Genomic DNA, 144,179 nt, shown 5'->3' on the forward strand with positions numbered 1-144,179 from the left:
AAGTCAATAAGCTACAATGTCCATGTTACTACACATGATATATTCTATGTGGTGTCATAAGCAAGTCATTAGAATACTTTACTACAAAAGTTGTAAAAGATATGCATTAAAAATTTGAGGAAACAAAGAGAAAATAAAGCTATCTATTGGGTTTCACTAACAAGTACATTGGAAGACTTGACTACTGTTGTTAAAAGACATGCATTATATGGTATTGAGCCACAAACCACAATGCAGACTAGTAAAAGACAAATAAACTTGCATGGGATTCGACCCTATGTGAGGTGTACATTGATAGTGCAAGACCAACACTCTACCAACTGAGCTACCCAGTCTGAACACAAATTGCACAAAATATATCAGAGATTTAAGTCAATAAGCTACAATGTCCAAGGTACTAAACATGATATATTCTATGTGGTGTCATAAGCAAGTCATTAGAATACTTTAGTACAAAAGTTGTAAAAGATATGCATTCAAAATTTGAGGAAACAAAGAGAAAATAAAGCTATCAATTGGGGTTCACTAACAAGTACATTGGAAAACTTGAGTACTGTTGTGAAAAGACATGCATTACATGGTATTGAGCCACAAACCACAATGCTGACTAGTAAAATAAAAATAAACTTACATGGGATTCGAACCCATGTTAGATGTACGTTGATAGTGCAAGACCAACACTCTTCCAACTGAGCTAACCCCTCTGCACACAAAAGACATAAAATATATCAAAGATTTAAGTAAAAAAGCTACAACGTCCAAGGTACTAAACATGATATATTCTATGTGGTGTCATAAGCAAGTCATTAGAATACTAAACTACAAAAGTTGTAAAAGATATGCATTAAAAATTTGAGGAAACAAAGAGAAAATAAAGCTATCTATTGGGTTTCACTAACAAGTATATTGGAAGAATTGACTACTGTGGTTAAAAGACATGCATTACATGGTATTGAGCCACAAATCACAATGCAGACTAGTAAAATAAAAACAAACTTACATGGAATTCACACATATGCTACGTGTACATTGATAGTGCAAGACCAACACTCTACCAACTGAGCTACCCAGTCTGAACACGAAAGGCACACAATATATCAGAGATTCAAGTAAATAAGCTACAATGTTCAAGGTACTAAACATGATATATTCTATGTGGTGTCAGAAGCAAGTAATTAGAATACTTTACTACAAAAGTTGTAACAGATATGCATTAAAAATTTGAGGAAACAAAGAGAAAATAAAGCTATCTATTGGGTTTCACTAACAAGTACATTGGAAGACTTGACTACTGTTGTTAAAAGACATATGCATTACATGGTATTGAACCACAAACCACAATGCAAACTAGTAAAATTAAAAAAACTCACATGGGATTTAAACCTATGTGAGATTTACATTGATAGTGCAAGATCAACACTCTTCCTACTGAGCTACCCCGTCTGCACACAAAAGACAAAAAATATATCAGAGATTTAAGTAAAAAAGCTACAACGTCCAAGGTACTAAACATGACATATTGTATGTGGTGTCATAAGCAGGTCATTAGAATACTTTACTACAAAAGTTGTAAAAGATATGCTTTCAAAATTTGAGGAAACAAAGAGAAAATAAAGCTATCTATTGGGTTTCACTAACAAGTACATTGGAAGACTTGACTACTGTTGTTAAAAGACATGCATTACATGGTATTGAGCCACAAACCACAATGCAGACTATTAAAATTAAAATAAACTTACATGGAATTCGAACGTATGTTAGGTGTACATTGATAGTGAAAGACCAACACTCTACCAACTGAGCTACCCAGTCTAAACACAAAAAGCACAAAATATAACAGAGATTTAAGTAAATAAGCTACAGTGTCCAAGGTACTAAACATGATATATTCTATGGGGTGTCATAAGCAAGTTATTAGAATACTTTACTACAAAAGTTGTAAAAGATATGCATAAAAAATTTGAGGAAACACAAAGTAAATAAAGCTATCTATTGGGTTTCACTAACAAGTACATTGGAAGACTTAACTGCTGTTGCTAAAAGACATATGCATTAAATGGTATTGAGCCACAAACCACAATGCAGACTAGTAAAATAAAAACAAACTTACATGGGATTCGAACCTATATGAGGTGAGCATTGATCATGCTATACCAACACTCTACCAACTGAGCTATCCAGTCTGAACACAAATTGCACAAAATATATCAGAGATTTAAGTCAATAAGCTACAATGTCCATGGTACTACACATGATATATTCTATGTGGTGTCATAAGCAAGTCATTAGAATACTTTACTACAAAAGTTGTAAAAGATATGCTTTCAAAATTTGAGGAAACAAAGAGAAAATAAAGCTATCTATTGGGTTTCACTAACAAGTACATTGGAAGACTTGACTACTGTTGTTAAAAGACATGCATTACATGGTATTGAGCCACAAACTACAATGCAGACTAGTAAAATTAAAATAAACTTACATGGGATTTGAACCTATGTGAGGTGTATATTGATAGTGCAAGACCAACACTCTACCAACTGATCTACCCAGTCTGAACACAAAATTCCAAAAATATATCAAAGATTTAAGTAAATAAGCTACAATCTCCAAGGTACTAAACATGATATATTCTATGTGGTGTCATAAGCAAGTCATTAGAATACTTTACTACAAAAGTTGTAAAAGATATGCATTTAAAATTTGAGGAAACAAAGAGAAAATAAAGCTATCAATTGGGTTTCACTAACAAGTACATTGGAAGACTTGACTACTGTTGTGAAAAGACATGCATTACATGGTATTGAGCCACAAACCACAATGCTGACTAGTAAAATAAAAATAAACTTACGTGGGATTTGAACCTATGTTAGATGTACATTGATAGTGCAAGACCAACACTCTACCAACTGAGCTACCCAGTCTGAACACAAAAAGCACAAAATATATCAGAGATTAAAGTCAATAAGCTACAATGTCCATGTTACTACACATGATATATTCTATGTGGTGTCATAAGCAAGTCATTAGAATACTTTACTACAAAAGTTGTAAAAGATATGCATTAAAAATTTGAGGAAACAAAGAGAAAATAAAGCTATCTATTGGGTTTCACTAACAAGTACATTGGAAGACTTGACTACTGTTGTTAAAAGATATGCATTATATGGTATTGAGCCACAAACCACAATGCAGACTAGTAAAAGATAAATAAACTTGCATTGGATTCGACCCTATGTGAGGTGTACATTGACAGTGCAAGACCAACACTCTACCAACTGAGCTACCCAGTCTGAACACAAATTGCACAAAATATATCAGAGATTTAAGTCAATAAGCTACAATGTCCAAGGTACTAAACATGATATATTCTATGTGGTGTCATAAGCAAGTCATTAGAATACTTTACTACAAAAGTTGTAAAAGATATGCATTCAAAATTTGAGGAAACAAAGAGAAAATAAAGCTATCAATTGGGTTTCACTAACAAGTACATTGGAAAACTTGAGTACTGTTGTGAAAAGACATGCATTACATGGTATTGAGCCACAAGCCACAAAGCAGACAAAGAAAATAAAGATAAACTTACATGGGATTTGAACCTATGTTAGGAGTACATTGATAGTGCAAGACCAACACTACCAACTGAGCTACCCAGTCTGAACGCAAAAGGAGCAAAATAGATCAAAGATTTAAGTAAATAAGCTACAATGTCCAAGGTACTAAACATGATATATTCTATGTGGTGTCATAAGCAAGTAATTAGAATACTTTACTACAAAAGTTGTAACAGATATGCATTAAAAATTTGAGGAAACAAAGAGAAAATAAAGCTATCAATTGGGTTTCACTAACAAGTACATTGGAAGAATTGACTACTGTTGTTAAAAGACATGCATTACATGGTATTGAGCCACAAACTACAATGCAGACTAGTAAAATAAAAATAAACTTACATGGGATTCGAACCTATGTTAGGTGTACATTGATAATGCAAGACCTACACTTTACCAACTGAGCTACCTGGTCTGAACACAAAATCAACAAAATATATCAGAGATTTAAGGTAATAAGCTACAATGTCCAAGGTACTAAACATGATATATTCTATGTGGTGTCATAAGCAAGTAATTAGAATACTTTACTACAAAAGTTGTAACAGATATGCATTAAAAATTTGAGGAAACAAAGAGAAAATAAAGCTATCTATTGGGTTTCACTAACAAGTACATTGGAAGACTTGACTACTGTTGTTAAAAGACATATGCATTAAATGGTATTGAACCACAAACCAGACTAATAAAATAAAAACAAACTTACATGGGATTCGAACCTATGTGAGGTGTATATTGATCAAGCCAGACCAACACTCTACCAACTGAGCTACCAAGTCTTAACACAAATACACCAAAATATATCAGAGATTTAAGTCAACAAACTACAATGTCCAAGGTACTAAACATGATATATTCTATGTGGTGTCATAATAAGTCATTAGAATACTTTACTACAAAAGTTGTAAAAGATATGCATTCAGAATATGAGGAAACAGAAAATAAAGCTATCTATTGGGTTTCACTAACAAGTACATTTGAAGACTTGACTACTGTTGTTAAAAGACATATGCATTAAATGGTATTGAGCCACAAACCACAATGCAGACTAGTAAAATAAAAACAAACTTACATGGGATTCGAATCTATGTGAGGTGTACATTGTTAGTGCAAGACCAACACTCTACCAACTGAGCTACCCAGTCTCAACAAAAACAGCACAAAATATATCAGAGATTTAAGTCAATAAGCTACAATGTCCAATGTACTAAACATGATATATTCTATGTGGTGTCATAAGCAAGTCATTAGAATACTTTACTACAAAAGTTGTAAAAGATATGCATTCAAAATTTGAGGAAACAAAGAGAAAATAAAGCTATCTATTGGGTTTCACTAACAAGTATATTGGAAGACTTGACTACTGTTGTGAAAAGACATGCATTACATGGTATTAAGCCACAAACCACAATGCAGACTAGTAAAATAAAAATAAACTTACATGGGATTCGAACCTATGTTAGGTGTACATTGATAGTGCAAGACCAACACTCTACCAACTGAGCTAACCGGTCTGAACACGAAAATAACAAAATATATCAGAGATTTAAGTAAATAAGCTACAATGTCCAAGGTACTAAACATGATATATTCTATGGGGTGTCATAAGCAAGTCATTAGAATACTTTACTACAAAAGTTGTAAAAGAAATGCATTTAAAATTTGAGGAAACAAAGAGAAAATAAAGCTATCTATTTGGTTTTATTAACAAGTACATTGGAAGACTTGACTACTGTTGTTAAAAGACATATGCATTAAATGGTATTGAGCCACAAACCAGACTAATAAAATAAAACAAACTTACATGGGATTCGAACCTAAGTGAGGTGTACATTGATCATGCAAGACCAACACTCTACCTACTGAGCTACCCAGTCTTAACAAAAATATAACAAAATATATCAGAGATTTAATTCAATAAACTACAATGTACAAGGTACTAAACATGATATATTCTATGTGGTGTCATAAGCAAGTCATTATAATACTTTACTACAAAAGTTGTAAAAGATATGCATTCAAAATTTGAGGAAACAAAGAGAAAATAAAGCTATCTATTGGGTTTCACTAACAAGTACATTGGAAGACTTGACTACTGTTGTTAAAAGACATGCATTACATGGTATTGAGCCACAAACCACAATGCAGACAAGTAAAATAAAAATAAACTTACATGGGATTCGAACCCATGTTAGGTGTACATTGATAATGCAAGACCAACACTCTACCAACTGAGCTACCCAGTCTGAACACAAAAAGCACAAAATATATCAGAGATTTAAGTAAATAAGCTAAAATGTCCAACGTACTAAACATGATATATTCTATGGGGTGTCATAAGCAAGTCATTAGAATACTTTACTACAAAAGTTGTAAAAGATATCCATTTAAAATTTGAGGAAACAAAGAGAAAATAAAGCTATCTATTGGGTTTCACTAACAAGTACATTGGAAGACTTGACTACTGTTGTTAAAAGACATATGCATTAAATGGTATTGAGCCACAAACCACAATGCAGACAAGTAAAATAAAAACAAACTTACAAGGGATTTGAACCTATGTGAGGTGTACTTCGTTAGTGCAAGACCAACACTCTACCAACTGAGCTACCCAGTCTGAACACGAAATACATAAAATATATCAGAGATTTAAGTAAATAAGCTACAATGTCCAAGGTACTAAACATGATATATTCTATGGGGTGTCATAAGCAAGTCATTAGAATACTTTACTACAAATCTTGTAAAAGATATGCATTAAAAATGTAAGGAAACAATGAGAAAATAAAGCTATCTATTGGGTTTCACTAACAAGTACATTGGAAGACTTGACTACTGTTGTTAAAAGACATGCATTACATGGTATTGAGCCACAAACCACAATGCTGACTAGTAAAATAAAAATAAACTTACATGGGATTCGAACCTATGCTAGGTGTACATTGATAGTGCAAGATCAACACTCTACCAACTGAGCTACCCAGTCTAAAGACAAAAAGTATAAAATATAACAGAGATTTAAGTAAATAAGCTACAATGTTCAAGGTACTAAACATGATATATTCTATGGGGTGTCATATGCAAGTCATTAGAATACTTTACTACAAAAGTTGTAAAAGATATGCATTAAAAATTTGAGGAAACAAAGAGAAAATAAAGCTATCTATTGGGTTTCACTAACAAGTACATTGGAAGACTTGACTACTGTTGTGAAAAGACATGCATTACATGGTATTGAGCCACAAACCACAATGCAGACTAGTAAAATAAAAATAAACTTACATGGGATTTGAACCTATGTTAGGTGTACATTGATAGTGCAAGACCAACACTCTACCAACTGAGCTACCCGGTATGAACACAAAATGAGCAAAATATATCAGAGATTTAAGTAAATAAGCTACAATGTCCAAGGTACTAAACATGATATATTCTATGGGGTGTCATAAGCAAGTCATTAGAATACTTTACTACAAAAGTTGTAAAAGATATGCATAAAAAATTTGAAGAAACTCAGAGAAAATAAAGCTATCTATTGGGTTTCACTAAAAAGTACATTGGAAGACTTGACTACTGTTGTTAAAAGACATGCATTACATGGTATTGAGCCACAAACCACAATGCAATCTAGTAAAATAAAAAAAAACTTACATGGGATTTAAACCTGTGAGATTTACATTGATAGTGCAAGACCAACACTGTACATACTGAGCTACCCCATCTGCACACAAAAGACATAAAATATATCAAAGATTTAAGTAAAAAAGCTACAACGTCCAAGGTACTAAACATGATATATTCTATGTGGTGTCATAATCAAGTCATTAGAATACTAAACTACAAAAGTTGTAAAAGATATGCATTCAAAATTTGAGGAAACAAAGAGAAAATAAAGCTATCTATTGGGTTTCACTAACAAGTATATTGGAAGAATTGACTACTGTTGTTAAAAGACATGCATTACATGGTATTGAGCCACAAACCACAATGCCGACTAGTAAAATAAAAATAAACTTACATGGAATTCACACATATGCTAGGTGTACATTGATAGTGCAAGACCAACACTCTACCAACTGAGCTACCCAGTCTGAACACGAAAGGCACATAATATATCAGAGATTTAAGTAAATAAGCTACAATGTCCAAGGTACTAAACATGATATATTCTATGTGGTGTCAAAAGCAAGTCATTAGAATACTTTACTACAAAAGTTGTAAAAGATATGCATTAAAAATTTGAGGAAACAAAGAGAAAATAAAGCTATCTATTGGGTTTCACTAACAAGTACATTGGAAGACTTGACTACTGTTGTTAAAAGACATGTATTACATGGTATTGAGCCACAAACCACAATGCAATCTAGTGAAATAAATAAAAAACTTACATGGGATTTAAACCTATGTGAGATTTACACTGATAGTGCAAGACCAACACTCTACCTACTGAGCTACCCCGTCTAAACACAAAATTCATAAAATATATCAGAGATTTAAGTCAATAAGCTACAATGTCCAAGGTACTAAACATGATATATTCTATGTGGTGTCATAAGCAAGTCATTATAATACTTTACTACAAAACTTGTAAAAGATATGCATTAAAATTTTGAGGAAACAAAGAGAAAATAAAGCTATCTATTGGGTTTCACTAATAAGTACATTGGAAGACTTGACTACTGTTGTTAAAAGACATGCATTACATGGTATTGAGCCACAAACCACAATGCAGACTAATAAAATAAAAACAATCTTACATGGGATTCGAACCAATACTAGGTGTACATTGATAGTGCAAGACCAACATTCTACCAACTGAGCTACCCAGTCTGAACACAATAGGCACAAAATATATCAGAGATTTAAGTAAATAAGCTACAATGTCAAAGGTATTAAACATGATATATTCTAAGGGGTGTCATAAGCAAGTCATTAGAATACTTTACTACAAAAGTTGTAAAAGATATGCATTTAAAATCTAAGGAAACAAAGAGAAAATAAAGCTATCTATTGGGTTTCACTAACAAGTACATTGGAAGACTTGACTACTGTTGTTAAAAGACATATGCATTAATTGGCATTGAGCCACAAACCACAATGCAAACTAGTAAAATAAAATCAAACCTACATGGGATTCGACCCTATGTGAGGTGTACATTGATAGTGCAAGACCAACACTCTACCAACTGAGCTACCCAGTCTGAACACAAATTGCAAAAAATATATCAGAGATTTAAGTCAATAAGCTACAATGTCCAAGGTACTAAACATGATATATTCTATGTGGTGTCATAAGCAAGTCATTAGAATACTTTACTACAAAAGTTGTAAAAGATATGCATTCAAAATTTGAGGAAACAAAGAGAAAATAAAGCTATCAATTGGGTTTCACTAACAAGTACATTGGAAGACTTGACTACTGTTGTGAAAAGACATGCATTACATGGTATTGAGCCACAAACCACAATGCTGACTAGTAAAATAAAAATAAAATTACATGGGATTCGAACCTATGTTAGATGTACATTGATAGTGCAAGACCAACACTCTACCAACTGAGCTACCCAGTCTAAACATAAAAATCACAAAATATATCACAGATTAAAGTCAATAAGCTACAATGTCCATGTTACTACACATGATATATTCTATGTGGTGTCATAAGCAAGTCATTAGAATACTTTACTACAAAAGTTGTAAAAGATATGCATTAAAAATTTGAGGAAACAAAGAGAAAATAAAGCTATCTATTGGGTTTCACTAACAAGTACATTGGAAGACTTGACTACTGTTGTTAAAAGACATGCATTATATGGTATTGAGCCACAAACCACAATGCAGACTAGTAAAAGACAAATAAACTTGCATGGGATTCGACCCTATGTGAGGTGTACATTGATAGTGCAAGACCAACACTACCAACTGAGCTACCCAGTCTGAACGCAAAAGGAGCAAAATAGATCAAAGATTTAAGTAAATAAGCTACAATGTCCAAGGTACTAAACATGATATATTCTATGGGGTGTCATAAGCAAGTCATTAGAATACTTTAGTACAAAAGTTGTAAAAGATATGCATTCAAAATTTGAGGAAACAAAGAGAAAATAAAGCTATCAAGTGGGTTTCACTAACAAGTACATTGGAAAACTTGAGTACTGTTGTGAAAAGACATGCATTACATGGTATTGAGCCACAAACCACAATGCTGACTAGTAAAATAAAAATAAACTTACATGGGATTCGAACCTATGTTAGATGTACATTGATAGTGCAAGACCAACACTCTTCCAACTGAGCTAACCCCTCTGCACACAAAAGACATAAAATATATCAAAGATTTAAGTAAAAAAGCTACAACGTCCAAGGTACTAAACATGATATATTCTATGTGGTGTCATAAGCAAGTAATTAGAATACTTTACTACAAAGGTTGTAACAGATATGCATTAAAAATTTGAGGAAACAAAGAGAAAATAAAGCTATCTATTGGGTTTCACTAACAAGTACATTGGAAGACTTGACTACTGTTGTTAAAAGACATGCATTACATGGTATTGAGCCACAAACCACAATGCAGACTATTAAAATAAAAATAAACTTACATGGAATTCGAACGTATGTTAGGTGTACATTGATAGTGAAAGACCAACACTCTACCAACTGAGCTACCCAGTCTAAACACAAAAAGCACAAAATATAACAGAGATTTAAGTAAATAAGCTACAATGTCCAAGGTACTAAACATGATATATTCTATGGGGTGTCATAAGCAAGTCATTAGAATACTTTAGTACAAAAGTTGTAAAAGATATGCATAAAAAATTTGAAGAAACTCAGAGAAAATAAAGCTATCTATTGGGTTTCACTAACAAGTACATTGGAAGACTTGACTACTGTTGTTAAAAGACATATGCATTACATGGTATTGAACCACAAACCACAATGCAAACTAGTAAAATAAAAAAAAACTCACATGGGATTTAAACCTATGTGAGATTTACATTGATAGTGCAAGATCAACACTCTTCCTACTGAGCTACCCCGTCTGCACACAAAAGACAAAAAATATATCAGAGATTTAAGTAAAAAAGCTACAACGTCCAAGGTACTAAACATGATATATTGTATGTGGTGTCATAAGCAGGTCATTAGAATACTTTACTACAAAAGTTGTAAAAGATATGCTTTCAAAATTTGAGGAAACAAAGAGAAAATAAAGCTATCTATTGGGTTTCACTAACAAGTACATTGGAAGACTTGACTACTGTTGTGAAAAGACATGCATTACATGGTATTGAGCCACAAACCACAATGCAGACTAGTAAAATAAAAATAAACTTACATGGGATTTGAACCTATGTTAGGTGTACATCAATAGTGCAAGACCAACACTCTACCAACTGATCTTCCCAGTCTGAACACGAGATTCATAACATATATCAGAGATTTAAGTAAATAAGCTACAATGTCCAAGGTTCTAAACATGATATATTCTATGTGGTGTCATAAGCAAGTAATTAGAACACTTTACTACAAAAGTTGTAACAGATATGCATTAAAAATTTGAGGAAACAAAGAGAAAATAAAGCTATCTATTGGGTTTCACTAACAAGTACATTGGAAAACTTGACTACTGTTGTTAAAAGACATGCATTACATGGTATTTGTCACGATCCGGGTATCTGGACGCCATTACTTACCCTTCAGATGCCTCCTAAGGCGGGCTCAGCGTTCCAGGACCGGATTCCGCTGTTCCTGAGTTTCCACATACAGAGTGGTCTTTTCATCAGCCGCGGCCTCCGCTGTGCCCGCGTGGTTAAATGTGCATCTATCAGCCTGGCGTCTCCTGTCTCCGGTGGCCGGCGCCGCCATTACTGTTTCCCAGACCACATGGATTACAAACCAAACTTCCCTCCAAGTGTCTGCATGGGCGCAGCCATCTTGGATTCTGTCATCTGATCATTTCCACCAATCTGCTGTCTGTGTTGTTGATTTGCATAATTGCCTAGCCAACCCCTTCCTTGCTGCAGGTATAAGTAAGCTGTACCTGAGCAAGGAAGACGTCAGTGCTTTGGTTGTCAAACCTAGTTCCTGTTTGTCTCTCTTCTATGATTGTCTTCCAGGTTCCAGCTCCTGTCTCAAGACTTCCACCATAGAGACCCGCACCAGCATTCCACCTGCGGTGTAGCCTGACTCTCCAATCCATTGTGGATTCATCTGTTTCCAGCTACAACACTACCTGCTTCCAGCCTCAGCTTCCAGCAGAGTACAGCTTCCCTTAAAGGGCCGGTGTCCTTTCTACACTTTACCACTCTCCACCGGAATTATTATTTCTCCGCTCTCAAGTTCTACATTTCAGTTCACATTTCATCGCTCCCAAAGTTCATTTATTATTTAACTGGTTCCAGCCAGTATCCACTCCGTGCTAACAACAGTCTGGTTCCAGCCAGTATCCACAGCAGCTGTTTTACCTTCAGCAACCCAGCTCTTCCTGGAACACCAGCTGGTATAATCCTGGGTTATCTCCATTGCTACAGCCGGGCCTGGTAAGGACTTTCCATCTAGAAGATCATAAGAACTATCTCACACTACCAGTGCCCTGTGGCTCCTGCCATGCTGTAGTACTCAGGAACTGTATTTATTCTTTGCTGACTTTTACGTTTTCTTTTATTGCTGCTGTGATGCGGAGTTGTCATAATAAACATCATTGACTTTTATCTAAGTTGTCGTGGTCACGCCTTCGGGCAGTTATTATTCATGTTACTTACATGTCCAGGGGTCTGATACAACCTCCCAGGTTCCGGTACATCTCAGCCCCTACAACTGAGGCTGCCTCCCGTCAGCTCAGGCCCTCAGTTGTGACAGTAAGCACTGACCTAATGAATCCAGCCGGAGACCAGGATCAAGCGGCCAGGCCGATGCAAGAACTGGCAGCCCGACTAGAACATCAGGAGGCTGCACAGGGCCACATCATCCGCTGTCTCCAGGATCTCTCTACTCGGCTGGATGGGATTCAGACAACTCTCCGTGGATCAGGCGCGTCTGGTGCGTCAACCACAGTGACTCCAGCTATAACCCCACCCACCTTACCCATTTCTGCTCCACGTCTTCATCTTCCAACGCCAGCAAAATTTGACGGATCTCCAAGATTCTGCAGGGGATTTCTCAACCAGTGTGAGATTCAGTTTGAGCTACAACCTGGCAATTTTCCCAGTGACCGTACAAAAATTGCCTACATTATTTCTCTTCTCAGTGGCTCAGCCCTTGATTGGGCATCACCGTTATGGGAGAGGTCCGACACCCTGCTATCTTCTTACACTGCATTTGTGTCAACATTCAGGCGCATCTTCGACGAGCCAGGCCGGGTAACTTCAGCTTCGTCTGAGATTCTCCGTTTACGCCAGGAATCACGTACTGTAGGACAATATCTTATACAGTTCCAGATCCTGGCATCCGAACTGGCATGGAACGACGAGGCCCTGTATGCTGCATTCTGGCATGGTTTATCCGAGCGTATTAAAGATGAGTTAGCTACCAGAGACTTACCCTCCAAGTTAGATGAGCTAATCTCACTTTGTACGAAAGTTGACTTGCGTTTCAGAGAGAGAGCAACTGAGCGTGGAAGATCATCTGCTCCAAAATCTTCTACTCCTCCTCCTCCTCGCCAACTGTCACCAACTACAGATGAACCCATGCAAATTGGCCGTTCCCGTTTAACTCCTGCTGAGCGCCGAAGACGTCTCTCCGAGTTTCTCTGTCTGTATTGTGCAGCTCCGTCTCACACCATTAATGCCTGTCCCAAACGTCCGGGAAACTCCAAATCCTAGCTCGCCAAGGAGAGGGCCGGCTAGGAGTAATGATCTCCTCTCCATCTCCTCAAGATTGTAACCTCCCAGTCTCGCTTCAAGTTGCTCAACGTTATCAGAACGTCATTGCCCTCCTGGATTCCGGAGCAGCTGGGAACTTTATTACTGAAGCCTATGTTAAACGGTGGTCCCTACCCACCGAGAGACTTCCTTCGTCCTTTTCCTTAACTGCTGTGGATGGCAGTAAAATTTTTGATACAGTTATTTCTCTAAGGACTCTACCAGTTCGTCTGAGAGTGGGAGTTCTTCATTCCGAACTTATTTCATTTTTAGTGATTCCAAGAGCCACACATCCTGTGGTCCTGGGCCTTCCATGGCTCCGTCTTCACAATCCTACAATTGATTGGACGACTACGCAAATCCTGGCATGGGGTTCCTCCTGTACTAAGACATGTTTGTTTAAAGTGTTGCCTGTCTGTTCTTCCTCCCCCAGGTCGTCTGATGTTCCACCTCCTCCATATCAAGATTTCACGGATGTGTTCAGTAAAGCTTCTGCTGATATCCTTCCTCCTCATAGAGAATGGGACTGCCCGATTGATCTCGTTCCAGGGAAGGTTCCACCTCGAGGCCGAACTTATCCGTTGTCTCTCCCCGAGACACATTCTATGGAGGAATACATTAAAGAGAACCTAGCAAAGGGGTTCATTCGACCTTCTTCTTCTCCAGCCGGCGCAGGCTTCTTTTTTGTAAAGAAGAAAGATGGTGGTCTGCGGCCGTGCATCGACTACAGAGGTTTGAACGACATTACCATCAAGAACCGCTATCCTTTACCCCTGATTACTGAGCTCTTTGACAGAGTTAGCGGAGCTACCATCTTTACAAAGCTGGACCTGAGAGGTGCATACAATCTCATCCGGATCCGTGAGGGTGACGAGTGGAAGACCGCATTTAACACCCGTGACGGACATTATGAGTACCTCGTCATGCCCTTCGGATTGAGCAATGCTCCAGCTGTCTTCCAGCATTTCGTCAATGAGATCTTCAGAGACATTCTATACCGTCATGTCGTGGTCTATCTAGATGATATCCTCATTTTTGCCAACGATTTAGAGGAACATCGTTTCTGGGTAAAGGAGGTTCTGTCCCGTCTCCGTGTCAATCATCTCTACTGCAAATTAGAGAAATGCGTCTTTGAAGTCAAGTCCATTCCGTTTCTAGGGTACATTGTGTCCGGTTCCGGACTAGAGATGGATCCTGAGAAACTACAAGCAATCCAGAATTGGCCGGTACCCTTAACCCTCAAAGGGGTCCAGAGGTTCTTAGGGTTCGCCAATTATTACCGAAAGTTTATACGAGACTTTTCCACCATTGTGGCGCCTATTACTGCTTTCACCAAGAAGGGTGCTAACCCGTCCAAGTGGTCTGAAGAAGCCATGCAAGCTTTTCATCTTTTAAAACAGAGGTTCATCTCTGCACCTGTCCTGAAACAGCCTGACATCGACTCTCCTTTCATCTTAGAGGTGGATGCCTCCTCCGTTGGAGTAGGAGCGGTGTTATCTCAGAGGGCTAAAGATGGTCATTTACATCCTTGCAGTTTCTTCTCACGGAAGTTCTCCCCAGCGGAGCGCAACTATGCCATTGGCGACCAGGAGTTGCTAGCCATCAAGCTCGCTCTAGAGGAGTGGAGATATCTGTTGGAGGGAGCTTCTCATTCAATCACCATCCTTACAGACCACAAGAACCTTCTATATCTAAAAGGCGCACAATGTCTCAACCCTCGTCAGGCCAGATGGGCACTTTTCTTTTCCAGGTTCGACTTTAAACTCCAGTTCTGTCCGGGCTCTCAGAATCGCAAGGCCGATGCCCTTTCCCGCTCATGGGAGCAAGAAAATGAGTCAGAGTCTTCAGACAAGCATCCTATTATAAATCCGTTGGCATTCTCCACGGTAGGGATGGACTCTACGCCCCCATCAGGGAAAAGTTTTGTGAAGCCGACACTAAGGAAGAAGCTCATGCATTGGGCCCATGCTTCCCGTTTTGCCGGACATACAGGTATCCAAAAAACCCTGGAGTTTATCTCTAGGTCCTATTGGTGGCCAACTCTGAAAAAGGACGTTTTGGAGTTTATTGCATCTTGCCCAAAGTGTGCTCAACATAAAGTATCCCGCCAGTCGCCTGCGGGGCAACTGGTTCCACTATCTGTTCCCCGTCGACCATGGACCCATTTGTCGATGGATTTTATTACAGATTTGCCCATGTGCAACAAGTTCAATACCATCTGGGTGGTAGTTGACCGGTTCACCAAGATGGCACACTTCATTCCTCTCACCGGTCTTCCGTCAGCTTCCAAGTTGGCTCAAGTATTCATACAAGAGATCTTCCGACTCCACGGTCTTCCAGAAGAAATTATCTCAGATCGAGGAGTTCAATTCACAGCCAAATTCTGGCGAAGTTTATGTCAAGTCCTCCAAGTCAAGTTAAAGTTTTCCACGGCTTACCATCCTCAGACCAATGGTCAAACTGAGAGGGTGAATCAGGACTTGGAGGCCTTCCTCCGCATCTATGTGTCCTCCTCTCAAGATGACTGGGTTCAATTACTTCCCTGGGCCGAGTTCTGTCATAACAACCAGTATCATTCTTCATCTTCTTCAACACCATTCTTCACCAACTTTGGATTCCACCCTAAAGTCCCTGAGTTCCAACCGCTTCCAGCAACTTCTGTTCCCGCAGTGGATATCACCTTGCATCAGTTTGCCAATATCTGGAAGAGCGTACGATCAGCTCTGCTCAAGGCATCGTTCAGGTACAAGAAGTTTGCGGATAAGAAGCGTCGAGCAGTTCCTGCTCTCAAGGTGGGTGATCGGGTATGGTTATCCACGAAGAATTTGAGGTTAAGAGTTCCCAGTATGAAGTTTGCACCTCGCTACATCGGTCCTTTCAAAATTGATCAAGTCATCAATCCTGTTGCTTACAGACTCCAGTTACCTCCCTTCTTAAAAATACCCAGGACATTCCATGTTTCCCTGTTGAAACCGCTAATCTTGAATCGGTTTCATTCCTCACTTCCACCAACTCCGAAAGTCCAAACTCAACGAGGCGTTGAGTATGAAGTGGCCAAGATCCTGGACTCACGTCACCGTTACGGTCAACTTCAGTATCTCATTGACTGGAAGGGCTATGGTCCTGAAGAACGCTCTTGGACCAATGCCTCTGACGTCCATGCTCCTGCCTTGGTCCGAAATTTCCACGCAAAGTTTCCTTTAAAGCCTAAGAAGTGTCCTGGGGCCACTCCTAAAGGGGGGGGTGCTGTCACGATCCGGGTATCTGGACGCCATTACTTACCCTTCAGATGCCTCCTAAGGCGGGCTCAGCGTTCCAGGACCGGATTCCGCTGTTCCTGAGTTTCCACATACAGAGTGGTCTTTTCATCAACCGCGGCCTCCGCTGTGCCCGCGTGGTTAAATGTGCATCTATCAGCCTGGCGTCTCCTGTCTCCGGTGGCCGGCGCCGCCATTACTGTTTCCCAGACCACATGGATTACAAACCAAACTTCCCTCCAAGTGTCTGCATGGGCGCAGCCATCTTGGATTCTGTCATCTGATCATTTCCACCAATCTGCTGTCTGTGTTGTTGATTTGCATAATTGCCTAGCCAACCCCTTCCTTGCTGCAGGTATAAGTAAGCTGTACCTGAGCAAGGAAGACGTCAGTGCTTTGGTTGTCAAACCTAGTTCCTGTTTGTCTCTCTTCTATGATTGTCTTCCAGGTTCCAGCTCCTGTCTCAAGACTTCCACCATAGAGACCCGCACCAGCATTCCACCTGCGGTGTAGCCTGACTCTCCAATCCATTGTGGATTCATCTGTTTCCAGCTACAACACTACCTGCTTCCAGCCTCAGCTTCCAGCAGAGTACAGCTTCCCTTAAAGGGCCGGTGTCCTTTCTACACTTTACCACTCTCCACCGGAATTATTATTTCTCCGCTCTCAAGTTCTACATTTCAGTTCACATTTCATCGCTCCCAAAGTTCATTTATTATTTAACTGGTTCCAGCCAGTATCCACTCCGTGCTAACAACAGTCTGGTTCCAGCCAGTATCCACAGCAGCTGTTTCACCTTCAGCAACCCAGCTCTTCCTGGAACACCAGCTGGTATAATCCTGGGTTATCTCCATTGCTACAGCCGGGCCTGGTAAGGACTTTCCATCTAGAAGATCATAAGAACTATCTCACACTACCAGTGCCCTGTGGCTCCTGCCATGCTGTAGTACTCAGGAACTGTATTTATTCTTTGCTGACTTTTACGTTTTCTTTTATTGCTGCTGTGATGCGGAGTTGTCATAATAAACATCATTGACTTTTATCTAAGTTGTCGTGGTCACGCCTTCGGGCAGTTATTATTCATGTTACTTACATGTCCAGGGGTCTGATACAACCTCCCAGGTTCCGGTACATCTCAGCCCCTACAACTGAGGCTGCCTCCCGTCAGCTCAGGCCCTCAGTTGTGACAGTATTGAGCCACAAACCACAATGCAGACTATTAAAATAAAAATAAACTTACATGGAATTCGAACGTATGTTAGGTGTACATTGATAGTGAAAGACCAACACTCTACCAACTGAGCTACCCAGTCTAAACACAAAAAGCACAAAATATAACAGAGATTTAAGTAAATAAGCTACAGTGTCCAAGGTACTAAACATGATATATTCTATGGGGTGTCATAAGCAAGTTATTAGAATACTTTACTACAAAAGTTGTAAAAGATATGCATAAAAAATTTGAGGAAACACAAAGTAAATAAAGCTATCTATTGGGTTTCACTAACAAGTACATTGGAAGACTTAACTGCTGTTGTTAAAAGACATATGCATTAAATGGTATTGAGCCACAAACCACAATGCAGACTAGTAAAATAAAAACAAACTTATATGGGATTTGAACCTATATGAGGTGAGCATTGATCATGCTATACCAACACTCTACCAACTGAGCTATCCAGTCTGAACACAAATCGCACAAAATATATCAGAGATTTAAGTCAATAAGCTACAATGTCCATGGTACTACACATGATATATTCTATGTGGTGTCATAAGCAAGTCATTAGAATACTTTACTACAAAAGTTGTAAAAGATATGCTTTCAAAATTTGAGGAAACAAAGAGAAAATAAAGCTATCTATTGGGTTTCACTAACAAGTACATTGGAAGACTTGACTACTGTTGTTAAAAGACATGCATTACATGGTATTGAGCCACAAACTACAATGCAGACTAGTAAAATTAAAATAAACTTACATGGGATTTGAACCTATGTGAGGTGTATATTGATAGTGCAAGACCAACACTCTACCAACTGATCTACCCAGTCTGAACACAAAATTCCAAAAATATATCAAAGATTTAAGTAAATAAGCTACAATGTCCAAGGTACTAAACATGATATATTCTATGTGGTGTCATAAGCAAGTCATTAGAATACTTTACTACAAAAGTTGTAAAAGATATGCATTTAAAATTTGAGGAAACAAAGAGAAAATAAAGCTATCAATTGGGTTTCACTAACAAGTACATTGGAAGACTTGACTACTGTTGTGAAAAGACATGCATTACATGGTATTGAGCCACAAACCACAATGCTGACTAGTAAAATAAAAATAAACTTACATGGGATTCGAACCTATGTTAGATGTACATTGATAGTGCAAGACCAACACTCTACCAACTGAGCTACCCTGTCTGAACACAAAAAGCACAAAATATATCAGAGATTAAAGTCAATAAGCTACAATGTCCATGTTACTACACATGATATATTCTATGTGGTGTCATAAGCAAGTCATTAGAATACTTTACTACAAAAGTTGTAAAAGATATGCATTAAAAATTTGAGGAAACAAAGAGAAAATAAAGCTATCTATTGGGTTTCACTAACAAGTACATTGGAAGACTTGACTACTGTTGTTAAAAGATATGCATTATATGGTATTGAGCCACAAACCACAATGCAGACTAGTAAAAGATAAATAAACTTGCATGGGATTCGACCCTATGTGAGGTGTACATTGATAGTGCAAGACCAACACTCTACCAACTGAGCTACCCAGTCTGAACACAAATTGCACAAAATATATCAGAGATTTAAGTCAATAAGCTACAATGTCCAAGGTACTAAACATGATATATTCTATGTGGTGTCATAAGCAAGTCATTAGAATACTTTACTACAAAAGTTGTAAAAGATATGCATTCAAAATTTGAGGAAACAAAGAGAAAATAAAGCTATCAATTGGGTTTCACTAACAAGTACATTGGAAAACTTGAGTACTGTTGTGAAAAGACATGCATTACATGGTATTGAGCCACAAGCCACAAAGCAGACTAAGAAAATAAAGATAAACTTACATGGGGTTTGAACCTATGTTATGTGTACATTGATAGTGCAAGACCAACACTACCAACTGAGCTACCCAGTCTGAATGCAAAAGGAGCAAAATAGATCAAAGATTTAAGTAAATAAGCTACAATGTCCAAGGTACTAAACATGATATATTCTATGGGGTGTCATAAGCAAGTCATTAGAATACTTTAGTACAAAAGTTGTAAAAGATATGCATTCAAAATTTGAGGAAACAAAGAGAAAATAAAGCTATCTATTGGGTTTCACTAACAAGTATATTGGAAGAATTGACTACTGTTGTTAAAAGACATGCATTACATGGTATTGAGCCACAAACCACAATGCAGACTAGTAAAATAAAAATAAACTTACATGGAATTCACACATATGCTAGGTGTACATTGATAGTGCAAGACCAACACTCTACCAACTGAGCTACCCAGTCTGAACACGAAAGGCACACAATATATCAGAGATTTAAGTAAATAAGCTACAATGTTCAAGGTACTAAACATGATATATTCTATGTGGTGTCATAAGCAAGTAATTAGAATACTTTACTACAAAAGTTGTAACAGATATGCATTAAAAATTTGAGGAAACAAAGAGAAAATAAAGCTATCTATTGGGTTTCACTAACAAGTACATTGGAAGACTTGACTACTGTTGTTAAAAGACATGCATTACATGGTATTGAGCCACAAACCACAATGCAGACTATTAAAATAAAAATAAACTTACATGGAATTCGAACGTATGTTAGGTGTACATTGATAGTGAAAGACCAACACTCTACCAACTGAGCTACCCAGTCTAAACACAAAAAGCACAAAATATAACAGAGATTTAAGTAAATAAGCTACAATGTCCAAGGTACTAAACATGATATATTCTATGGGGTGTCATAAGCAAGTCATTAGAATACTTTAGTACAAAAGTTGTAAAAGATATGCATAAAAAATTTGAAGAAACTCAGAGAAAATAAAGCTATCTATTGGGTTTCACTAACAAGTACATTGGAAGACTTGACTACTGTTGTTAAAAGACATATGCATTACATGGTATTGAACCACAAACCACAATGCAAACTAGTAAAATTAAAAAAAACTCACATGGGATTTAAACCTTTGTGAGATTTACATTGATAGTGCAAGACCAACACTCTACCTACTGAGCTACCCCGTCTGCACACAAAAGACAAAAAATATATCAGAGATTTAAGTAAAAAAGCTACAACGTCCAAGGTACTAAACATGATATATTGTATGTGGTGTCATAAGCAAGTCATTAGAATACTTTACTACAAAAGTTGTAAAAGATATGCATTCAAAATTTGAGGAAACAAAGAGAAAATAAAGCTATCTATTGGGTTTCACTAACAAGTACATTGGAAGACTTGACTACTGTTGTTAAAAGACATGCATTACATGGTATTGAGCCACAAACCACAATGCAGACTATTAAAATAAAAATAAACTTACATGGAATTCGAACGTATGTTAGGTGTACATTGATCGTGAAAGACCAGCACTCTACCAACTGAGCTACCCAGTCTAAACACAAAAAGCACAAAATATAACAGAGATTTAAGTAAATAAGCTACAATGTCCAAGGTACTAAACATGATATATTCTATGGGGTGTCATAAGCAAGTTATTAGAATACTTTATTACAAAAGTTGTAAAAGATATGCATAAAAAATTTGAGGAAACACAAAGTAAATAAAGCTATCTATTGGGTTTCACTAACAAGTACATTGGAAGACTTAACTGCTGTTGTTAAAAGACATATGCATTAAATGGTATTGAGCCACAAACCACAATGCAGACTAGTAAAATAAAAACAAACTTACATGGGATTCGAACCTATATGAGGTGAGCATTGATCATGCTATACCAACACTCTACCAACTGAGCTATCCAGTCTGAACCCAAATTGCACAAAATATATCAGAGATTTAAGTCAATAAGCTACAATGTCCATGGTACTACACATGATATATTCTATGTGGTGTCATAAGCAAGTCATTAGAATACTTTACTACAAAAGTTGTAAAAGATATGCTTTCAAAATTTGAGGAAACAAAGAGAAAATAAAGCTATCTATTGGGTTTCACTAACAAGTACATTGGAAGACTTGACTACTGTTGTTAAAAGACATGCATTACATGGTATTGAGCCACAAACTACAATGCAGACTAGTAAAATAAAAATAAAGTTACATGGGATTCGAACCTATGTGAGGTGTATATTGATAGTGCAAGACCAACACTCTACCAACTGATCTACCCAGTCTGAACACAAAATTCCAAAAATATATCAAAGATTTAAGTAAATAAGCTACAATGTCCAAGGTACTAAACATGATATATTCTATGTGGTGTCATAAGCAAGTCATTAGAATACTTTACTACAAAAGTTGTAAAAGATATGCATTTAAAATTTGAGGAAACAAAGAGAAAATAAAGCTATCTATTGGGTTTCACTAACAAGTACATTGGAAGACTTGACTACTGTTGTTAAAAGACATGCATTACATGGTATTGAGCCACAAACCACAATGCAGACTAGTAAAAGATAAATAAACTTGCAAGGGATTCAACCCTATGTGAGGTGTACATTGATAGTGCAAGACCAACACTCTACCAACTGAGCTACCCAGTCTGAACACAGATTGAACAAAATATATCAGAGATTTAAGTAAAAAAGCTACAACGTCCATGGTACTACACATGATATATTCTATGTGGTGTCATAAGCAAGTCATTAGAATACTTTACTACTAAGGTTGTAAAAGATATGCATTCAAAATTTGAGGAAACAAAGAGAAAATAAAGCTATCTATTGGGTTTCACTAACAAGTACATTGGAAGACTTGACAACTGTTGTTAAAAGACATGCATTACATGGTATTGAGCCACAAACTACAATGCAGACTAGTAAAATAAAAATAAACTTACATGGGATTCAAACCTATGTGAGGTGTACATTAATAGTGCAAGACCAACACTCTACCAACTGATGTACCCAGTCAGAACACAAGATTCATAAAATATATCAGAGATTTAAGTAAATAAGCTACAATGTCCAAGGTACTAAACATGATATATTCTATGTGGTGTCATAAGCAAGTAATTAGAATACTTTACTACAAAAGTTGTAACAGATATGCATTAAAAATTTGAGGAAACAAAGAGAAAATAAAGCAATCTATTGGGTTTCACTAACAAGTACATTGGAAGACTTGACTACTGTTGTTAAAAGACATGCATTACATGGTATTGAGCCACAAACCACAATGCAGACTAGTAAAATAAAAATAGACTTACATGGGATTCGAACCTATGTTAGGTGTACATTAATAGTGCAAGACCAACACTCTACCAACTGAGCTACCCAGTCTAAACACAAAAAGCACAAAATATAACAGAGATTTAAGTAAATAAGCTACAATGTCCAAGGTACTAAACATGATATATTCTATGGGGTGTCATAAGCAAGTCATTAGAATACTTTACTACAAAAGTTGTAAAAGATATGCATAAAAAATTTGAAGAAACTCAGAGAAAATAAAGCTATCTATTGGGTTTCACTAACAAGTACATTGGAAGACTTGACTACTGTTGTTAAAAGACATATGCATTACATGGTATTGAACCACAAACCACAATGCAAACTAGTAATATTAAAAAAAACTCACATGGGATTTAAACCTATGTGAGATTTACATTGATAGTGCAAGACCAACACTCTATCTACTGAGCTACCCCGTCTGCACACAAAAGACAAAAAATATATCAGAGATTTAAGTAAAAAAGCTACAACGTCCAAGGTACTAAACATGATATATTGTATGTGGTGTCATAAGCAAGTCATTAGAATACTTTACTACAAAAGTTGTAAAAGATATGCATTCAAAATTTGAGGAAACAAAGAGAAAATAAAGCTATCTATTGGGTTTCACTAACAAGTACATTGGAAGACTTGACTACTGTTGTGAAAAGACATGCATTACATGGTATTGAGCCACAAACCACAATGCAGACTAGTAAAATAAAAATAAACTTACATGGGATTCGAAACTATGAGAGGTGTACATTAATAGTGCAAGACCAACACTCTACCAACTGATCTACCCAGTCAGAACACAAGATTCATAAAATATATCAGAGATTTAAGTAAATAAGCTACAATGTCCAAGGTACTAAACATGATATATTCTATGGGGTGTCATAAGCAAGTCATTAGAATACTTTACTACAAAAGTTGTAAAAGATATGCATAAAAAATTTGAAGAAACTCAGAGAAAATAAAGCTATCTATTGGGTTTCACGAACAAGTACATTGGAAGACTTGACTACTGTTGTTAAAAGACATATGCATTACATGGTATTAAACCATAAACCACAATGCAAACTAGTAAAATTAAAAAAAACTCACATGGGATTTAAACCTATGTGAGATTTACATTGATAGTGCAAGATCAACACTCTACCTACTGAGCTACCCCGTCTGCACACAAAAGACGAAAAATATATCAGAGATTTAAGTAAAAAAGCTACAACGTCCAAGGTACTAAACATGATATATTGTATGTGGTGTCATAAGCAAGTAATTAGAATACTTTACTACAAAAGTTGTAACAGATATGCATTAAAAATTTGAGGAAACAAAGAGAAAATAAAGCTATCTATTGGGTTTCACTAATAAGTACATTGGAAGACTTGACTACTGTTGTGAAAAGACATGCATTACATGGTATTGAGCCACAAACCACAATGCAGACTAGTAAAATAAAAATAAACTTACATGGGATTCGAACCTATGTTGGGTGTACATCAATAGTGCAAGACCAACACTCTACCAACTGATCTTCCCAGTCTGAACATGAGATTCATAACATATATCAGAGATTTAAGTAAATAAGCTACAATGTCCAAGGTACTAAACATGATATATTCTATGTGGTGTCATAAGCAAGTAATTAGAACACTTTACTACAAAAGTTGTAACAGATATGCATTAAAAATTTGAGGAAACAAAGAGAAAATAAAGCTATCTATTGGGTTTCACTAACAAGTACATTGGAAGACTTGACTACTGTTGTTAAAAGACATGCATTACATGGTATTGAGCCACAAACTACAATGCAGACTAGTAAAATAAAAATAAACTTACATGGGATTCGAACCTATGTGAGGTGTACATTAATAGTGCAAGACCAACACTCTACCAACTGATCTACCCAGTCAGAACACAAGATTCATAAAATATATCAGAGATTTAAGTAAATAAGCTACAATGTCCAAGGTACTAAACATGATATATTCTATGTGGTGTCATAAGCAAGTAATTAGAATACTTTACTACAAAAGTTGTAACAGATATGCATTAAAAATTTGAGGAAACAAAGAGAAAATAAAGCTATCTATTGGGTTTCACTAACAAGTACATTGGAAGACTTGACTACTGTTGTTAAAAGACATGCATTACATGGTATTGAGCCACAAACCACAATGCAGACTAGTAAAATAAAAATTAACTTACATGGGATTCGAACCTATGTTAGGTGTACATTAATAGTGCAAGACCAACACTCTACCAACTGAGCTACCCAGTCTGAACGAAAAAAAGCACAAAATATAACAGAGATTTAAGTAAATTAGCTACAATGTCCAAGGTACTAAACATGATATATTCTATGGGGTGTCATAAGCAAGTTATTAGAATACTTTAATACAAAAGTTGTAAAAGATACGCATAAAATTTTTTAAGAAACTCAGAGAAAATAAAGCTATCTATTGGGTTTCACTAACAAGTACATTGGAAGACATGACTACTGTTGTTAAAAGACATATGCATTACATGGTATTGAGCCACAAACCACAATGCAAACTAGTAAAATAAAAAAAACTTACATGGGATTTAAACCTATGTGAGATTTACATTGACAGTGCAAGACCAACACTCTACCTACTGAGCTACCCCGTCTGCACACGAAAGACATAAAATATATCAGAGATTTAAGTAAAAAAGCTACAACGTCCACGGTACTAAACATGATATATTGTATGTGGTGTCATAAGCAAGTCATTAGAATACTTTACTACAAAAGTTGTAAAAGATATGCATTCAAATTTGAGGAAACAAAGAGAAAATAAAGCTATCTATTGGGTTTCACTAACAAGCACATTGGAAGACTTGACTACTGTTGTTAAAAGACATGCATTACATGGTATTGAGCCACAAACCACAATGCAATCTAGTAAAATAAAATAAAAACTTACATGGGATTTGAACCTATGTGAGATTTACATTGACAGTGCAAGACCAACACTCTACCAACTGATCTACCCAATCAGAACACAAGATTCAAAAAATATATCAGAGATTTAAGTAAATAAGCTACAATGTCCAAGGTACTAAACATGATATATTCTATTTGGTGTCATAAGCAAGTAATTAGAATACTTTACTACAAAAGTTGTAACAGATATGCATTAAAAATTTAAGGAAACAAAGAGAAAATAAAGCTATCTATTGGGTTTCACTAACAAGTACATTGGAAGACTTGACTACTGTTATTAAAAGACATGCATTACATGGTATTGAGCCACAAACCACAATGCAGACTAGTAAAATAAAAATAAACTTACATGGGATTCGAACCTATGTTAGGTGTACATTAATAGTGCAAGACCAACACTCTACCAACTGAGCTACCCAGTCTGAACAAACAAAAAGCACAAAATATAACAGAGATTTAAGTAAATTAGCTACAATGTCCAAGGTACTAAACATGATATATTCTATGGGGTGTCATAAGCAAGTTATTAGAATACTTTACTACAAAAGTTGTAAAAGATATGCATAAAAATTTTTAAGAAACTCAGAGAAAATAAAGCTATCTATTGGGTTTCACTAACAAGTACATTGGAAGACATGACTACTGTTGTTAAAAGACATATGCATTACATGGTATTGAGCCACAAACCACAATGCAAACTAGTAAAATAAAAAAAACTTACATGGGATTTAAACATATGTGAGATTTACATTGACAGTGCAAGACCAACACTCTACCTACTGAGCTACCCCGTCTGCACACAAAAGACATAAAATATATCAGAGATTTAAGTAAAAAAGCTACAACGTCCAAGGTACTAAACATGATATATTGTATGTGGTGTCATAAGCAAGTCATTAGAATACTTTACTACAAAAGTTGTAAAAGATATGCATTCAAAATTTGAGCAAACAAAGAGAAAATAAAGCTATCTATTGGGTTTCACTAACAAGTACATTGGAAGACTTGACTACTGTTGTGAAAAGACATGCATTACATGGTATTGAGCCACAAACCACAATGCAGACTAGTAAAATAAAAATAAACTTACATGGGATTCGAACCTATGTTGGGTGTACATCAATAGTGCAAGACCAACACTCTACCAACTGATCTTCCCAGTCTGAACACGAGATTCATAACATATATCAGAGATTTAAGTAAATAAGCTACAATGTCCAAGGTACTAAACATGATATATTCTATGTGGTGTCATAAGCAAGTAATTAGAACACTTTACTACAAAAGTTGTAACAGATATGCATTAAAAATTTGAGGAAACAAAGAGAAAATAAAGCTATCTATTGGGTTTCACTAACAAGTACATTGGAAGACTTGACTACTGTTGTTAAAAGACATGCATTACATGGTATTGAGCCACAAACTACAATGCAGACTAGTAAAATAAAAATAAACTTACATGGGATTCGAATCTATGTGAGGTGTACATTAATAGTGCAAGACCAACACTCTACCAACTGATCTACCCAGTCAGAACACAAGATTCATAAAATATATCAGAGATTTAAGTAAATAAGCTACAATGTCCAAGGTACTAAACATGATATATTCTATGTGGTGTCATAAGCAAGTAATTAGAATACTTTACTACAAAAGTTGTAACAGATATGCATTAAAAATTTGAGGAAACAAAGAGAAAATAAAGCTATCTATTGGGTTTCACTAACAAGTACATTGGAAGACTTGACTACTGTTGTTAAAAGACATGCATTACATGGTATTGAGCCACAAACCACAATGCAGACTAGTAAAATAAAAATAAACTTACATGGGATTCGAACCTATGTTAGGTGTACATTAATAGTGCAAGACCAACACTCTACCAACTGAGCTACCCAGTCTGAACGAAAAAAAAGCACAAAATATAACAGAGATTTAAGTAAATTAGCTACAATGTCCAAGGTACTAAACATGATATATTCTATGGGGTGTCATAAGCAAGTTATTAGAATACTTTACTACAAAAGTTGTAAAAGATACGCATAAAATTTTTTAAGAAACTCAGAGAAAATAAAGCTATCTATTGGGTTTCACTAACAAGTACATTGGAAGACATGACTACTGTTGTTAAAAGACATATGCATTACATGGTATTGAGCCACAAACCACAATGCAAACTAGTAAAATAAAAAAAACTTACATGGGATTTAAACCTATGTGAGATTTACATTGACAGTGCAAGACCAACACTCTACCTACTGAGCTACCCCGTCTGCACACGAAAGACATAAAATATATCAGAGATTTAAGTAAAAAAGCTACAACGTCCACGGTACTAAACATGATATATTGTATGTGGTGTCATAAGCAAGTCATTAGAATACTTTACTACAAAAGTTGTAAAAGATATGCATTCAAATTTGAGGAAACAAAGAGAAAATAAAGCTATCTATTGGGTTTCACTAACAAGCACATTGGAAGACTTGACTACTGTTGTTAAAAGACATGCATTACATGGTATTGAGCCACAAACCACAATGCAATCTAGTAAAATAAAATAAAAACTTACATGGGATTTGAACCTATGTGAGATTTACATTGACAGTGCAAGACCAACACTCTACCAACTGATCTACCCAATCAGAACACAAGATTCAAAAAATATATCAGAGATTTAAGTAAATAAGCTACAATGTCCAAGGTACTAAACATGATATATTCTATTTGGTGTCATAAGCAAGTAATTAGAATACTTTACTACAAAAGTTGTAACAGATATGCATTAAAAATTTAAGGAAACAAAGAGAAAATAAAGCTATCTATTGGGTTTCACTAACAAGTACATTGGAAGACTTGACTACTGTTATTAAAAGACATGCATTACATGGTATTGAGCCACAAACCACAATGCAGACTAGTAAAATAAAAATAAACTTACATGGGATTCGAACCTATGTTAGGTGTACATTAATAGTGCAAGACCAACACTCTACCAACTGAGCTACCCAGTCTGAACAAAAAAAAGCACAAAATATAACAGAGATTTAAGTAAATTAGCTACAATGTCCAAGGTACTAAACATGATATATTCTATGGGGTGTCATAAGCAAGTTATTAGAATACTTTACTACAAAAGTTGTAAAAGATATGCATAAAAAATTTTAAGAAACTCAGAGAAAATAAAGCTATCTATTGGGTTTCACTAACAAGTACATTGGAAGACATGACTACTGTTGTTAAAAGACATATGCATTACATGGTATTGAGCCACAAACCACAATGCAAACTAGTAAAATAAAAAAAACTTACATGGGATTTAAACCTATGTGAGATTTACATTGACAGTGCAAGACCAACACTCTACCTACTGAGCTACCCCGTCTGCACACAAAAGACATAAAATATATCAGAGATTTAAGTAAAAAAGCTACAACGTCCAAGGTACTAAACATGATATATTGTATGTGGTGTCATAAGCAAGTCATTAGAATACTTTACTACAAAAGTTGTAAAAGATATGCATTCAAAATTTGAGGAAACAAAGAGAAAATAAAGCTATCTATTGGGTTTCACTAACAAGTACATTGGAAGACTTGACTACTGTTGTGAAAAGACATGCATTACATGGTATTGAGCCACAAACCACAATGCAGACTAGTAAAATAAAAATAAACTTACATGGGATTCGAACCTATGTTGGGTGTACATCAATAGTGCAAGACCAACACTCTACCAACTGATCTTCCCAGTCTGAACACGAGATTCATAACATATATCAGAGATTTAAGTAAATAAGCTACAATGTCCAAGGTACTAAACATGATATATTCTATGTGGTGTCATAAGCAAGTAATTAGAACACTTTACTACAAAAGTTGTAACAGATATGCATTAAAAATTTGAGGAAACAAAGAGAAAATAAAGCTATCTATTGGGTTTCACTAACAAGTACATTGGAAGACTTGACTACTGTTGTTAAAAGACATGCATTACATGGTATTGAGCCACAAACTACAATGCAGACTAGTAAAATAAAAATAAACTTACATGGGATTCGAACCTATGTGAGGTGTACATTAATAGTGCAAGACCAACACTCTACCAACTGATCTACCCAGTCAGAACACAAGATTCATAAAATATATCAGAGATTTAAGTAAATAAGCTACAATGTCCAAGGTACTAAACATGATATATTCTATGTGGTGTCATAAGCAAGTAATTAGAATACTTTACTACAAAAGTTGTAACAGATATGCATTAAAAATTTGAGGAAACAAAGAGAAAATAAAGCTATCTATTGGGTTTCACTAACAAGTACATTGGAAGACTTGACTACTGTTGTTAAAAGACATGCATTACATGGTATTGAGCCACAAACCACAATTCAGACTAGTAAAATAAAAATAAACTTACATGGGATTCGAACCTATGTTAGGTGTACATTAATAGTGCAAGACCAACACTCTACCAACTGAGCTACCTAGTCTGAACGAAAAAAAGCACAAAATATAACAGAGATTTAAGTAAATTAGCTACAATGTCCAAGGTACTAAACATGATATATTCTATGGGGTGTCATAAGCAAGTTATTAGAATACTTTACTACAAAAGTTGTAAAAGATACGCATAAAATTTTTTAAGAAACTCAGAGAAAATAAAGCTATCTATTGGGTTTCACTAACAAGTACATTGGAAGACATGACTACTGTTGTTAAAAGACATATGCATTACATGGTATTGAGCCACAAACCACAATGCAAACTAGTAAAATAAAAAAAACTTACATGGGATTTAAACCTATGTGAGATTTACATTGACAGTGCAAGACCAACACTCTACCTACTGAGCTACCCCGTCTGCACACGAAAGACATAAAATATATCAGAGATTTAAGTAAAAAAGCTACAACGTCCACGGTACTAAATATGATATATTGTATGTGGTGTCATAAGCAAGTCATTAGAATACTTTACTACAAAAGTTGTAAAAGATATGCATTCAAATTTGAGGAAACAAAGAGAAAATAAAGCTATCTATTGGGTTTCACTAACAAGCACATTGGAAGACTTGACTACTGTTGTTAAAAGACATGCATTACATGGTATTGAGCCACAAACCACAATGCAATCTAGTAAAATAAAATAAAAACTTACATGGGATTTGAACCTATGTGAGATTTACATTGACAGTGCAAGACCAACACTCTACCTACTGAGCTACCCCGTCTGCACACAAAAGACATAAAATATATCAGAGATTTAAGTAAATAAGCTACAATGTCCATGTTACTACACATGATATATTCTATGTGGTGTCATAAGCAAGTCATTAGAAAACTTTACTACAAAAGTTGTAAAAGAAATGCATTAAGAATTTGAGGAAACAAAGAGAAAATAAAGCTATCTATTGGGTTTCACTAACAAGTACATTGGAAGACTTGAGTACTGTTGTGAAAAGACATGCATTACATGGTATTGAGCCACAAACCACAAAGTAGACTAGTAAAATAAAAATAAACTTACATGGGATTCGAACCTATGTTAGGTGTACATTGATAGTGCAAGACCAACACTCTACCAACTGACCTACCCAGTCTGAACACAAAAGGAACAAAATATATCAAAGATTTAAGTAAATAAGCTACAATGTCCAAGGTACTAAACATGATATATTCCATGGGGTGTCATAAGCAAGTCATTAGAATACTTTAGTACAAAAGTTGTAAAAGATATGCATAAAAAATTTGAAGAAATTCAGAGAAAATAAAGCTATCTATTGGGTTTCACTAACAAGTACATTGGAAGACTTGACTACTGTTGTTAAAAGACATATGCATTACATGGTATTGAGCCACAAACCACAATGCAAACTAGTAAAATTAAAAAAACTTACATGGGATTTAAACCTAAGTGAGATTTACATTGATAGTGCAAGACCAACACTCTACCTACTGAGATACCCCGTCTGCACACAAAAGACATAAAATATATCAGAGATTTAAGTAAAAAAGCTACAACGTCCAAGGTACTAAACATGATATATTCTATGTGGTGTCATAAGCAAGTCATTAGAATACTTTACTACAAAAGTTGTAAAAGATATGCATTCAAAATTTGAGGAAACAAAGAGAAAATAAAGCTATCTATTGGGTTTCACTAACAAGTACATTGGAAGACTTGACTACTGTTGTTAAAAGACATGCATTACATGGTATTGAGCCACAAACTACAATGCAGACTAGTAAAATAAAAATAAACTTACATGGGATTCAAACCTATGTGAGGTGTACATTAACAGTGCAAGACCAACACTCTACCAACTGATCTACCCAGTCAGAACACAAGATTCAAAAAATATATCAGAGATTTAAGTAAATAAGCTACAATGTCCAAGGTACTAAACATGATATATTCTATGTGGTGTCATAAGCAAGTAATTAGAATACTTTACTACAAAAGTTGTAACAGATATGCATTAAAAATTTAAGGAAACAAAGAGAAAATAAAGCTATCTATTGGGTTTCACTAACAAGTACATTGGAAGACTTGACTACTGTTGTGGAAAGACATGCATTACATGGTATTGAGCCACAAACCACAAAGTAGACTAGTAAAATAAAAATAAACTTACATGGGATTCGAACCTATGTTAGGTGTACATTGATAGTGCAAGACCAACACTCTACCAACTGACCTACCCAGTCTGAACGCAAAAGTTACAAAATATATCAAAGATTTAAGTAAATAAGCTACAATGTCCAAGGTACTAAACATGATATATTCCATGGGGTGTCATAAGCAAGTCATTAGAATACTTTAGTACAAAAGTTGTAAAAGATATGCATAAAAAATTTGAAGAAACTCAGAGAAAATAAAGCTATCTATTGGGTTTCACTAACAAGTACATTGGAAGACATGACTACTGTTGTTAAAAGACATATGCATTACATGGTATTGAGCCACAAACCACAATGCAAACTAGTAAAATTAAAAAAACTTACATGGGATTTAAACCTATGTGAGATTTATATTGATAGTGCAAGACCAACACTCTACCTACTGAGATACCCCGTCTGCACACAAAAGACATAAAATATATCAGAGATTTAAGTAAAAAAGCTACAACGTCCAAGGTACTAAACATGATATATTCTATGTGGTGTCATAAGCAAGTCATTAGAATACTTTACTACAAAAGTTGTAAAAGATATGCATTCAAAATTTGAGGAAACAAAGAGAAAATAAAGCTATCTATTGGGTTTCACTAACAAGTACATTGGAAGACTTGACTACTGTTGTGAAAAGACATGCATTACATGGTATTGAGCCACAAACCACAATGCAGACTAGTAAAATAAAAATAAACTTACATGGGATTCGAACCTATGTTGGGTGTACATCAATAGTGCAAGACCAACACTCTACCAACTGATCTTCCCAGTCTGAACACGAGATTCATAACTTATATCAGAGATTTAAGTAAATAAGCTACAATGTCCAAGGTACTAAACATGATATATTCTATGTGGTGTCATAAGCAAGTAATTAGAACACTTTACTACAAAAGTTGTAACAGATATGCATTAAAAATTTGAGGAAACAAAGAGAAAATAAAGCTATCTATTGGGTTTCACTAACAAGTACATTGGAAGACTTGACTACTGTTGTTAAAAGACATGCATTACATGGTATTGAGCCACAAACTACAATGCAGACTAGTAAAATAAAAATAAACTTACATGGGATTCGAACCTATGTGAGGTGTACATTAATAGTGCAAGACCAACACTCTACCAACTGATCTACCCAGTCAGAACACAAGATTCATAAAATATATCAGAGATTTAAGTAAATAAGCTACAATGTCCAAGGTACTAAACATGATATATTCTATGGGGTGTCATAAGCAAGTTATTAGAATACTTTACTACAAAAGTTGTAAAAGATATGCATAAAATTTTTTAAGAAACTCAGAGAAAATAAAGCTATCTATTGGGTTTCACTAACAAGTACATTGGAAGACATGACTACTGTTGTTAAAAGACATATGCATTACATGGTATTGAGCCACAAACCACAATGCAAACTAGTAAAATAAAAAAAACTTACATGGGATTTAAACCTATGTGAGATTTACATTGACAGTGCAAGACCAACACTCTACCTACTGAGCTACCCCATCTGCACACAAAAGACATAAAATATATCAGAGATTTAAGTAAAAAAGCTACAACGTCCAAGGTACTAAACATGATATATTGTATGTGGTGTCATAAGCAAGTCATTAGAATACTTTACTACAAAAGTTGTAAAAGAAATGCATTAAGAATTTGAGGAAACAAAGAGAAAATAAAGCTATCTATTGGGTTTCACTAACAAGTACATTGGAAGACTTGAGTACTGTTGTGAAAAGACATGCATTACATGGTATTGAGCCACAAACCACAAAGCAGACTAGTAAAATAAAAATAAACTTACATGGGATTCGAACCTATGCTAGGTGTACATTGATAGTGCAAGACCAACACTCTACCAACTGACCTACCCAGTCTGAACACAAAAGAAACAAAATATATCAAAGATTTAAGTAAATAAGCTACAACGTCCAAGGTACTAAACATGATACATTCTATGTGGTGTAATAAGCAAGTCATTAGAATACTTTACTACAAAAGTTGTAAAAGATATGCATTCAAATTTGAGGAAACAAAGAGAAAATAAAGCTATCTATTGGGTTTCACTAACAAGTACATTGGAAGACTTGACTACTGTTGTTAAAAGACATGCATTACATGGTATTGAGCCACAAACCACAATGCAGACTAGTAAAATAAAAATAAACTTACATGGGATTCGAACCTATGTTAGATGTACATTAATAGTGCAAGACCAACACTCTACCAACTGAGCTACCAAGTCTGAACAAAAAAAGCACAAAATATAACAGAGATTTAAGTAAATTAGCTACAATGTCCAAGGTACTAAACATGATATATTCTATGGGGTGTCATAAGCAAGTTATTAGAATACTTTACTACAAAAGTTGTAAAAGATATGCATAAAAATTTTTAAGAAACTCAGAGAAAATAAAGCTATCTATTGGGTTTCACTAACAAGTACATTGGAAGACATGACTACTGTTGTTAAAAGACATATGCATTACATGGTATTGAGCCACAAACCACAATGCAAACTAGTAAAATAAAAAAAACTTACATGGGATTTAAACCTATGTGAGATTTACATTGATAGTGCAAGACCAACACTCTATCTACTGAGCTACCCCGTCTGCACACAAAATACATAAAATATATCAGAGATTTAAGTAAAAAAGCTACAACGTCCAAGGTACTAAACATGATATATTGTATGTGGTGTCATAAGCAAGTCATTAGAATACTTTACTACAAAAGTTGTAAAAGATATGCATTCAAAATTTGAGGAAACAAAGAGAAAATAAAGCTATCTATTGGGTTTCACTAACAAGTACATTGGAAGACTTGACTACTGTTGTGAAAAGACATGCATTACATGGTATTGAGCCACAAACCACAATGCAGACTAGTAAAATAAAAATAAACTTACATGGGATTCGAACCTATGTTGGGTGTACATCAATAGTGCAAGACCAACACTCTACCAACTGATCTTCCCAGTCTCAACACGAGATTCATAACATATATCAGAGATTTAAGTAAATAAGCTACAATGTCCAAGGTACTAAACATGATATATTCTATGTGGTGTCATAAGCAAGTAATTAGAACACTTTACTACAAAAGTTGTAACAGATATGCATTAAAAATTTGAGGAAACAAAGAGAAAATAAAGCTATCTATTGGGTTTCACTAACAAGTACATTGGAAGACTTGACTACTGTTGTTAAAAGACATGCATTACATGGTATTGAGCCACAAACTACAATGCAGACTAGTAAAATAAAAATAAACTTACATGGGATTCGAACCTATGTGAGGTGTACATTAATAGTGCAAGACCAACACTCTACCAACTGATCTACCCAGTCAGAACACAAGATTCATAAAATATATCAGAGATTTAAGTAAATAAGCTACAATGTCCAAGGTACTAAACATGATATATTCTATGTGGTGTCATAAGCAAGTAATTAGAATACTTTACTACAAAAGTTGTAACAGATATGCATTAAAAATTTGAGGAAACAAAGAGAAAATAAAGCTATCTATTGGGTTTCACTAACAAGTACATTGGAAGACTTGACTACTGTTGTTAAAAGACATGCATTACATGGTATTGAGCCACAAACCACAATGCAGACTAGTAAAATAAAAATAAACTTACATGGGATTCGAACCTATGTTAGGTGTACATTAATAGTGCAAGACCAACACTCTACCAACTGAGCTACCTAGTCTGAACGAAAAAAAGCACAAAATATAACAGAGATTTAAGTAAATTAGCTACAATGTCCAAGGTACTAAACATGATATATTCTATGGGGTGTCATAAGCAAGTTATTAGAATACTTTACTACAAAAGTTGTAAAAGATACGCATAAAAATTTTTAAGAAACTCAGAGAAAATAAAGCTATCTATTGGGTTTCACTAACAAGTACATTGGAAGACATGACTACTGTTGTTAAAAGACATATGCATTACATGGTATTGAGCCACAAACCACAATGCAAACTAGTAAAATAAAAAAAACTTACATGGGATTTAAACCTATGTGAGATTTACATTGACAGTGCAAGACCAACACTCTACCTACTGAGCTACCCCGTCTGCACACAAAAGACATAAAATATATCAGAGATTTAAGTAAAAAAGCTACAACGTCCAAGGTACTAAACATGATATATTGTATGTGGTGTCATAAGCAAGTCATTAGAATACTTTACTACAAAAGTTGTAAAAGAAATGCATTAAGAATTTGAGGAAACAAAGAGAAAATAAAGCTATCTATTGGGTTTCACTAACAAGTACATTGGAAGACTTGAGTACTGTTGTGAAAAGACATGCATTACATGGTATTGAGCCACAAACCACAAAGCAGACTAGTAAAATAAAAATAAACTTACATGGGATTCGAACCTATGCTAGGTGTACATTGATAGTGCAAGACCAACACTCTACCAACTGACCTACCCAGTCTGAACACAAAAGAAACAAAATATATCAAAGATTTAAGTAAATAAGCTACAACGTCCAAGGTACTAAACATGATACATTCTATGTGGTGTAGTAAGCAAGTCATTAGAATACTTTACTACAAAAGTTGTAAAAGATATGCATTCAAATTAGAGGAAACAAAGAGAAAATAAAGCTATCTATTGGGTTTCACTAACAAGTACATTGGAAGACTTGACTACTGTTGTTAAAAGACATGCATTACATGGTATTGAGCCACAAACCACAATGCAGACTAGTAAAATAAAAATAAACTTACAGGGGATTCGAACCTATGTTAGATGTACATTAATAGTGCAAGACCAACACTCTACCAACTGAGCTACCAAGTCTGAACAAAAAAAGCACAAAATATAACAGAGATTTAAGTAAATTAGCTACAATGTCCAAGGTACTAAACATGATATATTCTATGGGGTGTCATAAGCAAGTTATTAGAATACTTTACTACAAAAGTTGTAAAAGATATGCATAAAAATTTTTAAGAAACTCAGAGAAAATAAAGCTATCTATTGGGTTTCACTAACAAGTACATTGGAAGACATGACTACTGTTGTTAAAAGACATATGCATTACATGGTATTGAGCCACAAACCACAATGCAAACTAGTAAAATAAAAAAAACTTACATGGGATTTAAACCTATGTGAGATTTACATTGATAGTGCAAGACCAACACTCTATCTACTGAGCTACCCCGTCTGCACACAAAAGACATAAAATATATCAGAGATTTAAGTAAAAAAGCTACAACGTCCAAGGTACTAAACATGATATATTGTATGTGGTGTCATAAGCAAGTCATTAGAATACTTTACTACAAAAGTTGTAAAAGATATGCATTCAAAATTTGAGGAAACAAAGAGAAAATAAAGCTATCTATTGGGTTTCACTAACAAGTACATTGGAAGACTTGACTACTGTTGTGAAAAGACATGCATTACATGGTATTGAGCCACAAACCACAATGCAGACTAGTAAAATAAAAATAAACTTACATGGGATTCGAACCTATGTTGGGTGTACATCAATAGTGCAAGACCAACACTCTACCAACTGATCTTCCCAGTCTGAACATGAGATTCATAACATATATCAGAGATTTAAGTAAATAAGCTACAATGTCCAAGGTACTAAACATGATATATTCTATGTGGTGTCATAAGCAAGTAATTAGAACACTTTACTGCAAAAGTTGTAACAGATATGCATTAAAAATTTGAGGAAACAAAGAGAAAATAAAGCTATCTATTGGGTTTCACTAACAAGTACATTGGAAGACTTGACTACTGTTGTTAAAAGACATGCATTACATGGTATTGAGCCACAAACTACAATGCAGACTAGTAAAATAAAAATAAACTTACATGGGATTCGAACCTATGTGAGGTGTACATTAATAGTGCAAGACCAACACTCTACCAACTGATCTACCCAGTCAGAACACAAGATTCATAAAATATATCAGAGATTTAAGTAAATAAGCTACAATGTCCAAGGTACTAAACATGATATATTCTATGTGGTGTCATAAGCAAGTAATTAGAATACTTTACTACAAAAGTTGTAACAGATATGCATTAAAAATTTGAGGAAACAAAGAGAAAATAAAGCTATCTATTGGGTTTCACTAACAAGTACATTGGAAGACTTGACTACTGTTGTTAAAAGACATGCATTACATGGTATTGAGCCACAAACCACAATGCAGACTAGTAAAATAAAAATAAACTTACATGGGATTCGAACCTATGTTAGGTGTACATTAATAGTGCAAGACCAACACTCTACCAACTGAGCTACCTAGTCTGAACGAAAAAAAGCACAAAATATAACAGAGATTTAAGTAAATTAGCTACAATGTCCAAGGTACTAAACATGATATATTCTATGGGGTGTCATAAGCAAGTTATTAGAATACTTTACTACAAAAGTTGTAAAAGATACGCATAAAAATTTTTAAGAAACTCAGAGAAAATAAAGCTATCTATTGGGTTTCACTAACAAGTACATTGGAAGACATGACTACTGTTGTTAAAAGACATATGCATTACATGGTATTGAGCCACAAACCACAATGCAAACTAGTAAAATAAAAAAAACTTACATGGGATTTAAACCTATGTGAGATTTACATTGACAGTGCAAGACCAACACTCTACCTACTGAGCTACCCCGTCTGCACACGAAAGACATAAAATATATCAGAGATTTAAGTAAAAAAGCTACAACGTCCAAGGTACTAAATATGATATATTGTATGTGGTGTCATAAGCAAGTCATTAGAATACTTTACTACAAAAGTTGTAAAAGATATGCATTCAAATTTGAGGAAACAAAGAGAAAATAAAGCTATCTATTGGGTTTCACTAACAAGCACATTGGAAGACTTGACTACTGTTGTTAAAAGACATGCATTACATGGTATTGAGCCACAAACCACAATGCAATCTAGTAAAATAAAATAAAAACTTACATGGGATTTGAACCTATGTGAGATTTACATTGACAGTGCAAGACCAACACTCTACCTACTGAGCTACCCCGTCTGCACACAAAAGACATAAAATATATCAGAGATTTAAGTAAAAAAGCTACAACGTCCAAGGTACTAAATATGATATATTGTATGTGGTGTCATAAGCAAGTCATTAGAATACTTTACTACAAAAGTTGTAAAAGATATGCATTCAAAATTTGAGGAAACAAAGAGAAAATAAAGCTATCTATTGGGTTTCACTAACAAGTACATTGGAAGACTTGACTACTGTTGTGAAAAGACATGCATTACATGGTATTGAGCCACAAACCACAATGCAGACTAGTAAAATAAAAATAAACTTACATGGGATTCGAACCTATGTTGGGTGTACATCAATAGTGCAAGACCAACACTCTACCAACTGATCTTCCCAGTCTGAACATGAGATTCATAACATATATCAGAGATTTAAGTAAATAAGCTACAATGTCCAAGGTACTAAACATGATATATTCTATGTGGTGTCATAAGCAAGTAATTAGAACACTTTACTACAAAAGTTGTAACAGATATGCATTAAAAATTTGAGGAAACAAAGAGAAAATAAAGCTATCTATTGGGTTTCACTAACAAGTACATTGGAAGACTTGACTACTGTTGTTAAAAGACATGCATTACATGGTATTGAGCCACAAACTACAATGCAGACTAGTAAAATAAAAATAAACTTAGATGGGATTCAAACCTATGTGAGGTGTACATTAACAGTGCAAGACCAACACTCTACCAACTGATCTACCCAGTCAGAACACAAGATTCAAAAAATATATCAGAGATTTAAGTAAATAAGCTACAATGTCCAAGGTACTAAACATGATATATTCTATGTGGTGTCATAAGCAAGTAATTAGAATACTTTACTACAAAAGTTGTAACAGATATGCATTAAAAATTTAAGGAAACAAAGAGAAAATAAAGCTACCTTTTGGGTTTCACTAACAAGTACATTGGAAGACTTGACTACTGTTGTTAAAAGACATGCATTACATGGTATTGAGCCACAAACCACAATGCAGACTAGTAAAATAAAAATAAACTTACATGAGATTCGAACCTATGTTAGGTGTACATTAATAGTGCAAGACCAACACTCTACCAACTGAGCTACCCAGTCTGAACAAAAAAAAAGCACAAAATATAACAGAGATTTAAGTAAATTAGCTACAATGTCCAAGGTACTAAACATGATATATTCTATGGGGTGTCATAAGCAAGTTATTAGAATACTTTACTACAAAAGTTGTAAAAGATATGCATAAAATTTTTTAAGAAACTCAGAGAAAATAAAGCTATCTATTGGGTTTCACTAACAAGTACATTGGAAGACATGACTACTGTTGTTAAAAGACATATGCATTACATGGTATTGAGCCACAAACCACAATGCAAACTAGTAAAATAAAAAAAACTTACATGGGATTTAAACCTATGTGAGATTTACATTGACAGTGCAAGACCAACACTCTACCTACTGAGCTACCCCGTCTGCACACAAAAGACATAAAATATATCAGAGATTTAAGTAAAAAAGCTACAACGTCCAAGGTACTAAACATGATATATTCTATGTGGTGTCATAAGCAAATCATTAGAATACTTTACTACAAAAGTTGTAAAAGAAATGCATTAAGAATTTGAGGAAACAAAGAGAAAATAAAGCTATCTATTGGGTTTCACTAACAAGTACATTGGAAGACTTGAGTACTGTTGTGAAAAGACATGCATTACATGGTATTGAGCCACAAACCACAAAGCAGACTAGTAAAATAAAAATAAACTTACATGGGATTCGAACCTATGCTAGGTGTACATTGACAGTGCAAGACCAACACTCTACCAACTGACCTACCCAGTCTGAACACAAAAGAAACAAAATATATCAAAGATTTAAGTAAATAAGCTACAACGTCCAAGGTACTAAACATGATACATTCTATGTGGTGTAATAAGCAAGTCATTAGAATACTTTACTACAAAAGTTGTAAAAGATATGCATTCAAATTTGAGGAAACAAAGAGAAAATAAAGCTATCTATTGGGTTTCACTAACAAGTACATTGGAAGACTTGACTACTGTTGTTAAAAGACATGCATTACATGGTATTGAGCCACAAACCACAATGCAGACTAGTAAAATAAAAATAAACTTACATGGGATTCGAACCTATGTTAGATGTACATTAATAGTGCAAGACCAACACTCTACCAACTGAGCTACCAAGTCTGAACAAAAAAAGCACAAAATATAACAGAGATTTAAGTAAATTAGCTACAATGTCCAAGGTACTAAACATGATATATTCTATGGGGTGTCATAAGCAAGTTATTAGAATACTTTACTACAAAAGTTGTAAAAGATATGCATAAAAATTTTTAAGAAACTCAGAGAAAATAAAGCTATCTATTGGGTTTCACTAACAAGTACATTGGAAGACATGACTACTGTTGTTAAAAGACATATGCATTACATGGTATTGAGCCACAAACCACAATGCAAACTAGTAAAATAAAAAAAACTTACATGGGATTTAAACCTATGTGAGATTTACATTGATAGTGCAAGACCAACACTCTATCTACTGAGCTACCCCGTCTGCACACAAAATACATAAAATATATCAGAGATTTAAGTAAAAAAGCTACAACGTCCAAGGTACTAAACATGATATATTGTATGTGGTGTCATAAGCAAGTCATTAGAATACTTTACTACAAAAGTTGTAAAAGATATGCATTCAAAATTTGAGGAAACAAAGAGAAAATAAAGCTATCTATTGGGTTTCACTAACAAGTACATTGGAAGACTTGACTACTGTTGTTAAAAGACATGCATTACATGGTATTGAGCCACAAACCACAATGCAGACTAGTAAAATAAAAACAAACTTACATGGGATTCGAACCTATGTTAAGTGTACATTAATTGTGCAAGACCAACACTCTACCAACTGAGCTACCCAGTCTGAGCGAAAAAAAGCACAAAATATAACAGAGATTTAAGTAAATTAGCTACAATGTCCAAGGTACTAAACATGATATATTCTATGGGGTGTCATAAGCAAGTTATTAGAATACTTTACTACAAAAGTTGTAAAAGATATGCATAAAAAATTTTAAGAAACTCAGAGAAAATAAAGCTATCTATTGGGTTTCACTAACAAGTACATTGGAAGACATGACTACTGTTGTTAAAAGACATATGCATTACATGGTATTGAGCCACAAACCACAATGCAAACTAGTAAAATAAAAAAAAAACTTACATGGGATTTAAACCTATGTGAGATTTACATTGACAGTGCAAGATCAACACTCTACCTACTGAGCTACCCCGTCTGCACACAAAAGACATAAAATATATCAGAGATTTAAGTAAAAAAGCTACAACGTCCAAGGTACTAAACATGATATATTGTATGTGGTGTCATAAGCAAGTCATTAGAATACTTTACTACAAAAGTTGTAAAAGATATGCATTCAAATTTGAGGAAACAAAGAGAAAATAAAGCTATCTATTGGGTTTCACTAACAAGCACATTGGAAGACTTGACTACTGTTGTTAAAAGACATACATTACATGGTATTGAGCCACAAACCACAATGCAATCTAGTAAAATAAAAAAAAACTAACATGGGATTTAAACCTATGTGAGATTTACATTGATAGTGCAAGACCAACACTCTACCTACTGAGCTACCCCGTCTGCACACAAAAGACATAAAATATATCAGAGATTTAAGTAAATAAGCTACAATGTCCATGTTACTACACATGATATATTCTATATGGTGTCATAAGCAAGTCATTAGAAAACTTTACTACAAAAGTTGTAAAAGAAATGCATTAAGAATTTGAGGAAACAAAGAGAAAATAAAGCTATCTATTGGGTTTCACTAACAAGTACATTGGAAGACTTGAGTACTGTTGTGAAAAGACATGCATTACATGGTATTGAGCCACAAACCACAAAGCAGACTAGTAAAATAAACTTACATGGGATTCAAACCTATGTTAGGTGTACATTGATAGTGCAAGACCAACACTCTACCAACTGACCTACCCAGTCTGAACACAAAAGGAACAAAATATATCAAAGATTTAAGTAAATAAGCTACAACGTCCAAGGTACTAAACATGATACATTCTATGTGGTGTCATAAGCAAGTCATTAGAATACTTTACTACAAAAGTTGTAAAAGATATGCATTCAAATTTGAGGAAACAAAGAGAAAATAAAGCTATCTATTGGGTTTCACTAACAAGTACATTGGAAGACTTGACTACTGTTGTTAAAAGACATGCATTACATGGTATTGAGCCACAAACCACAATGCAGACTAGTAAAATAAAAACAAACTTACATGGGATTCGAACCTATGTTAGATGTACATTAATAGTGCAAGACTAACACTCTACCAACTGAGCTACCCAGTCTGAACAAAAAAAAGCACAAAATATAACAGAGATTTAAGTAAATTAGCTACAATGTCCAAGGTACTAAACATGATATATTCTATGGGGTGTCATAAGCAAGTTATTAGAATACTTTACTACAAAAGTTGTAAAAGATATGCATAAAATTTTTTAAGAAACTCAGAGAAAATAAAGCTATCTATTGGGTTTCACTAACAAGTACATTGGAAGACATGACTACTGTTGTTAAAAGACATATGCATTACATGGTATTGAGCCACAAACCACAATGCAAACTAGTAAAATTAAAAAAAACTTACATGGGATTTAAACCTATGTGAGATTTACATTGACAGTGCAAGATCAACACTCTACCTACTGAGATACCCCGTCTGCACACAAAAGACATAAAATATATCAGAGATTTAAGTAAAAAAGCTACAACGTCCAAGGTACTAAACATGATATATTGTATGTGGTGTCATAAGCAAGTCATTAGAATACTTTACTACAAAAGTTGTAAAAGATATGCATTCAAATTTGAGGAAACAAAGAGAAAATAAAGCTATCTATTGGGTTTCACTAACAAGCACATTGGAACACTTGACTACTGTTGTTAAAAGACATGCATTACATGGTATTGAGCCACAAACCACAATGCAATCTAGTAAAATAAAAAAAAACTTACATGGGATTTAAACATTTGTGAGATTTACATTGATAGTGCAAGACCAACACTCTACCTACTGAGCTACCCCGTATGCACACAAAAGACATAAAATATATCAGAGATTTAAGTAAAAAAGCTACAACGTCCAAGGTACTAAACATGATATATTCTATGTGGTGTCATAAGCAAGTCATTAGAATACTTTACTACAAAAGTTGTAAAAGATATGCATTCAAAATTTGAGGAAACAAAGAGAAAATAAAGCTATCTATTTGGTTTCACTAACAAGTACATTGGAAGACTTGACTACTGTTGTTAAAAGACATGCATTACATGGTATTGAGCCACAAACCACAATGCAGACTAGTAAAAGATAAATAAACTTGCAAGGGATTCGACCCTATGTGAGGTGTACATTGATAGTGCAAGACCCACACTCTACCAACTGAGCTATCCAGTCTGAACACAAATTGCACCAAATATATCAGAGATTTAAGTCAATAAGCTACAATGTCCATGGTACTACACATGATATATTCTACGTGGTGTCATAAGCAAGTCATTAGAATACTTTACTACAAAAGTTGTAAAAGATATGCATACATTTTTTTTTAGGAAACACAGAGAAAATAAAGCTAACTATTGGGTTTCACTAACAAGTACATTGGAAGACTTGACTACTGTTGTTAAAAGACATATGCATTAAATGGTATTGAGCAACAAACCAGACTAATAAAATGAAAACAAACTTACATGGGTTTTGAACCTATGTGAGGTGTACATTGATCATGCAAGACCAACATTCTACCTACTGAGCTACCCAGTCTTAACAAAAATATAAATAAATATATCAGAGATTTAATTCAATAAGCTACAATGTCCAAGGTACTAAACATGATATATTCTATGTGGTGTCATAAGCAAGTCATTAGAATACTTTACTACAAAAGTTGTAAAAGATATGCATTCAAAATTTGAGGAAACAAAGAGAAAATAAAGCTATCTATTGGGTTTCACTAACAAGTACATTGGAAGACTTGACTACTGTTGTTAAAAGATATGCATTATATGGTATTGAGCCACAAACCACAAAGCAGACTAGTAAAATAAAGATAAACTTACATGGGATTTGAACCTATGTTAGGTGTACATTGATAGTGCAAGACCAACACTTTACCAACTTAGCTACCCAGTCTGAACAAAAAAAAGCACAAAATATAACAGAGATTTAAGTAAATTAGCTACAATGTCCAAGGTACTAATCATGATATATTCTATGTGGTGTCATAAGCAAGTCATTAGAATACTTTACTACAAAAGTTGTAAAAGATATGCATTCAAAATTTGAGGAAACAAAGAGAAAATAAAGCTATCTATTGGGTTTTACTGACAAGTACATTGGAAGACTTGACTACTGTTGTTAAAAGACATATGCATTAAACGGTATTGAGCCACAAACCACAATGCAGACTAGTAAAATAAAAATAAACTTACATGGGATTCAAACCTATGTGAGGTGTATATTGATCGTCCAATAACAACAATCTACCAACTGAGCTATCCCGTCTGAACATAAACTGTGCAAAATATATCAGAGATTTAAGTAAATAAGCTACAATGTCCAAGGTACTAAACATGATATATTTTATGGGGTGTCATAAGCAAGTCATTAGAATACTTTACTACAAAAGTTGTAAAAGATATGCATACATTTTTTTTAGGAAACACAGAGAAAATAAAGCTAACTATTGGGTTTCACTAACAAGTACATTGGAAGACTTGACTACTGTTGTTAAAAGACATATGCATTAAATGGTATTGAGCCACAAACCAGACTAATAAAATAAAAACAAACTTACATGGGATTTGAACCTATGTGAGGTGTACATTGATAATGCAAGACCAACATTTTACCTACTGAGCTACCCAGTCTTAACACAAATATAACAAAATATATCAGAGATTTAATTAAAAAAACTACAATGTCCAAGGTACTAAACATGATATATTCTATGTGGTGTCATAAGCAAGTCATTAGAATACTTTACTACAAAAGTTGTAAAAGATATGCATTCAAAATTTGAGGAAACAAAGAAAATAAAGCTATCTATTGGGTTTTATTAACAAGTACATTGGAAGACTTGACTACTGTTGTTAAAAGACATATGCATTAAATGGTATTGAGCAACAAACCAGACTAATAAAATAAAACAAACTTACATGGGATTTGAACCTATGTGAGGTGTACATTGATCATGCAAGACCAACACTCTACCTACTGAGCTACCCAGTCTTAACAAAAATATAAAAAAATATATCAGAGATTTAATTCAATAAACTACAATGTACAAGGTACTAAACATGATATATTCTATGTGGTGTCATAAGCAAGTCATTAGAATACTTTACTACAAAAGTTGTAAAAGATATGCATTCAAAATTTGAGGAAACAAAGAAAATAAAGCTATCTATTGGGTTTTATTAACAAGTACATTGGAAGACTTGACTACTGTTGTTAAAAGACATATGCATTAAATGGTATTGAGCCACAAACCAGACTAATAAAATAAAACAAACTTACATGGGATTTGAACCTATGTGAGGTGTACATTGATCATGCAAGACCAACACTCTACCTACTGAGCTACCCAGTCTTAACAAAAATATAAAAAAATATATCAGAGATTTAATTCAATAAACTACAATGTACAAGGTACTAAACATGATATATTCTATGTGGTGTCATAAGCAAGTCATTAGAATACTTTACTACAAAAGTTGTAAAAGATATGCATTCAAAATTTGAGGAAACAAAGAGAAAATAAAGCTATCTATTGGGTTTCACTAACAAGTACATTGGAAGACTTGACTACTGTTGTTAAAAGACATGCATTACATGGTATTGAGCCACAAACTACAATGCAGACTAGTAAAATAAAAATAAACTTACATGAGATTCGAACCTATGCTAGGTGTACATTGATAGTGCAAGACCAACACTCTACCAACTGAGCTACCCAGTCTAAAGACAAAAAGTATAAAATATAACAGAGATTTAAGTAAATAAGCTACAATGTCCAAGGTACTAAACATGATATATTCTATGGGGTGTCATAAGCAAGTCATTAGAATACTTTACTACAAAAGTTGTAAAAGATATGCATTCAAAATTTGAGGAAACAAAGAGAAAATAAAGCTATCTATTGGGTTTCACTAACAAGTACATTGGAAAACTTGAGTACTGTTGTGAAAAGACATGCATTACATGGTATTGAGCCACAAACCACAAAGCAGACTAGTAAAATAAAGATAAACTTACATGGGATTTGAATCTATATTAGGTGTACATTGATAGTGCAAGACCAACACTACCAACTGAGCTACCCAGTCTGAACACGAAATACATAAAATATATCAGAGATTTAAGTAAATAAGCTACAATGTCCAAGGTACTAAACATGATATATTCTATATGGTGTCATAAGCAAGTTATTAGAATACTTTACTACAAAACTTGTAAAAGATATGCATTAAAAATGTAAAGAAACAAAGAGAAAATAAAGCTATCTATTGGGTTTCACTGACAAGTACATTGGAAGACTTGACTACTGTTGTTAAAAGACATATGCATTAAACGGTATTGAGCCACAAACCACAATGCAGACTAGTAAAATAAAAATAAACTAACATGGGATTCAAACCTATGTGAGGTGTACATTGATCGTACAATAACAACAATCTACCAACTAAGCTATCCCGTCTGAACATAAACTGTGCAAAATATATCAGAGATTTAAGTAAATAATCTACAATGTCCATGGTACTACATATGATATATTCTATGTGGTGTCATAAGCAAGTCATTAGAATACTTTACTACAAAAGTTGTAAAAGATATGCATTAAAAATGTGAGGAAACAAAGAGAAAATAAAGCTATCTATTGGGTTTCACTAACAAGTACATTGGATGACTTGACTACTGTTGTGAAAAGACATGCATTACATGGTATTGAGCCACAAACCACAATGCATACTAGTAAATTAAAATAAACTTACATGGGATTCGAACCTATGTTAGGTGTACATTGATAGTGCAAGACCAACACTCTACCAACTGAGCTACCCGGTATGAACACAAGATTCATAAAATATATCAGATATTTAAGTAAATAAGCTACAATGTCCAAGGTACTAATCATGATATATTCTATGTGGTGTCATAAGCAAGTCATTAGAATACTTTACTACAAAAGTTGTAAAAGATATGCATACATTTTTTTTTTAGGAAACACAGAGAAAATAAAGCTAACTATTGGGTTTCACTAACAAGTACATTGGAAGACTTGACTACTGTTGTTAAAAGACATATGCATTAAATGGTATTGAGCCACAAACCAGACTAATAAAATAAAAACAAACTTACATGGGATTTGAACCTATGTGAGGTGTACATTGATCATGCAAGACCAACATTCTACCTACTGAGCTACCCAGTCTTAACACAAATATAACAAAATATATCAGAGATTTAATTAAGAAAACTACAATGTCCAAGGTACTAAACATGATATATTCTATGTGGTGTCATAAGCAAGTCATTAGAATACTTTACTACAAAAGTTGTAAAAGATATGCATTAAAAATGTAAAGAAACAAAGAGAAAATAAAGCTATCTATTGGGTTTCACTGACAAGTACATTGGAAGACTTGACTACTGTTGTTAAAAGACATATGCATTAAACGGTATTGAGCCACAAACCACAATGCAGACTAGTAAAATAAAAATAAACTAACATGGGATTCAAACCTATGTGAGGTGTACATTGACCGTACAATAACAACAATCTACCAACTAAGCTATCCCGTCTGAACATAAACTGTGCAAAATATATCAGATATTTAAGTAAATAAGCTACAATGTCCAAGGTACTAAACATGATATATTCTATATGGTGTCATAAGCAAGTTATTAGAATACTTTACTACAAAACTTGTAAAAGATATGCATTAAAAATGTAAAGAAACAAAGAGAAAATAAAGCTATCTATTTGGTTTCACTAACAAGTACATTGGAAGACTTGACTACTGTTGTTAAAAGACATGCATTACATGGTATTGAGCCACAAACCACAATGCAGACTAGTAAAATAAAAATAAACTTACATGGAATTCGAACCTATGCTAGGTGTACATTGATAGTTTAAGACCAACACTCTACCAACTGAACTACCCAGTCTAAAGACAAAAAGTATCAAATATAACAGAGATTTAAGTAAATAAGCAACAATGTTCAAGGTACTAAACATGATATATTCTATGGGGTGTCATATGCAAGTCATTAGAATACTTTACTACAAAAGTTGTAAAAGATATGCATTAAAAATTTGAGGAAACAAAGAGAAAATAAAGCTATCTATTGGGTTTTACTAACAAGTACATTGGAAGACTTGACTACTGTTGTGAAAAGACATGCATTACATGGTATTGAGCCACAAACCACAATGCAGACTAGTAAAATAAAAATAAACTTACAAGGGATTCGAACCTATGTTAGGTGTACATTGATAGTGCAAGACCAACACTCTACCAACTGAGCTACCCGGTATGAACACAAAAAGAAAAAAATATATCAGAGATTTAAGTAAATAAGCTACAATGTCCAAGGAACTAAACATAATATATTCTATGGGGTGTCATAAGCAAGTCATTAGAATACTTTAGTACAAAAGTTGTAAAAGATATAAATAAAAAATTTGAAGAAACTCAGACAAAATAAAGCTATCTATTGGGTTTCACTAACAAGTACATTGGAAGACTTGACTACTGTTGTTAAAAGACATATGCATTACATGGTATTGAGCCACAAACCACAATGCAAACTAGTAAAATTAAAAAAACTTACATGGGATTTAAACCTATGTGAGATTTACATTGATAGTGCAAGACCAACACTCTACCTACTGAGCTACTCCGTCTCCACACAAAAGACATAAAATATATCAGAGATTTAAGTAAATAATCTACAATGTCCATGGTACTACATATGATAAATTCTATGTGGTGTCATAAGCAAGTCATTAGAATACTTTACTACAAAAGTTGTAAAAGATATGCATTAAAAATGTGAGGAAACAAAGAGAAAATAAAGCTATCTATTGGGTTTCACTAACAAGTACATTGGATGACTTGACTACTGTTGTGAAAAGACATGCATTACATGGTATTGAGCCACAAACCACAATGCATACTAGTAAAATAAAATAAACTTACATGGGATTCGAACCTATGTTAGGTGTACATTGATAGTGCAAGACCAACACTCTACCAACTGAGCTACCCGGTATGAACACAAGATTCATAAAATATATCAGATATTTAAGTAAATAAGCTACAATGTCCAAGGTACTAATCATGATATATTCTATGTGGTGTCATAAGCAAGTCATTAGAATACTTTACTACAAAAGTTGTAAAAGATATGCATACATTTTTTTTAGGAAACACAGAGAAAATAAAGCTAACTATTGGGTTTCACTAACAAGTACATTGGAAGACTTGACTACTGTTGTTAAAAGACATATGCATTAAATGGTATTGAGCCACAAACCAGACTAATAAAATAAAAACAAACTTACATGGGATTTGAACCTATGTGAGGTGTACATTGATCATGCAAGACCAATATTCTACCTACTGAGCTACCCAGTCTTAACACAAATATAACAAAATATATCAGAGATTTAATTAAAAAAACTACAATGTCCAATGTACTAAACATGATATATTCTATGTGGTGTCATAAGCAAGTCATTAGAATACTTTACTACAAAAGTTGTAAAAGATATATTCTATGTGGTGTCATAAGCAAGTAATTTGAATACTTTACTACAAAAGTTGTAACAGATATGCATTAAAAATTTGAGGAAACAAAGAGAAAATAAAGCTATCTATTGGGTTTCACTAACAAGTACATTGGAAGACTTGACTACTGTTGTTAAAAGACATGCATTACATGGTATTGAGCCACAAACCACAATGCAGACTAGTAAAATAAAAATAAACTTACATGGGATTCGAACCTATGCTAGGTGTACATTGATAGTGCAAGACCAACACTCTACCAACTGAGCTACCCAGTCTAAAGATAAAAAGTATAAAATATAACAGAGATTTAAGTAAATAAGCTACAATGTTCAAGGTACTAAACATGATATATTCTATGGGGTGTCATATGCAAGTCATTAGAATACTTTACTACAAAAGTTGTAAAAGATATGCATTAAAAATTTGAGGAAACAAAGAGAAAATAAAGCTATCTATTGGGTTTCACTTACAAGTACATTGGAAGACTTGACTACTGTTGTTAAAAGACATGCATTACATGGTATTGAGCCACAAAACACAATGCAGACTAGTAAAATAAAAATAAACTTACATGAGATTCGAACCTATGTTAGATGTACATTGATAGTGCAAAACCAACAATCTACCAACTGAGCTACCCAGTCTGAACACAAAAAGCACACAATGTATCAGAGATTTTAGTAAATAAGCTACAATGTTCAAGGTACTAAAAATGATATTTTCTATGGGGTGTCATAAGCAAGTCATTAGAATACTTTACTACAAAAGTTGTAAAAGATATGCATTTAAAATTTGAGGAAACAAAGAGAAAATAAAGCTATCTATTGGGTTTCACTAAAAAGTACATTGGAAGACTTGACTACTGTTGTTAAAAGACATGCATTACATGGTATTGAGCCACAAACCACAATGTAGACTAGTAAAATAAAATAAAAACTCACATGGGATTCGAACCTATGTAAGGTGTACATTGATAGTTCAAGACCAACACTCTACCAACTGAGCTACCCAGTTGGAACACTAAATGCCAAACATATATCAGAAATTTAAGTAAATAAGCTACAATGTCCAAGGTACTAAACATGATATATTCTATGTGGTGTCATAAGCAAGTCATTAGAATACTTTACTACAAAAGTTGTAAAAGATATGCATTAAGAATTTGAGGAAACAAAGAGAAAATAAAGCTATCTATTGGGTTTCACTAACAAGTACATTGGAAGACTTGACTACTGTTGTTAAAAGACATGCATTACATGGTATTGAGCCACAAACCACAATGCAATCTAGTAAAAAAAAAAAAAAACTTACATGGGATTTAAACCTATGTGAGATTTACATTGATAGTGCAAGACCAACACTGTACCTACTGAGCTACCCCATCTGCACACAAAAGACATAAAATATATCAAAGATTTAAGTAAAAAAGCTACAACGTCCAAGGTACTAAACATGATATATTCTATGTGGTGTCATAAGCAAGTCATTAGAATACTAAACTACAAAAGTTGTAAAAGATATGCATTCAAAATTTGAGGAAACAAAGAGAAAATAAAGCTATCTATTGGGTTTCACTAACAAGTATATTGGAAGAATTGACTACTGTTGTTAAAAGACATGCATTACATGGTATTGAGCCACAAACCACAATGCATACTAGTAAAATAAAATAAACTTACATGGGATTCGAACCTATGTTAGGTGTACATTGATAGTGCAAGACCAACACTCTACCAACTGAGCTACCCGGTATGAACACAAGATTCATAAAATATATCAGATATTTAAGTAAATAAGCTACAATGTCCAAGGTACTAATCATGATATATTCTATGTGGTGTCATAAGCAAGTCATTAGAATACTTTACTACAAAAGTTGTAAAAGATATGCATACATTTTTTTTAGGAAACACAGAGAAAATAAAGCTAACTATTGGGTTTCACTAACAAGTACATTGGAAGACTTGACTACTGTTGTTAAAAGACATATGCATTAAATGGTATTGAGCCACAAACCAGACTAATAAAATAAAAACAAACTTACATGGGATTTGAACCTATGTGAGGTGTACATTGATCATGCAAGACCAATATTCTACCTACTGAGCTACCCAGTCTTAACACAAATATAACAAAATATATCAGAGATTTAATTAAAAAAACTACAATGTCCAATGTACTAAACATGATATATTCTATGTGGTGTCATAAGCAAGTCATTAGAATACTTTACTACAAAAGTTGTAAAAGATATATTCTATGTGGTGTCATAAGCAAGTAATTAGAATACTTTACTACAAAAGTTGTAACAGATATGCATTAAAAATTTGAGGAAACACTGACTTCTGGTTCTATCTCCAAACTCGCCATTTTATTTTATCTCATAGGACAGCTACTACACTGGCTGGTAGTCTTACCCCTTTTGAAGCAATGTGCACCCAACCCTCTGAACCCTCACATGTTATATCAGGTATCTATAAGATATTACTGCATGGTCGCTACACCGGTAACCCGGCTTTCTGCGCGAAATGGGATGCAGATCTCATACCTAGAGGTATACACATCAACTGGCAGAAGCACTGTGAAGCTATGTCCCGTTGCTCTACTAGCTTAGAAGTTATTGAAACACAGTATAAACTGCTTACCAGGTGGTATCGCTGCCCTTCCCTTCTTCATAAGTTTTATCCCTCAGTATCCCCCTTGTGCTGGAGGTGTGGGAAAGAATGTGGCTCCCTTCTTCATATATGGTGGGACTGTCCCCTGATCACCACCTTTTGGAACCAAATAATTCAAATATCCTCCAAGATCCTGGGGTTTCAGGCGCCTACTAGAATCGACTTCTGGTTGCTCTCCCACACTACAATCCCACTGGCAAAATATAAACATTCCCTTCTCAAACATCTCAATAACGCAGCGAGAGCTGTAGTGCCAGTCCATTGGAAGTCCCGGGCCCCCCCTCAAATATGGGAATGGTTTCAGCGGATAGAATTCTATAGATCAATGGAGGATACTTTTCACTCTGTCCTTGACTCACGTGCAGATTATGTTGCCACGTGGTTCTCTTGGATAGAGTTTAAGTCTACCTCTACCTACAAAGACCAGATCCCACTAGACTCAACATGATGCCGTTTGTCTGGGTATCACGCCTCGCTACGTGGAACCCGCGCTAATATTTAATAAAGACTGATTAGCTTGCCCATTTCTCCCTCTGTTTCTATTCCCACCCCCCCCCTCTAACCCCTGTCTTGTTTAGTGTGTAGATGTTGGATGTTTTATATTTTACAGTTACTTTAACCCATGTATTTCTACACTGTACGACTTGTTGTACTCTTGAAAATGTCCTAATTTTTTCTGTAAAACCAAAATAAAGAATATATAAAAAAAAAAATTTGAGGAAACAAAGAGAAAATAAAGCTATCTATTGGGTTTCACTAACAAGTACATTGGAAGACTTGACTACTGTTGTTAAAAGACATGCATTACATGGTATTGAGCCACAAACCACAATGCAGACTAGTAAAATAAAAATAAACTTACATGGGATTCGAACCTATGCTAGGTGTACATTGATAGTGCAAGACCAACACTCTACCAACTGAGCTACCCAGTCTAAAGATAAAAAGTATAAAATATAACAGAGATTTAAGTAAATAAGCTACAATGTTCAAGGTACTAAACATGATATATTCTATGGGGTGTCATATGCAAGTCATTAGAATACTTTACTACAAAAGTTGTAAAAGATATGCATTAAAAATTTGAGGAAACAAAGAGAAAATAAAGCTATCTATTGGGTTTCACTTACAAGTACATTGGAAGACTTAACTACTGTTGTGAAAAGACATGCATTACATGGTATTGAGCCACAAACCACAATGCAGACTAGTAAAATAAAAATAAACAAAAAAAATAAAATAAACAAAAGACATAAAATATATCAGATTTTTAAGTAAAAAAGCTACAACGTCCAAGGTACTAAACATGATATATTGTATGTGGTGTCATAAGCAAGTCATTAGAATACTTTACTACAAAAGTTGTAAAAGATATGCATTCAAAATTTGAGGAAACAAAGAGAAAATAAAGCTATCTATTGGGTTTCACTAACAAGTACATTGGAAGACTTGACTACTGTTGTTAAAAGACATGCATTACATGGTATTGAGCCACAAAACACAATGCAGACTAGTAAAATAAAAATAAACTTACATGAGATTCGAACCTATGTTAGATGTACATTGATAGTGCAAAACCAACAATCTACCAACTGAGCTACCCAGTCTGAACACAAAAAGCACACAATGTATCAGAGATTTTAGTAAATAAGCTACAATGTTCAAGGTACTAAAAATGATATTTTCTATGGGGTGTCATAAGCAAGTCATTAGAATACTTTACTACAAAAGTTGTAAAAGATATGCATTTAAAATTTGAGGAAACAAAGAGAAAATAAAGCTATCTATTGGGTTTCACTAAAAAGTACATTGGAAGACTTGACTACTGTTGTTAAAAGACATGCATTACATGGTATTGAGCCACAAACCACAATGTAGACTAGTAAAATAAAATAAAAACTCACATGGGATTCGAACCTATGTAAGGTGTACATTGATAGTTCAAGACCAACACTCTACCAACTGAGCTACCCAGTTGGAACACTAAATGCCAAACATATATCAGAAATTTAAGTAAATAAGCTACAATGTCCAAGGTACTAAACATGATATATTCTATGTGGTGTCATAAGCAAGTCATTAGAATACTTTACTACAAAAGTTGTAAAAGATATGCATTAAGAATTTGAGGAAACAAAGAGAAAATAAAGCTATCTATTGGGTTTCACTAACAAGTACATTGGAAGACTTGACTACTGTTGTTAAAAGACATGCATTACATGGTATTGAGCCACAAACCACAATGCAATCTAGTAAAAAAAAAAAAAAAACTTACATGGGATTTAAACCTATGTGAGATTTACATTGATAGTGCAAGACCAACACTGTACTTACTGAGCTACCCCATCTGCACACAAAAGACATAAAATATATCAAAGATTTAAGTAAAAAAGCTACAACGTCCAAGGTACTAAACATGATATATTCTATGTGGTGTCATAAGCAAGTCATTAGAATACTAAACTACAAAAGTTGTAAAAGATATGCATTCAAAATTTGAGGAAACAAAGAGAAAATAAAGCTATCTATTGGGTTTCACTAACAAGTATATTGGAAGAATTGACTACTGTTGTTAAAAGACATGCATTACATGGTATTGAGCCACAAACCACAATGCAGACTAGTAAAATAAAAATAAACTTACATGGAATTCACACATATGCTAGGTGTACATTGATAGTGCAAGACCAACACTCTACCAACTGAGCTACCCAGTCTGAACACGAAAGGCACACAATATATCAGAGATTTAAGTAAATAAGCTACAATGTCCAAGGTACTAAACATGATATATTCTATGTGGTGTCATAAGCAAGTCATTAGAATACTTTACTACAAAAGTTGTAAAAGATATGCATTTAAAATTTGAGGAAACAAAGAGAAAATAAAGCTATCTATTGGGTTTTATTAACAAGTACATTGGAAGTCTTGACTACTGTTGTTAAAAGACATATGCATTAAATGGTATTGAGCCACAAACCAGACTAATAAAATAAAAACAAACTTACATGGGATTCGAACCTATGTGAGGTGTACATTGATCATGCAAGACCAACACTCTACCTACTGAGCTACCCAGTCTTAACAAAAATATAACAAAATATATCAGAGATTTAATTCAATAAGCTACAATGTCCAAGGTACTAAACATGATATATTCTATGTGGTGTCATAAGCAAGTCATTAGAATACTTTACTACAAAAGTTGTAAAAGATATGCATTCAAAATTTGAAGAAACAAAGAGAAAATAAAGCTTTCTATTGGGTTTCACTAACAAGTACATTGGAAGACTTGACTACTGTTGTTAAAAGACATGCATTACATGGTATTGGGCCACAAACCACAATGCAGACTAGTAAAATAAAAATAAACTTCCATGGGATTCAAACCTATGTTAGGTGTACATTGATAGTGCAAGACCAACACTCTACCAACTGAGCTACCCAGTCTGAACACAAACGGCACAAAATATATCAGAGATTTAAGTAAATAATCTACAATGTCCATGGTACTACATATGATATATTCTATGTGGTGTCATAAGCAAGTCATTAGAATACTTTACTACAAAAGTTGTAAAAGATATGCATTCAAAATTTGAGGAAACAAAGAGAAAATAAAGCTATCTATTGGGTTTCACTAACAAGTACATTGGAAGACTTGACTACTGTTGTGAAAAGACATTCATTACATGGTATTGAGCCACAAACCACAATGTATACTAGTAAAATAAAATAAACTTACATGGGATTCGAACCTATGTTAGGTGTACATTGATAGTGCAAGACCAACACTCTACCAACTGAGCTACCCGGTATGAACACAAAAAAAACAAAATATATCACATATTTAAGTAAATAAGCTACAATGTTCAAGGTACTAAACATGATATATTTTATGGGGTGTCATAAGCAAGTCATTAGAATACTTTACTACAAAAGTTGTAAAAGATATGCATACATTTTATTTTAGGAAACACAGAGAAAATAAAGCTAACTATTGGGTTTCACTAACAAGTACATTGGAAGACTTGACTACTGTTGTTAAAAGACATATGCATTAAATGGTATTGAGCCACAAACCAGACTAATAAAATAAAAGCAAACTTACTTGGGATTCGTACCTATGTGAGGTGTACATTGATCATGCAAGACCAACATTCTACCTACTGAGCTACCCAGTCTTAACACAAATATAACAAAATATATCAGAGATTTAATTCAAAAAACTACAATGTACAAGGTACTAAACATGATATATTCTATGTGGTGTCATAAGCAAGTCATTAGAATACTTTACTACAAAAGTTGTAAAAGATATGCATTCAAAATTTGAAGAAACAAAGAGAAAATAAAGCTTTCTATTGGGTTTCACTAACAAGTACATTGGAAGACTTGACTACTGTTGTTAAAAGACATGCATTACATGGTATTGAGCCACAAACCACAATGCAGACTAGTAAAATAAAAATAAACTTCCATGGGATTTGAACCTATGTTAGGTGTACATTGATAGTGCAAGACCAACACTCTACCAACTGAGCTACCCAGTCTGAACACGAACGGCCCAAAATATATCAGAGATTTAAGTAAATAAGCTACAATGTCCAAGGTACTAAACATGATATATTCTATGGGGTGTCATAAGCAAGTCATTAGAATACTTTACTACAAAAGTTTTAAAAGATATGCATTTTAAATTTGAGGAAACAAAGAGAAAATAAAGCTATCTATTGGGTTTTACTGACAAGTACATTTGAAGACTTGACTACTGTTGTTAAAAGACATATGCATTAAATGGTATTGAGCCACAAACCACAATGCAGACTAGTAAAATAAAAACAAACTTACATGGGATTCGAATCTATGTGAGGTGTACATTGTTAGTGCAAGACCAACACTCTACCAACTGAGCTACCCAGTCTCAACAAAAATAGCACAAAATATATCAGAGATTTAAGTCAATAAGCTACAATGTCCAATGTACTAAACATGATATATTCTATGTGGTGTCATAAGCAAGTCATTGGAATACTTTACTACAAAAGTTGTAAAAGATATGCATTCAAAATTTGAGGAAACAAAGAGAAAATAAAGCTATCTATTGGGTTTCACTAACAAGTACATTGGAAGACTTGACTACTGTTGTTAAAAGACATATGCATTAAATGGTATTGAGCCACAAACCAGACTAATATAATAAAAACAAACTTAAATGGGATTTGAACCTATGTGAGGTGTACATTGATCATGCAAGACCAACACTCTACCTACTGAGCTACCCAGTCTTAACAAAAATATAACAAAATATATCAGAGATTTAATTCAATAAACTACAATGTACAAGGTACTAAACATGATATATTCTATGTGGTGTCATAAGCAAGTCATTAGAATACTTTACTACAAAAGTTGTAAAAGATATGCATTCAAAATTTGAAGAAACAAAGAGAAAATAAAGCTTTCTATTGGGTTTCACTAACAAGTACATTGGAAGACTTGACTACTGTTGTTAAAAGACATGCATTACATGGTATTGGGCCACAAACCACAATGCAGACTAGTAAAATAAAAATAAACTTCCATGGGATTCGAACCTATGTTAGGTGTACATTGATAGAGCAAGACCAACACTCTACCAACTGAGATACCCAGTCTGAACACAAACGGCACAAAATATATCAGAGATTTAAGTAAATAAGCTACAATGTCCAAGGTACTAAACATGATATATTCTATGGGGTGTCATAAGCAAGTCATTAGAATACTTTACTACAAAAGTTGTAAAAGATATGCATTTAAAATTTGAGGAAACAAAGAGAAAATAAAGCTATCTATTGGGTTTCACTAACAAGTACATTGGAAGACTTGACTACTGTTGTTAAAAGAGATATGCATTAAATGGTATTGAGCCACAAACCACAATGCAGACTAGTAAAATAAAAACAAACTTACATGGGATTCGAACCTATGCTAGGTGTACATTGATAGTGCAAGACCAACACTCTACCAACTGAGCTACCCAGTCTAAAGACAAAAAGTATAAAATATAACAGAGATTTAAGTAAATAAGCTACAATGTTCAAGGTACTAAACATGATATATTCTATGGGGTGTCATATGGAAGTCATTAGAATACTTTACTACAAAGGTTGTAAAAGATATGCATAAAAAATTTGAGGAAACACAGAGTAAATAAAGCTATCTATTGGGTTTAACTAACAAGTACATTGGAAGACTTGACTACTGTTGTTAAAAGACATGCATTAAACGGTATTGAGCCACAAACCACAATGCAGACTAGTAAAATAAAAATAAACTTACATGGGATTCGAACCTATGTGAGGTGTACATTGATCGTACAATAACAACAATCTACCAACTGAGCTTTCCCATCTGAACATAAATTGTGCAAAATATATCAGAGATTTAAGTAAATAATCTACAATGTCCATGGTACTACATATGATATATTCTATGTGGTGTCATAAGCAAGTCATTAGAATACTTTACTACAAAAGTTGTAAAAGATATGCATTAAAAATTTGAGGAAACAAAGAGAAAATAAAGCTATCTATTGGGTTTCACTAACAAGTACATTGGAAGACTTGACTACTTTTGTGAAAAGACATTCATTACATGGTATTGAGCCACAAACCACAATGCATACTAGTAAAATAAAATAAACTTACATGGGATTCGAACCTATGTTAGGTGTACATTGATAGTGCAAGACCAACACTCTACCAACTGAGCTACCCGGTATGAACACAAAAAGAACAAAATATATCACAGATTTAAGTAAATAAGCTACAATGTTCAAGGTACTAAACATGATATATTTTATGGGGTGTCATAAGCAAGTCATTAGAATACTTTACTACAAAAGTTGTAAAAGATATGCATACATTTTTTTTAGGAAACAGAGAAAATAAAGCTAACTATTGGGTTTCACTAACAAGTACATTGGAAGACTTGACTACTGTTGTTAAAAGACATATGCATTAAATGGTATTGAGCCACAAACCAGACTAATAAAATAAAAACAAACTTACTTGGGATTCGAACCTATGTGAGGTGCACATTGATCATGCAAGACCAACATTCTACCTACTGAGCTACCCAGTCTTAACACAAATATAACAAAATATATCAGAGATTTAATTAAAAAAACTACAATGTACAAGGTACTAAACATGATATATTCTATGTGGTGTCATAAGCAAGTCATTAGAATACTTTACTACAAAAGTTGTAAAAGATATGCATTCAAAATTTGAAGAAACAAAGAGAAAATAAAGCTTTCTATTGGGTTTCACTAACAAGTACATTGGAAGACTTGACTACTGTTGTTAAAAGACATGCATTACATGGTATTGAGCCACAAACCACAATGCAGACTAGTAAAATAAAAATAAACTTCCATGGGATTCGAACCTATGTTAGGTGTACATTGATAGTGCAAGACCAACACTCTACCAACTGAGCTACCCAGTCTGAACACAAACGGCCCAAAATATATCAGAGATTTAAGTAAATAAGCTACAATGTCCAAGGTACTAAACATTATATATTCTATGGGGTGTCATAAGCAAGTCATTAGAATACTTTACTACAAAAGTTTTAAAAGATATGCATTTTAAATTTGAGGAAACAAAGAGAAAATAAAGCTATCTATTGGGTTTCACTAACAAGTACATTGGAAGACTTGACTACTGTTATGAAAAGACATGCATTACATGGTATTAAGCCACAAACCACAATGCAGACTAGTAAAATAAAATTAAACTTACATGGGATTCGAACCTATGTTAGGTGTACATTGATAGTGCAAGACCAACACTCTACCAACTGAGCTAACCGGTCTGAACACAAAAATAACAAAATATATCAGAGATTTAAGTAAATAAGCTACAATGTCCAAGGTACTAAACATGATATATTCTATGGGGTGTCATAAGCAAGTCATTAGAATACTTTACTACAAAAGTTGTAAAAGAAATGAATTTAAAATTTGAGGAAACAAAGAGAAAATAAAGCTATCTATTGGGTTTTATTAACAAGTACATTGGAAGACTTGACTACTGTTGTTAAAAGACATGCATTACATGGTATTAAGCCACAAACCACAATGCAGACTAGTAAAATAAAAATAAACTTACATGGGATTCGAACCTATGTTAGGTGTACATTGATAGTGCAAGACCAACACTCTACCAACTGAGCTAACCGGTCTTAACACAAAAATAACAAAATATATCAGAGATTTAAGTAAATAAGCTACAATGTCCAAGGTACTAAACATGATATATTCTATGGGGTGTCATAAGCAAGTCATTAGAATACTTTACTACAAAAGTTGTAAAAGAAATGCATTTAAAATTTGAGGAAACAAAGAGAAAATAAAGCTATCTATTGGGTTTTATTAACAAGTACATTGGAAGACTTGACTACTGTTGTTAAAAGACATATGCATTAAATGGTATTGAGCCACAAACCAGACTAATAAAATAAAACAAACTTACATGGGATTCGAACCTATGTGAGGTGTACATTGATCATGCAAGACCAACACTCTACCTACTGAGCTACCCAGTCTAAACAAAAATATAACAACATATATCAGAGATTTAATTCAAAAAACTACAATGTCCAAGGTACTAAACATGATATATTCTATGTGGTGTCATAAGCAAGTCATTAGAATACTTTACTACAAAAGTTGTAAAAGATATGCATTCAAAATTTGAGGAAACAAAGAGAAAATAAAGCTATCTATTGGGTTTCACTAACAAATACATTGGAAGACTTGACTACTGTTGTTAAAAGACATATGCATTAAATGGTATTGAGCCACAAACCACAATGCAGACAAGTAAAATAAAAACAAAATTACATGGGATTTGAACCTATGTGAGGTGTACATTGTTAATGCAAGACCAACACTCTACCAACTGAGCTACCCAGTCTGAACAAAAAATCAATAAAATATATCAGAGATTTAAGTAAATAAGCTACAATGTCCAAGGTACTAAACATGATATATTCTATATGGTGTCATAAGCAAGTCATTAGAATACTTTACTACAAAACTTGTAAAAGATATGCATTAAAAATGTAAGGAAACAAAGAGAAAATAAAGCTATCTATTGGGTTTCACTAACAAGTACATTGGAAGACTTGACTACTGTTGTTAAAAGACATGCATTACATGGTATTGAGCCACAAACCACAATGCAGACTAGTAAAATAAAAATAAACTTACATGGGATTCGAACCTATGTTAGGTGTACATTGATAGTGCAAGACCAACACTCTACCAACTGACCTACCCAGTCTGAACACGAAAGGAGCAAAATATATCAAAGATTTAAGTAAATAAGCTACAATGTCCAAGGTACTAAACATGATATATTCTATGGGGTGTCATAAGCAAGTCATTAGAATACTTTACTACAAAAGTTGTAAAAGATATGCATAAAAAATTTGAAGAAACTCAGAGAAAATAAAGCTATCTATTGGGTTTCACTAACAAGTACATTGGAAGACTTGACTACTGTTGTTAAAAGACATATGCATTACATGGTATTGAGCCACAAACCACAATGCAAACTAGTAAAATTAAAAAAACTTACATGGGATTTAAACCTATGTGAGATTTACATTGATAGTGCAAGACCAACACTCTACCTACTGAGCTACTCCGTCTCCACACAAAAGGCATAAAATATATCAGAGATTTAAGTAAAAAAGCTACAACGTCCAAGGTACTAAACATGATATATTCTATGTGGTGTCATAAGCAAGTCATTAGAATACTTTACTACAAAAGTTGTAAAAGATATATTCTATGTGGTGTCATAAGCAAGTAATTAGAATACTTTACTACAAAAGTTGTAACAGATATGCATTAAAAATGTGAGGAAACAAAGAGAAAATAAAGCTATCTATTGGGTTTCACTAACAAGTACATTGGAAGACTTGACTACTGTTGTTAAAAGACATGCATTACATGGTATTGAGCCACAAACCACAATGCAGACTAGTAAAATAATAATAAACTTACATGGGATTCGAACCTATGTTAGGTGTACATTGATAGTGCAAGACCAACACTCTACCAACTGATCTACACAGTCTGAACACAAAAGGACCAAAATATATCAAAGATTTAAGTAAATAAGCAACAATGTCCAAGGTACTAAACATGATATATTTTATGGGGTGTCATAAGCAAGTCATTAGAATACTTTAGTACAAAAGTTGTAAAAGATATGCATAAAAAATTTGAAGAAACTCAGAGAAAATAAAGCTATCTATTGGGTTTCACTAACAAGTACATTGGAAGACTTGACTACTGTTGTTAAAAGACATGCATTACATGGTATTGAGCCACAAACCACAATGTAATCTAGTAAAATAAAAAAAAACTTACATGGGATTTAAACCTATGTGAGATTTACATTGATAGTGCAAGACCAACACTCTACCAACTGAGCTACCCCATCTGCACACAAAAGACATAAAATATATCAAAGATTTAAGTAAAAAAGCTACAACGTCCAAGGTACTAAACATGATATATTCTATGTGGTGTCATAAGCAAGTCATTAGAATACTAAACTACAAAAGTTGTAAAAGATATGCATTCAAAATTTGAGGAAACAAAGAGAAAATAAAGCTATCTATTGGGTTTCACTAACAAGTATATTGGAAGAATTGACTACTGTTGTTAAAAGACATGCATTACATGGTATTGAGCCACAAACCACAATGCAGACTAGTAAAATAAAAATAAACTTACATGGAATTCACACATATGCTAGGTGTACATTGATAGTGCAAGACCAACACTCTACCAACTGAGCTACCCAGTCTGAACACGAAAGGCACATAATATATCAGAGATTTAAGTAAATAAGCTACAATGTTCAAGGTACTAAACATGATATTTTCTATGTGGTGTCATAAACAAGTAATTAGAATACTTTACTACAGAAGTTGTAACAGATATGCATTAAAAATTTGAGTAAACAAAGAGAAAATAAAGCTATCTATTGGGTTTCACTAACAAGTATATTGGAAGACTTGACTACTGTTGTTAAAAGACATGCATTACATGGTATTGAGCCACAAACCACAATGCAGACTAGTAAAATAATAATAAACTTACATGGGATTCGAACTTATGCTAGGTGTACATTGATAGCGCAAGACCAACACTCTACCGACTGAGCTACCCAGTCTAAACACAAAAAGCACAAAATATATCAGAGATTTAAGTCAATAAGCTACAATGTCCATGGTACTACACATGATATTTTCTATGTGGTGTCATAAGCAAGTCATTAGAATACTTTACTACAAAAGTTGTAAAAGATATGCATTAAAAATTTGAGGAAACAAAGAGAAAATAAAGCTATCTATTGGGTTTCACTAACAAGTACATTGGAAGACTTGACTACTGTTGTTAAAAGACATGCATTACATGGTATTGAGCCACAAACCACAATGCAGACTAGTAAAAGAAAAATAAACTTGCATGGGATTCGACCCTATGTGAGGTGTACATTGATAGTGCAAGACCAACACTCTACCAACTGAGCTACCCAGTCTGAACACAAATTGCACAAAATATATCAGAGATTTAAGTCAATAAGCTACAATGTCCAAGGTACTAAACATGATATATTCTATGTGGTGTCATAAGCAAGTCATTAGAATACTTTACTACAAAAGTTGTAAAAGATATGCATTCAAAATTTGAGGAAACAAAGAGAAAATAAAGCTATCAATTGGGTTTCACTAACAAGTACATTGGAAGACTTGACTACTGTTGTGAAAAGACATGCATTACATGGTATTGAGCCACAAACCACAATGCTGACTAGTAAAATAAAAATAAAATTACATGGGATTTGAACCTATGTTAGATGTACATTGACAGTGCAAGACCAACACTCTACCAACTGAGCTACCCAGTCTGAACACAAAAAGCACAAAATATATCAGAGATTAAAGTCAATAAGCTACAATGTCCATGTTACTACACATGATATATTCTATGTGGTGTCATAAGCAAGTCATTAGAATACTTTACTACAAAAGTTGTAAAAGATATGCATTAAAAATTTGAGGAAACAAAGAGAAAATAAAGCGATCTATTGGGTTTCACTAACAAGTACATTGGAAGACTTGACTACTGTTGTTAAAAGACATGCATTACATGGTATTGAGCCACAAACCACAATGCAGACTAGTAAAAGATAAATAAACTTGCATTGGATTCGACCCTATGTGAGGTGTACATTGATAGTGCAAGACCAACACTCTACCAACTGAGCTACCCAGTCTGAACACAAATTGCACAAAATATATCAGAGATTTAAGTCAATAAGCTACAATGTCCAAGGTACTAAACATGATATATTCTATGTGGTGTCATAAGCAAGTCATTAGAATACTTTACTACAAAAGTTGTAAAAGATATGCATTCAAAATTTGAGGAAACAAAGAGAAAATAAAGCTATCAATTGGGTTTCACTAACAAGTACATTGGAAGACTTGACTACTGTTGTGAAAAGACATGCATTACATGGTATTGAGCCACAAACCACAATGCTGACTAGTAAAGTAAAAATAAACTTACATGGGATTCAAACCTATGTTAGATGTACATTGATAGTGCAAGACCAACACTCTTCCAACTGAGCTAACCCGTCTGCACACAAAAGACATAAAATATATCAAAGATTTAAGTAAAAAAGCTACAACGTCCAAGGTACTAAACATGATATATTCTATGTGGTGTCATAAGCAAGTCATTAGAATACTAAACTACAAAAGTTGTAAAAGATATGCATTAAAAATTTGAGGAAACAAAGAGAAAATAAAGCTATCTATTGGGTTTCACTAACAAGTATATTGGAAGAATTGACTACTGTTGTTAAAAGACATGCATTACATGGTATTGAGCCACAAACCACAATGCAGACTAGTAAAATAAAAATAAACTTACATGGAATTCACACATATGCTAGGTGTACATTGATAGTGCAAGACCAACACTCTCCCAACTGAGCTACCCAGTCCGAACACGAAAGGCACACAATATATCAGAGATTTAAGTAAATAAGCTACAATGTTCAAGGTACTAAACATGATATTTTCTATGTGGTGTCATAAGCAAGTAATTAGAATACTTTACTACAGAAGTTGTAACAGATATGCATTCAAAATTTGAGGAAACAAAGAGAAAATAAAGCTATCTATTGGGTTTCACTAACAAGTATATTGGAATACTTGACTACTGTTGTTAAAAGACATGCATTACATGGTATTGAGCCACAAACCACAATGCTGACTAGTAAAATAAAAATAAACTTACATGTGATTCGAACCTATGTTAGATGTACATTGATAGTGCAAAACCAACACTCTACCAACTGAGCTACCCAGTCTGAACACAAATTGCACAAAATATATTAGAGATTAAAGTCAATAAGCTACAATGTCCATGTTACTACACATGATATATTCTATGTGGGGTCATAAGCAAGTCATTAGAATACTTTACTACAAAAGTTGTAAAAGATATGCATTCAAAATTTGAGGAAACAAAGAGAAAATAAAGCTATCTATTGGGTTTCACTAACAAGTACATTGAAAGACTTGACTACTGTTGTGAAAAGACATGCATTACATGGTATTGAGCCACAAACCACAATGCAGACTAGTAAAATATAAATAAGCTTACATGGGATTCAAACCTGTGCTAGGTGTACATTGATAGTGCAAGACCAACACTCTACCAACTGACCTACCCAGTCTAAACACGAAAGAAACAAAATATATCAAAGATTTAAGTAAATAAGCTACAATGTCCAAGGTACTAAACATGATATATTCTATGGGGTGTCATAAGCAAGTCATTAGAATACTTTAGTACAAAAGTTGTAAAAGATATGCATAAAAAATTTGAAGAAACTCAGAGAAAATAAAGCTATCTATTGGGTTTCACTAACAAGTACAATGGAAGACTTGACTACTGTTGTTAAAAGACATATGCATTACATGGTATTGAACCACAAACCACAATGCAAACTAGTAAAATTAAAAAAAACTCACATGGGATTTAAACCTATGTGAGATTTACATTGATAGTGCAAGATCAACACTCTACCTACTGAGCTACCCCGTCTGCACACAAAAGACAAAAAATATATCAGAGATTTAAGTAAAAAATCTACAACGTCCAAGGTACTAAACATGATATATTCTATGTGGTGTCATAAGCAAGTCATTAGAATACTTTACTACAAAAGTTGTAAAAGATATATTCTATGTGGTGTCATAAGCAAGTAATTAGAATACTTTACTACAAAAGTTGTAACAGATATGCATTAAAAATTTGAGGAAACAAAGAGAAAATAAAGCTATCTATTGGGTTTCACTAACAAGTACATTGGAAGACTTGACTACTGTTGTTAAAAGACATGCATTACATGGTATTGAGCCACAAACCACAATGCAGACTAGTAAAATAATAATGAACTTACATGGGATTCGAACCTATGTTAGGTGTACATTGATAGTGCAAGACCAACACTCTACCAACTGACCTACCCAGTCTGAACACGAAAGGAACAAAATATATCAAAGATTTAAGTAAATAAGCTACAATGTCCAAGGTACTAAACATGATATATTCTATGGGGTGTCATAAGCAAGTCATTAGAATACTTTAGTACAAAAGTTGTAAAAGATATGCATAAAAAATTTGAAGAAACTCAGAGAAAATAAAGCTATCTATTGGGTTTCACTAACAAGTACATTGGAAGACTTGACTACTGTTGTTAAAAGACATGCATTACATGGTATTGAGCCACAAACCACAATGCAATCTAGTAAAATAAAAAAAAACTTACATGGGATTTAAACCTATGTGAGATTTACATTGATAGTGCAAGACCAACACTCTACCAACTGAGCTACCCCATCTGCACTCAAAAGACATAAAATATATCAAAGATTTAAGTAAAAAAGCTACAACGTCCAAGGTACTAAACATGATATATTCTATGTGGTGTCATAAGCAAGTCATTAGAATACTAAACTACAAAAGTTGTAAAAGATATGCATTCAAAATTTGAGGAAACAAAGAGAAAATAAAGCTATCTATTGGGTTTCACTAACAAGTATATTGGAAGAATTGACTACTGTTGTTAAAAGACATGCATTACATGGTATTGAGCCACAAACCACAATGCAGACTAGTAAAATAAAAATAAACTTACATGGAATTCACACATATGCTAGGTGTACATTGATAGTGCAAGACCAACACTCTACCAACTGAGCTACCCAGTCTGAACACGAAATGCACATAATATATCAGAGATTTAAGTAAATAAGCTACAATGTTCAAGGTACTAAACATGATATTTTCTATGTGGTGTCATAAGCAAGTAATTAGAATACTTTACTACAGAAGTTGTAACAGATATGCATTAAAAATTTGAGGAAACAAAGAGAAAATAAAGCTATCTATTGGGTTTCACTAACAAGTATATTGGAAGACTTGACTACTGTTGTTAAAAGACATGCATTACATGGTATTGAGCCACAAACCACAATGCAGACTAGTAAAATAATAATAAACTTACATGGGATTCGAACCTATGCTAGGTGTACATTGATAGCGCAAGACCAACACTCTACCGACTGAGCTACCCAGTCTAAACACAAAGAACACAAAATATATCAGAGATTTAAGTCAATAAGCTACAATGTCCATGGTACTACACATGATATTTTCTATGTGGTGTCATAAGCAAGTCATTAGAATACTTTACTACAAAAGTTGTAAAAGATATGCATTAAAAATTTGAGGAAACAAAGAGAAAATAAAGCTATCTATTGGGTTTCACTAACAAGTACATTGGAAGACTTGACTACTGTTGTTAAAAGACATGCATTACATGGTATTGAGCCACAAACCACAATGCAGACTAGTAAAAGATAAATAAACTTGCATGGGATTCAACCCTATGTGAGGTGTACATTGAAAGTGCAAGACCAACACTCTACCAACTGAGCTACCCAGTCTGAACACAAATTGCCCAAAATATATCAGAGATTTAAGTCAATAAGCTACAATGTCCAAGGTACTAAACATGATATATTCTATGTGGTGTCATAAGCAAGTCATTAGAATACTTTACTACAAAAGTTGTAAAAGATATGCATTCAAAATTTGAGGAAACAAAGAGAAAATAAAGCTATCAATTGGGTTTCACTAACAAGTACATTGGAAGACTTGACTACAGTTGTGAAAAGACATGCATTACATGGTATTGAGCCACAAACCACAATGCTGACTAGTAAAATAAAAATAAAATTACATGGGATTCGAACCTATGTTAGATGTACATTGATAGTGCAAGACCAACACTCTACCGACTGAGCTACCCAGTCTAAACACAAAAAACACAAAATATATCAGAGATTTAAGTCAATAAGCTACAATGTCCATGGTACTACACATGATATTTTCTATGTGGTGTCATAAGCAAGTCATTAGAATACTTTACTACAAAAGTTGTAAAAGATATGCATTAAAAATTTGAGGAAACAAAGAGAAAATAAAGCTATCAATTTGGTTTCACTAACAAGTACATTGGAAGACTTGACTACTGTTGTGAAAAGACATGCATTACATGGTATTGAGCCACAAACCACAATGCTGACTAGTAAAATAAAAATAAAATTACATGGGATTCGAACCTATGTTAGATGTACATTGATAGTGCAAGACCAACACTCTACCGACTGAGCTACCCAGTCTAAACACAAAAAACACAAAATATATCAGAGATTTAAGTCAATAAGCTACAATGTCCATGGTACTACACATGATATTTTCTCTGTGGTGTCATAAGCAAGTCATTAGAATACTTTACTACAAAAGTTGTAAAAGATATGCATTAAAAATTTGAGGAAACAAAGAGAAAATAAAGCTATCTATTGGGTTTCACTAACAAGTACATTGGAAGACTTGACTACTGTTGTTAAAAGACATGCATTACATGGTATTGAGCCACAAACCACAATGCAGACTAGTAAAAGATAAATAAACTTGCATGGGATTCGACCCTATGTGAGGTGTACATTGATAGTGCAAGACCAACACTCTACCAACTGAGCTACCCAGTCTGAACACAAATTGCACAAAATATATCAGAGATTTAAGTCAATAAGCTACAATGTCCAAGGTACTAAACATGATATATTCTATGTGGTGTCATAAGCAAGTCATTAGAATACTTTACTACAAAAGTTGTAAAAGATATGCATTCAAAATTTGAGGAAACAAAGAGAAAATAAAGCTATCAATTTGGTTTCACTAACAAGTACATTGTAAGACTTGACTACTGTTGTGAAAAGACATGCATTACATGGTATTGAGCCACAAACCACAATGCTGACTAGTAAAATAAAAATAAACTTACATGGGATTCGAACCTATGTTAGATGTACATTGATAGTGCAAGACCAACACTCTTCCAACTGAGCTAACCCGTCTGCACACAAAAGACATAAAATATATCAAAGATTTAAGTAAAAAAGCTACAACGTCCAAGGTACTAAACATGATATATTCTATGTGGTGTCATAAGCAAGTCATTAGAATACTAAACTACAAGAGTTGTAAAAGATATGCATTAAAAATTTGAGGTAACAAAGAGAAAATAAAGCTATCTATTGGGTTTCACTAACAAGCATATTGGAAGAATTGACTACTGTTGTTAAAAGACATGCATTACATGGTATTGAGCCACAAACCACAATGCAGACTAGTAAAATAAAAATAAACTTACATGGAATTCACACATATGCTAGGTGTACATTGATAGTGCAAGACCAACACTCTACCAACTGAGGTACCCAGTCTGAACACAAAAAGCACAAAATATATCAGAGATTAAAGTCAATAAGCTACAATGTCCATGTTACTACACATGATATATTCTATGTGGTGTCATAAGCAAGTCATTAGAATACTTTACTACAAAAGTTGTAAAAGATATGCATTAAAAATTTGAGGAAACAAAGAGAAAATAAAGCTATCTATTGGGTTTCACTAACAAGTACATTGGAAGACTTGACTACTGTTGTTAAAAGACATGCATTACATGGTATTGAGCCACAAACCACAATGCAGACTAGTAAAAGATAAATAAACTTGCATGGGATTCAACCCTATGTGAGGTGTACATTGATAGTGCAAGACCAACACTCTACTAACTGAGCTACCCAGTCTGAACACAAATTGCCCAAAATATATCAGAGATTTAAGTCAATAAGCTACAATGTCCAAGGTACTAAACATGATATATTCTATGTGGTGTCATAAGCAAGTCATTAGAATACTTTACTACAAAAGTTGTAAAAGATATGCATTCAAAATTTGAGGAAACAAAGAGAAAATAAAGCTATCAATTGGGTTTCACTAACAAGTACATTGGAAGACTTGACTACAGTTGTGAAAAGACATGCATCACATGGTATTGAGCCACAAACCACAATGCTGACTAGTAAAATAAAAATAAGATTACATGGGATTCGAACCTATGTTAGATGTACATTGATAGTGCAAGACCAACACTCTACCAACTGAGCTACCCAGTCTGAACACAAAAACACAAAATATATCAGAGATTAAAGTCAATAAGCTACAATGTCCATGTTACTACACATGATATATTCTATGTGGTGTCATAAGCAAGTCATTAGAATACTTTACTACAAAAGTTGTAAAAGATATGCATTAAAAATTTGAGGAAACAAAGAGAAAATAAAGCTATCTATTGGGTTTCACTAACAAGTACATTGGAAGACTTGACTACTATTGTTAAAAGACATGCATTACATGGTATTGAGCCACAAACCACAATGCAGACTAGTAAAAGATAAATAAACTTGCATGGGATTCGACCCTATGTGAGGTGTACATTGATAGTGCAAGACCAACACTCTACCAACTGAGCTACCCAGTCTGAACACAAATTGCACAAAATATATCAGAGATTTAAGTCAATAAGCTACAATGTCCAAGGTACTAAACATGATATATTCTATGTGGTGTCATAAGCAAGTCATTAGAATACAAAACTACAAAAGTTGTAAAAGATATGCATTCAAAATTTGAGGAAACAAAGAGAAAATAAAGCTATCAATTTGGTTTCACTAACAAGTACATTGGAAGACTTGACTACTGTTGTGAAAAGACATGCATTACATGGTATTGAGCCACAAACCACAATGCTGACTAGTAAAATAAAAATAAACTTACATGGGATTCGAACCTATGTTAGATGTACATTGATAGTGCAAAACCAACACTCTACCAACTGAGCTACCCAGTCTGAACACAAAAAGCACAAAATATATCAGAGATTAAAGTCAATAAGCTACAATGTCCATGTTACTACACATGATATATTCTATGTGGTGTCATAAGCAAGTCATTAGAATACTTTACTACAAAAGTTGTAAAAGATATGCATTCAAAATTTGAGGAAACAAAGAGAAAATAAAGCTATCTATTGGGTTTCACTAAGAAGTATATTGGAAGACTTGACTACTGTTGTTAAAAGACATGCATTACATGGTATTGAGCCACAAACCACAATGCAGACTAGTAAAATAATAATAAACTTACATGGGATTCGAACCTATGCTAGGTGTACATTGATAGCGCAAGACCAACACTCTACCGACTGAGCTACCCAGTCTAAACACAAGTTGCACAAAATATATCAGAGATTTAAGTCAATAAGCTACAATGTCCATGGTACTACACATGATATTTTCTATGTGGTGTCATAAGCAAGTCATTAGAATACTTTACTACAAAAGTTGTAAAAGATATGAATTAAAAATTTGAGGAAACAAAGAGAAAATAAAGCTATCTATTGGGTTTCACTAACAAGTACATTGGAAGACTTGACTACTGTTGTTAAAAGACATGCATTACATGGTATTGAGCCACAAACCACAATGCAGACTAGTAAAAGATAAATAAACTTGCATGGGATTCGACCCTATGTGAGATGTACATTGATAGTGCAAGACCAACACTCTACCAACTGAGCTACCCAGTCTGAACACAAATTGCCCAAAATATATCAGAGATTTAAGTCAATAAGCTACAATGTCCAAGGTACTAAACATGATATATTCTATGTGGTGTCATAAGCAAGTCATTAGATTACTTTACTACAAAAGTTGTAAAAGATATGCATTCAAAATTTGAGGAAACAAAGAGAAAATAAAGCTATCAATTGGGTTTCACTAACAAGTACATTGGAAGACTTGACTACAGTTGTGAAAAGACATGCATTACATGGTATTGAGCCACAAACCACAATGCTGACTAGTAAAATAAAAATAAAATTACATGGGATTCGAACCTATGTTAGATGTACATTGATAGTGCAAGACCAACACTCTACCAACTGAGCTACCCAGTCTGAACACAAAAAGCACAAAATATATCAGAGATTAAAGTCAATAAGCTACAATGTCCATGTTACTACACATGATATATTCTATGTGGTGTCATAAGCAAGTCATTAGAATACTTTACTACAAAAGTTGTAAAAGATATGCATTAAAAATTTGAGGAAACAAAGAGAAAATAAAGCTATCTATTGGGTTTCACTAACAAGTACATTGGAAGACTTGACTACTGTTGTTAAAAGACATGCATTACATGGTATTGAGCCACAAACCACAATGCAGACTAGTAAAAGATAAATAAACTTGCATGGGATTCGACCCTATGTGAGGTGTACATTGATAGTGCAAGACCAACACTCTTCCAACTGAGCTAACCCGTCTGCACACAAAAGCCATAAAATATATCAAAGATTTAAGTAAAAAAGCTACAACGTCCAAGGTACTAAACATGATATATTCTATGTGGTGTCATAAGCAAGTCATTAGAATACTTTACTACAAAAGTTGTAAAAGATATGCATTCAAAATTTGAGGAAGCAAAGAGAAAATAAAGCTATCAATTTGGTTTCACTAACAAGTACATTGGAAGACTTGACTACTGTTGTGAAAAGACATGCATTACATGGTATTGAGCCACAAACCACAATGCTGACTAGTAAAATAAAAATAAACTTACATGGGATTCGAACCTATGTTAGATGTACATTGATAGTGCAAAACCAACACTCTACCAACTGAGCTACACAGTCTGAACACAAAAAGCACAAAATATATCAGAGATTAAAGTCAATAAGCTACAATATCCATGTTACTACACATGATATATTCTATGTGGTGTCATAAGCAAGTCATTAGAATACTTTACTACAAAAGTTGTAAAAGATATGCATTCAAAATTTGAGGAAACAAAGAGAAAATAAAGCTATCTATTGGGTTTCACTAACAAGTACATTGAAAGACTTGACTACTGTTGTGAAAAGACATGCATTACATGGTATTGAGCCACAAACCACAATGCAGACTAGTAAAATATAAATAAGCTTACATGGGATTCAAACCTATGCTAGGTGTACATTGATAGTGCAAGACCAACACTCTACCAACTGACCTACCCAGTCTGAACACAAAAGGAACAAAATATATCAAAGATTTAAGTAAATAAGCTACAATGTCCAAGGTACTAAACATGATATATTCTATGGGGTGTCATAAGCAAGTCATTAGAATACTTTAGTACAAAAGTTGTAAAAGATATGCATAAAAAATTTGAAGAAACTCAGAGAAAATAAAGCTATCTACTGGGTTTCACTAACAAGTACATTGGAAGACTTGACTACTGTTGTTAAAAGACATATGCATTACATGGTATTGAACCACAAACCACAATGCAAACTAGTAAAATTAAAAAAAAACTCACATGGGATTTAAACCTATGTGAGATTTACATTGATAGTGCAAGATCAACACTCTACCTACTGAGCTACCCCGTCTGCACACAAAAGACAAAAAATATATCAGAGATTTAAGTAAAAAAGCTACAACGTCCAAGGTACTAAACATGATATATTGTATGTGGTGTCATAAGCAAGTCATTAGAATACTTTACTACAAAAGTTGTAAAAGATATGCATTCAAAATTTGAGGAAACAAAGAGAAAATAAAGCTATCTATTGGGTTTCACTAACAAGTACATTGGAAGACTTGACTACTGTTGTTAAAAGACATGCATTACATGGTATTGAGCCACAAACCACAATGCAGACTATTAAAATAAAAATAAACTTACATGGAATTCGAACGTATGTTAGGTGTACATTGATAGTGAAAGACCAACACTCTACAAACTGAGCTACCCAGTCTAAACACGAAAAGCACAAAATATAACAGAGATTTAAGTAAATAAGCTACAATGTCCAAGGTACTAAACATGATATATTCTATGGGGTGTCATAAGCAAGTTATTAGAATACTTTACTACAAAAGTTGTAAAAGATATGCATAAAAAATTTGAGGAAACACAAAGTAAATAAAGCTATCTATTGGGTTTCACTAACAAGTACTTTGGAAGACTTAACTGCTGTTGTTAAAAGACATATGCATTAAATGGTATTGAGCCACAAACCACAATGCAGACTAGTAAAATAAAAACAAACTTACATGGGATTCGAACCTATATGAGGTGAGCATTGATCATGCTATACCAACACTCTACCAACTGAGCTATCCAGTCTGAACACAAATTGCACAAAATATATCAGAGATTTAAGTCAATAAGCTACAATGTCCATGGTACTACACATGATATATTCTATGTGGTGTCATAAGCAAGTCATTAGAATACTTTACTACAAAAGTTGTAAAAGATATGCATTTAAAATTTGAGGAAACAAAGAGAAAATAAAGCTATCTATTGGGTTTCACTAACAAGTACATTGGAAGACTTGACTACTGTTGTTAAAAGACATGCATTACATGGTATTGAGCCACAAACCACAATGCAGACTAGTAAAAGATAAATAAACTTGCATGGGATTCGACCCTATGTGAGGTGTACATTGATAGTGCAAGACCAACACTCTACTAACTGAGCTACCCAGTCTGAACACAAATTGCCCAAAATATATCAGAGATTTAAGTCAATAAGCTACAATGTCCAAGGTACTAAACATGATATATTCTATGTGGTGTCATAAGCAAGTCATTAGAATACTTTACTACAAAAGTTGTAAAAGATATGCATTCAAAATTTGAGGAAACAAAGAGAAAATAAAGCTATCAATTGGGTTTCACTAACAAGTACATTGGAAGACTTGACTACAGTTGTGAAAAGACATGCATCACATGGTATTGAGCCACAAACCACAATGCTGACTAGTAAAATAAAAATAAAATTACATGGGATTCGAACCTTTGTTAGATGTACATTGATAGTGCAAGACCAACACTCTACCAACTGAGCTACCCAGTCTGAACACAAAAAGCACAGAATATATCAGAGATTAAAGTCAATAAGCTACAATGTCCATGTTACTACACATGATATATTCTATGTGGTGTCATAAGCAAGTCATTAGAATACTTTACTACAAAAGTTGTAAAAGATATGCATTAAAAATTTGAGGAAACAAAGAGAAAATAAAGCTATCTATTGGGTTTCACTAACAAGTACATTGGAAGACTTGACTACTGTTGTTAAAAGACATGCATTACATGGTATTGAGCCACAAACCACAATGCAGACTAGTAAAAGATAAATAAACTTGCATGGGATTCGACCCTATGTGAGGTGTACATTGATAGTGCAAGACCAACACTCTACCAACTGAGCTACCCAGTCTGAACACAAATTACACAAAATATATCAGAGATTTAAGTCAATAAGCTACAATGTCCAAGGTACTAAACATGATATATTCTATGTGGTGTCATAAGCAAGTCATTAGAATACTAAACTACAAAAGTTGTAAAAGATATGCATTCAAAATTTGAGGAAACAAAGAGAAAATAAAGCTATCAATTTGGTTTCACTAACAAGTACATTGGAAGACTTGACTACTGTTGTGAAAAGACATGCATTACATGGTATTGAGCCACAAACCACAATGCTGACTAGTAAAATAAAAATAAACTTACATGGGATTCGAACCTATGTTAGATGTACATTGATAGTGCAAAACCAACACTCTACCAACTGAGCTACCCAGTCTGAACACGAAAATCACAAAATATATCAGAGATTAAAGTCAATAAGCTACAATGTCCATGTTACTACACATGATATATTCTATGTGGTGTCATAAGCAAGTCATTAGAATACTTTACTACAAAAGTTGTAACAGATATGCATTCAAAATTTGAGGAAACAAAGAGAAAATAAAGCTATCTATTGGGTTTCACTAACAAGAATATTGGAAGACTTGACTACTGTTGTTAAAAGACATGCATTACATGGTATTGAGCCACAAACCACAATGCAGACTAGTAAAATAATAATAAACTTACATGGGATTCGAACCTATGCTAGGTGTACATTGATAGCGCAAGACCAACACTCTACCGACTTAGCTACCCAGTCTAAACACAAATTGCACAAAATATATCAGAGATTTAAGTCAATAAGCTACAATGTCCATGGTACTACACATGATATTTTCTATGTGGTGTCATAAGCAAGTCATTAGAATACTTTGCTACAAAAGTTGTAAAAGATATGCATTAAAAATTTGAGGAAACAAAGAGAAAATAAAGCTATCTATTGGGTTTCACTAACAAGTACATTGGAAGACTTGACTACTGTTGTTAAAAGACATGCATTACATGGTATTGAGCCACAAACCACAATGCAGACTAGTAAAAGATAAATAAACTTGCATGGGATTCGACCCTATGTGAGGTGTACATTGATAGTGCAAGACCAACACTCTACCAACTGAGCTACCCAGTCTGAACACAAATTGCCCAAAATATATCAGAGATTTAAGTCAATAAGCTACAATGTCCAAGGTACTAAACATGATATATTCTATGTGGTGTCATAAGCAAGTCATTAGAATACTTTACTACAAAAGTTGTAAAAGATATGCATTCAAAATTTGAGGAAACAAAGAGAAAATAAAGCTATCAATTGGGTTTCACTAACAAGTACATTGGAAGACTTGACTACAGTTGTGAAAAGACATGCATTACATGGTATTGAGCCACAAACCACAATGCTGACTAGTAAAATAAAAATAAAATTACATGGGATTCGAACCTATGCTAGATGTACATTGATAGTGCAAGACCAACACTCTACCAACTGAGCTACCCAGTCTGAACACAAAAAGCACAACATATATCAGAGATTAAAGTCAATAAGCTACAATGTCCATGTTACTACACATGATATATTCTATGTGGTGTCATAAGCAAGTCATTAGAATACTTTACTACAAAAGTTGTAAAAGATATGCATTAAAAATTTGAGGAAACAAAGAGAAAATAAAGCTATCTATTGGGTTTCACTAACAAGTACATTGGAAGACTTGACTACTGTTGTTAAAAGACATGCATTACATGGTATTGAGCCACAAACCACAATGCAGACTAGTAAAAGATAAATAAACTTGCATGGGATTCGACCCGATGTGAGGTGTACATTGATAGTGCAAGACCAACACTCTACCAACTGAGCTACCCAGTCTGAACACAAATTGCCCAAAATATATCCGAGATTTAAGTCAATAAGCTTCAATGTCCAAGGTACTAAACATGATATATTCTATGTGGTGTCATAAGCAAGTCATTAGAATACTTTACTACAAAAGTTGTAAAAGATATGCATTCAAAATTTGAGGAAACAAAGAGAAAATAAAGCTATCAATTTGGTTTCACTAACAAGTACATTGGAAGACTTGACTACTGTTGTGAAAAGACATGCATTACATGGTATTGAGCCACAAACCACAATGCTGACTAGTAAACTAAAAATAAACTTACATGGGATTTGAACCTATGTTAGATGTATATTGATAGTGCAAGACCAACACTCTTCCAACTGAGCTAACCCGTCTGCACACAAAAGCCATAAAATATATCAAAGATTTAAGTAAAAAAGCTACAACGTCCAAGGTACTAAACATGATATATTCTATGTGGTGTCATAAGCAAGTCATTAGAATACTTTACTACAAAAGTTGTAAAAGATATGCATTCAAAATTTGAGGAAACAAAGAGAAAATAAAGCTATCAATTTGGTTTCACTAACAAGTACATTGGAAGACTTGACTACTGTTGTGAAAAGACATGCATTACATGGTATTGAGCCACAAACCACAATGCTGACTAGTAAAATAAAAATAAACTTACATGGGATTCGAACCTATGTTAGATGTACATTGATAGTGCAAAACCAACACTCTACCAACTGAGCTACACAGTCTGAACACAAAAAGCACAAAATATATCAGAGATTAAAGTCAATAAGCTACAATGTCCATGTTACTACACATGATATATTCTATGTGGTGTCATAAGCAAGTCATTAGAATACTTTACTACAAAAGTTGTAAAAGATATGCATTCAAAATTTGAGGAAACAAAGAGAAAATAAAGCTATCTATTGGGTTTCACTAACAAGTACATTGAAAGACTTGACTACTGTTGTGAAAAGACATGCATTACATGGTATTGAGCCACAAACCACAATGCAGACTAGTAAAATATAAATAAGCTTGCATGGGATTCAAACCTATGCTAGGTGTACATTGATAGTGCAAGACCAACACTCTACCAACTGACCTACCCAGTCTGAACACAAAAGGAACAAAATATATCAAAGATTTAAGTAAATAAGCTACAATGTCCAAGGTACTAAACATGATATATTCTATGGGGTGTCATAAGCAAGTCATTAGAATACTTTAGTACAAAAGTTGTAAAAGATATGCATAAAAAATTTGAAGAAACTCAGAGAAAATAAAGCTATCTACTGGGTTTCACTAACAAGTACATTGGAAGACTTGACTACTGTTGTTAAAAGACATATGCATTACATGGTATTGAACCACAAACCACAATGCAAACTAGTAAAATTAAAAAAAACTCACATGGGATTTAAACCTATGTGAGATTTACATTGATAGTGCAAGATCAACACTCTACCTACTGAGCTACCCCGTCTGCACACAAAAGACAAAAAATATATCAGAGATTTAAGTAAAAAAGCTACAACGTCCAAGGTACTAAACATGATATATTGTATGTGGTGTCATAAGCAAGTCATTAGAATACTTTACTACAAAAGTTGTAAAAGATATGCATTCAAAATTTGAGGAAACAAAGAGAAAATAAAGCTATCTATTGGGTTTCACTAACAAGTACATTGGAAGACTTGACTACTGTTGTGAAAAGACATGCATTACATGGTATTGAGCCACAAACCACAATGCAGACTAGTAAAATAAAAATAAACTTACATGGGATTCGAACCTATGTTAGGTGTACATCAATAGTGCAAGACCAACACTCTACCAACTGATCTTCCCAGTCTGAACATGAGATTCATAACATATATCAGAGATTTAAGTAATTAAGCTACAATGTCCAAGGTACTAAACATGATATATTCTATGTGGTGTCATAAGCAAGTAATTAGAACACTTTACTACAAAAGTTGTAACAGATATTCATTAAAAATTTGAGGAAACAAAGAGAAAATAAAGCTATCTATTGGGTTTCACTAACAAGTACATTGGAAGACTTGACTACTGTTGTTAAAAGACATGCATTACATGGTATTGAGCCACAAACCACAATGCAGACTATTAAAATAAAAATAAACTTACATGGAATTCGAACGTATGTTAGGTGTACATTGATAGTGAAAGACCAACACTCTACCAACTGAGCTACCCAGTCTAAACACGAAAAGCACAAAATATAACAGAGATTTAAGTAAATAAGCTACAATGTACAAGGTACTAAACATGATATATTCTATGGGGTGTCATAAGCAAGTTATTAGAATACTTTACTACAAAAGTTGTAAAAGATATGCATAAAAAATTTGAGGAAACACAAAGTAAATAAAGCTATCTATTGGGTTTCACTAACAAGTACATTGGAAGACTTAACTGCTGTTGTTAAAAGACATATGCATTAAATGGTATTGAGCCACAAACCACAATGCAGACTAGTAAACTAAAAACAAACTTACATGGGATTCGAACCTATATGAGGTGAGCATTGATCATGCTATACCAACACTCTACCAACTGAGCTACCAAGTCTGAACACAAATTGCACAAAATATATCAGAGATTTAAGTCAATAAGCTACAATGTCCATGGTACTACACATGATATATTCTATGTGGTGTCATAAGCAAGTCATTAGAATACTTTACTACAAAAGTTGTAAAAGATATGTTTTCAAAATTTGAGGAAACAAAGAGAAAATAAAGCTATCTATTGGGTTTCACTAACAAGTACATTGGAAGACTTGACTACTGTTGTTAAAAGACATGCATTACATGGTATTGAGCCACAAACTACAATGCAGACTATTAAAATAAAAATAAACTTACATGGAATTCTAACCTATGTGAGGTGCACATTGATAGTGCAAGACCAACACTCTACCAACTGATCTACCCAGTCTGAACACAAGATTCCAAAAATATATCAGAGATTTAAGTAAATAAGCTACAATGTCCAAGGTTCTAAACATGATGTATTCTATGTGGTGTCATAAGCAAGTCATTAGAATACTTTACTACAAAAGTTGTAAAAGATATGCATTTAAAATTTGAGGAAACAAAGAGAAAATAAAGCTATCTATTGGGTTTCACTAACAAGTACATTGGAAGACTTGACTACTGTTGTTAAAAGACATGCATTACATGGTATTGAGCCACAAACCACAATGCAGACTAGTAAAAGATAAATAAACTTGCAAAGGATTCAACCCTATGTGAGGTGTACATTGATAGTGCAAGACCAACACTCTACCAACTGAGCTACCCAGTCTGAAAACAAATTGCACAAAATATATCAGAGATTTAAGTCAATAAGCTACAATGTTCATGGTACTACACATGATATATTCTATGTGGTATCATAAGCAAGTCATTAGAATACTTTACTACTAAAGTTGTAAAAGATATGCATTCAAAATTTGAGGAAACAAAGAGAAAATAAAGCTATCTATTGGGTTTCACTAACAAGTACATTGGAAGACTTGACTACTGTTGTTAAAAGACATGCATTACATGGTATTGAGCCACAAACCACAATGCAGACTAGTAAAAGATAAATAAACTTGCAAGGGATTCGACCCTATGTGAGGTGTACATTGATAGTGCAAGACCAACACTCTACCAACTGAACTACCCAGTCTGAACACAAATTGCACAAAATATATCAGAGATTTAAGTCAATAAGCTACAATGTCCATGGTACTACACATGATATATTCTATGTGGTGTCATAAGCAAGTCATTAGAATACTTTACTACAAAAGTTGTAAAAGAAATGCATTAAGAATTTGAGGAAACAAAGAGAAAATAAAGCTATCTATTGGGTTTCACTAACAAGTACATTGGAAGACTTGACTACTGTTGTTAAAAGACATATGCATTACATGGTATTGAGCCACAAACCACAATGCAAACTAGTAAAATTAAAAAAACTTACATGGGATTTAAACCTATGTGAGATTTACATTGATAGTGCAAAACCAACACTCTACCTAATGAGCTACCCCGTCTGCACACAAAAGACATAAAATATATCAGAGATTTAAGTAAAAAAGCTACAACGTCCAAGGTACTAAACATGATATATTCTATGTGGTGTCATAAGCAAGTCATTAGAATACTTTACTACAAAAGTTGTAAAAGATATGCATTCAAAATTTGAGGAAACAAAGAGAAAATAAAGCTATCTATTGGGTTTCACTAACAAGTACATTGGAAGACTTGACTACTGTTGTTAAAAGACATGCATTACATGGTATTGAGCCACAAACTACAATGCAGACTAGTAAAATAAAAATAAACTTACATGGGATTCGAACCTATGTGAGGTGTACATTAATAGTGCAAGACCAACACTCTACCAACTGATCTACCCAGTCAGAACACAAGATTCATAAAATATATCAGAGATTTAAGTAAATAAGCTACAATGTCCAAGGTACTAAACATGATATATTCTATGTGGTGTCATAAGCAAGTAATTAGAATACTTTACTACAAAAGTTGTAACAGATATGCATTAAAAATTTGAGGAAACAAAGAGAAAATAAAGCTATCTATTGGGTTTCACTAACAAGTACATTGGAAGACTTGACTACTGTTGTTAAAAGACATGCATTACATGGTATTGAGCCACAAACCACAATGCAGACTAGTAAAATAAAAATAAACTTACATGGGATTCGAACCTATGTTAGGTGTACATTAATTGTGCAAGACCAACACTCTACCAACTGAGCTACCCAGTCTGAACACAAGATTCATAAAATATATCAGAGATTTAAGTAAATTAGCTACAATGTCCAAGGTACTAAACATGATATATTCTATGGGGTGTCATAAGCAAGTTATTAGAATACTTTACTACAAAAGTTGTAAAAGATATGCATAAAAATTTTTAAGAAACTCAGAGAAAATAAAGCTATCTATTGGGTTTCACTAACAAGTACATTGGAAGACATGACTACTGTTGTTAAAAGACATATGCATTACATGGTATTGAGCCACAAACCACAATGCAAACTAGTAAAATAAAAATAAACTTACATGGGATTCGAACCTATGTTAGGTGTACATTAATAGTGCAAGACCAACACTCTACCAACTAAGCTACCCAGTCTGAACAAAAAAGCACAAAATATAACAGAGATTTAAGTAAATTAGCTACAATGTCCAAGGTACTAAACATGATATATTCTATGGGGTGTCATAAGCAAGTTATTAGAATACTTTACTACAAAAGTTGTAAAAGATATGCATAAAATTTTTTAAGAAACTCAGAGAAAATAAAGCTATCTATTGGGTTTCACTAACAAGTACATTGGAAGACATGACTACTGTTGTTAAAAGACATATGCATTACATGGTATTGAGCCACAAACCACAATGCAAACTAGTAAAATAAAAAAAACTTACATGGGATTTAAACCTATGTGAGATTTACATTGACAGTGCAAGACCAACACTCTACCTACTGAGCTACCCCGTCTGCACACAAAAGACATAAAATATATCAGAGATTTAAGTAAAAAAGCTACAACGTCCAAGGTACTAAACATGATATATTGTATGTGGTGTCATAAGCAAGTCATTAGAATACTTTATTACAAAAGTTGTAAAAGATATGCATTCAAATTTGAGGAAACAAAGAGAAAATAAAGCTATCTATTGGGTTTCACTAACAAGCACATTGGAAGACTTGACTACTGTTGTTAAAAGACATGCATTACATGGTATTGAGCCACAAACTACAATGCAGACTAGTAAAATAAAAATAAACTTACGTGGGATTCGAACATATGCTAGGTGTACATTGATAGTGCAAGACCAACACTCTACCAACTGAGCTATCCAGTCTAAATACAAAAAGTATAAAATATAACAGAGATTTAAGTAAATAAGCTACAATGTCCAAGGTACTAAACATGATATATTCTATGGGGTGTCATAAGCAAGTCATTAGAATACTTTACTACAAAAGTTGTAAAAGATATGCATTAAAAATTTGAGGAAACAAAGAGAAAATAAAGCTATCTATTGGGTTTCACTAACAAGTACATTTGAAAACTTGAGTACTGTTGTGAAAAGACATGCATTACATGGTATTGAGCCACAAACCACAAAGCAGACTAGTGAAATAAAGATAAACTTACATGGGATTTGAACCTATGTTAGGTGTACATTGATAGTGCAAGACCAACACTACCAACTGAGCTACCCAGTCTGAACGCAAAAGGGACAAAATAGATCAAAGATTTAAGTAAATAAGCTACAATGTCCAAGGTACTAAACATGATATATTCTATGGGGTGTCATAAGCAAGTCATTAGAATACTTTAGTACAAAAGTTGTAAAAGATATGCATAAAAAATTTGAAGAAACTCAGAGAAAATAAAGCTATCTATTGGGTTTCACTAACAAGTACATTGGAAGACTTGACTACTGTTGTTAAAAGACATATGCATTACATGGTATTGAGCCACAAACCACAATGCAAACTAGTAAAATTAAAAAAACTTACATGGGATTTAAACCTATGTGAGATTTACATTGATAGTGCAAGACCAACACTCTACCTACTGAGCTACTCCGTCTCCACACAAAAGACACAAAATATATCAGAGATTTAAGTAAAAAAGCTACAACGTCCAAGGTACTAAACATGATATATTCTATGTGGTGTCATAAGCAAGTCATTAGAATACTTTACTACAAAAGTTGTAACAGATATGCATTAAAAATTTGAGGAAACAAAGAGAACATAAAGCTATCTATTGGGTTTCACTATCACGTACATTGGAAGACTTGACTACTGTTGTTAAAAGACATGCATTACATGGTATTAAGCCACAAACCACAATGCAGACTAGTAAAATAATAATAAACTTAAATGGGATTCAAACCTATGTTAGGTGTACATTGATAGTGCAAGACCAACACTCTACCAACTGAGCTACCCAGTCTGAACACAAAATACATAAAATATATCAGAGATTTAAGTAAATAAGCTACAATGTCCAAGGTACTAAACATGATATATTCTATGTGGTGTCATAAGCAAGTCATTAGAATACTTTACTACAAAAGTTGTAAAAGATATGCATTCAAAATTTGAGGAAACAAAGAGAAAATAAAGCTATCTATTGGGTTTCACTAACAAGTACATTGGAAGACTTGACTACTGTTGTTAAAAGACATGCATTACATGGTATTGAGCCACAAACTACAATGCAGACTAGTAAAATAAAAATAAAAACTTGCATGGGATTTAAACCTATGTGAGATTTACATTGATAGTGCAAGAACAACACTCTACCTACTGAGCTACCCCGTCTGCACACAAAAGACATAAAATATATCAGAGATTTAAGTAAAAAAGCTACAACGTCCAAGGTATTAAACATGATATATTCTATGTGGTGTCATAAGCAAGTCATTAGAATACTTTACTACAAAAGTTGTAAAAGATATGCATTCAAAATTTGAGGAAACAAAGAGAAAATAAAGCTATCTATTGGGTTTCACTAACAAGTACATTGGAAGACTTGACTACTGTTGTTAAAAGACATGCATAACATGGTATTGAGCCACAAACTACAATGCAGACTAGTAAAATAAAAATAAAACTTACATGGGATTTAAACCTATGTGAGATTTACATTGATAGTGCAAGACCAACACTCTACGTACTGAGCTACCACGTCTGCACACAAAAGACATTAAATATATCAGAGATTTAAGTAAAAAGCTACAACGTCCAAGGTACTAAACATGATATATTCTATGTGGTGTCATAAGCAAGTCATTAGAATACTAAACTACAAAAGTTGTAAAAGATATGCATTCAAAATTTGAGGAAACAAAGAGAAAATAAAGCTATCTATTGGGTTTCACTAACAAGTACATTGGAAGACTTGACTACTGTTGTTAAAAGACATGCATTATATGGTATTGAGCCACAAACTACAATGCAGACTAGTAAAATAAAAATAAACTTACATGGGATTCGAACCTATGTGAGGTGTACATTGATAGAGCAAGACCAACACTCTACCAACTGATCTACCCAGTCTGAACACAAAATTAATAAAATATATCAGAGATTTAAGTAAATAAGCTACAATGTTCAAGGTACTAAACATGATATATTCTATGTGGTGTCATAAGCAAGTTATTAGAATACTCTACTACAAAAGTTGTAAAAGATATGCATTCAAAATTTGAGGAAACAAAGAGAAAATAAAGCTATCTATTGGGTTTCACTAACAAGTACATTGGAAGACTTGACTACTGTTGTTAAAAGACATGCATTATATGGTATTGAGCCACAAACTACAATGCAGACTAGTAAAATAAAAAAAAACTTACATGGGATTTAAACCTATGTGAGATTTACATTGATAGTGCAAGAACAACACTCTACCTACTGAGCTACCCCGTCTGCACACAAAAGACATAAAATATATCAGAGATTTAAGTAAAAAAGCTACAACGTCCAAGGTACTAAACATGATATATTCTATGTGGTGTCATAAGCAAGTCATTAGAATACTTTACTACAAAAGTTGTAAAAGATATGCATTCAAAATTTGAGGAAACAAAGAGAAAATAAAGCTATCTATTGGGTTTCACTAACAAGTACATTGGAAGACTTGACTACTGTTGTTAAAAGACATGCATTATATGGTATTGAGCCACAAACTACAATGCAGACTAGTAAAATAAAAATAAACTTACATGGGATTCGAACCTATGTGAGGTGTACATTAATAGTGCAAGACCAACACTCTACCAACTGATCTACCCAGTCAGAACACAAGATTCATAAAATATATCAGAGATTTAAGTAAATAAGCTACAATGTCCAAGGTACTAAACATGATATATTCTATGTGGTGTCATAAGCAAGTAATTAGAATACTTTACTACAAAAGTTGTAACAGATATGCATTAAAAATTTGAGGAAACAAAGAATAAATAAAGCTATCTATTGGGTTTCACTAACAAGTACATTGGAAGACTTGACTACTGTTGTTAAAAGACATGCATTACATGGTATTGAGCCACAAACCACAATGCAGACTAGTAAAATAAAAATAAACTTACATGGGATTCGAACCTATGTTAGGTGTACATTAATTGTGCAAGACCAACACTCTACCAACTGAGCTACCCAGTCTGAACACAAGATTCATAAAATATATCAGAGATTTAAGTAAATTAGCTACAATGTCCAAGGTACTAAACATGATATATTCTATGGGGTGTCATAAGCAAGTTATTAGAATACTTTACTACAAAAGTTGTAAAAGATATGCATAAAATTTTTTAAGAAACTCAGAGAAAATAAAGCTATCTATTGGGTTTCACTAACAAGTACATTGGAAGACTTGACTACTGTTGTTAAAAGACATGCATTACATGGTATTGAGCCACAAACCACAATGCAGACTAGTAAAATAAAAATAAACTTACATGGGATTCGAACCTATGTTAGGTGTACATTAATAGTGCAAGACCAACACTCTACCAACTAAGCTACCCAGTCTGAACAAAAAAGCACAAAATATAACAGAGATTTAAGTAAATTAGCTACAATGTCCAAGGTACTAAACATGATATATTCTATGGGGTGTCATAAGCAAGTTATTAGAATACTTTACTACAAAAGTTGTAAAAGATATGCATAAAATTTTTTAAGAAACTCAGAGAAAATAAAGCTATCTATTGGGTTTCACTAACAAGTACATTGGAAGACATGACTACTGTTGTTAAAAGACATATGCATTACATGGTATTGAGCCACAAACCACAATGCAAACTAGTAAAATAAAAAAAACTTACATGGGATTTAAACCTATGTGAGATTTACATTGACAGTGCAAGACCAACACTCTACCTACTGAGCTACCCCGTCTGCACACAAAAGACATAAAATATATCAGAGATTTAAGTAAAAAAGCTACAACGTCCAAGGTACTAAACATGATATATTGTATGTGGTGTCATAAGCAAGTCATTAGAATACTTTATTACAAAAGTTGTAAAAGATATGCATTCAAATGTGAGGAAACAAAGAGAAAATAAAGCTATCTATTGGGTTTCACTAACAAGCACATTGGAAGACTTGACTACTGTTGTTAAAAGACGTGCATTACATGGTATTGAGCCACAAACTACAATGCAGACTAGTAAAATAAAAATAAACTTACGTGGGATTCGAACCTATGCTAGGTGTACATTGATAGTGCAAGACCAACACTCTACCAACTGAGCTATCCAGTCTAAATACAAAACGTATAAAATATAACAGAGATTTAAGTAAATAAGCTACAATGTCCAAGGTACTAAACATGATATATTCTATGGGGTGTCATAAGCAAGTCATTAGAATACTTTACTACAAAAGTTGTAAAAGATATGCATTAAAAATTTGAGGAAACAAAGAGAAAATAAAGCTATCTATTGGGTTTCACTAACAAGTACATTTGAAAACTTGAGTACTGTTGTGAAAAGACATGCATTACATGGTATTGAGCCACAAACCACAAAGCAGACTAGTGAAATAAAGATAAACTTACATGGGATTTGAACCTATGTTAGGTGTACATTGATAGTGCAAGACCAACACTACCAACTGAGCTACCCAGTCTGAACGCAAAAGGGACAAAATAGATCAAAGATTTAAGTAAATAAGCTACAATGTCCAAGGTACTAAACATGATATATTCTATGGGGTGTCATAAGCAAGTCATTAGAATACTTTAGTACAAAAGTTGTAAAAGATATGCATAAAAAATTTGAAGAAACTCAGAGAAAATAAAGCTATCTATTGGGTTTCACTAACAAGTACATTGGAAGACTTGACTACTGTTGTTAAAAGACATATGCATTACATGGTATTGAGCCACAAACCACAATGCAAACTAGTAAAATTAAAAAAACTTACATGGGATTTAAACCTATGTGAGATTTACATTGATAGTGCAAGACCAACACTCTACCTACTGAGCTACTCCGTCTCCACACAAAAGACACAAAATATATCAGAGATTTAAGTAAAAAAGCTACAACGTCCAAGGTACTAAACATGATATATTCTATGTGGTGTCATAAGCAAGTCATTAGAATACTTTACTACAAAAGTTGTAACAGATATGCATTAAAAATTTGAGGAAACAAAGAGAACATAAAGCTATCTATTGGGTTTCACTATCACGTACATTGGAAGACTTGACTACTGTTGTTAAAAGACATGCATTACACGGTATTAAGCCACAAACCACAATGCAGACTAGTAAAATAATAATAAACTTAAATGGGATTCAAACCTATGTTAGGTGTACATTGATAGTGCAAGACCAACACTCTACCAACTGAGCTACCCAGTCTGAACACAAAATACATAAAATATATCAGAGATTTAAGTAAATAAGCTACAATGTCCAAGGTACTAAACATGATATATTCTATGTGGTGTCATAAGCAAGTCATTAGAATACTTTACTACAAAAGTTGTAAAAGATATGCATTCAAAATTTGAGGAAACAAAGAGAAAATAAAGCTATCTATTGGGTTTCACTAACAAGTACATTGGAAGACTTGACTACTGTTGTTAAAAGACATGCATTACATGGTATTGAGCCACAAACTACAATGCAGACTAGTAAAATAAAAATAAAAACTTGCATGGGATTTAAACCTATGTGAGATTTACATTGATAGTGCAAGAACAACACTCTACCTACTGAGCTACCCCGTCTGCACACAAAAGACATAATATATATCAGAGATTTAAGTAAAAAAGCTACAACGTCCAAGGTATTAAACATGATATATTCTATGTGGTGTCATAAGCAAGTCATTAGAATACTTTACTACAAAAGTTGTAAAAGATATGCATTCAAAATTTGAGGAAACAAAGAGAAAATAAAGCTATCTATTGGGTTTCACTAACAAGTACATTGGAAGACTTGACTACTGTTGTTAAAAGACATGCATAACATGGTATTGAGCCACAAACTACAATGCAGACTAGTAAAATAAAAATAAAACTTACATGGGATTTAAACCTATGTGAGATTTACATTGATAGTGCAAGACCAACACTCTACGTACTGAGCTACCACGTCTGCACACAAAAGACATTAAATATATCAGAGATTTAAGTAAAAAGCTACAACGTCCAAGGTACTAAACATGATATATTCTATGTGGTGTCATAAGCAAGTCATTAGAATACTAAACTACAAAAGTTGTAAAAGATATGCATTCAAAATTTGAGGAAACAAAGAGAAAATAAAGCTATCTATTGGGTTTCACTAACAAGTACATTGGAAGACTTGACTACTGTTGTTAAAAGACATGCATTATATGGTATTGAGCCACAAACTACAATGCAGACTAGTAAAATAAAAATAAACTTACATGGGATTCGAACCTATGTGAGGTGTACATTGATAGAGCAAGACCAACACTCTACCAACTGATCTACCCAGTCTGAACACAAAATTAATAAAATATATCAGAGATTTAAGTAAATAAGCTACAATGTTCAAGGTACTAAACATGATATATTCTATGTGGTGTCATAAGCAAGTTATTAGAATACTCTACTACAAAAGTTGTAAAAGATATGCATTCAAAATTTGAGGAAACAAAGAGAAAATAAAGCTATCTATTGGGTTTCACTAACAAGTACATTGGAAGACTTGACTACTGTTGTTAAAAGACATGCATTATATGGTATTGAGCCACAAACTACAATGCAGACTAGTAAAATAAAAAAAAACTTACATGGGATTTAAACCTATGTGAGATTTACATTGATAGTGCAAGAACAACACTCTACCTACTGAGCTACCCCGTCTGCACACAAAAGACATAAAATATATCAGAGATTTAAGTAAAAAAGCTACAACGTCCAAGGTACTAAACATGATATATTCTATGTGGTGTCATAAGCAAGTCATTAGAATACTTTACTACAAAAGTTGTAAAAGATATGCATTAAAAATTTGAGGAAACAAAGAGAAAATAAAGCTATCTATTGGGTTTCACTAACAAGTACATTGGAAGACTTGACTACTGTTGTTAAAAGACATGCATTACATGGTATTGAGCCACAAACTACAATGCAGACTAGTAAAATAAAAATAAAAACTTTCATGGGATTTAAACCTATGTGAGATTTACATTGATAGTGCAAGACCAACACTCTACCTACTGAGCTACCACATCTGCACACAAAAGACATAAAATATATCAGAGATTTAAGTAAAAAGCTACAACGTCCAAGGTACTAAACATGATATATTCTATGTGGTGTCATAAGCAAGTCATTAGAATACTAAACTACAAAAGTTGTAAAAGATATGCATTCAAAATTTGAGGAAACAAAGAGAAAATAAAGCTATCTATTGGGTTTCACTAACAAGTACATTGGAAGACTTGAGTACTGTTGTTAAAAGACTTGCATTATAAGGTATTGAGCCACAAACTACAATGCAGACTAGTAAAATAAAAAAAAACTTACATGGGATTTAAACCTATGTCAGATTTACATTGATAGTGCAAGAACAACACTCTACCTACTGAGCTACCCCGTCTGCACACAAAAGACATAAAATATATCAGAGATTTAAGTAAAAAAGCTACAACGTCCACGGTTCTAAACATGATATATTCTATGTGGTGTCATAAGCAAGTCATTAGAATACTTTACTACAAAAGTTGTAAAAGATATGCATTCAAAATTTGTGGAAATAAAGAGAAAATAAAGCTATCTATTGGGTTTCACTAACAAGTACATTGGAAGACTTGACTACTGTTGTTAAAAGACATGTATTACATGGTATTGAGCCACAAACCACAATGCAATCTAGTAAAATAAACAAAAAACTTACATGGGATTTAAACCTATGTGAGATTTACATTGATAGTGCAAGAACAACACTCTACCTACTGAGCTACCCCGTCTGCACACAAAAGACATAAAATATATCAGAGATTTAAGTAAAAAAGCTACAACGTCCAAGGTACTAAATATGATATATTCTATGTGGTGTCATAAGCAAGTCATTAGAATACTTTACTACAAAAGTTGTAAAAGATATGCATTCAAAATTTGAGGAAACAAAGAGAAAATAAAGCTATCTATTGGGTTTCACTAACAAGTACATTGGAAGACTTGACTACTGTTGTTAAAAGACATGCATTACATGGTATTGAGCCACAAACTACAATGCAGACTAGTAAAATAAAAATAAAAACTTGCATGGGATTTAAACCTATGTGAGATTTACATTGATAGTGCAAGAACAACACTCTACCTACTGAGCTACCACGTCTGCACACAAAAGACATTAAATATATCAGAGATTTAAGTAAAAAGCTACAACGTCCAAGGTACTAAACATGATATATTCTATGTGGTGTCATAAGCAAGTCATTAGAATACTAAACTACAAAAGTTGTAAAAGATATGCATTCAAAATTTGAGGAAACAAAGAGAAAATAAAGCTATCTATTGGGTTTCACTAACAAGTACATTGGAAGACTTGACTACTGTTGTTAAAAGACATGCATTATATGGTATTGAGCCACAAACTACAATGCAGACTAGTAAAATAAAAATAAACTTACATGGGATTCGAACCTATGTGAGGTGTACATTGATAGAGCAAGATCAACACTCCACCAACTGATCTACCCAGTCCGAACACAAAATTAATAAAATATATCAGAGATTTAAGTAAATAAGCTACAATGTTCAAGGTACTAAACATGATATATTCTATGTGGTGTCATAAGCAAGTTATTAGAATACTCTACTACAAAAGTTGTAAAAGATATGCATTCAAAATTTGAGGAAACAAAGAGAAAATAAAGCTATCTATTGGGTTTCACTAACAAGTACATTGGAAGACTTGACTACTGTTGTTAAAAGACATGCATTATATGGTATTGAGCCACAAACTACAATGCAGACTAGTAAAATAAAAAAAAACTTACATGGGATTTAAACCTATGTGAGATTTACATTGATAGTGCAAGAACAACACTCTACCTACTGAGCTACCCCGTCTGCACACAAAAGACATAAAATATATCAGAGACTTAAGTAAAAAAGCTACAACGTCCAAGGTACTAAACATGATATATTCTATGTGGTGTCATAAGCAAGTCATTAGAATACTTTACTACAAAAGTTGTAAAAGATATGCATTCAAAATTTGAGGAAACAAAGAGAAAATAAAGCTATCTATTGGGTTTCACTAACAAGTACATTGGAAGACTTGACTACTGTTGTTAAAAGACATGCATTACATGGTATTGAGCCACAAACTACAATGCAGACTAGTAAAATAAAAATAAAAACTTTCATGGGATTTAAACCTATGTGAGATTTACATTGATAGTGCAAGACCAACACTCTACCTACTGAGCTACCACGTCTGCACACAAAAGACATAAAATATATCAGAGATTTAAGTAAAAAAGCTACAACGTCCAAGGTACTAAACATGATATATTCTATGTGGTGTCATAAGCAAGTCATTAGAATACTAAACTACAAAAGTTGTAAAAGATATGCATTCAAAATTTGAGGAAACAAAGAGAAAATAAGGCTATCTATTGGGTTTCACTAACAAGTACATTGGAAGACTTGACTACTGTTGTTAAAAGACATGCATTATATGGTATTGAGCCACAAACTACAATGCAGACTAGTAAAATAAAAAAAACTTACATGGGATTTAAACCTATGTGAGATTTACATTGATAGTGCAAGAACAACACTCTACCTACTGAGCTACCCCGTCTGCACACAAAAGACATAAAATATATCAGAGATTTAAGTAAAAAAGCTACAACGTCCACGGTACTAAACATGATATATTCTATGTGGTGTCATAAGCAAGTCATTAGAATACTTTACTACAAAAGTTGTAAAAGATATGCATTCAAAATTTGAGGAAACAAAGAGAAAATAAAGCTATCTATTGGGTTTCACTAACAAGTACATTGGAAGACTTGACTACTGTTGTTAAAATACATGTATTACATGGTATTGAGCCACAAACTACAATGCAGACTAGTAAAATAAAAATAAAAACTTGCATGGGATTTAAACCTATGTGAGATTTACATTGATAGTGCAAGACCAACACTCTACCTACTGAGCTACCACATCTGCACACAAAAGACATTAAATATATCAGAGATTTAAGTAAAAAGCTACAACGTCCAAGGTACTAAACATGATATATTCTATGTGGTGTCATAAGCAAGTCATTAGAATACTAAACTATAAAAGTTGTAAAAGATATGCATTCAAAATTTGAGGAAACAAAGAGAAAATAAAGCTATCTATTGGGTTTCACTAACAAGTACATTGGAAGACTTGACTACTGTTGTTAAAAGACATGCATTACATGGTATTGAGCCACAAACCACAATGCAATCTAGTAAAATAAAAAAAAACTTACGTGGGATTTAAACCTATATGAGATTTACATTGATAGTGCAAGAACAACACTCTACCTACTGAGCTACCACGTCTGCACACAAAAGACATTAAATATATCAGAGATTTAAGTAAAAAGCTACAACGTCCAAGGTACTAAACATGATATATTCTATGTGGTGTCATAAGCAAGTCATTAGAATACTAAACTACAAAAGTTGTAAAAGATATGCATTCAAAATTTGAGGAAACAAAGAGAAAATAAAGCTATCTATTGGGTTTCACTAACAAGTACATTGGAAGACTTGACTACTGTTGTTAAAAGACATGCATTATATGGTATTGAGCCACAAACTACAATGCAGACTAGTAAAAAAAAAAAAAACTTACATGGGATTTAAACCTATGTGAGATTTACATTGATAGTGCAAGAACAACACTCTACCTACTGAGCTACCCCGTCTGCACACAAAAGACATAAAATATATCAGAGATTTAAGTAAAAAAGCTACAACGTCCACGGTTCTAAACATGATATATTCTATGTGGTGTCATAAGCAAGTCATTAGAATACTTTACTACAAAAGTTGTAAAAGATATGCATTCAAAATTTGAGGAAATAAAGAGAAAATAAAGCTATCTATTGGGTTTCACTAACAAGTACATTGGAAGACTTGACTACTGTTGTTAAAAGACATGTATTACATGGTATTGAGCCACAAACCACAATGCAATCTAGTAAAATAAAAAAAAAACTTACATGGGATTTAAACCTATGTGAGATTTACATTGATAGTGCAAGAACAACACTCTACCTACTGAGCTACCCCGTCTGCACACAAAAGACATAAAATATATCAGAGATTTAAGTAAAAAAGCTACAACGTCCAAGGTACTAAACATGATATATTCTATGTGGTGTCATAAGCAAGTCATTAGAATACTTTACTACAAAAGTTGTAAAAGATATGCATTCAAAATTTGAGGAAACAAAGAGAAAATAAAGCTATCTATTGGGTTTCACTAACAAGTACATTGGAAGACTTGACTACTGTTGTTAAAAGACATGCATTACATGGTATTGAGCCACAAACTACAATGCAGACTAGTAAAATAAAAATAAAAACTTTCATGGGATTTAAACCTATGTGAGATTTACATTGATAGTGCAAGACCAACACTCTACCTACTGAGCTACCACGTCTGCACACAAAAGACATAAAATATATCAGAGATTTAAGTAAAAAAGCTACAACGTCCAAGGTACTAAACATGATATATTCTATGTGGTGTCATAAGCAAGTCATTAGAATACTAAACTACAAAAGTTGTAAAAGATATGCTTTCAAAATTTGAGGAAACAAAGAGAAAATAAAGCTATCTATTGGGTTTCACTAACAAGTACATTGGAAGACTTGATTACTGTTGTTAAAAGACATGCATTACATGGTATTGAGCCACAAACTACAATGCAGACTAGTAAAATAAAAAAAAACTTACATGGGATTTAAACCTATATGAGATTTACATTGATAGTGCAAGAACAACACTCTACCTACTGAGCTACCACGTCTGCACACAAAAGACATAAAATATATCAGAGATTTAAGTAAAAAAGCTACAACGTCCAAGGTACTAAATATGATATATTCTATGTGGTGTCATAAGCAAGTCATTAGAATACTTTACTACAAAAGTTGTAAAAGATATGCATTCAAAATTTGAGGAAACAAAGAGAAAATAAAGCTATCTATTGGGTTTCACTAACAAGTACATTGGAAGACTTGACTACTGTTGTTAAAAGACATGCATTACATGGTATTGAGCCACAAACTACAATGCAGACTAGTAAAATAAAAATAAAAACTTGCATGGGATTTAAACCTATGTGAGATTTACATTGATAGTGCAAGAACAACACTCTACCTACTGAGCTACCACGTCTGCACACAAAAGACATTAAATATATCAGAGATTTAAGTAAAAAGCTACAACGTCCAAGGTACTAAACATGATATATTCTATGTGGTGTCATAAGCAAGTCATTAGAATACTAAACTACAAAAGTTGTAAAAGATATGCATTCAAAATTTGAGGAAACAAAGAGAAAATAAAGCTATCTATTGGGTTTCACTAACAAGTACATTGGAAGACTTGACTACTGTTGTTAAAAGACATGCATTATATGGTATTGAGCCACAAACTACAATGCAGACTAGTAAAATAAAAATAAACTTACATGGGATTCGAACCTATGTGAGGTGTACATTGATAGAGCAAGATCAACACTCCACCAACTGATCTACCCAGTCCGAACACAAAATTAATAAAATATATCAGAGATTTAAGTAAATAAGCTACAATGTTCAAGGTACTAAACATGATATATTCTATGTGGTGTCATAAGCAAGTTATTAGAATACTCTACTACAAAAGTTGTAAAAGATATGCATTCAAAATTTGAGGAAACAAAGAGAAAATAAAGCTATCTATTGGGTTTCACTAACAAGTACATTGGAAGACTTGACTACTGTTGTTAAAAGACATGCATTATATGGTATTGAGCCACAAACTACAATGCAGACTAGTAAAATAAAAAAAAACTTACATGGGATTTAAACCTATGTGAGATTTACATTGATAGTGCAAGAACAACACTCTACCTACTGAGCTACCCCGTCTGCACACAAAAGACATAAAATATATCAGAGACTTAAGTAAAAAAGCTACAACGTCCAAGGTACTAAACATGATATATTCTATGTGGTGTCATAAGCAAGTCATTAGAATACTTTACTACAAAAGTTGTAAAAGATATGCATTCAAAATTTGAGGAAACAAAGAGAAAATAAAGCTATCTATTGGGTTTCACTAACAAGTACATTGGAAGACTTGACTACTGTTGTTAAAAGACATGCATTACATGGTATTGAGCCACAAACTACAATGCAGACTAGTAAAATAAAAATAAAAACTTTCATGGGATTTAAACCTATGTGAGATTTACATTGATAGTGCAAGACCAACACTCTACCTACTGAGCTACCACGTCTGCACACAAAAGACATAAAATATATCAGAGATTTAAGTAAAAAAGCTACAACGTCCAAGGTACTAAACATGATATATTCTATGTGGTGTCATAAGCAAGTCATTAGAATACTAAACTACAAAAGTTGTAAAAGATATGCATTCAAAATTTGAGGAAACAAAGAGAAAATAAGGCTATCTATTGGGTTTCACTAACAAGTACATTGGAAGACTTGACTACTGTTGTTAAAAGACATGCATTATATGGTATTGAGCCACAAACTACAATGCAGACTAGTAAAATAAAAAAAACTTACATGGGATTTAAACCTATGTGAGATTTACATTGATAGTGCAAGAACAACACTCTACCTACTGAGCTACCCCGTCTGCACACAAAAGACATAAAATATATCAGAGATTTAAGTAAAAAAGCTACAACGTCCACGGTACTAAACATGATATATTCTATGTGGTGTCATAAGCAAGTCATTAGAATACTTTACTACAAAAGTTGTAAAAGATATGCATTCAAAATTTGAGGAAACAAAGAGAAAATAAAGCTATCTATTGGGTTTCACTAACAAGTACATTGGAAGACTTGACTACTGTTGTTAAAATACATGTATTACATGGTATTGAGCCACAAACTACAATGCAGACTAGTAAAATAAAAATAAAAACTTGCATGGGATTTAAACCTATGTGAGATTTACATTGATAGTGCAAGACCAACACTCTACCTACTGAGCTACCACGTCTGCACACAAAAGACATAAAATATATCAGAGATTTAAGTAAAAAAGCTACAACGTCCAAGGTACTAAACATGATATATTCTATGTGGTGTCATAAGCAAGTCATTAGAATACTAAACTACAAAAGTTGTAAAAGATATGCATTCAAAATTTGAGGAAACAAAGAGAAAATAAGGCTATCTATTGGGTTTCACTAACAAGTACATTGGAAGACTTGACTACTGTTGTTAAAAGACATGCATTATATGGTATTGAGCCACAAACTACAATGCAGACTAGTAAAATAAAAAAAACTTACATGGGATTTAAACCTATGTGAGATTTACATTGATAGTGCAAGAACAACACTCTACCTACTGAGCTACCCCGTCTGCACACAAAAGACATAAAATATATCAGAGATTTAAGTAAAAAAGCTACAACGTCCACGGTACTAAACATGATATATTCTATGTGGTGTCATAAGCAAGTCATTAGAATACTTTACTACAAAAGTTGTAAAAGATATGCATTCAAAATTTGAGGAAACAAAGAGAAAATAAAGCTATCTATTGGGTTTCACTAACAAGTACATTGGAAGACTTGACTACTGTTGTTAAAATACATGTATTACATGGTATTGAGCCACAAACTACAATGCAGACTAGTAAAATAAAAATAAAAACTTGCATGGGATTTAAACCTATGTGAGATTTACATTGATAGTGCAAGACCAACACTCTACCTACTGAGCTACCACATCTGCACACAAAAGACATTAAATATATCAGAGATTTAAGTAAAAAGCTACAACGTCCAAGGTACTAAACATGATATATTCTATGTGGTGTCATAAGCAAGTCATTAGAATACTAAACTATAAAAGTTGTAAAAGATATGCATTCAAAATTTGAGGAAACAAAGAGAAAATAAAGCTATCTATTGGGTTTCACTAACAAGTACATTGGAAGACTTGACTACTGTTGTTAAAAGACATGCATTACATGGTATTGAGCCACAAACCACAATGCAATCTAGTAAAATAAAAAAAAACTTACGTGGGATTTAAACCTATATGAGATTTACATTGATAGTGCAAGAACAACACTCTACCTACTGAGCTACCACGTCTGCACACAAAAGACATTAAATATATCAGAGATTTAAGTAAAAAGCTACAACGTCCAAGGTACTAAACATGATATATTCTATGTGGTGTCATAAGCAAGTCATTAGAATACTAAACTACAAAAGTTGTAAAAGATATGCATTCAAAATTTGAGGAAACAAAGAGAAAATAAAGCTATCTATTGGGTTTCACTAACAAGTACATTGGAAGACTTGACTACTGTTGTTAAAAGACATGCATTATATGGTATTGAGCCACAAACTACAATGCAGACTAGTAAAAAAAAAAAAAAACTTACATGGGATTTAAACCTATGTGAGATTTACATTGATAGTGCAAGAACAACACTCTACCTACTGAGCTACCCCGTCTGCACACAAAAGACATAAAATATATCAGAGATTTAAGTAAAAAAGCTACAACGTCCACGGTTCTAAACATGATATATTCTATGTGGTGTCATAAGCAAGTCATTAGAATACTTTACTACAAAAGTTGTAAAAGATATGCATTCAAAATTTGAGGAAATAAAGAGAAAATAAAGCTATCTATTGGGTTTCACTAACAAGTACATTGGAAGACTTGACTACTGTTGTTAAAAGACATGTATTACATGGTATTGAGCCACAAACCACAATGCAATCTAGTAAAATAAAAAAAAAACTTACATGGGATTTAAACCTATGTGAGATTTACATTGATAGTGCAAGAACAACACTCTACCTACTGAGCTACCCCGTCTGCACACAAAAGACATAAAATATATCAGAGATTTAAGTAAAAAAGCTACAACGTCCAAGGTACTAAACATGATATATTCTATGTGGTGTCATAAGCAAGTCATTAGAATACTTTACTACAAAAGTTGTAAAAGATATGCATTCAAAATTTGAGGAAACAAAGAGAAAATAAAGCTATCTATTGGGTTTCACTAACAAGTACATTGGAAGACTTGACTACTGTTGTTAAAAGACATGCATTACATGGTATTGAGCCACAAACTACAATGCAGACTAGTAAAATAAAAATAAAAACTTTCATGGGATTTAAACCTATGTGAGATTTACATTGATAGTGCAAGACCAACACTCTACCTACTGAGCTACCACGTCTGCACACAAAAGACATAAAATATATCAGAGATTTAAGTAAAAAAGCTACAACGTCCAAGGTACTAAACATGATATATTCTATGTGGTGTCATAAGCAAGTCATTAGAATACTAAACTACAAAAGTTGTAAAAGATATGCTTTCAAAATTTGAGGAAACAAAGAGAAAATAAAGCTATCTATTGGGTTTCACTAACAAGTACATTGGAAGACTTGATTACTGTTGTTAAAAGACATGCATTACATGGTATTGAGCCACAAACTACAATGCAGACTAGTAAAATAAAAAAAAACTTACATGGGATTTAAACCTATATGAGATTTACATTGATAGTGCAAGAACAACACTCTACCTACTGAGCTACCACGTCTGCACACAAAAGACATTAAATATATCAGAGATTTAAGTAAAAAGCTACAACGTCCAAGGTACTAAACATGATATATTCTATGTGGTGTCATAAGCAAGTCATTAGAATACTAAACTACAAAAGTTGTAAAAGATATGCATTCAAAATTTGAGGAAACAAAGAGAAAATAAAGCTATCTATTGGGTTTCACTAACAAGTACATTGGAAGACTTGACTACTGTTGTTAAAAGACATGCATTACATGGTATTGAGCCACAAACCACAATGCAATCTAGTAAAATAAAAAAAAACTTACATGGGATTTAAACCTATATGAGATTTACATTGATAGTGCAAGAACAACACTCTACCTACTGAGCTACCACGTCTGCACACAAAAGACATTAAATATATCAGAGATTTAAGTAAAAAGCTACAACGTCCAAGGTACTAAACATGATATATTCTATGTGGTGTCATAAGCAAGTCATTAGAATACTAAACTACAAAAGTTGTAAAAGATATGCATTCAAAATTTGAGGAAACAAAGAGAAAATAAAGCTATCTATTGGGTTTCACTAACAAGTACATTGGAAGACTTGACTACTGTTGTTAAAAGACATGCATTATATGGTATTGAGCCACAAACTACAATGCAGACTAGTAAAATTAAAAAAAACTTACATGGGATTTAAACCTATGTGAGATTTACATTGATAGTGCAAGAACAACACTCTACCTACTGAGCTACCCCGTCTGCACACAAAAGACATAAAATATATCAGAGATTTAAGTAAAAAAGCTACAACGTCCACGGTTCTAAACATGATATATTCTATGTGGTGTCATAAGCAAGTCATTAGAATACTTTACTACAAAAGTTGTAAAAGATATGCATTCAAAATTTGAGGAAATAAAGAGAAAATAAAGCTATCTATTGGGTTTCACTAACAAGTACATTGGAAGACTTGACTACTGTTGTTAAAAGACATGTATTACATGGTATTGAGCCACAAACCACAATGCAATCTAGTAAAATAAAATAAAAACTTACATGGGATTTAAACCTATGTGAGATTTACATTGACAGTGCAAGAACAACACTCTACCTACTGAGCTACCCCGTCTGCACACAAAAGACATAAAATATATCAGAGATTTAAGTAAAAAAGCTACAACGTCCACGGTTCTAAACATGATATATTCTATGTGGTGTCATAAGCAAGTCATTAGAATACTTTACTACAAAAGTTGTAAAAGATATGCATTCAAAATTTGAGGAAATAAAGAGAAAATAAAGCTATCTATTGGGTTTCACTAACAAGTACATTGGAAGACTTGACTACTGTTGTTAAAAGACATGCATTACATGGTATTGAGCCACAAACTACAATGCAAACTAGTAAAATAAAAATAAAAACTTGCATGGGATTTAAACCTATGTGAGATTTACATTGATAGTGCAAGACCAACACTCTACCTACTGAGCTACCACGTCTGCACACAAAAGACATTAAATATATCAGAGATTTAAGTAAAAAGCTACAACGTCCAAGGTACTAAACATGATATATTCTATGTGGTGTCATAAGCAAGTCATTAGAATACTAAACTACAAAAGTTGTAAAAGATATGCATTCAAAATTTGAGGAAACAAAGAGAAAATAAAGCTATCTATTGGGTTTCACTAACAAGTACATTGGAAGACTTGACTACTGTTGTTAAAAGACATGCATTATATGGTATTGAGCCACAAACTACAATGCAGACTAGTAAAATAAAAATAAACTTACATGGGATTCGAACCTATGTGAGGTGTACATTGATAGTGCAAGACCAACACTCTACCAACTGATCTACCCAGTCTGAACACAAAATTAATAAAATATATCAGAGATTTAAGTAAATAAGCTACAATGTTCAAGGTACTAAACATGATATATTCTATGTGGTGTCATAAGCAAGTTATTAGAATACTCTACTACAAAAGTTGTAAAAGATATGCATTCAAAATTTGAGGAAACAAAGAGAAAATAAAGCTATCTATTGGGTTTCACTAACAAGTACATTGGAAGACTTGACTACTGTTGTTAAAAGACATGCATTATATGGTATTGAGCCACAAACTACAATGCAGACTAGTAAAATAAAAAAAAACTTACATGGGATTTAAACCTATGTGAGATTTACATTGATAGTGCAAGAACAACACTCTACCTACTGAGCTACCCCGTCTGCACACAAAAGACATAAAATATATCAGAGATTTAAGTAAAAAAGCTACAACGTCCAAGGTACTAAACATGATATATTCTATGTGGTGTCATAAGCAAGTCATTAGAATACTTTACTACAAAAGTTGTAAAAGATATGCATTCAAAATTTGAGGAAACAAAGAGAAAATAAAGCTATCTATTGGGTTTCACTAACAAGTACATTGGAAGACTTGACTACTGTTGTTAAAAGACATGCATTACATGGTATTGAGCCACAAACTACAATGCAGACTAGTAAAATAAAAATAAAAACTTTCATGGGATTTAAACCTATGTGAGATTTACATTGATAGTGCAAGACCAACACTCTACCTACTGAGCTACCACGTCTGCACACAAAAGACATAAAATATATCAGAGATTTAAGTAAAAAAGCTACAACGTCCAAGGTACTAAACATGATATATTCTATGTGGTGTCATAAGCAAGTCATTAGAATACTAAACTACAAAAGTTGTAAAAGATATGCATTCAAAATTTGAGGAAACAAAGAGAAAATAAAGCTATCTATTGGGTTTCACTAACAAGTACATTGGAAGACTTGACTACTGTTGTTAAAAGACATGCATTACATGGTATTGAGCCACAAACTACAATGCAGACTAGTAATATAAAAATAAAAACTTGCATGGGATTTAAACCTATGTGAGATTTACATTGATAGTGCAAGACCAACACTCTACCTACTGAGCTACCACGTCTGCACACGAAAGACATTAAATATATCAGAGATTTAAGTAAAAAGCTACAACGTCCAAGGTACTAAACATGATATATTCTATGTGGTGTCATAAGCAAGTCATTAGAATACTAAACTACAAAAGTTGTAAAAGATATGCATTCAAAATTTGAGGAAACAAAGAGAAAATAAAGCTATCTATTGGGTTTCACTAACAAGTACATTGGAAGACTTGACTACTGTTGTTAAAAGACTTGCATTATATGGTATTGAGCCACAAACTACAATGCAGACTAGTAAAATAAAAAAAACTTACATGGGATTTAAACCTATGTGAGATTTACATTGATAGTGCAAGAACAACACTCTACCTACTGAGCTACCCCGTCTGCACACAAAAGACATAAAATATATCAGAGATTTAAGTAAAAAAGCTACAACGTCCACGGTACTAAACATGATATATTCTATGTGGTGTCATAAGCAAGTCATTAGAATAATTTACTACAAAAGTTGTAAAAGATATGCATTCAAAATTTGAGGACACAAAGAGAAAATAAAGCTATCTATTGGGTTTCACTAACAAGTACATTGGAAGACTTGACTACTGTTGTTAAAAGACATGCATTACATGGTATTGAGCCACAAACTACAATGCAGACTAGTAAAATAAAAATAAAAACTTGCATGGGATTTAAACCTATGTGAGATTTACATTGATAGTGCAAGACCAACACTCTACCTACTGAGCTACCACATCTGCACACAAAAGACATTAAATATATCAGAGATTTAAGTAAAAAGCTACAACGTCCAAGGTACTAAACATGATATATTCTATGTGGTGTCATAAGCAAGTCATTAGAATACTAAACTACAAAAGTTGTAAAAGATATGCATTCAAAATTTGAGGAAACAAAGAGAAAATAAAGCTATCTATTGGGTTTCACTAACAAGTACATTGGAAGACTTGACTACTGTTGTTAAAAGACATGCATTACATGGTATTGAGCCACAAACCACAATGCAATCTAGTAAAATAAAAAAAAACTTACATGGGATTTAAACCTATATGAGATTTACATTGATAGTGCAAGAACAACACTCTACCTACTGAGCTACCACGTCTGCACACAAAAGACATTAAATATATCAGAGATTTAAGTAAAAAAGCTACAACGTCCAAGGTACTAAATATGATATATTCTATGTGGTGTCATAAGCAAGTCATTAGAATACTTTACTACAAAAGTTGTAAAAGATATGCATTCAAAATTTGAGGAAACAAAGAGAAAATAAAGCTATCTATTGGGTTTGACTAACAAGTACATTGGAAGACTTGACTACTGTTGTTAAAAGACATGCATTACATGGTATTGAGCCACAAACTACAATGCAGACTAGTAAAATAAAAATAAAAACTTGCATGGGATTTAAACCTATGTGAGATTTACATTGATAGTGCAAGACCAACACTCTACCTACTGAGCTACCACGTCTGCACACAAAAGACATTAAATATATCAGAGATTTAAGTAAAAAGCTACAACGTCCAAGGTACTAAACATGATATATTCTATGTGGTGTCATAAGCAAGTCATTAGAATACTAAACTACAAAAGTTGTAAAAGATATGCATTCAAAATTTGAGGAAAGAAAGAGAAAATAAAGCTATCTATTGGGTTTCACTAACAAGTACATTGGAAGACTTGACTACTGTTGTTAAAAGACATGCATTATATGGTATTGAGCCACAAACTACAATGCAGACTAGTAAAATAAAAATAAACTTACATGGGATTCGAACCTATGTGAGGTGTACATTGATAGAGCAAGACCAACACTCTACCAACTGATCTACCCAGTCTGAACACAAAATTAATAAAATATATCAGAGATTTAAGTAAATAAGCTACAATGTTCAAGGTACTAAACATGATATATTCTATGTGGTGTCATAAGCAAGTTATTAGAATACTCTACTACAAAAGTTGTAAAAGATATGCATTCAAAATTTGAGGAAACAAAGAGAAAATAAAGCTATCTATTGGGTTTCACTAACAAGTACATTGGAAGACTTGACTACTGTTGTTAAAAGACATGCATTATGTGGTATTGAGCCACAAACTACAATGCAGACTAGTAAAATAAAATAAAACTTACATGGGATTTAAAGCTATGTGAGATTTACATTGATAGTGCAAGAACAACACTCTACCTACTGAGCTACCCCGTCTGCACACAAAAGACAAAATATATCAGAGATTTAAGTAAAAAAGCTACAACGTCCAAGGTACTAAACATGATATATTCTATGTGGTGTCATAAGCAAGTCATTAGAATACTTTACTACAAAAGTTGTAAAAGATATGCATTCAAAATTTGAGGAAACAAAGAGAAAATAAAGCTATCTATTGGGTTTCACTAACAAGTACATTGGAAGACTTGACTACTGTTGTTAAAAGACATGCATTACATGGTATTGAGCCACAAACTACAATGCAGACTAGTAAAATAAAAATAAAAACTTGCATGGGATTTAAACCTAAGTGAGATTTACATTGATAGTGCAAGACCAACACTCTACCTACTGAGCTACCACGTCTGCACACAAAAGACGTAAAATATATCAGAGATTTAAGTAAAAAAGCTACAACGTCCAAGGTACTAAACATGATATATTCTATGTGGTGTCATAAGCAAGTCATTAGAATACTAAACTACAAAAGTTGTAAAAGATATGCATTCAAAATTTGAGGAAACAAAGAGAAAATAAAGCTATCTATTGGGTTTCACTAACAAGTACATTGGAAGACTTGACTACTGTTGTTAAAATACATGTATTACATGGTATTGAGCCACAAACCACAATGCAATCTAGTAAAATAAAAAAAAACTTACATGGGATTTAAACCTATGTGAGATTTACATTGATAGTGCAAGACCAACACTCTACCTACTGAGCTACCACGTCTGCACACGAAAGACATAAAATATATCAGAGATTTAAGTAAAAAAGCTACAACGTCCAAGGTACTAAACATGATATATTCTATGTGGTGTCATAAGCAAGTCATTAGAATACTAAACTACAAAAGTTGTAAAAGATATGCATTCAAAATTTGAGGAAACAAAGAGAAAATAAAGCTATCTATTGGGTTTCACTAACAAGTACATTGGAAGACTTGACTACTGTTGTTAAAAGACATGCATTATATGGTATTGAGCCACAAACTACAATGCAGACTAGTAAAATAAAAATAAACTTACATGGGATTCGAACCTATGTGAGGTGTACATTGGGGCTGGTCTCTTCAAAGTGCTGCTGGGATTTCTAAGTGAGTTGGAAACAGTATAAAGGTGAGTTAGAATACAGATAAAGGTGAGTTTTATAATTTTATAATACACAATCAGGAACACACATTTACAGTACCATTAAACTTCTGGTGAGACTGCAAGGGGCTGACCTGGTGAGTGAGTGAGAGGGTCTCTTACTTGGAGTAGCAGAGAGGCTGTGATTGTGCGGGTGTGAGGGGCATTTTTTATTTTTTTTCTTAGCAGGAGCTGGAAGCCGAGTGAAAAGGAGGAGCAGTGAGCTGGTACAACTGCAACTGCTAAGTGGAGTATAGGTGCCGCAGGTGAGAGCACTACGGCTGCATAAAAGTGAAGGACCAAGAACCGCACAAAGATAGATAAGTATAAGCCAGCTTAATTATTGTATAAGTGATATTGCTTGTCTTCTATTTTTTATTTTTGCTGCTTTTTCTTTGAGTGTAACAGGGAGTTAGACCTTGCAAACAATATGGGAGGGGCTGTGATTGAGGACCTCACTCAGTGCATGTCGTGCAAGATGTATGCACACCTGGAGCTACCGGCCCAGAGTGAATACATCTGCACGAGGTGTGTGCGAACTGTTGCCCTGGAAGCCCAGGTAACTGATCTAGAGCAAACAGTTACGCGACTGAGGGAGATTCACAATCTCGAGCGTAGTTTAGACAGAACGGTGGAGGAGTTGAGGGAGGGGTCACTGGTAGAAGAGGATGATGATCAGGCAGCCAGTTGGGTCACAGTTAGAAGGAAGAATAAGAGGGGGAGGCACGACATCTCCGAACTATCAAACCCGAACAAATTTGCCCGATTGGACGAGGAATCGGAGGATGATAGTGAAGAAATGACGGTGCCGGAGGAGACTGCTCCCTCTAGCATCCAGAGGTGCGGTCCCTCTGGCGCGGTTGGGATAAAAGATAGAGAGGTACCTAGTCAAATGGTGGTGGTAGGGGATTCTATCATCAGGAAGGCAGATAGGGCAATCTGCTACCGGGACCGTGATCGCCGTACAGTCTGTTGTCTCCCGGGTGCTCGGGTACGGCACATCGCGGACCGGGTAGATAGATTGTTGGGAGGGGATGGCAAAGACCCGGCGGTCTTGGTGCACGTTGGCACCAATGACAAAGTTAGCGGAAGGTGGGATGTCCTTAAGAAAGACTATAGGGACTTAGGAAAGAAACTGAAGGCAAGGACATCTAAGGTAATATTCTCGGAATTATTACCCGTGCCACGCGCTAGTCCAGGGAGGCAGAGGGAGATTAGGGAGGTAAATGTGTGGCTTAGGGATTGGTGCAGGAAAGAGGGGTTTGTGTTCCTGGAACACTGGGCGGACTTCTCAGTCAGACGCCATCTCTTTTGTCGTGACGGATTGCACCTGACTGAGGAGGGGGCAGCGGTGCTGGGGGGAAGGATGGTTAGAAGGTTGGAGGAGATTTTAAACTAGGAGCCTGGGGGGAGGGTTTAGCTAGAAACTACGGGTCATGCAGTGAGAATAGTGGGGATGGCGGTTGTATACAAAATGGGGGAGAAGTTGGGGGGAGGGTAAGAGCAGGCAGTAAGGTTACTAACATGGGTACTAAAAGGGATTTTACCAAAGCACTAACCAATGACGATTACAGGTCATCCTTGCCACATAAGGTGAAAGATGTCCCTAATGCAAGGGAAAATACTTATCTTAGTTGTATGTATGTAAATGCCAGAAGCATTACTGGTAAAAAGGGTGAACTAGAAATACTTGCAGCAAGCAAACAGTATGATATTATAGGCATTACTGAAACTTGGTGGGATGAATCTCATGATTGGACAGTCAATCTAGAGGGCTATACACTGTTTAGGAGAGACAGACTAAATAAAAAGGGTGGAGGGGTGTGTCTGTACGTAAAGCCGTTTTTAAAACCTAATATATGGGAAGATACTCAGGAGGGTACTGTAGACACTGTTGAGACACTATGGGTAGAAATTGCATGCGGGGAAAAAGGAACAAAAAAGTTAGTATTGGGTGTATGCTATAGGCCGCCTGGTATCAACGCATCTGATGATGAATTGTTACTAAAGCAAATTGAAAAAGCAGCAGGAGTAGGAGACATAGTAGTGATGGGAGATTTTAACTATCCAGAGATAAACTGGAAAAACGATTCATGTGATACTGCTAGGGGCAGTATGTTTTTAAACACACTAAATGATAACTACCTAGTCCAACTAATTGAGGAACCAACTAGGTACAATGCAATCTTAGACCTGGTATTAACAAACAATCAGGATTTGGTATCGGGTATTATAGTAGGGGAACCCATAGGAAACAGCGACCATAATATGGTCACATTCAATATCAGTTTCTACAAACAGCCCTATACTGGCTCAACTAGGACTTTAAATTTTAGCAAAGCAAATTTTGAAATGATGAGGGTATTTTTCAGGGATATTGAATGGGAAGGTTTGTTTTTAGGAAAAAATACTATGGAGAAATGGGAGGTACTAAAATTCCTGCTAGCTAAAAATACACTCAAATATATTCCTATGAGTAGCAAAAAAGGGAATAAAAATCATAAACCGATGTGGCTTAACAAAAAGATTAAGGAACTTATGGGCAAGAAAAGGCGAGCATTTAAAAAATACAACTCTGACGGGGAAGCAGAGTCATTTCAGCACTATAAGGAATGTAACAAAAATTGCAAAAAGGAAATAAGAGCGGCTAAAGTAGAAACTGAAAAACTAGTAGCAAAGGAAAGTAAAGCAAATCCCAAAAAATTCTTTAAATACATCAATAGCAAGAGATTAAAAAAGGAGAGTATAGGCCCTTTGAAGGACACGTTGGGAGTCTTAAGCAAAAATGATAATGACATAGCGGACACACTAAATGAGTTTTTTTCAACAGTATTCACTAGAGAGGACCCAATTCAGGGACTGACACACAATCTCAATAAGGACAATATCACACTGATAGGTACTTATTTAAGCGAGGAAGTAGTCTGTCACCGATTAAAACATTTAAAGATTAATAAATCACCAGGGCCCGATGGTATTCATCCAAGGGTTCTAATGGAGCTTCACTCTGAACTGGCAAAACCGCTATCTCTGATCTTTGAGGATTCAGTTATATCAGGTATGGTTCCCAAAGACTGGCGTATAGCGGAAGTAGTGCCTATATTCAAAAAGGGAAGTAAAGCTGAACCAGGTAATTATAGACCAGTTAGTCTTACATCTATAGTGGGGAAAGTATTGGAAGGTATTCTAAGAGATAGTATTCAGAAGTTCCTTGAAACCAATAAGGTCATTAAAAGGAATCAACATGGGTTTATGAAGGACAGATCCTGTCAAACCAACTTACTTGGCTTTTATGAAACAGTAAGCGCAAACCTAGATCAGGGTAAAGACGTGGATGTAATCTTTTTAGACTTTGCCAAAGCGTTTGATACTGTACCACACATGAGACTTATATACAAGCTACAAGAATCAGGGCTAGGAAGCACAATATGCACTTGGGTCAAAAACTGGTTAGATAATAGGAAGCAGCGCGTTGTGGTTAATGGATATTTTTCAACTTGGACTGAAGTGCTAAGTGGTGTGCCGCAAGGCTCAGTATTAGGACCGCTATTGTTCAATATTTTCATTAACGACCTAACAGAAGGTCTAGAGAGCATGGTGTCAATTTTTGCAGATGATACCAAATTGTGTAAGGCTATAAATACAGAGGAGGATGCCAAGTCTCTTCAGAACGACTTAGTTAAATTAGAAGCATGGGCAGCCAAATGGAGAATGCGCTTCAACACAGACAAGTGTAAGGTAATGCACTGTGGTAACAAGAACAAAAATTACACCTACCTACTAAATGGGGTAAAACTAGGGGATTCTGTACTGGAAAAGGACTTAGGTGTCCTCATAGATAGCAAGCTAAGCAGTAGTACCCAAAGTAGGACTGCAGCAAAGAAGGCTAATAAGATATTAGCATGCATAAAACGGGGTATTGATGCTAGGGACGAGAGTATTATACTCCCATTATATAAATCACTAGTGAGGCCACACCTTGAATACTGTGTACAGTTCTGGGCACCGTACTACAAAAAGGATATCCTGGAGCTTGAAAAGGTACAAAGGAGGGCGACCAAACTAATTAAGGGCATGGAGACGATGGAATACAAGGAAAGGCTTGAAAGACTAGGCATGTTTACATTGGAAAAGCGGAGACTAAGAGGGTATATGATCAACATCTACAAATATATAAGGGGACAATACACAGAGCTTGCGCTGGACCTGTTTTTGGTTAGATCAACACAGAGGACTCGTGGACACTCGCTCAGGTTAGAGGAGAGGAGATTCCGCACAATACGGCGTAAAGGCTTTTTCACGGTAAGGACAATACGTGTTTGGAATTCCCTGCCCGAGGGAGTTGTAATGGCGGAATCTGTCAACACCTTTAGGAATGGGTTAGATAAATTCCTATTGGATAAGGATATCCAGGGGTATGGTGCATAGTCATGCATTATAGTTACTATTTAGTCAAATCATCATGCAGAGGACACCACAAATAGGTTGAACTCGATGGACAATTGTCTTTTTTCAACCTCAGATACTATGTTACTATGTTACTATGTTAAGACCAACACTCTACCAACTGATCTACCCAGTCTGAACACAAAATTAATAAAATATATCAGAGATTTAAGTAAATAAGCTACAATGTTCAAGGTACTAAACATGATATATTCTATGTGGTGTCATAAGCAAGTCATTAGAATACTTTACTACAAAAGTTGTAAAAGATATGCATTCAAAATTTGAGGAAATAAAGAGAAAATAAAGCTATCTATTGGGTTTCACTAACAAGTACATTGGAAGACTTGACTACTGTTGTTAAAAGACATGTATTACATGGTATTGAGCCACAAACCACAATGCAATCTAGTAAAATAAAATAAAAACTTACATGGGATTTAAACCTATGTGAGATTTACATTGATAGTGCAAGAACAACACTCTACCTACTGAGCTACCCCGTCTGCACACAAAAGACATAAAATATATCAGAGATTTAAGTAAAAAAGCTACAACGTCCACGGTTCTAAACATGATATATTCTATGTGGTGTCATAAGCAAGTCATTAGAATACTTTATTACAAAAGTTGTAAAAGATATGCATTCAAAATTTGAGGAAATAAAGAGAAAATAAAGCTATCTATTGGGTTTCACTAACAAGTACATTGGAAGATTTGACTACTGTTGTTAAAAGACATGCATTACATGGTATTGAGCCACAAACTACAATGCAGACTAGTAAAATAAAAATAAAAACTTGCATGGGATTTAAACCTATGTGAGATTTACATTGATAGTGCAAGACCAACACTCTACCTACTGAGCTACCACGTCTGCACACAAAAGACATTAAATATATCAGAGATTTAAGTAAAAAGCTACAACGTCCAAGGTACTAAACATGATATATTCTATGTGGTGTCATAAGCAAGTCATTAGAATACTAAACTACAAAAGTTGTAAAAGATATGCATTCAAAATTTGAGGAAACAAAGAGAAAATAAAGCTATCTATTGGGTTTCACTAACAAGTACATTGGAAGACTTGACTACTGTTGTTAAAAGACATGCATTATATGGTATTGAGCCACAAACTACAATGCAGACTAGTAAAATAAAAATAAACTTACATGGGATTCGAACCTATGTGAGGTGTACATTGATAGAGCAAGACCAACACTCTACCAACTGATCTACCCAGTCTGAACACAAAATTAATAAAATATATCAGAGATTTAAGTAAATAAGCTACAATGTTCAAGGTACTAAACATGATATATTCTATGTGGTGTCATAAGCAAGTTATTAGAATACTCTACTACAAAAGTTGTAAAAGATATGCATTCAAAATTTGAGGAAACAAAGAGAAAATAAAGCTATCTATTGGGTTTCACTAACAAGTACATTGGAAGACTTGACTACTGTTGTTAAAAGACATGCATTATATGGTATTGAGCCACAAACTACAATGCAGACTAGTAAAATAAAAAAAAACTTACATGGGATTTAAACCTATGTGAGATTTACATTGATAGTGCAAGAACAACACTCTACCTACTGAGCTACCCCGTCTGCACACAAAAGACATAAAATATATCAGAGATTTAAGTAAAAAAGCTACAACGTCCAAGGTACTAAACATGATATATTCTATGTGGTGTCATAAGCAAGTCATTAGAATACTTTACTACAAAAGTTGTAAAAGATATGCATTCAAAATTTGAGGAAACAAAGAGAAAATAAAGCTATCTATTGGGTTTCACTAACAAGTACATTGGAAGACTTGACTACTGTTGTTAAAAGACATGCATTACATGGTATTGAGCCACAAACTACAATGCAGACTAGTAAAATAAAAATAAAAACTTTCATGGGATTTAAACCTATGTGAGATTTACATTGATAGTGCAAGACCAACACTCTACCTACTGAGCTACCACGTCTGCACACAAAAGACATAAAATATATCAGAGATTTAAGTAAAAAAGCTACAACGTCCAAGGTTCTAAACATGATATATTCTATGTGGTGTCATAAGCAAGTCATTAGAATACTAAACTACAAAAGTTGTAAAAGATATGCATTCAAAATTTGAGGAAACAAAGAGAAAATAAAGCTATCTATTGGGTTTCACTAACAAGTACATTGGAAGACTTGACTACTGTTGTTAAAAGACATGCATTATATGGTATTGAGCCACAAACTACAATGCAGACTAGTAAAATAAAAAAAAACTTACATGGGATTTAAACCTATGTGAGATTTACATTAATAGTGCAAGAACAACACTCTACCTACTGAGCTACCCCGTCTGCACACAAAAGACATAAAATATATCAGAGATTTAAGTAAAAAAGCTACAACGTCCACGGTACTAAACATGATATATTCTATGTGGTGTCATAAGCAAGTCATTAGAATACTTTACTACAAAAGTTGTAAAAGATATGCATTCAAAATTTGAGGACACAAAGAGAAAATAAAGCTATCTATTGGGTTTCACTAACAAGTACATTGGAAGACTTGACTACTGTTGTTAAAAGACATGCATTACATGGTATTGAGCCACAAACTACAATGCAGACTAGTAAAATAAAAATAAAAACTTGCATGGGATTTAAACCTATGTGAGATTTACATTGATAGTGCAAGACCAACACTCTACCTACTGAGCTACCACATCTGCACACAAAAGACATTAAATATATCAGAGATTTAAGTAAAAAGCTACAACGTCCAAGGTACTAAACATGATATATTCTATGTGGTGTCATAAGCAAGTCATTAGAATACTAAACTACAAAAGTTGTAAAAGATATGCATTCAAAATTTGAGGAAACAAAGAGAAAATAAAGCTATCTATTGGGTTTCACTAACAAGTACATTGGAAGACTTGACTACTGTTGTTAAAAGACATGCATTACATGGTATTGAGCCACAAACCACAATGCAATCTAGTAAAATAAAAAAAAACTTACATGGGATTTAAACCTATATGAGATTTACATTGATAGTGCAAGAACAACACTCTACCTACTGAGCTACCACGTCTGCACACAAAAAACATTAAATATATCAGAGATTTAAGTAAAAAAGCTACAACGTCCAAGGTACTAAATATGATATATTCTATGTGGTGTCATAAGCAAGTCATTAGAATACTTTACTACAAAAGTTGTAAAAGATATGCATTCAAAATTTGAGGAAACAAAGAGAAAATAAAGCTATCTATTGGGTTTCACTAACAAGTACATTGGAAGACTTGACTACTGTTGTTAAAAGACATGCATTACATGGTATTGAGCCACAAACTACAATGCAGACTAGTAAAATAAAAATAAAAACTTGCATGGGATTTAAACCTATGTGAGATTTACATTGATAGTGCAAGACCAACACTCTACCTACTGAGCTACCCAGTCTGCACACAAAAGGCATAAAATATATCAGAGATTTAAGTAAAAAAGCTACAACGTCCAAGGTACTAAACATGATATATTCTATGTGGTGTCATAAGCAAGTCATTAGAATACTAAACTACAAAAGTTGTAAAAGATATGCATTCAAAATTTGAGGAAACAAAGAGAAAATAAAGCTATCTATTGGGTTTCACTAACAAGTACATTGGAAGACTTGACTACTGTTGTTAAAAGACATGCATTATATGGTATTGAGCCACAAACTACAATGCAGACTAGTAAAAATAAAAAAAAACTTACATGGGATTTAAACCTATGTGAGATTTACATTGATAGTGCAAGAACAACACTCTACCTACTGAGCTACCCCGTCTGCACACAAAAGACATAAAATATATCAGAGATTTAAGTAAAAAAGCTACAACGTCCACGGTTCTAAACATGATATATTCTATGTGGTGTCATAAGCAAGTCATTAGAATACTTTACTACAAAAGTTGTAAAAGATATGCATTCAAAATTTGAGGAAATAAAGAGAAAATAAAGCTATCTATTGGGTTTCACTAACAAGTACATTGGAAGACTTGACTACTGTTGTTAAAAGACATGTATTACATGGTATTGAGCCACAAACCACAATGCAATCTAGTAAAATAAAATAAAAACTTACATGGGATTTAAACCTATGTGAGATTTACATTGATAGTGCAAGAACAACACTCTACCTACTGAGCTACCCCGTCTGCACACAAAAGACATAAAATATATCAGAGATTTAAGTAAAAAAGCTACAACGTCCACGGTTCTAAACATGATATATTCTATGTGGTGTCATAAGCAAGTCATTAGAATACTTTACTACAAAAGTTGTAAAAGATATGCATTCAAAATTTGAGGAAATAACGAGAAAATAAAGCTATCTATTGGGTTTCACTAACAAGTACATTGGAAGATTTGACTACTGTTGTTAAAAGACATGCATTACATGGTATTGAGCCACAAACTACAATGCAGACTAGTAAAATAAAAATAAAAACTTGCATGGGATTTAAACCTATGTGAGATTTACATTGATAGTGCAAGACCAACACTCTACCTACTGAGCTACCACGTCTGCACACAAAAGACATTAAATATATCAGAGATTTAAGTAAAAAGCTACAACGTCCAAGGTACTAAACATGATATATTCTATGTGGTGTCATAAGCAAGTCATTAGAATACTAAACTACAAAAGTTGTAAAAGATATGCATTCAAAATTTGAGGAAACAAAGAGAAAATAAAGCTATCTATTGGGTTTCACTAACAAGTACATTGGAAGACTTGACTACTGTTGTTAAAAGACATGCATTATATGGTATTGAGCCACAAACTACAATGCAGACTAGTAAAATAAAAATAAACTTACATGGGATTCGAACCTATGTGAGGTGTACATTGATAGAGCAAGACCAACACTCTACCAACTGATCTACCCAGTCTGAACACAAAATTAATAAAATATATCAGAGATTTAAGTAAATAAGCTACAATGTTCAAGGTACTAAACATGATATATTCTATGTGGTGTCATAAGCAAGTTATTAGAATACTCTACTACAAAAGTTGTAAAAGATATGCATTCAAAATTTGAGGAAACAAAGAGAAAATAAAGCTATCTATTGGGTTTCACTAACAAGTACATTGGAAGACTTGACTACTGTTGTTAAAAGACATGCATTATATGGTATTGAGCCACAAACTACAATGCAGACTAGTAAAATAAAAAAAAACTTACATGGGATTTAAACCTATGTGAGATTTACATTGATAGTGCAAGAACAACACTCTACCTACTGAGCTACCCCGTCTGCACACAAAAGACATAAAATATATCAGAGATTTAAGTAAAAAAGCTACAACGTCCAAGGTACTAAACATGATATATTCTATGTGGTGTCATAAGCAAGTCATTAGAATACTTTACTACAAAAGTTGTAAAAGATATGCATTCAAAATTTGAGGAAACAAAGAGAAAATAAAGCTATCTATTGGGTTTCACTAACAAGTACATTGGAAGACTTGACTACTGTTGTTAAAAGACATGCATTACATGGTATTGAGCCACAAACTACAATGCAGACTAGTAAAATAAAAATAAAAACTTTCATGGGATTTAAACCTATGTGAGATTTACATTGATAGTGCAAGACCAAGACTCTACCTACTGAGCTACCACGTCTGCACACAAAAAACATAAAATATATCAGAGATTTAAGTAAAAAAGCTACAACGTCCAAGGTACTAAACATGATATATTCTATGTGGTGTCATAAGCAAGTCATTAGAATACTAAACTACAAAAGTTGTAAAAGATATGCATTCAAAATTTGAGGAAACAAAGAGAAAATAAAGCTATCTATTGGGTTTCACTAACAAGTACATTGGAAGACTTGACTACTGTTGTTAAAAGACATGCATTATATGGTATTGAGCCACAAACTACAATGCAGACTAGTAAAATAAAAAAAAACTTACATGGGATTTAAACCTATGTGAGATTTACATTGATAGTGCAAGAACAACACTCTACCTACTGAGCTACCCCGTCTGCACACAAAAGACATAAAATATATCAGAGATTTAAGTAAAAAAGCTACAACGTCCACGGTACTAAACATGATATATTCTATGTGGTGTCATAAGCAAGTCATTAGAATACTTTACTACAAAAGTTGTAAAAGATATGCATTCAAAATTTAAGGACACAAAGAGAAAATAAAGCTATCTATTGGGTTTCACTAACAAGTACATTGGAAGACTTGACTACTGTTGTTAAAAGACATGCATTACATGGTATTGAGCCACAAACTACAATGCAGACTAGTAAAATAAAAATAAAAACTTGCATGGGATTTAAACCTATGTGAGATTTACATTGATAGTGCAAGACCAACACTCTACCTACTGAGCTACCACATCTGCACACAAAAGACATAAAATATATCAGAGATTTAAGTAAAAAGCTACAACGTCCAAGGTACTAAACATGATATATTCTATGTGGTGTCATAAGCAAGTCATTAGAATACTAAACTACAAAAGTTGTAAAAGATATGCATTCAAAATTTGAGGAAACAAAGAGAAAATAAAGCTATCTATTGGGTTTCACTAACAAGTACATTGGAAGACTTGACTACTGTTGTTAAAAGACATGCATTACATGGTATTGAGCCACAAACCACAATGCAATCTAGTAAAATAAAAAAAAACTTACATGGGATTTAAACCTATATGAGATTTACATTGATAGTGCAAGAACAACACTCTACCTACTGAGCTACCACGTCTGCACACAAAAGACATTAAATATATCAGAGATTTAAGTAAAAAAGCTACAACGTCCAAGGTACTAAATATGATATATTCTATGTGGTGTCATAAGCAAGTCATTAGAATACTTTACTACAAAAGTTGTAAAAGATATGCATTCAAAATTTGAGGAAACAAAGAGAAAATAAAGCTATCTATTGGGTTTCACTAACAAGTACATTGGAAGACTTGACTACTGTTGTTAAAAGACATGCATTACATGGTATTGAGCCACAAACTACAATGCAGACTAGTAAAATAAAAATAAAAACTTGCATGGGATTTAAACCTATGTGAGATTTACATTGATAGTGCAAGACCAACACTCTACCTACTGAGCTACCACGTCTGCACACAAAAGACATTAAATATATCAGAGATTTAAGTAAAAAGCTACAACGTCCAAGGTACTAAACATGATATATTCTATGTGGTGTCATAAGCAAGTCATTAGAATACTAAACTACAAAAGTTGTAAAAGATATGCATTCAAAATTTGAGGAAACAAAGAGAAAATAAAGCTATCTATTGGGTTTCACTAACAAGTACATTGGAAGACTTGACTACTGTTGTTAAAAGACATGCATTACATGGTATTGAGCCACAAACTACAATGCAGACTAGTAAAATAAAAATAAACTTACATGGGATTCGAACCTATGTGAGGTGTACATTGATAGAGCAAGACCAACACTCTACCAACTGATCTACCCAGTCTGAACACAAAATTAATAAAATATATCAGAGATTTAAGTAAATAAGCTACAATGTTCAAGGTACTAAACATGATATATTCTATGTGGTGTCATAAGCAAGTTATTAGAATACTCTACTACAAAAGTTGTAAAAGATATGCATTCAAAATTTGAGGAAACAAAGAGAAAATAAAGCTATCTATTGGGTTTCACTAACAAGTACATTGGAAGACTTGACTACTGTTGTTAAAAGACATGCATTATATGGTATTGAGCCACAAACTACAATGCAGACTAGTAAAATAAAATAAAACTTACATGGGATTTAAACCTATGTGAGATTTACATTGATAGTGCAAGAACAACACTCTACCTACTGAGCTACCCCGTCTGCACACAAAAGACATAAAATATATCAGAGATTTAAGTAAAAAAGCTACAACGTCCAAGGTACTAAACATGATATATTCTATGTGGTGTCATAAGCAAGTCATTAGAATACTTTACTACAAAAGTTGTAAAAGATATGCATTCAAAATTTGAGGAAACAAAGAGAAAATAAAGCTATCTATTGGGTTTCACTAACAAGTGCATTGGAAGACTTGACTACTGTTGTTAAAAGACATGCATTACATGGTATTGAGCCACAAACTACAATGCAGACTAGTAAAATAAAAATAAAAACTTGCATGGGATTTAAACCTATGTGAGATTTACATTGATAGTGCAAGACCAACACTCTACCTACTGAGCTACCACATCTGCAGACAAAAGACATTAAATATATCAGAGATTTAAGTAAAAAGCTACAACGTCCAAGGTACTAAACATGATATATTCTATGTGGTGTCATAAGCAAGTCATTAGAATACTAAACTACAAAAGTTGTAAAAGATATGCATTCAAAATTTGAGGAAACAAAGAGAAAATAAAGCTATCTATTGGGTTTCACTAACAAGTACATTGGAAGACTTGACTACTGTTGTTAAAAGACATGCATTACATGGTATTGAGCCACAAACCACAATGCAATCTAATAAAATAAAAAATAACTTACATAGGATTTAAACCTATATGAGATGTACATTGATAGTGCAAGAACAACACTCTACCTACTGAGCTACCCCGTCTGCACACAAAAGACATAAAATATATCAGAGATTTAAGTAAAAAAGCTACAACGTCCAAGGTACTAAATATGATATATTCTATGTGGTGTCATAAGCAAGTCATTAGAATACTTTACTACAAAAGTTGTAAAAGATATGCATTCAAAATTTGAGGAAACAAAGAGAAAATAAAGCTATCTATTGGGTTTCACTAACAAGTACATTGGAAGACTTGACTACTGTTGTTAAAAGACATGCATTACATGGTATTGAGCCACAAACTACAATGCAGACTAGTAAAATAAAAATAAAAACTTGCATGGGATTTAAACCTATGTGAGATTTACATTGATAGTGCAAGACCAACACTCTACCTACTGAGCTACCCAGTCTGCACACAAAAGGCATAAAATATATCAGAGATTTAAGTAAAAAAGCTACAACGTCCAAGGTACTAAACATGATATATTCTATGTGGTGTCATAAGCAAGTCATTAGAATACTAAACTACAAAAGTTGTAAAAGATATGCATTCAAAATTTGAGGAAACAAAGAGAAAATAAAGCTATCTATTGGGTTTCACTAACAAGTACATTGGAAGACTTGACTACTGTTGTTAAAAGACATGCATTATATGGTATTGAGCCACAAACTACAATGCAGACTAGTAAAATAAAATAAAACTTACATGGGATTTAAACCTATGTGAGATTTACATTGATAGTGCAAGAACAACACTCTACCTACTGAGCTACCCCGTCTGCACACAAAAGACATAAAATATATCAGAGATTTAAGTAAAAAAGCTACAACGTCCACGGTTCTAAACATGATATATTCTATGTGGTGTCATAAGCAAGTCATTAGAATACTTTACTACAAAAGTTGTAAAAGATATGCATTCAAAATTTGAGGAAATAAAGAGAAAATAAAGCTATCTATTGGGTTTCACTAACAAGTACATTGGAAGACTTGACTACTGTTGTTAAAAGACATGTATTACATGGTATTGAGCCACAAACCACAATGCAATCTAGTAAAATAAAATAAAAACTTACATGGGATTTAAACCTATGTGAGATTTACATTGATAGTGCAAGAACAACACTCTACCTACTGAGCTACCACGTCTGCACACAAAAGACATTAAATATATCAGAGATTTAAGTAAAAAGCTACAACGTCCAAGGTACTAAACATGATATATTCTATGTGGTGTCATAAGCAAGTCATTAGAATACTAAACTACAAAAGTTGTAAAAGATATGCATTCAAAATTTGAGGAAACAAAGAGAAAATAAAGCTATCTATTGGGTTTCACTAACAAGTACATTGGAAGACTTGACTACTGTTGTTAAAAGACATGCATTATATGGTATTGAGCCACAAACTACAATGCAGACTAGTAAAATAAAAATAAACTTACATGGGATTCGAACCTATGTGAGGTGTACATTGATAGAGCAAGACCAACACTCTACCAACTGATCTACCCAGTCTGAACACAAAATTAATAAAATATATCAGAGATTTAAGTAAATAAGCTACAATGTTCAAGGTACTAAACATGATATATTCTATGTGGTGTCATAAGCAAGTTATTAGAATACTAAACTACAAAAGTTGTAAAAGATATGCATTCAAAATTTGAGGAAACAAAGAGAAAATAAAGCTATCTATTGGGTTTCACTAACAAGTACATTGGAAGACTTGACTACTGTTGTTAAAAGACATGCATTATATGGTATTGAGCCACAAACTACAATGCAGACTAGTAAAATAAAATAAAACTTACATGGGATTTAAACCTATGTGAGATTTACATTGATAGTGCAAGAACAACACTCTACCTACTGAGCTACCCCGTCTGCACACAAAAGACATAAAATATATCAGAGATTTAAGTAAAAAAGCTACAACGTCCAAGGTACTAAACATGATATATTCTATGTGGTGTCATAAGCAAGTCATTAGAATACTTTACTACAAAAGTTGTAAAAGATATGCATTCAAAATTTGAGGAAACAAAGAGAAAATAAAGCTATCTATTGGGTTTCACTAACAAGTGCATTGGAAGACTTGACTACTGTTGTTAAAAGACATGCATTACATGGTATTGAGCCACAAACTACAATGCAGACTAGTAAAATAAAAATAAAAACTTGCATGGGATTTAAACCTATGTGAGATTTACATTGATAGTGCAAGACCAACACTCTACCTACTGAGCTACCACATCTGCACACAAAAGACATTAAATATATCAGAGATTTAAGTAAAAAGCTACAACGTCCAAGGTACTAAACATGATATATTCTATGTGGTGTCATAAGCAAGTCATTAGAATACTAAACTACAAAAGTTGTAAAAGATATGCATTCAAAATTTGAGGAAACAAAGAGAAAATAAAGCTATCTATTGGGTTTCACTAACAAGTACATTGGAAGACTTGACTACTGTTGTTAAAAGACATGCATTACATGGTAATGAGCCACAAACCACAATGCAATCTAGTAAAATAAAAAATAACTTACATAGGATTTAAACCTATATGAGATGTACATTGATAGTGCAAGAACAACACTCTACCTACTGAGCTACCCCGTCTGCACACAAAAGACATAAAATATATCAGAGATTTAAGTAAAAAAGCTACAACGTCCAAGGTACTAAATATGATATATTCTATGTGGTGTCATAAGCAAGTCATTAGAATACTTTACTACAAAAGTTGTAAAAGATATGCATTCAAAATTTGAGGAAACAAAGAGAAAATAAAGCTATCTATTGGGTTTCACTAACAAGTACATTGGAAGACTTGACTACTGTTGTTAAAAGACATGCATTACATGGTATTGAGCCACAAACTACAATGCAGACTAGTAAAATAAAAATAAAAACTTGCATGGGATTTAAACCTATGTGAGATTTACATTGATAGTGCAAGACCAACACTCTACCTACTGAGCTACCCAGTCTGCACACAAAAGGCATAAAATATATCAGAGATTTAAGTAAAAAAGCTACAACGTCCAAGGTACTAAACATGATATATTCTATGTGGTGTCATAAGCAAGTCATTAGAATACTAAACTACAAAAGTTGTAAAAGATATGCATTCAAAATTTGAGGAAACAAAGAGAAAATAAAGCTATCTATTGGGTTTCACTAACAAGTACATTGGAAGACTTGACTACTGTTGTTAAAAGACATGCATTATATGGTATTGAGCCACAAACTACAATGCAGACTAGTAAAATAAAAAAAAACTTACATGGGATTTAAACCTATGTGAGATTTACATTGATAGTGCAAGAACAACACTCTACCTACTGAGCTACCCCGTCTGCACACAAAAGACATAAAATATATCAGAGATTTAAGTAAAAAAGCTACAACGTCCACGGTTCTAAACATGATATATTCTATGTGGTGTCATAAGCAAGTCATTAGAATACTTTACTACAAAAGTTGTAAAAGATATGCATTCAAAATTTGAGGAAATAAAGAGAAAATAAAGCTATCTATTGGGTTTCACTAACAAGTACATTGGAAGACTTGACTACTGTTGTTAAAAGACATGTATTACATGGTATTGAGCCACAAACCACAATGCAATCTAGTAAAATAAAATAAAAACTTACATGGGATTTAAACCTATGTGAGATTTACATTGATAGTGCAAGAACAACACTCTACCTACTGAGCTACCACGTCTGCACACAAAAGACATTAAATATATCAGAGATTTAAGTAAAAAGCTACAACGTCCAAGGTACTAAACATGATATATTCTATGTGGTGTCATAAGCAAGTCATTAGAATACTAAACTACAAAAGTTGTAAAAGATATGCATTCAAAATTTGAGGAAACAAAGAGAAAATAAAGCTATCTATTGGGTTTCACTAACAAGTACATTGGAAGACTTGACTACTGTTGTTAAAAGACATGCATTATATGGTATTGAGCCACAAACTACAATGCAGACTAGTAAAATAAAAATAAACTTACATGGGATTCGAACCTATGTGAGGTGTACATTGATAGAGCAAGACCAACACTCTACCAACTGATCTACCCAGTCTGAACACAAAATTAATAAAATATATCAGAGATTTAAGTAAATAAGCTACAATGTTCAAGGTACTAAACATGATATATTCTATGTGGTGTCATAAGCAAGTTATTAGAATACTCTACTACAAAAGTTGTAAAAGATATGCATTCAAAATTTGAGGAAACAAAGAGAAAATAAAGCTATCTATTGGGTTTCACTAACAAGTACATTGGAAGACTTGACTACTGTTGTTAAAAGACATGCATTACATGGTATTGAGCCACAAACTACAATGCAGACTAGTAAAATAAAAATAAAAACTTTCATGGGATTTAAACCTATGTGAGATTTACATTGATAGTGCAAGACCAACACTCTACCTACTGAGCTACCACGTCTGCACACAAAAGACATAAAATATATCAGAGATTTAAGTAAAAAAGCTACAACGTCCAAGGTACTAAACATGATATATTCTATGTGGTGTCATAAGCAAGTCATTAGAATACTAAACTACAAAAGTTGTAAAAGATATGCATTCAAAATTTGAGGAAACAAAGAGAAAATAAAGCTATCTATTGGGTTTCACTAACAAGTACATTGGAAGACTTGACTACTGTTGTTAAAAGACATGCATTATATGGTATTGAGCCACAAACTACAATGCAGACTAGTAAAATAAAAAAAAACTTACATGGGATTTAAACCTATGTGAGATTTACATTGATAGTGCAAGAACAACACTCTACCTACTGAGCTACCCCGTCTGCACACAAAAGACATAAAATATATCAGAGATTTAAGTAAAAAAGCTACAACGTCCACGGTACTAAACATGATATATTCTATGTGGTGTCATAAGCAAGTCATTAGAATACTTTACTACAAAAGTTGTAAAAGATATGCATTCAAAATTTGAGGACACAAAGAGAAAATAAAGCTATCTATTGGGTTTCACTAACAAGTACATTGGAAGACTTGACTACTGTTGTTAAAAGACATGCATTACATGGTATTGAGCCACAAACTACAATGCAGACTAGTAAAATAAAAATAAAAACTTGCATGGGATTTAAACCTATGTGAGATTTACATTGATAGTGCAAGACCAACACTCTACCTACTGAGCTACCACATCTGCACACAAAAGACATTAAATATATCAGAGATTTAAGTAAAAAGCTACAACGTCCAAGGTACTAAACATGATATATTCTATGTGGTGTCATAAGCAAGTCATTAGAATACTAAACTACAAAAGTTGTAAAAGATATGCATTCAAAATTTGAGGAAACAAAGAGAAAATAAAGCTATCTATTGGGTTTCACTAACAAGTACATTGGAAGACTTGACTACTGTTGTTAAAAGACATGCATTACATGGTATTGAGCCACAAACCACAATGCAATCTAGTAAAATAAAAAAAAACTTACATGGGATTTAAACCTATATGAGATTTACATTGATAGTGCAAGAACAACACTCTACCTACTGAGCTACCACGTCTGCACACAAAAGACATTAAATATATCAGAGATTTAAGTAAAAAAGCTACAACGTCCAAGGTACTAAATATGATATATTCTATGTGGTGTCATAAGCAAGTCATTAGAATACTTTACTACAAAAGTTGTAAAAGATATGCATTCAAAATTTGAGGAAACAAAGAGAAAATAAAGCTATCTATTGGGTTTCACTAACAAGTACATTGGAAGACTTGACTACTGTTGTTAAAAGACATGCATTACATGGTATTGAGCCACAAACTACAATGCAGACTAGTAAAATAAAAATAAAAACTTGCATGGGATTTAAACCTATGTGAGATTTACATTGATAGTGCAAGACCAACACTCTACCTACTGAGCTACCACGTCTGCACACAAAAGACATTAAATATATCAGAGATTTAAGTAAAAAGCTACAACGTCCAAGGTACTAAACATGATATATTCTATGTGGTGTCATAAGCAAGTCATTAGAATACTAAACTACAAAAGTTGTAAAAGATATGCATTCAAAATTTGAGGAAACAAAGAGAAAATAAAGCTATCTATTGGGTTTCACTAACAAGTACATTGGAAGACTTGACTACTGTTGTTAAAAGACATGCATTATATGGTATTGAGCCACAAACTACAATGCAGACTAGTAAAATAAAAATAAACTTACATGGGATTCGAACCTATGTGAGGTGTACATTGATAGAGCAAGACCAACACTCTACCAACTGATCTACCCAGTCTGAACACAAAATTAATAAAATATATCAGAGATTTAAGTAAATAAGCTACAATGTTCAAGGTACTAAACATGATATATTCTATGTGGTGTCATAAGCAAGTTATTAGAATACTCTACTACAAAAGTTGTAAAAGATATGCATTCAAAATTTGAGGAAACAAAGAGAAAATAAAGCTATCTATTGGGTTTCACTAACAAGTACATTGGAAGACTTGACTACTGTTGTTAAAAGACATGCATTATATGGTATTGAGCCACAAACTACAATGCAGACTAGTAAAATAAAATAAAACTTACATGGGATTTAAACCTATGTGAGATTTACATTGATAGTGCAAGAACAACACTCTACCTACTGAGCTACCCCGTCTGCACACAAAAGACATAAAATATATCAGAGATTTAAGTAAAAAAGCTACAACGTCCAAGGTACTAAACATGATATATTCTATGTGGTGTCATAAGCAAGTCATTAGAATACTTTACTACAAAAGTTGTAAAAGATATGCATTCAAAATTTGAGGAAACAAAGAGAAAATAAAGCTATCTATTGGGTTTCACTAACAAGTACATTGGAAGACTTGACTACTGTTGTTAAAAGACATGCATTATATGGTATTGAGCCACAAACTACAATGCAGACTAGTAAAATAAGAATAAACTTACATGGGATTCGAACCTATGTGAGGTGTACATTGATAGCGCAAGACCAACACTCTACCAACTGATCTACCCAGTCTGAACAAAAAATTAAAAAAATATATCAGAGATTTAAGTAAATAAGCTACAATGTTCAAGGTACTAAACATGATATATTCTATGTGGTGTCATAAGCAAGTAATTAGAATACTTTACTACAAAAGTTGTAACAGATATGCATTAAAAATTTGAGGAAACAAAGAGAAAATAAAGTTATCTATTGGGTTTCACTAACAAGTACATTGGAAGACTTGACTACTGTTGTTAAAATACATGTATTACATGGTATTGAGCCACAAACTACAATGCAGACTAGTAAAATAAAAATAAACTTACATGGGATTCGAACCTATGTGAGGTGTACATTGATAGTGCAAGACCAACACTCTACCTACTGAGCTACCCTGTCTGCACACAAAAGAAATAAAATATATCAGAGATTTAAGTAAATAAGCTACAATGTTCAAGGTACTAAACATGATATATTCTATGTGGTGTCATAAGCAAGTTATTAGAATACTCTACTACAAAAGTTGTAAAAGATATGCATTCAAAATTTGAGGAAACAAAGAGAAAATAAAGCTATCTATTGGGTTTCACTAACAAGTACATTGGAAGACTTGACTACTGTTGTTAAAAGACATGCATTATATGGTATTGAGCCACAAACTACAATGCAGACTAGTAAAATAAAAAAAAACTTACATGGGATTTAAACCTATGTGAGATTTACATTGATAGTGCAAGAACAACACTCTACCTACTGAGCTACCCCGTCTGCACACAAAAGACATAAAATATATCAGAGATTTAAGTAAAAAAGCTACAACGTCCAAGGTACTAAACATGATATATTCTATGTGGTGTCATAAGCAAGTCATTAGAATACTTTACTACAAAAGTTGTAAAAGATATGCATTCAAAATTTGAGGAAACAAAGAGAAAATAAAGCTATCTATTGGGTTTCACTAACAAGTACATTGGAAGACTTGACTACTGTTGTTAAAAGACATGCATTACATGGTATTGAGCCACAAACTACAATGCAGACTAGTAAAATAAAAATAAAAACTTGCATGGGATTTAAACCTATGTGAGATTTACATTGATAGTGCAAGACCAACACTCTACCTACTGAGCTACCACATCTGCACACAAAAGACATTAAATATATCAGAGATTTAAGTAAAAAGCTACAACGTCCAAGGTACTAAACATGATATATTCTATGTGGTGTCATAAGCAAGTCATTAGAATACTAAACTACAAAAGTTGTAAAAGATATGCATTCAAAATTTGAGGAAACAAAGAGAAAATAAAGCTATCTATTGGGTTTCACTAACAAGTACATTGGAAGACTTGACTACTGTTGTTAAAAGACATGCATTACATGGTATTGAGCCACAAACCACAATGCAATCTAGTAAAATAAAAAATAACTTACATAGGATTTAAACCTATATGAGATGTACATTGATAGTGCAAGAACAACACTCTACCTACTGAGCTACCCCGTCTGCACACAAAAGACATAAAATATATCAGAGATTTAAGTAAAAAAGCTACAACGTCCAAGGTACTAAATATGATATATTCTATGTGGTGTCATAAGCAAGTCATTAGAATACTTTACTACAAAAGTTGTAAAAGATATGCATTCAAAATTTGAGGAAACAAAGAGAAAATAAAGCTATCTATTGGGTTTCACTAACAAGTACATTGGAAGACTTGACTACTGTTGTTAAAAGACATGCATTACATGGTATTGAGCAACAAACTACAATGCAGACTAGTAAAATAAAAATAAAAACTTGCATGGGATTTAAACCTATGTGAGATTTACATTGATAGTGCAAGACCAACACTCTACCTACTGAGCTACCCAGTCTGCACACAAAAGGCATAAAATATATCAGAGATTTAAGTAAAAAAGCTACAACGTCCAAGGTACTAAACATGATATATTCTATGTGGTGTCATAAGCAAGTCATTAGAATACTAAACTACAAAAGTTGTAAAAGATATGCATTCAAAATTTGAGGAAACAAAGAGAAAATAAAGCTATCTATTGGGTTTCACTAACAAGTACATTGGAAGACTTGACTACTGTTGTTAAAAGACATGCATTATATGGTATTGAGCCACAAACTACAATGCAGACTAGTAAAATAAAAAAAAACTTACATGGGATTTAAACCTATGTGAGATTTACATTGATAGTGCAAGAACAACACTCTACCTACTGAGCTACCCCGTCTGCACACAAAAGACATAAAATATATCAGAGATTTAAGTAAAAAAGCTACAACGTCCACGGTTCTAAACATGATATATTCTATGTGGTGTCATAAGCAAGTCATTAGAATACTTTACTACAAAAGTTGTAAAAGATATGCATTCAAAATTTGAGGAAATAAAGAGAAAATAAAGCTATCTATTGGGTTTCACTAACAAGTACATTGGAAGACATGACTACTGTTGTTAAAAGACATGTATTACATGGTATTGAGCCACAAACCACAATGCAATCTAGTAAAATAAAATAAAAACTTACATGGGATTTAAACCTATGTGAGATTTACATTGATAGTGCAAGAACAACACTCTACCTACTGAGCTACCCCGTCTGCACACAAAAGACATAAAATATATCAGAGATTTAAGTAAAAAAGCTACAACGTCCACGGTTCTAAACATGATATATTCTATGTGGTGTCATAAGCAAGTCATTAGAATACTTTATTACAAAAGTTGTAAAAGATATGCATTCAAAATTTGAGGAAATAAAGAGAAAATAAAGCTATCTATTGGGTTTCACTAACAAGTACATTGGAAGATTTGACTACTGTTGTTAAAAGACATGCATTACATGGTATTGAGCCACAAACTACAATGCAGACTAGTAAAATAAAAATAAAAATTGCATGGGATTTAAACCTATGTGAGATTTACATTGATAGTGCAAGACCAACACTCTACCTACTGAGCTACTACGTCTGCACACAAAAGACATTTAATATATCAGAGATTTAAGTAAAAAGCTACAACGTCCAAGGTACTAAACATGATATATTCTATGTGGTGTCATAAGCAAGTCATTAGAATACTAAACTACAAAAGTTGTAAAAGATATGCATTCAAAATTTGAGGAAACAAAGAGAAAATAAAGCTATCTATTGGGTTTCACTAACAAGTACATTGGAAGACTTGACTACTGTTGTTAAAAGACATGCATTATATGGTATTGAGCCACAAACTACAATGCAGACTAGTAAAATAAAAATAAACTTACATGGGATTCAAACCTATGTGAGGTGTACATTGATAAAGCAAGACCAACACTCTACCAACTGATCTACCCAGTCTGAACACAAAATTAATAAAATATATCAGAGATTTAAGTAAATAAGCTACAATGTTCAAGGTACTAAACATGATATATTCTATGTGGTGTCATAAGCAAGTTATTAGAATACTCTACTACAAAAGTTGTAAAAGATATGCATTCAAAATTTGAGGAAACAAAGAGAAAATAAAGCTATCTATTGGGTTTCACTAACAAGTACATTGGAAGACTTGACTACTGTTGTTAAAAGACATGCATTATATGGTATTGAGCCACAAACTACAATGCAGACTTGTAAAATAAAAAAAAACTTACATGGGATTTAAACCTATGTGAGATTTACATTGATAGTGCAAGAACAACACTCTACCTACTGAGCTACCCCGTCTGCACACAAAAGACATAAAATATATCAGAGATTTAAGTAAAAAAGCTACAACGTCCAAGGTACTAAACATGATATATTCTATGTGGTGTCATAAGCAAGTCATTAGAATACTTTACTACAAAAGTTGTAAAAGATATGCATTCAAAATTTGAGGAAACAAAGAGAAAATAAAGCTATCTATTGGGTTTCACTAACAAGTACATTGGAAGACTTGACTACTGTTGTTAAAAGACATGCATTACATGGTATTGAGCCACAAACTACAATGCAGACTAGTAAAATAAAAATAAAAACTTTCATGGGATTTAAACCTATGTGAGATTTACATTGATAGTGCAAGACCAACACTCTACCTACTGAGCTACCACGTCTGCACACAAAAGACATAAAATATATCAGAGATTTAAGTAAAAAAGCTACAACGTCCAAGGTACTAAACATGATATATTCTATGTGGTGTCATAAGCAAGTCATTAGAATACTAAACTACAAAAGTTGTAAAAGATATGCATTCAAAATTTGAGGAAACAAAGAGAAAATAAAGCTATCTATTGGGTTTCACTAACAAGTACATTGGAAGACTTGACTACTGTTGTTAAAAGACATGCATTATATGGTATTGAGCCACAAACTACAATGCAGACTAGTAAAATAAAAAAAAACTTACATGGGATTTAAACCTATGTGAGATTTACATTGATAGTGCAAGAACAACACTCTACCTACTGAGCTACCCCGTCTGCACACAAAAGACATAAAATATATCAGAGATTTAAGTAAAAAAGCTACAACGTCCACGGTACTAAACATGATATATTCTATGTGGTGTCATAAGCAAGTCATTAGAATACTTTACTACAAAAGTTGTAAAAGATATGCATTCAAAATTTGAGGACACAAAGAGAAAATAAAGCTATCTATTGGGTTTCACTAACAAGTACATTGGAAGACTTGACTACTGTTGTTAAAAGACATGCATTACATGGTATTGAGCCACAAACTACAATGCAGACTAGTAAAATAAAAATAAAAACTTGCATGGGATTTAAACCTATGTGAGATTTACATTGATAGTGCAAGACCAACACTCTACCTACTGAGCTACCACATCTGCACACAAAAGACATTAAATATATCAGAGATTTAAGTAAAAAGCTACAACGTCCAAGGTACTAAACATGATATATTCTATGTGGTGTCATAAGCAAGTCATTAGAATACTAAACTACAAAAGTTGTAAAAGATATGCATTCAAAATTTGAGGAAACAAAGAGAAAATAAAGCTATCTATTGGGTTTCACTAACAAGTACATTGGAAGACTTGACTACTGTTGTTAAAAGACATGCATTACATGGTATTGAGCCACAAACCACAATGCAATCTAGTAAAATAAAAAAAAACTTACATGGGATTTAAACCTATATGAGATTTACATTGATAGTGCAAGAACAACACTCTACCTACTGAGCTACCACGTCTGCACACAAAAGACATTAAATATATCAGAGATTTAAGTAAAAAAGCTACAACGTCCAAGGTACTAAATATGATATATTCTATGTGGTGTCATAAGCAAGTCATTAGAATACTTTACTACAAAAGTTGTAAAAGATATGCATTCAAAATTTGAGGAAACAAAGAGAAAATAAAGCTATCTATTGGGTTTCACTAACAAGTACATTGGAAGACTTGACTACTGTTGTTAAAAGACATGCATTACATGGTATTGAGCCACAAACTACAATGCAGACTAGTAAAATAAAAATAAAAACTTGCATGGGATTTAAACCTATGTGAGATTTACATTGATAGTGCAAGACCAACACTCTACCTACTGAGCTACCACGTCTGCACACAAAAGACATTAAATATATCAGAGATTTAAGTAAAAAGCTACAACGTCCAAGGTACTAAACATGATATATTCTATGTGGTGTCATAAGCAAGTCATTAGAATACTAAACTACAAAAGTTGTAAAAGATATGCATTCAAAATTTGAGGAAACAAAGAGAAAATAAAGCTATCTATTGGGTTTCACTAACAAGTACATTGGAAGACTTGACTACTGTTGTTAAAAGACATGCATTATATGGTATTGAGCCACAAACTACAATGCAGACTAGTAAAATAAAAATAAAAACTTGCATGGGATTTAAACCTATGTGAGATTTACATTGATAGTGCAAGACCAACACTCTACCTACTGAGCTACCCAGTCTGCACACAAAAGGCATAAAATATATCAGAGATTTAAGTAAAAAAGCTACAACGTCCAAGGTACTAAACATGATATATTCTATGTGGTGTCATAAGCAAGTCATTAGAATACTAAACTACAAAAGTTGTAAAAGATATGCATTCAAAATTTGAGGAAACAAAGAGAAAATAAAGCTATCTATTGGGTTTCACTAACAAGTACATTGGAAGACTTGACTACTGTTGTTAAAAGACATGCATTATATGGTATTGAGCCACAAACTACAATGCAGACTAGTAAAATAAAAAAAAACTTACATGGGATTTAAACCTATGTGAGATTTACATTGATAGTGCAAGAACAACACTCTACCTACTGAGCTACCCCGTCTGCACACAAAAGACATAAAATATATCAGAGATTTAAGTAAAAAAGCTACAACGTCCACGGTTCTAAACATGATATATTCTATGTGGTGTCATAAGCAAGTCATTAGAATACTTTACTACAAAAGTTGTAAAAGATATGCATTCAAAATTTGAGGAAATAAAGAGAAAATAAAGCTATCTATTGGGTTTCACTAACAAGTACATTGGAAGACTTGACTACTGTTGTTAAAAGACATGTATTACATGGTATTGAGCCACAAACCACAATGCAATCTAGTAAAATAAAATAAAAACTTACATGGGATTTAAACCTATGTGAGATTTACATTGATAGTGCAAGAACAACACTCTACCTACTGAGCTACCCCGTCTGCACACAAAAGACATAAAATATATCAGAGATTTAAGTAAAAAAGCTACAACGTCCACGGTTCTAAACATGATATATTCTATGTGGTGTCATAAGCAAGTCATTAGAATACTTTACTACAAAAGTTGTAAAAGATATGCATTCAAAATTTGAGGAAATAAAGAGAAAATAAAGCTATCTATTGGGTTTCACTAACAAGTACATTGGAAGATTTGACTACTGTTGTTAAAAGACATGCATTACATGGTATTGAGCCACAAACTACAATGCAGACTAGTAAAATAAAAATAAAAACTTGCATGGGATTTAAACCTATGTGAGATTTACATTGATAGTGCAAGACCAACACTCTACCTACTGAGCTACCACGTCTGCACACAAAAGACATTAAATATATCAGAGATTTAAGTAAAAAGCTACAACGTCCAAGGTACTAAACATGATATATTCTATGTGGTGTCATAAGCAAGTCATTAGAATACTAAACTACAAAAGTTGTAAAAGATATGCATTCAAAATTTGAGGAAACAAAGAGAAAATAAAGCTATCTATTGGGTTTCACTAACAAGTACATTGGAAGACTTGACTACTGTTGTTAAAAGACATGCATTATATGGTATTGAGCCACAAACTACAATGCAGACTAGTAAAATAAAAATAAACTTACATGGGATTCGAACCTATGTGAGGTGTACATTGATAGAGCAAGACCAACACTCTAACAACTGATCTACCCAGTCTGAACACAAAATTAATAAAATATATCAGAGATTTAAGTAAATAAGCTACAATGTTCAAGGTACTAAACATGATATATTCTATGTGGTGTCATAAGCAAGTTATTAGAATACTCTACTACAAAAGTTGTAAAAGATATGCATTCAAAATTTGAGGAAACAAAGAGAAAATAAAGCTATCTATTGGGTTTCACTAACAAGTACATTGGAAGACTTGACTACTGTTGTTAAAAGACATGCATTATATGGTATTGAGCCACAAACTACAATGCAGACTAGTTAAAATAAAAAAAAACTTACATGGGATTTAAACCTATGTGAGATTTACATTGATAGTGCAAGAACAACACTCTACCTACTGAGCTACCCCGTCTGCACACAAAAGACATAAAATATATCAGAGATTTAAGTAAAAAAGCTACAACGTCCAAGGTACTAAACATGATATATTCTATGTGGTGTCATAAGCAAGTCATTAGAATACTTTACTACAAAAGTTGTAAAAGATATGCATTCAAAATTTGAGGAAACAAAGAGAAAATAAAGCTATCTATTGGGTTTCACTAACAAGTACATTGGAAGACTTGACTACTGTTGTTAAAAGACATGCATTACATGGTATTGAGCCACAAACTACAATGCAGACTAGTAAAATAAAAATAAAAACTTTCATGGGATTTAAACCTATGTGAGATTTACATTGATAGTGCAAGACCAACACTCTACCTACTGAGCTACCACGTCTGCACACAAAAGACATAAAATATATCAGAGATTTAAGTAAAAAAGCTACAACGTCCAAGGTACTAAACATGATATATTCTATGTGGTGTCATAAGCAAGTCATTAGAATACTAAACTACAAAAGTTGTAAAAGATATGCATTCAAAATTTGAGGAAACAAAGAGAAAATAAAGCTATCTATTGGGTTTCACTAACAAGTACATTGGAAGACTTGACTACTGTTGTTAAAAGACATGCATTATATGGTATTGAGCCACAAACTACAATGCAGACTAGTAAAATAAAAAAAAACTTACATGGGATTTAAACCTATGTGAGATTTACATTGATAGTGCAAGAACAACACTCTACCTACTGAGCTACCCCGTCTGCACACAAAAGACATAAAATATATCAGAGATTTAAGTAAAAAAGCTACAACGTCCACGGTACTAAACATGATATATTCTATGTGGTGTCATAAGCAAGTCATTAGAATACTTTACTACAAAAGTTGTAAAAGATATTCATTCAAAATTTGAGGACACAAAGAGAAAATAAAGCTATCTATTGGGTTTCACTAACAAGTACATTGGAAGACTTGACTACTGTTGTTAAAAGACATGCATTACATGGTATTGAGCCACAAACTACAATGCAGACTAGTAAAATAAAAATAAAAACTTGCATGGGATTTAAACCTATGTGAGATTTACATTGATAGTGCAAGACCAACACTCTACCTACTGAGCTACCACATCTGCACACAAAAGACATTAAATATATCAGAGATTTAAGTAAAAAGCTACAACGTCCAAGGTACTAAACATGATATATTCTATGTGGTGTCATAAGCAAGTCATTAGAATACTAAACTACAAAAGTTGTAAAAGATATACATTCAAAATTTGAGGAAACAAAGAGAAAATAAAGCTATCTATTGGGTTTCACTAACAAGTACATTGGAAGACTTGACTACTGTTGTTAAAAGACATGCATTACATGGTATTGAGCCACAAACCACAATGCAATCTAGTAAAATAAAAAAAAACTTACATGGGATTTAAACCTATATGAGATTTACATTGATAGTGCAAGAACAACACTCTACCTACTGAGCTACCACGTCTGCACACAAAAGACATTAAATATATCAGAGATTTAAGTAAAAAAGCTACAACGTCCAAGGTACTAAATATGATATATTCTATGTGGTGTCATAAGCAAGTCATTAGAATACTTTACTACAAAAGTTGTAAAAGATATGCATTCAAAATTTGAGGAAACAAAGAGAAAATAAAGCTATCTATTGGGTTTCACTAACAAGTACATTGGAAGACTTGACTACTGTTGTTAAAAGACATGCATTACATGGTATTGAGCCACAAACTACAATGCAGACTAGTAAAATAAAAATAAAAACTTGCATGGGATTTAAACCTATGTGAGATTTACATTGATAGTGCAAGACCAACACTCTACCTACTGAGCTACCACGTCTGCACACAAAAGACATTAAATATATCAGAGATTTAAGTAAAAAGCTACAACGTCCAAGGTACTAAACATGATATATTCTATGTGGTGTCATAAGCAAGTCATTAGAATACTAAACTACAAAAGTTGTAAAAGATATGCATTCAAAATTTGAGGAAACAAAGAGAAAATAAAGCTATCTATTGGGTTTCACTAACAAGTACATTGGAAGACTTGACTACTGTTGTTAAAAGACATGCATTATATGGTATTGAGCCACAAACTACAATGCAGACTAGTAAAATAAAAATAAACTTACATGGGATTCGAACCTATGTGAAGTGTACATTGATAGAGCAAGACCAACACTCTACCAACTGATCTACCCAGTCTGAACACAAAATTAATAAAATATATCAGAGATTTAAGTAAATAAGCTACAATGTTCAAGGTACTAAACATGATATATTCTATGTGGTGTCATAAGCAAGTTATTAGAATACTCTACTACAAAAGTTGTAAAAGATATGCATTCAAAATTTGAGGAAACAAAGAGAAAATAAAGCTATCTATTGGGTTTCACTAACAAGTACATTGGAAGACTTGACTACTGTTGTTAAAAGACATGCATTATATGGTATTGAGCCACAAACTACAATGCAGACTAGTAAAATAAAATAAAACTTACATGGGATTTAAACCTATGTGAGATTTACATTGATAGTGCAAGAACAACACTCTACCTACTGAGCTACCCCGTCTGCACACAAAAGACATAAAATATATCAGAGATTTAAGTAAAAAAGCTACAACGTCCAAGGTACTAAACATGATATATTCTATGTGGTGTCATAAGCAAGTCATTAGAATACTTTACTACAAAAGTTGTAAAAGATATGCATTCAAAATTTGAGGAAACAAAGAGAAAATAAAGCTATCTATTGGGTTTCACTAACAAGTACATTGGAAGACTTGACTACTGTTGTTAAAAGACATGCATTATATGGTATTGAGCCACAAACTACAATGCAGACTAGTAAAATAAAAATAAACTTACATGGGATTCGAACCTATGTGAGGTGTACATTGGGGCTGGTCTCTTCAAAGTGCTGCTGGGATTTCTAAGTGAGTTGGAAACAGTATAAAGGTGAGTTAGAATACAGATAAAGGTGAGTTTTATAATTTTATAATACACAATCAGGAACACACATTTACAGTACCATTAAACTTCTGGTGAGACTGCAAGGGGCTGACCTGGTGAGTGAGTGAGAGGGTCTCTTACTTGGAGTAGCAGAGAGGCTGTGATTGTGCGGGTGTGAGGGGCATTTTTTATTTTTTTTCTTAGCAGGAGCTGGAAGCCGAGTGAAAAGGAGGAGCAGTGAGCTGGTACAACTGCAACTGCTAAGTGGAGTATAGGTGCCGCAGGTGAGAGCACTACGGCTGCATAAAAGTGAAGGACCAAGAACCGCACAAAGATAGATAAGTATAAGCCAGCTTAATTATTGTATAAGTGATATTGCTTGTCTTCTATTTTTTATTTTTGCTGCTTTTTCTTTGAGTGTAACAGGGAGTTAGACCTTGCAAACAATATGGGAGGGGCTGTGATTGAGGACCTCACTCAGTGCATGTCGTGCAAGATGTATGCACACCTGGAGCTACCGGCCCAGAGTGAATACATCTGCACGAGGTGTGTGCGAACTGTTGCCCTGGAAGCCCAGGTAACTGATCTAGAGCAAACAGTTACGCGACTGAGGGAGATTCACAATCTCGAGCGTAGTTTAGACAGAACGGTGGAGGAGTTGAGGGAGGGGTCACTGGTAGAAGAGGATGATGATCAGGCAGCCAGTTGGGTCACAGTTAGAAGGAAGAATAAGAGGGGGAGGCACGACATCTCCGAACTATCAAACCCGAACAAATTTGCCCGATTGGACGAGGAATCGGAGGATGATAGTGAAGAAATGACGGTGCCGGAGGAGACTGCTCCCTCTAGCATCCAGAGGTGCGGTCCCTCTGGCGCGGTTGGGATAAAAGATAGAGAGGTACCTAGTCAAATGGTGGTGGTAGGGGATTCTATCATCAGGAAGGCAGATAGGGCAATCTGCTACCGGGACCGTGATCGCCGTACAGTCTGTTGTCTCCCGGGTGCTCGGGTACGGCACATCGCGGACCGGGTAGATAGATTGTTGGGAGGGGCTGGCAAAGACCCGGCGGTCTTGGTGCACGTTGGCACCAATGACAAAGTTAGCGGAAGGTGGGATGTCCTTAAGAAAGACTATAGGGACTTAGGAAAGAAACTGAAGGCAAGGACATCTAAGGTAATATTCTCGGAATTATTACCCGTGCCACGCGCTAGTCCAGGGAGGCAGAGGGAGATTAGGGAGGTAAATGTGTGGCTTAGGGATTGGTGCAGGAAAGAGGGGTTTGTGTTCCTGGAACACTGGGCGGACTTCTCAGTCAGACGCCATCTCTTTTGTCGTGACGGATTGCACCTGACTGAGGAGGGGGCAGCGGTGCTGGGGGGAAGGATGGTTAGAAGGTTGGAGGAGATTTTAAACTAGGAGCCTGGGGGGAGGGTTTAGCTAGAAACTACGGGTCATGCAGTGAGAATAGTGGGGATGGCGGTTGTATACAAAATGGGGGAGAAGTTGGGGGGAGGGTAAGAGCAGGCAGTAAGGTTACTAACATGGGTACTAAAAGGGATTTTACCAAAGCACTAACCAATGACGATTACAGGTCATCCTTGCCACATAAGGTGAAAGATGTCCCTAATGCAAGGGAAAATACTTATCTTAGTTGTATGTATGTAAATGCCAGAAGCATTACTGGTAAAAAGGGTGAACTAGAATTACCTGCAGCAAGCAAACAGTATGATATTATAGGCATTACTGAAACTTGGTGGGATGAATCTCATGATTGGACAGTCAATCTAGAGGGCTATACACTGTTTAGGAGAGACAGACTAAATAAAAAGGGTGGAGGGGTGTGTCTGTACGTAAAGCCGTTTTTAAAACCTAATATATGGGAAGATACTCAGGAGGGTACTGTAGACACTGTTGAGACACTATGGGTAGAAATTGCATGCGGGGAAAAAGGAACAAAAAAGTTAGTATTGGGTGTATGCTATAGGCCGCCTGGTATCAACGCATCTGATGATGAATTGTTACTAAAGCAAATTGAAAAAGCAGCAGGAGTCGGAGACATAGTAGTGATGGGAGATTTTAACTATCCAGAGATAAACTGGAAAAACGATTCATGTGATACTGCTAGGGGCAGTATGTTTTTAAACACACTAAATGATAACTACCTAGTCCAACTAATTGAGGAACCAACTAGGTACAATGCAATCTTAGACCTGGTATTAACAAACAATCAGGATTTGGTATCGGGTATTATAGTAGGGGAACCCATAGGAAACAGCGACCATAATATGGTCACATTCAATATCAGTTTCTACAAACAGCCCTATACTGGCTCAACTAGGACTTTAAATTTTAGCAAAGCAAATTTTGAAATGATGAGGGTATTTTTCAGGGATATTGAATGGGAAGGTTTGTTTTTAGGAAAAAATACTATGGAGAAATGGGAGGTACTAAAATTCCTGCTAGCTAAAAATACACTCAAATATATTCCTATGAGTAGCAAAAAAGGGAATAAAAATCATAAACCGATGTGGCTTAACAAAAAGATTAAGGAACTTATGGGCAAGAAAAGGCGAGCATTTAAAAAATACAACTCTGACGGGGAAGCAGAGTCATTTCAGCACTATAAGGAATGTAACAAAAATTGCAAAAAGGAAATAAGAGCGGCTAAAGTAGAAACTGAAAAACTAGTAGCAAAGGAAAGTAAAGCAAATCCCAAAAAATTCTTTAAATACATCAATAGCAAGAGATTAAAAAAGGAGAGTATAGGCCCTTTGAAGGACACGTTGGGAGTCTTAAGCAAAAATGATAATGACATAGCGGACACACTAAATGAGTTTTTTTCAACAGTATTCACTAGAGAGGACCCAATTCAGGGACTGACACACAATCTCAATAAGGACAATATCACACTGATAGGTACTTATTTAAGCGAGGAAGTAGTCTGTCACCGATTAAAACATTTAAAGATTAATAAATCACCAGGGCCCGATGGTATTCATCCAAGGGTTCTAATGGAGCTTCACTCTGAACTGGCAAAACCGCTATCTCTGATCTTTGAGGATTCAGTTATATCAGGTATGGTTCCCAAAGACTGGCGTATAGCGGAAGTAGTGCCTATATTCAAAAAGGGAAGTAAAGCTAAACCAGGTAATTATAGACCAGTTAGTCTTACATCTATAGTGGGGAAAGTATTGGAAGGTATTCTAAGAGATAGTATTCAGAAGTTCCTTGAAACCAATAAGGTCATTAAAAGGAATCAACATGGGTTTATGAAGGACAGATCCTGTCAAACCAACTTACTTGGCTTTTATGAAACAGTAAGCGCAAACCTAGATCAGGGTAAAGACGTGGATGTAATCTTTTTAGACTTTGCCAAAGCGTTTGATACTGTACCACACATGAGACTTATATACAAGCTACAAGAATCAGGGCTAGGAAGCACAATATGCACTTGGGTCAAAAACTGGTTAGATAATAGGAAGCAGCGCGTTGTGGTTAATGGATATTTTTCAACTTGGACTGAAGTGCTAAGTGGTGTGCCGCAAGGCTCAGTATTAGGACCGCTATTGTTCAATATTTTCATTAACGACCTAACAGAAGGTCTAGAGAGCATGGTGTCAATTTTTGCAGATGATACCAAATTGTGTAAGGCTATAAATACAGAGGAGGATGCCAAGTCTCTTCAGAACGACTTAGTTAAATTAGAAGCATGGGCAGCCAAATGGAGAATGCGCTTCAACACAGACAAGTGTAAGGTAATGCACTGTGGTAACAAGAACAAAAATTACACCTACCTACTAAATGGGGTAAAACTAGGGGATTCTGTACTGGAAAAGGACTTAGGTGTCCTCATAGATAGCAAGCTAAGCAGTAGTACCCAAAGTAGGACTGCAGCAAAGAAGGCTAATAAGATATTAGCATGCATAAAACGGGGTATTGATGCTAGGGACGAGAGTATTATACTCCCATTATATA

This window comes from Pseudophryne corroboree, chromosome 12 (assembly GCF_028390025.1).
Source record: "Pseudophryne corroboree isolate aPseCor3 chromosome 12, aPseCor3.hap2, whole genome shotgun sequence".
Classification (NCBI taxonomy): domain Eukaryota; kingdom Metazoa; phylum Chordata; class Amphibia; order Anura; family Myobatrachidae; genus Pseudophryne; species Pseudophryne corroboree.